Source organism: Mytilus trossulus, chromosome 8, assembly GCF_036588685.1.
Source record: "Mytilus trossulus isolate FHL-02 chromosome 8, PNRI_Mtr1.1.1.hap1, whole genome shotgun sequence".
In the NCBI taxonomy this organism is placed as follows: Eukaryota; Metazoa; Mollusca; class Bivalvia; order Mytilida; family Mytilidae; genus Mytilus; species Mytilus trossulus.
The window spans coordinates 26084603-26225583 of record NC_086380.1 but is presented as its reverse complement, the minus strand read 5'-3'; the positions used below and the strand labels follow the sequence as shown (position 1 = coordinate 26225583).

At 31.7% G+C, this 140981-nt stretch overlaps 3 protein-coding genes across 3 annotated transcripts; 2 read left to right on the top strand and 1 right to left on the bottom strand.

Annotated features, from left to right (window-relative positions):
- The first annotated feature begins 32146 nt into the window (after positions 1-32146).
- Positions 32147-39773, top strand: LOC134681783 (collagenase 3-like). Its single transcript, XM_063541431.1, has 7 exons — positions 32147-32346; positions 34250-34347; positions 34679-34812; positions 35339-35414; positions 35903-36042; positions 36912-37154; positions 39526-39773. Exons 1-7 carry the CDS (start codon positions 32245-32247, stop codon positions 39717-39719), a joined length of 987 nt encoding a protein of 328 aa, XP_063397501.1. The 5' UTR covers positions 32147-32244; the 3' UTR covers positions 39720-39773.
- Positions 39774-42774: 3001 nt separating this feature from the next.
- Positions 42775-66219, bottom strand: LOC134681782 (matrix metalloproteinase-19-like). Its single transcript, XM_063541430.1, has 11 exons — positions 66007-66219; positions 61522-61610; positions 60516-60646; positions 57839-57920; positions 55583-55725; positions 52549-52794; positions 50370-50489; positions 48024-48197; positions 46349-46473; positions 44710-44861; positions 42775-42888 (listed from the first exon to the last, which is right to left on the bottom strand). The coding sequence occupies exons 1-11, from the start codon at positions 66100-66102 to the stop codon at positions 42783-42785; spliced, it is 1464 nt and encodes a 487-aa protein (XP_063397500.1). The 5' UTR covers positions 66103-66219; the 3' UTR covers positions 42775-42782.
- Positions 66220-81975: 15756 nt separating this feature from the next.
- Positions 81976-139573, top strand: LOC134727512 (von Willebrand factor D and EGF domain-containing protein-like). The gene is made up of 21 exons (XM_063591893.1): positions 81976-82045; positions 104517-104682; positions 107347-107568; positions 118022-118164; positions 120779-120988; positions 121575-121736; positions 123533-123598; positions 123790-124064; positions 125893-125979; positions 126655-127038; positions 128194-128343; positions 128665-128883; positions 129555-129766; positions 130451-130847; positions 132808-132960; positions 134359-134545; positions 135330-135514; positions 136166-136414; positions 137299-137341; positions 138126-138234; positions 139059-139573. Exons 1-21 carry the CDS (start codon positions 81985-81987, stop codon positions 139258-139260), a joined length of 3882 nt encoding a protein of 1293 aa, XP_063447963.1. The 5' UTR covers positions 81976-81984; the 3' UTR covers positions 139261-139573.
- Positions 139574-140981: the final 1408 nt, after the last annotated feature.

Below are 140981 nucleotides of genomic sequence, written 5' to 3'. Positions count from 1 at the left end.
ATTTATTTATGATCTAATGGAAAAGATGGAGGAAGACGACATTCCTGGACTTTTACTTTTAGTCGATTTTGAAAAAGCTTTCGACACGGTCGAATGGTCTTTTATACTAGAGGCGTTGCAGTTTTATGGCTTTGACCAAACATTTATAAGTTGGATTAAGGCATGCTACTGTGATGCCTCTAGTGCAGTGTTAAACAACGGATATATTTCAGATTTTTTTTCATTGAAAAGAGGGGTTCGTCAAGGGGATCCTCTGTCTCCTTATCTATTTATTTTAGTTTTGGAACTACTCAGTGCAGCTATTAAAAATGACCCTGATGTTGCTGGAGTAACTATTAATGACTCAGAATTTTTATTGAGTCAATAAGCTGATGATTCTTCCCTTGTCCTGGATGGTGACCAAAAGTCTCTAAATCAATGTCTAAATTTGTTTGATAAATTTTCAGAATGTGCTGGACTCAGGTGTAATGTTGACAAAACTGAGGCCATATGGATTGGGTCAAAAAAGGGTAGTATGGAAAAACTTTTACCAGAAAAAATCTTGTTTGGAACCTTTCTGGGAGGTTCAAACTATTAGGAATATGGTTTGAGCTTGCTAAAAGGGATAAGACTCTATGTAATTTTACAGCCAAGATAAACAGTATCAAGTCACTTCTTAATACTTGGGCTTATAGAGAACTAACATATATTGGGAGGGTGGTGGTGATTAAAACTTTAGCACTTCCCATTCTGGTTCAAGTTCTGACTGTCCTCCCTAACCCCCCAGATGGGGTTTTGAAGGAGATTCAAAATATATTTTTCAATTTTTTATGGAAAGGAAAACCAGATAAAGTGAAAAGAACAGTGGTTATGTCCGAACACTGTGATGGCGGTCTTAAGATGCCTAATATTTACTATTTTTGTTATAGCGTTAAAATGTCTTGGCTGTATAAATTACTAGACCCCCAAAATTACTCTCCTTGGAAAGTGTTGCTGCTTAGTTATATACAAAAATTTGGGGGGGACAAAATTTTACATTTAAGTAAGGAAGGATTGCTTTATTTAGCAAAAAAAGTCAATCCCTTTTGGCATGATATCCTGGTTAATTTTTCAAAATTGAAAAATAAACTGAAAGTTGAAAACAACACCGATATTCTGTCCCAGTCCATATGGCTAAATCCAAACATCAAAATGGATGGCAAGATGATTTTGAAGGGTAAATATATTGAAAATTGCATATTTTTCATCAATGATCTGGTGTCAGATAATAATACATTATTCTCATATGAAGAATTTGCGAAAAAGTATAATTTCAATACTAATTTTGTAGAGTTTTATGGTATTTTAAGTGCTATTCCAAATATATGGAAAAGTAGGATAGTAGGTAGTTCTAAACTTGATAATATTGAAAATAAATTAGTAGATAAAGTTAAAAAAGAACCTAAGTCTTGTAAATTTTTCTATAATTTATTTCTGGAGGATAATAAAGTATTATCTCTTTCTTCCCGTAACAAATGGGAAAAAGACTTAAATTTACAGATTGAAGATTGGAATGCTATTTATTCCATGCCCTTCATTATAACCAAAAATTCGTTTTTACAAAATTTTCAATTTAAGATTGTTCATAGGATTTTACCATGTAATTCCTTTTTATATAAATGTAAATTAAAAGAAACTGAACTATGTACATTTTGTTCAGAAGTTAAAGAAAATATTTTTCACATTTTTTGGGAATGTAATGTAACACAAAACTTCTGGTTATCCATTATAGATTGGATTAGAAATTATGAAATCTTCTTGCCTTTTAGTGCAAAAGAGGTCATTTTAGGTGTGTCTGAGGATTCTGTCAACAGTAAAACAGTTAATAATATCTTGTTGTTATTTAAATACTATATATACAAATGTAGATGTAAGAGTGTATTGCCCACAAAATATGGTGGGATAGAATATTTAAAGTATTGGATTACAATAGAAAAATACTCTGTATGTTTCTTAACCCCTACACAAAAAATTAAAATGGATCAGAAGTGGCAATTGTTAGAAGCAGCATTTAATTAATAAAATCAATTGTAATATTTATATCTTGTTATACCATTATGATTTAATCGATATGATAAGTATTAATTAACTTTTTATACCTTGTGTCTAATACTGTATTATGTAATTTCACATGTTTCATCTTGAAAAATAAAATAATTACAAAAAGTTAAAAAAAAAAAAAAAAAAAAAAAAAAAAAAATAGTCTTAAGGAAATGAATATTCAAACATAAATAGGTACGTCATATCCTAAAAAAATATCTAACGAAACGAACTATATATATTGACAAGCTTTGAATTGATTATAAACAATAAATGGAAATAAGTGCGACCTGGACCTGGGTCTCCATTCCGAAGGTTTTGAAATAGGAAAAATTTGTAGCCCTATGGTCCGCAAATAGTAAAAAAAATAGCGTTAGGACCTAAGAACTACGGTTCAGCAGCTATGTTATGTTATATATTGTATGTTTAATACTATCGATATACATGCTTATTTTTTTTTGAAACAATGAGAATATTCAAACAATATATCGTGTTAAGAAAAAATACATTAATGTGTAATTTATCAAACTAATCATGTGCATCTTTATTCTAACAAGTTCACATACCTTGTAATGTGTAGTTGTTGGTCTTGTAAGTTGTTATTTTACAACTTAGCAAATGAACGATTTGTTGTTGGTTTGTATGTTAGGAGTATTCGATATATTAGGAAATGAAGAGTATTACTATTATAAACAAATCACAAATATTGCATTCAAGTTATTGCAATGGTTTGAAAACTAATAAATATGACAGAGAGTTTAGATAATCTATCATTCAGATATCAATACTTGTACCACATATATTAATGGTCCATATACTTCTATCATCGTATGACCTTGAAAGTTCTGTTATATTGGGAATTTTATACATTTTTCAAAATAATGTTTGTGAAAGCTATACCTTAACATATTCTTTGTATCTCTTTTTATATTATCATTCGCCCAATTTTTATACACGGTTCTTGTCTTGGACTCACTTGGGAGATTCTGGAAGATACCAGGTCCGTTACAGAATCTATCACACCAATAATGTAGTTATTGCAACCGGATTAGCAATACTTACTTGTGATCGCTTGAAATACTGTTTATGATTATTGATCTGAACGAAGGATGATCATATTTTATGTAATTTTTTTATTTTCAAGTTAGAGGTAAAAAAGTAACTGAAAGAAACGTAAACTATTTGCATCTTTAAATGGAACTTTGCTTGTTCTATATTCAAATAAAGTCCGGTAATTCATGATGTAACCGATGTTCTGAACATTTTCGTCACCAAATAAGCTAACCAAATAAAGTAATTTTAAGATATATAACATTAGTAATCTAATTTTATCGTTTTGATTTTTTTCAGCCCGTATCTTGATTAGTAAGTATTAATATATTTTCAGATTTGTATTATTGCATTGATTAAAAGTCTTTGAATTTACTATAGACCACTCTTATCTTAAGCCTTATACACAGTGCATATCTTTAAGAATTTCGATGTTCATGGTACATGTAATTTTATTGAATAATGAGAATATTCAAACTATTGATCACTTTTAAAAACTTTTCCGTATTATGTAATATACCAAACTCATTGATGCATGTTATGTTCATCTTTATTCTAACAAGGCCAACACATTTGTATACCTTATACGTTGTAGTTGTTGATCAAATAAGTTGTTATTTTGCAACTAGCATGACTAAGTAGGTGAAATATTTCGAGTTTGTGCATACAAGTTTAATAAAACATTTTAAGATTGACTAAGTTTAGCAAATCATATTGTGTCACTATTATTGTAGTAATAACGTTCAGGTAATAACACATTTATACATATTGATAATAAAACTCATATTTATGAAATAGATAAAACTGTTATTTATTGATAACGTGTTACATTATGTTAAATTATGTGTGATGATGTCAGGAGTTGGTAGTTGTGTATTTATACGATTTATTTTCTGTCATTGATTATGGATTTGTTTCTCAATTTCAATTACGTTCATATAGATCAATCATGTCCAACACAGTACAAAAGAATTAAATCCTTTAATACGAAAGCAATGTTTTCAAGTGTTATATTACGTTTTTGTTAACCTTAGTTCAAATTGCATTACTGGGATTTATTATCTTCAATATAGGATAATATCATAATTTATTATTTGATATAATATTGTTGTGATGAACAACATAATTCATATATTCCTATATAATAGCTCTTCCTTGTCATATATGTATAACTGATACATTTTAAACAACAGTGCATGACACACCTGTCAATACAGTATCTCTATTCATCATTATATATGAAACTTCGGTAGATTATACATCACTAGAATATCTAGTTGTATATATAACACTTTTGACAAATAAGGAATATTCAAACTCCAAATTAAAGTGTTGAAAAGAATTCGTGAATGTGCTATTGATAAAACTTATTATGTGCATCTTTATTCTTAAAAAATACAACTAGTCACATACCTTATCAAATGTATGTGTGTATCTAGTAAATTGTTGTTTTGCAACTTAGCAATAAAACAATTTTCAGTTGGTATATGTTTGAAAGCGATGAGTAGTCGATATATGAAGAAAGTAAGGAGTATTACCCTCATACCCAGTCAATACATGTATATTTTAATTAGCTGTAATATTGTTAAGATTAAATACATAAGTTATATAGTATAATTCTTGCTTAATTGGTATATATGTTATAGATAATGTATATTTTAAGGTTTTTCTTGTTGTGGAACACACCGATGGGTGTCAGGATTGATCATATGAAAATAAAATAAAAAACAACGTAAACAAACTAACACGTGCTTTCCTATAAGAGTTATCTTTTCTTGTTTTTCGTGACGTCACCACGAGATTCAATATGTCAGAACAAAATAGGCGGAGAATGTATACAAATGGAAATAATTAGATAATAGTGTTAAGGAAATGAATATTGAAACATAAATAGGTACGTCATATCCTAAAAAAATTATCTAACGAAACGAACTATATATATTGACAAGCTTTGCATTAATTATAAACAAATAATTTTGGGTAAATAAGTGAGACCTGGACCTGGGTCGCCATTCTGAAGGTTTTGAAATAGGACAAATGTGTAGCCCTATGGTCCGCAAATAGTAAAAACAAATAGCGTAAGGACCTAAAAACTACGGTTCCGCAGCTATGTAATGTTATACATTGTATATGTTGAATACTATCGATATACATGCTTATTTTATTTTTTTGGAAACATTGAGAATATTTAAACGATATATCAGTTTTGAGAAAAAATACATTAATGTGTAACTTATCAAACTCATTATGTTAATCTTTATTCTAACAAGGTCACATACCTTTTAATGTGTAGTTGTTGGTCTAGTAAGTTGTTATTTTACAGCTGAGCAAATGAACGATTTTTTATTGGTTTGCATGTTAAGAGTATTCGATATATTAGGAAATGAGGAATATTACTATTATCAAACAAATCACAAATATTGCATCTAAGTTATTGCAATGGTTTGAAAAACAATAAATATGACAGAGAGTTTAGATAATCTATCATTCAGATATCAATACCTGTACTACATGTAGTGATGGTCCATATACGTATATCATCGTATGACCTTGAAAGTTCAGTTTTATTGAGAATTTTATACATTTGTCAAAAATAATGTTTGTGAAAGCTATATGTTAAACTGTTCTTTGTATTTCATCATATCATCATTCGCCCAATTTGTATACACAGTTTCTACCATGGACTCATTAGGGAGATTCGGGAGGATACCCGGTCCGTTACAGAATGTATCACATCAATAATGTAGTTATTGCAACTGGATTAGCAATACTTACTTGTGATCGCTTGAAATACTGTTAATGATTATTGATCTGAAAAAAAAGATAACCACATTTTATGTAGTTTATTTTTTTCCTTTCAAGTTAGATGTAAAAAAGTAACTGAAAGAAATGCAAAATTTTTGCATCTTTAAATGGAACTGTGCTTGTTCTATATCCAAATAAAGTCCGGTAATTCATGATGTAACCGATGTTCTGAACATTATCGTCACAAAATTAGCTAACCAAATAAAGTAATTTTAAGGTATATACCATTAGTAATCTAATTTTATTGTTTTGCTTTTTTCAGCCGGTCCCGTAGTCTGTAAGTATTATTTTATTTTCAGATTTATATTATTGCATTGATTAAAAGTCTTTGAATTTACTATAGACAACTCTTATCTTAAGCCTAACAAACTCATTGATGCATGTTATGTGCATCTTCATTTTAACAGGGCAATAGCATTTGCACTTTATACGTTGTAGTTGTTGATTTAATAAGTTGTTATTTTGCAACTAAGTAGGTGAAATATTTCGGGTTTGTGCATACAAGTTTAATAAAACATTTGAGGATTTACTAAGTTTAGCAATTCATAGTGTGTCACTATTATTGTAGTAATTACGTTCAGGAAATAACACATTTATACATATTGATAAGAAAACACATGTTTATTAAATGGATAAAACTGTTATTTAAAAATAACGTGTTACATTATGTTAAATTATGTTTGATGATGTCAGGAGTTAGTAGTTGTGTATTTATACAATTTATTTTCTGTCATTGATTTTGGAATTGTTTCTTAATTTAAATCACGTTAATAAAGATCAATCATGTCCAACACAGTACAAAAGAATATGTAAATCCTTTAATACGAAAGTAATGTTTTCAACTGTTATATAACGTTTTTGTTAACCTAAGTTCAAATTGCATTACTGGGATTTATAGTCTTCAATATAGGATAATATTATAATTTATTATTTGATATAATAGTGTTATGATGAAAAACATAATTCATATAGCATACTTCTCCTTGTAATATATGTATAACTGATACATTACACACAACAGTGCAGGACACACCTGTTAATACAGTATATCTATTCATCATTATATCATACTGAAACTTCGGTAGATTATACATCACTAGCATAACTATTTGTGTATATAACAAGTTTAAAAAAAAAAGGAATATTCAAACTCCAAATAAAAGTGTTGAAAAGTATTCGTTAATGTGCTATTGATCAAACTTATTATGTGCATCTTTATTCTTAAAAAAGGCAACACATTCACATACCTTATCAAATGTATGTGTTTATCTAAGTAAATTGTTGTTTGGCAATTTAGCAATTAAACAATTTTAGGTTGTTACATGTCTGAAAGCAATGAGTAGCCGATATATGAAGAAAGTAAGGATTGTTACCGTCACACCCAGTCAATAGATGTATATTTTTATTAGCTGTAATATTGTTAAGATGAAATACATAATTTATATAGTATAATTCTTCACAGGTATATTAGTATCAATGATACAGTTAAAGCTAAAGTGTGTACAACACACACGTCATGATAACAAACTACAACTTCTCGATTTATCATTCATCAGTGGAAAATTATACATTGTATATGTTTAATACTATCGATATACATGTTTATTTTTATTTATTTTTGGAAACAATGAGAATATTTAAACGATATATCAGTTTTGAGAAAAAATACATTAATGTGTAACTTATCAAACTCATTATGTGCATCTTTATTCTAACAAGATCACATACCTTTTAATTTGTAGTTGTTGGTCTAGTAAGTTGTTATTTTACAGCTGAGCAAATGAACGATTTCTTGTTGGTTTGCATGTTAGGAGTATTCGATATATTAGGAAATGAAGGGTAATACTATTAAAAATAAAATCACAAATATTGCATCTAAGTTATTGCAATGGTTTGCAAATCAATAAATATGACAAAGAGGTTAGAAAATCTATCATTCAGATATCAATACTTGTACTACATGTATTAATGGTCCATATACTTATATCATCGTATGTTCTTGAAAGCTCAGTTGTATTGAGAATTTTATACATTTGTCAAAAATAATGTTTGTAAAAGCTATATTTCTTTGTATCTCATTATATTATCATTCACCCAATTTTTAAACACGGTTTCTGCTATGGACTCATTTGGAAGATTCGGGAGGATACCAGGTCCGTTACAGAATGTATCACATTAATAATGAAGTTATAGCAACCGGGTTAACAATACTTACTTGTGATCGCTTGAAATACTGTTATTAATTATTGATCTGAACAAAGGTGATCACATTTAATGTAGCTTATTTTTTTTAAATCAGATGTAAAAAAGTAACTGAAAGAAATGCAAAATATTTGCATCTTTAAATGGAACTGTGCTTTTTCTATATTCAAGTATAGTTCGGTATTTCATGATGTAACTGATGATCTGAACATCACAAAATGACCAAATAAAGTAATTTCAGATATATAACATTAGTAATCTAATTTTATCGTTTTGATTTTTTCAGCCGGATTCCTGGTCTGTAAGTATTAATATATTTTCAGATTTGCATTATTGCATTGATTAAACGTCTTACCTAAACCCTTACAAAGGCATAATGTGTTTTACATCTAAATGACAAAGAACAGATTATATTCACAAATATTTCGATTGTTCAACTTTTTCTAAATAGCCATATAGGAATTTATTTTCGGTGGAATATTGTGAAATATTATTTGATATGATAATGGACTAATCTATTGAAAACATAATTTATCTCAAATAACATAATTTTCCATCTATTCATGAGTATGTAGATATAGCAACAGTGATACAAATACTTTCGAATAGTTAGTTTTCGCCATTTCAATTTACCATTTGATAAAAAAAATGTCCCACTCAATATATGAAAATGACCATACCTTTTTATTCCTTGATAAACACTGACGATGAACAAAGGACGTTTAATTACTCTTGATGCATGTGATATAAGATTATACACATTAGACGTAAAACTGTAACTAATAAATACCCTTAATATTTGCATCTTTATTCAGAAATAAATTTTTTGTTTCACCCAAAATTTTAAAATGCAATTGCTGCTCTAGTAAATTGTTGTTTCTCATCACAGCAAATGCTTAGTGGTGACAGTTCGTTTATAGGTTAAAATGATACTTTATTTCAATATTTGAGCGAAAAGAATACAAAATGAATAGCAGTAAATATTTAGTATAGTTTTAAATGTTATGCAACTTATTTAATCAAAATATAAATTTTGAAATGTATCGAACACATGTTTATATCGCATATGAGTTACCAAAAGAATCCATCATAATTGCCAATTACATGGTCTGAATCTTTTTTATAAAATCGTGTGTTATCGCTTAATTTCATTTACTTATTGATATTTAAATTGAAATCGATTTTAGTATCAATTTCCTTGGGCAACGTAACAAAAGTTAGCTAGGTGTAGTTCTTCAGTGAATAATGCATTGTAAACAATAATTAAGAAGCTTCTTGGAAATCCTCCAACTTTTTCGTAATATGTAATAGATCAAACTCATTATGCATCTTATGTAACTTTTTATTCTAACAAGGCCAACACATTCGCATACCTTTTACGTTTCAGTTGTTGATCTAGTAAGTTGTTATTCTGCAACTTAGTAGGTGAAGGGTTTCGAGTTTGTGCATACAAGTGTAATAAAACATTCGATAATTGACTAAGTTTAGCAATTCATATTGTGTCACTATCATTGTAGTAATAACGTTCAGGAAATAACACATTTATACATATTGATAAGAAAACACATGTTTTATTAAATAGATAAAACTGTTATTTAAAAATAACGTGTTACATTATGTTAAATTATGTTTGATGATGTCAGGAGTTAGTAGTTGGGTATTTATACTATTTATTTCTGTCATTGATTATGGATTTGTTTTTCAATTTGAATCACGTTAATATAGATGAATCATGTCCAACACAGTACAAAAGAATAAGTAAATCCTTTAATACGAAAGTAATGTTTTCAAGTGTTATATTACGGTTTTGTTAACCTTAGTTCAAATTGCATTACTGGGATTTATCATCTCCAATATAGGATAATTTTATAATTTTATAATTCATTATTTGCAATACTATTGTTATTATAAAATACATAATTCATAAATATTACTATGATAGACAAAACCAACAATGTTGGCTTAGTTGTAATAAATGTAATTTTGAATAAACGTGGATTGTCACACTTTTATAAGAATCCAAAATCTATTAAAAATATTTGTTTGTTAGTATACAGAAGGTGTCTTAAGTGTAAATTTGAAAGAAAAAAAAACAGTGACAGCCACTAACAACTAATAAAAACCTGTTAATACAGTATGTCTATTCATCCTTATAACAAACTAAAACTTCGGTAGATTATACATCACTAGAATATCTAATTGTATATATAACACTTTTGAAAATATAAAATATTCAAACTCCAAATATAAGTGTTGAAAAGTATTCGTGAATGTGCTATTGGTAAAAGTTTTTATGTGCATCTTTATTCTTAAAACAAGTAACACATTCTTATACCTTATCAAATATATGTGTGCATCTAGTTAATTGTTGTTTTGCAACTTACAGTACACACAGAGAGGATGTAATCTCATACTCCCTACACTGTGTAAAAATGTGGTGTCACACCAGGAAACTCCAGCAACTCTCTCCAAATGTTGGGAGGAAATTGGGAGAAACTTGGAGTAATTCCTCCCTAAAACTCCTAAATTGTTTATTACCTTGGTGTGGTCTCTCCCAACGCCATGATTTTTATTGCTATGTTTACATTTTGAAGTGTGCCAGTAGTTGATGATTACAATAAACATTTCTTGTGTTTCCTGTAATTGAATGACAGTCACAAAAATTATGAAAAGTATGAGATTTGTTAAAATTAATCAGAGATATATTTTCAATGATTATAATCTGATTTTATTAAAGAATCCTGCACAACTTTATTTGTTATAAATATATTCAGCATTTGTTTTGACAGATTTGGTTTTTAATACCTAAGAAGAATAATTAAAACAAACAAAACATCACCTGTAAGCATGGTAAATAATAGAAAATAAACACATATATTTTAATTGAATTTATTCAATATTTTCTTTTATATAAACCTAAATAATAAATGAAGATTATATAAATCTAATATGTATGAAATTTATCTACATTTTTTTATTTTATTATTTTTTTTTGTATCATTACTATTATTTTTTTTAAACTTCTAAACCATGCATATACTACTTAATATCTATATGTTTAAACTGACTATAAATACAACTAATTGTACATATCAAGTTGCCTTCTTAATTATGAGATTATATGAATGTAAATAATTTTCCAATCTAAAAATACTTTTTGTATATAATTTATAAAAATCATTTCATTAAACTTTTTTGTATAGCTTTCATGAATAAAACTAAATAGGAAATGAATGAAATATTAAGAAGTGAGACATGTAATTATATGTCGTTGTCCGAACATGCAGTCATGCTTTGTTGATTTTTATTACTTTTACCTGCAATCAACAGGTCATAAAACCCTCCCAGATGGGAGTAATTACTTGGTGTTTTTTGGGAGGGAAAATCTGTGTTTCACAGTGTTACACTGTGTAACACCAGAATCAGTGTTGGGAGTATGAGATTACATCCTCTCTTTGTGTACTGTAGCTAATAAACAATTTGAAGTTGGTATATGTTTGAAAGCAATGAGTAGTCGATATATAAAGAAAGGAAGGATTATTATCCTCACACCCAGTCAATAGATGTATATTTTAATTAGCTGTAATATTGTTAAGATGAAATACATAGTTTATATAGTATAATTCTTGCTTAGTATATAAGTATCACTGATACAGTTAAAGCTAAAGTGTGTACAACACACACGTCATGATAACAAACTACAACTTCTCGATTTATCATTCATCAGTGGAATATTATACATTGTATATGTTTAATACTATCGATATAAATGCTTATTTTTTATGTTTTGGAAACAATGAGAATATTCAAACGATATATCAGTTTTGAGAATTAATACATTAATGTGTAACTTATCAAACTCATTATGTGCATCTTTATTCTAACAAGGTCACATGCCTTTTAATGTGTAGTTGTTGGTCTGGTTAGTTGTTATTTTACAACTTAGCATATGCACGATTTGTTGTTGGTTTGCATGTTAGGAGTATTCGATACTCGAGATTCGATATATTAGGAAATGAAGGGTATTACTATTATAAAACAAATCACAAATATTGCATTTAAGTTATTGCAATGGTTTGAAAACCAATAAATATGACAGAGAGGTTAGAAAATCCATCATCCAGATATCAATACGTGTACTACATGTATTAATGGTCCATATACTAATATCATCGTATGACCTTGAAAGTTCTGTTTTATTGAGAATTTTGTACATTTGTCAAAAATAATGTTTTTGAAAGCTATACATTAACATGTTCTTTGTATCTCATTATATTATCATTCGCCCAATTTTTATACACGGTTTCTGAATTGGACTCCCGCGGGAATTTCGGGAAGATACCAGATCCGTTACAGAATGTATCACATCAATAATGTAGTTATAGCAACCGGATTAACAATACTTACTTGTGATCGCTTGAAGTACTGTAAATGACAATAGATCTGAACAAAGGATGATCACATTTTATGTAGTTTATTTATTTCATATTAGATGTAAAAAAGTAACTGAAAGAAACGCAAAATATTTGTATCTTTAAATGGAACTGTGCTTGTTCTATGTTCAAATATAGTTCGGTAATTCATGATGTAACTAATGATCTGAACATTATCGTCACAAAATTAGCTTACCAAATAAATTAATTTTCAGATATATAACATTAGTAATCTAATTTTATCGTTTTGATTTTTTCAGGTATCCTCACAGGTAAGTGTTAATAAATTTGCAGATTTGTATTATTGCATTGGTTAAAAGTCTTATCTAAATCCTTACAAAGGCATAATGTGTTTTACGTCTAAATGACAAAGAACAGTTTATCTTCACAAATATTTCGTTTGTTCAACTTTTTCTAAATTGCCATATAGAAATTTGTTTTCAGTGGAATATTGTGAAATATTATTGGATATGATAATGGACTTATCTATTGAAAAACATAATTTATCTCAAATAACATAATTTTCCATCTATTCATGATTATGTAGATAGAGCAACAGTGGTACAAATACTTCCGAATAGTTAGTATTCGCCATTTCAATTTACCATTTGATAAAAAAAAATGACCCACTCAATATATGAAAATGACCATACCTTTTTATTCCTTGATAAACACTGTCGATGAACAAAGGAAATTTACTCTTGATGCATGTGATATAAGATTATACACATTAGACGTAAAACTGTGACTAATAAATACACTAAATATTTGCATCTTTATTCAGAAATAAATTTTTCGTTTAACCTAAATTTTAAAATGCAATTGCTGCTCTAGTAATTTGTTGTTTCTCACCACAGTAAATGCTTGACAGTCCGTTTATAGGTTTAAAAGATACTTTATTTCAATATTTGAGGGGAAAGAATGCAAAATGAATAGCTTTAAATATTTAGTATAGTTTAAATTCTAAGCAACTTATTTAATCAAAAAATAAATTTTGCAATGTATCGAACACATGTTTATCTCGCATATGAGTTACCAAAAGAATATACTATAACTGCCAATTAAATGGTCTGAATCTTTTTTATAAAATTGTGTGTTATCGCTTAATTTCATTTACTTATTGATATTTAAATTGAAATCGATTTTAGTATCAATTTCCTTGGGCAACGTAACAAAAGTTAGCTAGGTGTAGTTCTTCAGTGAATAATGCATTGTAAACAATAATTAAGAAGCTTCTTGGAAATCCTCCAACTTTTTCGTAATATGTAATATATCAAACTCATTATGCATCTTATGTAACTTTTTATTCTAACAAGGCCAACACATTCGCATACCTTTTACGTTTCAGTTGTTGATCTAGTAAGTTGTTATTTTGCAACTGAGTAGGTGACATATTTCGAGTTTGTGCATACAAGTGTAATAAAACATTCGATAATTGACTAAGTTTAGCAATTCATATTGTGTCACTATTATTGTAGTAATAACGTTCAGGAAATAACACATTTATACATATTGATAAGAAAACACATGTTTTATTAAATAGATAAAACTGTTATTTAAAAATAAAGTGTTACATTATGTTAAATCATGTTTGATGATGTCAGGAGTTAGTAGTTGGGTATTTATACTATTTATTTCTGTCATTGATTATGGATTTGTTTCTCAATTTGAATCACGTTAATATAGATGAATCATGTCCAACACAGTACAAAAGAATAAGTAAATCCTTTAATACGAAAGTAATGTTTCCAAGTGTTATATTACGGTTTTGTTAACCTTAGTTCAAATTGCATTACTGTGATTTATCATCTCCAATATAGGATAATTTTATAATTTTATAATTCATTATTTGCAATACTATTGTTATAATAAAATACATAATTCATAAATATTATTATGATAGACAAAACCAACAATGTTGGCTTAGTTGTAATAAATGTAATTTTGAATGAACGTGGATTGTCACACTTTTATAAGAATCCAAAATCTATTAAAAATATGTTTTTGTTAGTATACAGAAGGTGTCTTAAGTGTAAATTTGAAAGGAAAAAAAACAGTGACAGCCACTAACAACTAATAAAAACCTGTTAAAATACAGTATGTCTATTCATCTTTATAACAAACTAAAACTTCGGTAGATTATACATCACTAGAATATCTAATTGTATATATAAAACTTTTGAAAATATAAAATATTCAAACTCCAAATATAAGTGTTGAAAAGTATTCGTGAATGTGCTATTGGTAAAAGTTTTTATGTGCATCTTTATTCTTAAAACAAGTAACACATTCTTATACCTTATCAAATGTATGTGTGTATCTAATTAATTGTTGTTTTGCAACTTAGCTAATAAACAATTTGAAGTTGGTATATGTTTAAAAGCAATGAGTAGTCGATATATAAAGAAGGGAAGGATTATTATCCTCACACCCAGTCAATAGATGTATATTTTAATTAGCTGTAATATTGTTAAGATGAAATACATAATTTATATGGTATAATTCTTGCTTGATATATATGTATCTTTGATACAGTTAAAGCTAAAGTGTGTACAACACACACGTCATTATAACAAACTACAACTTCTCGATTTATCATACATCAGTGAATATTATACATTGTATATGTTTAATACTATCGATATACATGCTTATTTTTTTTTGAAACAATGAGAATATTCAAACAATATATCGTGTTAAGAAAAAATACATTAATTTGTAACTTATCAAACTCATTATGTGCATCTTTATTCTAACAAGTTCACCTGCCTTTTAATGTGTAGATGTTGTTCTAGTAAGTTTTTATTTTACAACTTAGCATATGAAAGATTTTTTGTTGGTTCACATGTTAGGAGTATTCGATATATTAGGAAATGAAGAGTATTACTATACTTGTCAACAAAAGAAACGATACAAGACTTTTTTTTCAAATTAAAGATAAAGTTTTTCGTTCATTGGTCCAATATTGAAGGTAGTAATACTTAATCATTATTGATAGATAAATCCGTTGAAAAATTATTTTTTTTGCTTTCGTGACGTTTTTTCGCGAATTTTTTTTTTTTTTACAAAATTTACCAAAAAACGACAATTTTAAAAACAGAAGTTCCAACTAATGATGCCAATCTCTCATTTGAAGGTATAGGCAGTGTTTGCCATCAATTTGTTTTTAAAAATCATACAGTTTCTTCGTTTATTTGTTAAGCAAAGTTCGGCCCTACGAGAAATCGTTAAAATGAATACATTATCCACTGATTTGCCATAAACAATATCATGAATATGTGTAAATCAATTTTCAAAGAGCAGTAACAATCTTAAAACTAACCCGAAAGGTTCCAAATTTACTGTGTGTTGTTTTCATATCCAAACCATTGATTTGAGATGAAAATAATTTTATTTTTTTTGCATTTTTTGAGATTTCAAAAAACACTTTTTTCCAAAAAATTTGAAAAAAAACAATCTTTAAACCCATTAGTTACAACATGAACATAACTTGATTACCATATTGAATATTTTTACACAAATTTGAAATTTTATTCAGTACTTAGAAAATTATGTGTTGATTTTTTATTCAACTTTCCGCAAAACTAATTTGCACCCTATGATCGTTGACACGGAATTTAGATACTTTCCAACAAGTTTTGATTTTCATTATCACATGCATACATTGCAAATGAAAGCTTTTTAAAATCGTGTATCTCATTTTGTTTTATATTTTATACTTTTTGATAAATTTTATTTTAAAGTCGTGTATCGTTTCTTTTGTTGACTAGTATATTATTTCGCGCGTCCGGCGTACTAAATTATAATCCTGGTACCTTTGATAACTATTTACACCACTGGGTCGATGCCACTGCTGGTGGACGTTTCGTCTCCGAGGGTATCACCAGCCCAGTAGTTAGCACTTCGGTGTTGACATGAATACCAATAATGTTGTTATTTTTATAAATTTCCTGTATACATAACTTTGATTTTTTCGAAAAACTAAGGATTTTCTTATTCCAGGCATAGATTACCTTAGCCGTTTTTGGCACAACTCTTTGGAATTTTGGATCCCCAATGCTCTTCCACTTTTTACTTGTTTGGGCTTAATCAATATTTTGATATGAGCGTCACTGATGAGTCTTATGTAGACGAAACGCGCGTCTGGCGAACTAAATTATAATTCTGGTACCTGTGATAACTATAAAACAAATCACAGATATTGCATCTAAGTTATTGCAATGGTTTGAAAACCAATAAATATGACAGAGAGTTTAGAAAATCTATCATTAAGATATCAATACTTGTACTACATGTATTAATGGTCCATATACTTATATCATCGTATGACCTTGAAAGTTCTGTTTAATCGAGAATTTTATACATTTGTCAAAAATAATGTTTGTGAAAGCTATACATTAACATGTTCTTTGTATCTCATTATATTATCATTCGCCCAATTTTTATACACGGTTTCTGCCTTGGACTCACTTGGGAAATTCGGAAAAATACCAGGTCCGTTACAGAATGTATCACAGCAATAATGTAGTTATAGCAACCGGTTTAACAATAATTACTTGTGATCGCTTGAAGTACTGTAAATGATAATGGATCTGAACAAAGGATGATCATATTTATGTAGTTTATTTATTTTCCATATTAGATGTAAAAAAGTAACTAAAAGAAACGTAAAATATGTTTATCTTTAAATGGAACTGTGCTTGTTCTATGTTCAAATATAGTCCGGTAATTCATTATGTAACTGCTGATCAGAACATTATCGTCACAAAATTAGCTAACCAAATAAATTAATTTTCAGATATATAACATTAGTAATCTAGTAATTAGTAATTTATCGTTTTGATTTTTTCAGCTTGTTGCCTCACGTGTAAGTGTTGATAAATTTGCAGATTTGTATTATTGCATTGGTTAAAAGTCTTATCTAAACCCGTACAAAGACATAATGTGTTTTACGTCTAAATGACAAAGAACAGTTTATATTCACAAATTTTTCGTTTATTTAACTTTTTCTAACTGGTCATATAGAAATTTGTTTTCAGTGGAATATTGTGAAATATTATTGGACATGATAATGGACTAATCTATTGAAAAACATAATTTATCTTCAAAAACATAATTTTCCATCTATTCATGATTATGTAGATATAGCAACAGTGATACAAATACTTCCGAATAGTTAGTATTCGCCATTTCAATTTACCATTTGATAAAAAAAAATGACCCACTCAATATATGAAAATGACCATACCTTTTTATTCCTTGATAAACACTGTCGATGAACAAAGGACGTTTACTCTTGATGCATGTGATATAAGATTACACATTAGACGTAAAACTGTAACTAATAAATACACTAAATATTTGCATCTTTATTCAGAAATAAATTTTTCGTTTCACCTAAATTTCAAAATGCAATTGCTGCTCTAGTAAATTGTTGTTTCTCATCACAGCAAATGCTTGACATTTCGTTTATAGGTTAAAATGATACTTTATTTCAATATTTGAGCGAAAAGAATGCAAAATGAATAGCAGTAAATATTTAGTATAGTTTTAAATGTTATGCAACTTATTTAATAAACAAATAAATTTTACAATGTATCGAACACATGTTTATATCGCATATGAGTTACCAAAAGAATCCACCATAATTGCCAATTCAATGGTCTGTATCTTTATTATAAAAAGTAAAAACACAAAAATACTGAACTCCGAATAATTCAAAAGGCAAAATTAAAAACCAAAAGGCAAAATCAAAAGTCCTAACACATCAAACAAATGGATAACAACTGTCATATTCCTGACTTGGTACAGGAATTTTATAATGAAGAAAATGGTGGATTGAACCTTGTTTTATAGCTAGCTTAACCTCTCACTTGTATGACAGTCGCATGAAATTTCATTACATTGTCAACGATGTATGAACAAAACAAACATAAAATTGTGTTTTATCGCTTAATTTCATTTACTTATTGATATTTAAATAGAAATCGATGTTGTATGAATTTCTTCGGGCAACGTAGCAAAAGTGAGCTAGTTGCAGTTCTTCAGTGAATAATGCATTGTTAACGATAATTAAGGAGCTTCTTGAAACTCCTCCAACTTAAAACAATCCTTTTTCAACTGCATCGATTCATGTATGCGCACACATGTAAGCATGTATCCATAAGATCTCATTTTAAGTATCCGATAGGTCACAGAAAGTCAAATTATTATATATGATATAGTTTATGTACAAAATAAATAAATAAGAAACACACAATGAAATAATAAAAAGAAGTTTGTAAAAGAATTAAGGAAATCAAGTGAGCAATTAGGCTTGACTCTTTTTACGCCAGTCATCTAAAAATAACCATAACTTTAACATGTTTAAGTCGAAAAAAACAACATATAAACAAAACTGGTAAGGACGAATGAAATACTTCAGTTTTTTTAACGAACCCCAAACAGTTCTCTGTTCTCTCTCTCAAAAACAAAGTTTTGATTTTTTCGCAACAACATTTCAACATGTCAGAATTGTAAGAAACGATTCCATTTTCTATTATATTTTCAGATCTTTCAAATCGGATAAAGACATCTGATGTAAACAACCTGAGTGTATTGTATACAGGGGAAATGAACAACAACAAATTCCATTAGGAGATATATCTAGTTCCTTTTGAATAGGGATCAACATAATAGCAAGGTTATATATCATGTATACACATTATATTATAAAGACAAATAGTTTTATGTCCAGACTACGATAGTAGAGGTACATTATTGTTTCTGGTATGTGCGTCAATTCGTCCGACCCGCTTCAGGTTTAAGTTTTTGGTCAAGGTAGTTTTTGATGAAGTTGAATTCCAATCAACTCGAAACTTGTTAAAAATATTCACTATGATATGATCTTTCTAATGTTAATGCCAAATTAAAATTTTGTCCAAATTCATTTGTTATGAATTTAAATATAATAATTACTAGGAATACATCTGTTTAAAACCAATATTGAAATAGTGAAGTGAATAATTAAGTAAGCATTTTTGTACAGTAAATGTTAACAAACATATACAGCAACTATAACTTTTGTAACATATATTTGAAAGAAAAAGTGCGTCGTTGTTGCATGATATAGGCATCATATACTGTTTCGTAGTTGGTCTAAGCCTAACAAGTTCAATTATAAGAATTAAATAAATACTGAATATCAATGTCCACAAGATATGCTGGTTAAGTGTCTATTGCCCCAAAGTGATCGATGAGAAAAAAATATAACATTTCAATAACCAAAATAAGATTTTGTTTTTATTAATTAGGTCATTCAACTTTTCTGTTCTTTTCAACTATGTGTTGTCTTCTGATTATTATTTTTTTCTTTTTCCTTCAAATTTTTTCTTACGGTGCTTTGTGGTTTCGCGAGATATCGCTCAGAATTTTTGCATATGATTTTGAACAGATATTGCAATTTTGCATCTTTGTTATACAAGTAACATGTACACGCAGGAAGGTTTATTCTCAAAATAACTACACGATGATTCTCAAATTTCTTCTAATCTGTTTCAACACATTAGTATGTTGTATTAATACATGAGATTGCTTCTCTTGAATAGCTAAGAAGTTAATATCATTTTCAGAAATACCATACAGAAAATGATCACATGGTTGATTTCTTTAAAAACGTGATCCATTGATGTTTAAGGTAACATGTTTTTACAAAAACTTCCGTCCGCTTCTTTGATTATAAATAATGATAAATAGTCTAAGATTTGTGCGAAAACTGCATATTACTATAATTGTGACTTTTCAGTTACTATAACGTCTAATACTTTTTTTGTATATACTCAATATTTGTGGTTTGTTATTTTGAATATTTTCTTGTCTTATAAACATGATTCACTTTTAGAAATAAACCTAACTATTTGTATGCTTTTAAGATTTTAATATTGTTACACTTTAGATTTACTGGCATTCTGCCTCTTGTATATATCATATTTTTAGTCTATCAACATTGTATTGTAGACCAGTGCTAATATCTACTAATAAAACAGTCCCATACATATAAGAGTGAACTTATTTTTAAAATACTGTCAGCTCATGTCTTTGTCTTGTGATATTCATTCTAAGTCGGGTATATCGACCTGTTTAAACAACATTTGTAGATTATTGAAAATATAGAAAACTATCAGGAATAAGTTAGAGGTTGAGTTTGAGATTTGGCTACGAATAATATACGCGGTTGACAAGATTATTTAATGGTGTTTGTGTTGGCGATTGAGTTGGGTTTTTTTCTGTTATAGAATGATATGGTTGAGAGTTGGAGACTTGAATTATTGTTGAGTTGGTTTTTGAATAGATTGTGGAGTGGAATTTTGAATTGATTGTGGAGTGGATTTTTGAATTGATTGTTGAGTATGCGGTTTAGTCAATGAAAAATAGGCAATTCAGTTCAATGTTGTGTTGCAAGCTGAATCGGTTATTGGGTGGTGTGTAGTCTTACATTGTTGTTGGTAGGTGAAATGATCGTTGACCCTCAGTTTGAGTATGGGACTACGGCTTTATATCAATTGGATGTTGAGTTTGTTGATCAGTTGGAGGCCTTGTCGTCTTCTTGAGTTGAAGATTGTTTCCACGGTTGAGCTAGATGTTGTTTTTCAAATGTTCATTTGGAGGCTGTGTTTGCAGTTGAGATGTTTGTTAACTTTGTAGTTGAAATAATTAATGAGATTAATGATGATGTGTAGTTGTTTAGTTGCAGACTGTGCATATTGTATAGTTGTGTAGGCGGTAAAGTTGGTTTTGGAGTTGCAAATGAAGTTGGGGGTTAGTGCTAGGCATATTTTCATAAACTTTGCCTGGTTACAATACATTGTAGTGCACTGTTGAACAACATTGACCTTATAAAAGGTACTTCACCGAAAGCCATCAGTTATTTCAAAAATAAAAATGAAATGTAAATTGCAACCATAAATAGATTTATAAAAAAACAGAGATTGTACATGTATAAACAGATTACACAACTATGTATACACATGACGAAAAGTCTTCATTTTAATTTATGATCACTGAGTATAGCGATAGCTGAAATGAACCTTATATTGTCAACAATGAACCAATTCAATAATAGTGTCACAGTTGCATCGCGAGAACGGCAATGCTGTTGACATTAAGATTTGCCTAGTATAAAAACATGAAAAAGCAATTTATAAAAACGATATTTACTAGGATGACAGTCAGTTTCCGCCGTATGTGTTTCACTAACACTATCCCAATTTATAGTTGTCAAATCATAATATATTTGGAGTATTACAGAGTTCATGGCCTATAAATGTATATGGAACATATTTTGCGGCAATTACGTGTATTCATGCCATCAGGTTCAGAGCAATATGGTGCTGTTTGATATATTTTCAAAGAAGATTGCAAAGGAGTAGGTCCAGTAAGACCCCTTTTTGGTCCCAAAATAAAGCAGTTTTACAAACTTGTTAAAATGTAATCTTTTAATTATTTATCGCACAGTAAAATGCTTCTGCTACATAAATATGGGTACTAGCACCATAAAGTCATTCTAAATTACTGAAAACTTCACAATTCTAGCATTTTAATTAAATTTTAGCCGGTTTTTGTGTAAAACCAAAGTGGCCACATTCGTGTTCGTCCTTAGTATTGAAAAGTTAAGTTGTATTTTACAATAATACATAATATATATAAAGGTTTTAGATGAAAACGGATGCGGCCACTTTCATTTCCGACAAAAACCAGGTTAAAAGCGACATTTTTTGGCATACTTGGTAGATTTTTCATATTTCTGCTTGAATCGGTGCGTTTTTATGACTAAATCAGTTAAAATCATTCACATAAACTAATTGATTCAAATAAAATAGACACTTAAGTGTTTAAAAAGTGTTAAAAATATTTCGTCAGATGAACCTGAAATTTGAGGCCAAATTCGGCCCTTACCGGACCTACTCCTTTTATATTTTACTTTTAAGAATATACAAAGGACATATCTTATCAAAATGAATTATGTGGACATTGAACAATATATCGCATTAATCCCAACATCATAGGGTTCTGTTTGAGATTGTCCGTTTACATATTATTGATAGATACTCGATTTTTTCTTTTGTTCATTTTCAATAAAATGAGAATGGAATAAGACAAAGGGACAATAACCCCACCAGAGAGCGACAAAACCCGAAGGCCACCAGTGAATCTTTAACACAGAGAGAAATTTCCAAGCCTGACGCATGTGATTTTTTTTTAGGGGTTTAATATTTCGCGGTGGTGTCTTGCCATGGCTTTGTTTGGACTTGTTTGTTTGCTTTTTTGCCTTGAATGTTTGTCCCTAATATTTAATTAACTGTGCATTTGCATTCAGGTATCGCAGATAAAATTTATTCGTTTATAATGTATTTATTTACGTTTTTTTATTGAGTTAAGCCTTCCAATTGATATTTTATCGTGTGGTTTTCTTTGTTGTAATGTGATGCTTTTGCTTCAGAAAAAGGGAGAAGGTTTCGAACCATTAAAACGTTTCCTTCCTTCCTTCATTCAACAATTCATTCATTTTTCCTTTCTTCCTTCCTTCCTTCCTTCATTCATTTCTTCCTTTCTTCCTTCCTTCCTTCCTTCCTTCATTCATTCATTCATTCTTTCATTCATTTATTCATTCATTCATCCATTCATTCATTCATTCACCCATTCATTCATTTATTCATTCACTCCTTCCTCATTCGTTCATTCCTTCCTTCCTTCATTCCTTTATTTGTTCATTCATTCCTTTATTCATTCATTCATTCAATCTTTCCTCCTTCCTTCCTGCCTTCCTTCCTTCCTTCCTTTCTTCCTTTCATTCATTCATTCATTCATTCATTCATTCATTCATTCATTCATTCATTCATTCATTCATTCATTCATTCATTCATTCATTCATTCATTCCTTTATTTATTCATTTATTCATTGACTCCTTCCTTCCTTCCTTCCTTCATTCATGCATTCCTCCATTCATTCATCGACGGACAGTTAGAAAAAGACTATTATTTATTCTGTTTTACTCTTCACAAATTTCTTATGCCTGCAATGAGTTTCACACTTAAGCACGCCTGCTACATATCTTTTCTCTTATTTTCAGGTAAGTGCATTTTCTTTAAGGCCTTATCATTCATGTACATCAATTTAATTCAAAGTTCATATTGAAAGGAAACTTCAACTTAACATTTGAAATAAATGTTTATTGTAACTATGTATTTTCAGTGTGAACTATATAGTTTGCAACTTTATATTAGTCACGATATTCAAAGCCAATAGGCCATTTACCCTGTGACATCTCCTTTTTGATTTTTGATTGTATTGATTGCTTGTATTTGACAAAGTGCATCAAAAATTCAAGTAACCAGTATATATATTAGTAACAGTGCACTCAACGGCAACCACGTCTATTTGTTTCAAAGTACAAGCAGTATTTATTGATACATTAAAACCTTCAAGTTGTTGAATTGTGCCAAAATATTCGCTGGTTAGTCTTGTGTGGACAAAACACACGTCAGCGGTGACGGTCAGGCGTGTTAAATTTCAAACCTGGTACCTTTTGTTAGCTATTATTCGTGTATTTCTCTGTCCTTTATGTTCTCCCACTTGTTTGTATTGTTAGCTTGTCATGTAACGTTGTCAATTTAATGTTTTATTTAACATTTCCATAAATGCGGGAGGTTTGGCAATCCACAAAACCAGGTTCAACCCACCATTTTTCTCTTAAAATATCCTGTACCAATTCAGGAAAATTGCCAGTGTTATATTATAGTTCGTTTCCGTGTGTTTTACATTTTAATGTTGTGGTTCTGTTGTGTCGTTATTCTACTCATATATTTGATGCGTTTCCCTCAGTTTTAGGTTGTAACCCGGATTTGTTTTTTTCTCAATCGATTTATGAGTTTCGAACAGCAGTATATTTCTGTTGCCTTTATTTATCTCTTTTGTATGTGCAGTATGTTTTCAATTTCCATCTTTGAATAGCACACAATACCCATGGTGACTACATCATATTTTTAGAGCAGATCAGGTATATGGAGATTGAATGAAATAGTGTTCTACTAGTTCATATCTGTCAAAACTAATTGTTTAAGGAAGATCACTCCTTACTGTTCGAAAACAAGACTTTTTCAACTCTGTATTTTGTTTTGAAATTATAAAATAATCTGAAGACGATGATCTTGTATTGTGTTTTTGGTTTGCAAAAGTTGATGAAATAAGACATGACAAATATTCTGGAGCTATTTGTCAAGTCGTATTGTACAAGCTGAATTATTTAAAATTAATAGTACTTGACACTACTACTATACTTGTATATATATCCGATGGATAAATCTGTTGTAGAGTTGTCACTGGCTCAGACGTCCTTATATAATTATTTTTTGTGACTGTATCTTACATTAATTCGTAGGACCCTTTACTATAGATAATTTACCTGATCTGTAGAATAACATCTGCATGCTGTATATATAATGTACTGTAGTACGACGCTAGAATAAAACAAATCGAACCCATGCCACTCAGATATCGTGACACCAAATCGCCTGCACTGTAGCCGTCCCGCTAGACCACACGCCAACCTGGGCTAAACTCCGTGTTGTCTATCGAGACGGCTGCAGTGCAGGCGATTTGACGTCACGATATCTCAGTGGCATGCGTTTTCGAATCCCGGCGAGGGAAGAACAAAATGTTGTGAAAGCAAATTTACAGACCTAACATTGTTGGGTTGGTGTTTAGACGAGTTGTATGTACATAATGTACACAGCCATGTATCACCATCACTGCTGGTGATCCGATGGATAAATCTGTTGTAGAGTTTTCACTGGCTCAGACGTACAAGTTAATGAATATGACTATTTATGCGACTGTAAATTACTTACATTAATTTGTAGGATCCTTTACTATAGATATTTTAGCTGATATGTAAAAAAAAACAACATCTTCATGCCTTATATATCATGTCTTGTAGTACGAAGGTAGATTAAAACTGGCGTGGAAAGGAAACACTCGGCATCCGAAAGCTTCGAATTCATTTTTATAAAGCCCAGGTGGTCGTGTGGTCTAGCGCGCCGGTTACAGTGTAGGCGATTTCGTGTCACGATATCTCAGTAGCATGGGTTCGAATCCCGGCACAGATCTTACATTGTTGAATTGATGTTTAGACGACTAGTTGTATAAGCCCAGGTGGTCGTGTGGTCCAGCGGAACGGCTACAGTGTAGGCGATTTGGTGTCATGATATCGCAGTAGCATGGGTTCGAATCCCGGCGAGGGAAGAACAAAAAATTTGCGAAAGCAAATTTTATCGCAAATTTACAGGTCTAACATTGTTGGGTTGATGTTTAGACGAGTTATTTTTACTTTCAACGAAAAGCTGGTGGTATTCTTAGCCCCAACACCATGTGTTGTTTTACAATTGATTCTGATTTTATTCACAGTTTTTGTTCAGATGGTGTCACAGTTATGTCTCAGTAAAATAACAAGTTGGTTGAGTACAGGAACCCTTATGAGTTCAAAATGATGAATCCTCTATGCAGAAAGAAATTCCGCACATAGAGGCGGGCCTCTTTTGGTCACTAAACAATAATGTATACTAGTTCATTGAAATGGTTGCTACACTAAACACTAGAATGCACTTTTGAACTGAAATTGACAAAAAAGCACATGAGATTACCAAAGGATAAAGGTTTCTGTTTTGAGACAGGCGATGAATGTATATTCATGACTTTTGATATCTCAACCGGTCACTATTCCTTTAGCCAATGAGGAATAAACAACCACAATGCATAAAAAAGAGAAAACGAGGTTTAAAAGAAGTCAGAGTCAGATGTGGGAATAGGTAACAGAATAAACTACGCAAATGGCAATAATAAACATAAAATATCAAACGGACCAGTAGCAGTAACTCAATGCAAGCTTTAAATACAATTATCGGGAATTTGTGTCATTGGTAGAAAAATAAACAATTCTTGAACAATGAAATCTGGGAATATTTGGTCTGGTTCAATAAAATAATATTCTTACTTAAAATACAAAAACATATTAAACTATTCTCTGTTCTTTGGTTTTTTTTCACAAGTAGATTTTTCTCTGATAAGATATTTCATTCTCCCATAGGATATTTATTTCTCCTATAGGATATTCATTTCTCCTATAGGATATTTCTTTCTCCCATAGGATTTTTTTCTCTCTTATGTGTTGCTTTGATCTCCCACAAGATTTTTAATCTCCCATAGTATTTTTAATCTCCCTTAGGATTTATTTATTTCCCTTAGGATACTTTTTAATCCCACAGGATATTTTTTCTGTAATGAAATCCCTTAGGATATTTATTAATCCTATCGGATATTTTTCCCATGGGATTATTTTATTAGACTAATATCCTGTAGGATAAAAAATATCCTATAGGAAATGCTTTTATTTTTCTTAGGGATTTTTTTAATCCTAAGGGAGAAACTATATCCTATAGGATATGTTTATTCTCCTGTAGGATATAAAAAATATCCTATGGGATTATGACTTTATCCTATAGGATTTCTGAAAAAAAATCCTATGGGAGAAAAATATATTCTACAGGATTTTGTCACTGTTTTCACTCCAGTTGCCGAGCCGGGCGAGCCACACCAAATTTTTTTTTGCATTGTGTTATTTATCCCCAGAGGTACATTATTGCCAAATTTGGTGATTCTACGACAAAAAATAGTGTGGTTCCAATTTGCACTTATGAGAAGTGCAAATTAATCCAAGAACATGTTAGTATATATCCAGTCACCTTATCTTCAAATTGTTAAGCATTACCAAATCAGACAAAAGATACACGATGATTGATACAAAAGAGAAGTGAGTGACAACTTTAAGCAGAGAAAACATAAAAACGTGAAATTAATTCAATCCGCTTTTGCTATTGCTTGTTTTCGGTTCCGTGATTTCGCAATTATATGCGTTTTGACCTTTGAAAATACAAATGCAACAAAACGCGACTTTGCCCACATCCAGCTTCCTTTGTACATAGTAATTGTTTAAACATTATCAAAGTACTGAATTACTAATCATCAGATGACCGCAAATTTTTGCAGAAAAAAAAACCCATCTCTATACCTGAAATTGAGGTTAATGTACAGAGATATTTTATTTTTTAGACAAGTTCGTGTGTGGATGATGAATAAATGGCAGGAAAGTTAGCCTTACCGTAATTACTAATATATTGTAGTGATACAAATCAGTATACACTGGTTTGTTGTTATATATTATTAGTCCATCAGCTGGTAGGGCAAAAATTCAGTTCTCTGTTACACCCCAGGGTACCGCAATTTTTTTTTGTATAAATTTAAAGAGTAATATCTGAAGAATATTTTAAGAGGTGTTAGACTGAAAAAGTGTCCAAAAGGAGTTAAAAGGGGACTTATTTAAGGGTAAATATTATTTTTTTTATTTTGCACATATTTACAGAAAAATGTAAAAATAACCAAGTATTCAGTACTCTAATTTTTATTAAATGGATCACATCATATCTTATTAAAACGCAGGCTAATTTTTTACTTATTTTTAAATCGTAGAGGACTAGGAATAAAAGGGGGAGGGTAATTTCCAAAAGTCATGATTTTGAATGAAAAAAGGCACACGTACTCATTTTCTTGTTAAAATGGTATATTTTTTTCACATTGAAACATGGAGCATAAAGGCTGTTGAAAAAAACTTAAATGTGACAAACAAAAACATAAAATCAACGACAAACACAAACATAAGCAACCAGAAATGCACGATTCTGTCACAAATGTATACATCACATTCATGAAATGACTTACATATTAAAACACACAAAACTGTCAGGGTTTCTAGATTTCTATTTTTTTTTTAAATTAACAACCGAATTATCACATTTTAAGGTCACACAGAAGGTCAATCCATAGAATCATCATCAGTTTGGACACCTGCATCTACCGAATTATCATTATCATCATTTCCATCATCTTCGTCGTCATCGTTAGCAATATCAACGATTTGATAATGCTTATATCTACAAGCTTTCGATCATTTACATACAGCTATCTGTTCAGGATAAACCTTCTTGAACACATGAGCATCTTTTGTTGGCACAACCAGCTTAACATGAACAGCACATCAGAATTATCAAAGCATCTAACGCTGGTAGTTGGTCTAGCAAAGTAATACTGATCAAATCGCTTTAAACAATCCAACCATAGTTGTTTGGCAACAGATCAGTGTTGTGATTAAGAGCAGATTTCCAAATCTTCGTCTGAAAGTTGGCTTGTTTAATGTGCTTTAACATTGCATCTTTTGCATTTCAAAACGTTCTGATCTTTATTTATTTATATTTTCAATTTCGTAGCTATATATAGAAAACGAAAACCTCTCGAGTGTTTTAACAACTCTTTGCCAACCACTTCGAAGGTTTCAACAAGCTGGAAACTCCACATAACGTGTAAAAAAGCCGAATGCTTTGCGTTTTTTCGTTACAAGACAAAACACTTACTGAATCACAACCTGTTTTGGCGTGAAATCCTGGCAGTTTAGTACAAACGTTCTCACCAATTTCGCACACATTGATTGCACATTTGATAATCTGCATTTGGAAGATGTATCTGTCAGACTTACAATGTTAGAATTGGTATGCAACTGTGAAAATAGTAAGCCAATACTTCCACATCAGTGTGAGAAGGTTTTTAATAATGGAGTCGTAACCTCTGCCAGCTGCATGTTTTTGCATTTAGAAACATTTTTGTATCGGCTTCTTCCTGATTGATTATAAGCTAAACCATTCTACGCCATTTCATTTTCAACATATTTTTTGTGGCACATACTTCCATGTGATACAAATAATTCAATAAATTCAAGTGTAAATCTATAGGATTGTTTAATATTCTTTTCAAAACCAAAGAAATCAACAAAAGCAACTTTGTTCCCCCCAACTAACAAACATTTCTTCCATTCACAAGAACACGATTGTGATGGTTTATAACTTATCGTAAAGATGTGCCCTCCCAAGAACCTGCCGTTCTAAATTCTTTATGAATATAGTGGGATACTAATCAGCGACAAAATCAATGCGGGACCACTTTTCGAAACTAAAAGGATGGTTTTTAAAATAATAATTGCCAAATCGAAAACAGTGCTTGATATCCTAGTAATGGTTTGAATAACTGCCATGTTGTCAAATATCCACATGCTTTCTTAGGAATGAGTCTTTTCTAAAAGACCACTCAGGACAGATTTTGATTTTTTATTACATGTGTACCATCAAAGATTGCAAGAAACACTGGAAGAGGACCTAATTTAAACTAGAGAACCTTTCGCATAAACAACTATCTTGCCTGGGCTATGACAAGCAGGCGACATCTTTTTTTATCTGCTCTCAATGTTGTGTTGTTCTTATCAGCCATTAAAATGCTTGCCTTTTATTTCCTCTTTTAAAAATGTAAGCAATGATTTTCTTTTGAGTGTTTCGAAGATATCGGTTGATTGTTGAATAAGCCGTTCCGTAATGAAAATTTCTGAAGCAAATTTTCCCTTTCCATACGTGCGTAGAAGGTCGCACATTAATTCCGAAGAAACAACAGAACCCGAGAACAAGCCATATAAGTGATTAGATGTTGTAATGGAATTGGCCAGCTTTGCAGTGTCTGAAACAATTTCAAAACATCAGTTTCGTCTGGCTTCATTCGAGTTTTTCTGAGTTCTTTTTAGGGGGATGTTTCAGGGTTAACCATTCCTACCAAATCTCGACATGTTAAGGATATTGAAGCTCTTTCATGTGCATTTAGCAACCAACGTTTATCAGAATCTTTATTTAAACTGAAACCAACAAAGCCATATTTTTGTATCTCTATGAAACCTAAGAAAGTAAAAAGTATTGCCAAATCCCACAACTGACTATTTGACGTTCGTTCAAAGCGATGTTTGTCGATTGAATGACTTAACTTAAAAAGTATTGCCAAATCACACAACTGACTATTTGACGTTCGTTCAAAGCGATGTTTGTCGATTGAATGACTTAACACTGTTAACACCTTTATTGAGTTCGATAGAGTGCACCTTTTCTGAAGGCAATAAAAATATCACCTTAATTTGTAAATTTTTCATAAATATTTCGTTACATATTCACTTTATAAAATAATTTGTCTCAAAAAAACATCATAAATCGACAATTAAATGTTTGTTTTCAGTTGCAAATTGATAATGCTTACGTGTGAATACATTGAATATGTTGTATACTGAATCAAAGTCGGTAATTGGATGATTTCCGGTATTTCACGAGTATTTGCACGTACATATATTTTATTAAATAATTCATATTTTAGACGATATATAAATACTGCAAATAGTTTAAACATTGCATAATGATTAGTTCTCAAGTTTAATTAACTAAAACGGGTAACTGTATAACGAATTTCTTTATGAAAGGAGAAAATATGCCTTAATTTGAACCCACAAAATTGGATTTTTGAAAAGTAAAAAAAAAACATTATTTTTAAACAAAAAAATTTCCGAGTTACATTTTTAAAATATGATAGTTTTGTATCTATTTTAGTTGCTTAAATCTATACTTTATTTTTTTTTAATCGCTTTATATTAAAAAAATTAATTAAAAATTACTTAGTCGTGATTGCTAAATGAGGGGACCATTGGAAGGGACGTTTTTTATCCTCTTTTGGACACTTTTTTTTTTAGTCTAACACCTTGTATTTTATCAATAAGATAATGAAATTGAATTCTATCAAAAAAAATCGCGGTACCCTGGGGTGTAACACAAACTCCTTAACTAGCGCGCTTTTGAGAACTAGCTGATGGACTATATATAAATACAACCATATATATATGAATTTTGTCTCTAATATAACAATTACATCACAAAAGAAAAAAAAGCGATAGCGAAACGCGAATTGAGTTTGATTTTGCATTTTCGCGTTTTCTCATTTCCTTTTTCGAGTTTTTATGATACATCAGTATTTTGTGTTGATGCCAGATCTTTTCTGTTAAAAAAAACACATTTTGATAAACACGTGACTATTAGGAGCTTTAAATATTGAAAAAAAAAACAAAAAAACTTGAAGACTGTGACCACATGTTCCCATTTATATAATTAGTTTTCGTCGTTGAGATACTGCATTATTGACGGACTACGACTGGTCCGTATTTCCTTTTATTCAAATGACTTTTGTTATTTGGACACTTTCTATTGCAGAAAAAAACCCCATTAATTTCTAAATGTAATATTATTTGACAGCATTGCATTACTTTGTCATGAAGGAGTCCCCCCTCCCCACCACACACACGACCATGACTCGCATCATTGACTATTATAGATCACAATGTAGACTTCAAAATAAACTATTTCAAGGAATCAAAATAATTCAATTAAACGTTAAGAGGACACAAATATTAGAATATTAATATTAATAATGTAAACTCTTTGCTAGGGCACTGTACAGAGTGTTATTATGATAAGCTAATCCTTCTATTTAAATCACATCGAGCTTTAGTAACGGATTTACATGTACATTTGTACATGTACGTAATTACATGTGATTTATTTTAACATGATCAAATATCTATATTTCCAAACAGGATCTTGAACTAAGAAAATATATTAATATGTATCAAAACAGGACATAATAAAATATTATTTCAAGAAATTAGACAAAATTGTGAAAGACTACAGTAACTTATCAAATATGAGATTTTTCAATTGTTTAATATTTTGTTTTATATATTCTTTATCAAATGGAAACTCGGTTCATAGAGAGACCCGACAAACAGGCGAATTTAATTTAGACGTGAGTATGCACTATTGTTTGAATTTGTTATTATTCAAATTGCTTTGAAAATACAAATGTACGTGATATAGTGTCACAGTCAATACATTTTTCATTATTCAAAATTAAAATAAGGAATAGTGAATAGTAAATATCATTCACTATTCAACGTTAAGTGATGAATAATGAAAAATGAAATAGTTTATAGTTCAGTAATAAAATCGTATTAAGTTGAAAAGTGAATAATGCAATAAAAAAAATCACGATGACACTACATGTATATCCCGTACATTTGTTATTCTGAATTGATATAAGGAACAAATTCAAAACCTTCTGTTTTTTTTTAATCCAATAAGTTTCGTATGATAGACTAGTGTGTTTCCCTAACTATATATTTTTTACAGAAATTCCTTAGCTTAATGTATCGACGACCTGAATACCAAAACACATTTAAAAATTTCAATTAAAATACTATGCATTGTCTTTTTTTTATATTTTTCCTTGACCGTTGTTATTCCTCATCCCCTCATTATAGATTTAACTTGTCAGTTGTCTCGCAATGACCATTGGAGGCGTTATGAGGGACCTTGATTCCAAAATACGCGTGAAAATTGAGAAATAGTCAATTTTGAATAATGGAATGGACTACTGCGACACTCCAGCCCCTAATTACAGATATACCTTAAACCTCATTCATCAACAGAGGAACAAAAGTTATATAGTAAATATATTCCACAAGGAATATTACAGGAGTAACGGTGAACATAAATGTCGAAATACGCTTGAACATTAAGAAATAGCTTATTTTAAATAATGAAACGGATTGCTGTGACTCGCCTGCCCCTTATTACATAAAACTTTTCACACCATTTGAAATCTTTTTTACAGAAGGACAAAATGGTTATCCACAAAATGTGCCGCAATGACCATAAGGGGGGAAATGAGGAGCTTAATGCCAAAACACGCATGAAAATTTGGACATAGCTAATACTGAATTATTAAAAATGTTATTCACTCTTTAAAGTGAATGCTGATTATAAACTATTTCACTATCCATTATTCATCACTTAACGTTGAATAGTATAATGAACTCCTTTTTTTTATTCATTATTGACTTTTGAAAAATGAAAAATGCAATAATGAACGTATTTCAGCCCGTTGTTATCAATCAGGAAATTTCTTTGCATGAAGATTAATATAACATTTCTTAGAGTTTAATATATTATGAATTGCATTTCTGTGTGGGTATATTCTGTGTGTCATGCCATATTTCTGGTTTTTTTAATAGTTCATTTCTTTAACACTCATCTCATGCTCTCACCTCTTTTACACTCATCAAAAGCTCTCACCTCTTTAACACTCATCTCATACTCTCACCTCTTTAACACTCATCACATGCTCTCACCTCTTTTGCACTCATCTCACGATCTCACTTCTTTTATACTCATCGCATGTTCTAACCTCTTTTACACTCATAGCATGCTCTCACCTATTTTACACTCATCTTATGCTCTCACCTATTTTAAACTAATCTCATGCTCTCACGTATTTTACACTCATCTCATGCTCTCACCTCTTTTACACTCATCTCATGATATCACCTCTTTTACACTCATCTCATGCTCTAACTTCTTTTACACTCATATCATGCTCTCACCTATTTTACACTCATCTCATGCTATCACCTATTTTACACTCTTTTCATGCTCTCACCTCTTGTACACTCATCTCATGCTCTCACATATTTTACACTCATCTAGTGCTCCAACCTCTTCTACAATCATCTCGTGCTCTCACCTTTTGTACACTCATTTCATGCTCTCACCTCTTTTACACTCATATCTCATGCTCTCATCTCTTTTACACTCATATCTCATGCTCTTACCCCTTGTACACTCATCTCATGCTCTCACCTCTGTTACAGGAATATCTACAGAAATTTGGATACATGGAAAAACAAAACGTTACGGAACGAACTCAGGGAACATTTGGTTCTGCTCCAAGTAGTGCAGTGGCGCTTAGGTAGATATATTACAACATGAGAAACTGTAAGATACATTAAGTCCATTATGCTATAGCGTTATAATTTTGCATGTACATGATATGCCTGATCTTTGATCAAATTAGTCTTTTTAACATTGCCTCGTTAGATTTGTTTGCTGTATCACTTCTGTATCACCTCATTTTTTTCTTTAAAATCATACGAGGACATACATATGCTAATAGTATTGTGTCGTCATTATAAACTGGCATGCTACACTTTCAAAAAGCTTCCAAACGATTCACTTAGACACACACGAACACGCATTTAAAAAGCATTTGTTCTTTCATTTGTTCTCTTTTTTAATTTTAGGGCATTTCAAGGATGGAATAGCTTACCCATAACCGGTACTCTTGACGATACGACGATGGAGTTGATGAGAAGACCACGTTGTGGCTTCCCAGACCCTAAGATACCTATGGGAGAGGTCAAACCTTTCGTATTAGGTATGGCATCTTATCCATACTCTGCTCATTCAGTTTTCATATTACTACCTATTTCCCGAGGCCTATGGTCGAGGAATGATATTACGCCTGATCTGAAAAATAATATGTTCTCTGTAATACATGCATACAAGAAGATATGCAAATATATACATCTAGGTGACAACACACCCGAAAGGTGGATCATGATTAAGTATGCGCATTGTTTATTTTAATTTACTGATTTAAAGACGTAAAAAATTAATTTTATTTTATACCATTGTTTGTTGTAAATTATCAGCTAGGCATGTCTATCAAAATGTTTATTTTCTTCTAAAGTTATTGTGTACCATATAGAACACTGTCTGTTTATAACATTAAATTTATAACTCGAATTTATCGTTGAAAACAACATAATAATTGAAATTTGAAATCCATCAACAGACTGTACTGTGGAGTAATAGAATATCGTCAATTTCAAAAGTGCTACATGTAGGCACATTTAATTATATTTGATAATTATAATTATTTGTTATAATTTATATTGCAGGTCCAAAATGGAACAAAAAGTCCCTTACATACAGAATTACAAGTACTACAACTGATTTATCTTCAGCTCCAGCCAGGTATGTTTTTATATTTGCATAATATGCATTAAACTCAAACTCAAAGGAAGTAATTTGCAACATGTACATGTAGCTTGCTTTTCACAGAACTATCGAACACCTGAATTATATATTATATAAGCCCTAATAAAAAAAAACATCACAAACACTGTCATACATCATGATGTATTAAGAAGATTGCCACGTTTATGTGAATATGGGGTCCCTGTCTGAACAAATATCATATTTTGAATGTGTATGACACTAAGATTAATAGACCTGGAAAAGGGTAGGTTTTAACGAGTCCTTTAACTGGTACGTAGAAAACAAAATAGGTTGATCCAAAGACGTATTGTAAATCCAGTGCCATAAGTCTGTGATTTTGTTTTCTTTGTCTTCTTTAGATTATACTTTAATAGCATCACTTTAAATATTACTATCACTCCCAAAATATTTTTCACAATGATTACGCTTCTTTTCCAAACTTAAATCGGAATTATTTTTTTTAGGTCTGAGCTTGCTAGAGCATTCAAATTCTGGACAGATGTAGCAGATATTGAGATTACTGAAACTTCAAATTCTAACAGTGACATTGTTATATCGTTTGAAACTGGGGATCATAATGATGGTTCTCCTTTTGATGGAGCAGGTAAGATGTGTATGTACGAGGTTTCAGAAATACTGTAAAATTTTGTGTGAGGTATTAGTTATGCGATTGCACATATGATTTGTGAAAACAATGCTAGCATAAGAGTAAGTGACATGAATACAATTGAGAATGAAAATAGGAAATTTTTCAAAGAGAAAACAATCCAACCACAGAGCAGACAACAACTGAAGGCCAACAATGGGCCGGTCTTCAACGAAGCGAGAAAATCCCACATCCGGAGATGGGCCTCAGCTGGCCCCTAACAGAACATGTAATAGTTCAGTGAAATGGACGTCAAATTAAACTCCAAAACAACGAAATAATTTAATATTGAAAAGAACATACAAGACTTAGAACGGCCAAAAAGGTCCTGACTGGGAACAGGCGCAAACATGAAAAATGCAACAAAACAAATCTCACGAAAATGATACCGAATACATGTACATGTAGAAATTTCAAAATTTTTAATCTGCAAAACTGAACAATCTTACAATTTATGTTCTTGGTTTGTTTATTTTCCCTAAAATAGATTCAAAACAACTTCAATATACAATAGGAAAATGTGGTATTACTGCAAAGGCGAGGACTACCTAATAAGACCCAAAATAGAACAGAGAACGTCGTGCCGATTACAATCATATTTGCACTCATCCTCCAATTATGTTTCGCAAACAGTGCACACAAATGAACCACGTGACAATGTTCAGATCAGAAATACCAACGTTTCTCTTTCCCTGCGTGCGTATATCCTTCAACATTGTTAACAAACATTAGTATGAAGCAAGGGTACACATATAGTGATCATGATCATGTGTATCGTCTGTGGAGATAGAACAGTAATACTAGTAACATGAAGTCTAATATTTCAGGTGGAGTCTTAGCTCACGCGTTTTTCCCGACAGGTGGAGTGTGCCATTTTGATGAAGGTGAAACATGGGTTATAAATGGTACAGGAATAGACCTTTTTACTGTTGGTGCGCATGAAATAGGACATCTTTTGGGACTTGACCATTCTAATGATCGAGCAGCTTTAATGTTTCCATTTTATGGTGGATTTGTGGCAGATTATACCATACCAGCAGACGATAGAGCCGCCATTGTTGCTCACTACGGTATAGTAATAATATAATTCTCTTAGTGCACATGCCACTAGTTTCCGTAAAACTTCTGTTATATATAGTACATAGCAAGATTTTGAGAAGTAGGTAAAATATACTAGTCAACACAAGAAACGATACACGTATTTGAAATAAAATGTATTTACCCTATTTATCTACATGTAAAAAAGAAGATGTGGTATTATTGCCAACGAGACAACTATCAACAAAAGACCAAAATAACACAAACATTAACAACTATCGGTAACCGTACGGCCTTCAACAATGAGTTAAGCCCATACCGCATAGTCAGCTATAAAAGGCCCCCATAAGACAATGTAAAACAATTCAAACCAGAAAACTAACGGCCTTATTTATGTAAAAAAATGAACGAGAAACACATATGTAAAACATAAACAAACGACCCTTTATCGAAAAAATTTGACAAGCGCTAATTTTGATCATTGAACAGCTTAATATTTTCCGGTAAATCGGGTCACGTGGTGAGGAAACCCTGTTTCCGGAAATAGCGTTGATTGGATTTCCCATAGGTAAAAATAACCTAACTTTACTCGCTATTTTCTCCGTTATTAATTGACCAAATTTCATCGGTTTTTTTGCGTTTTTATGCGGTAATTTAGAACTTTATAATGAAAATAACTTGATATATGCGTTTTAGTTACTCTTTAACAATGGAACGTGATTAAAACTGTTAGATGATTTGAAACAGTTAGATGATCTGAAACAGTTATGTCCAAGTACGTTTAGTGTTATGCACTACCTTAATTAAGACTAAAAAATGTATTTCGGGATTTATTTTCCCAAAAAGACTTTGTTTTAATGGAATGAAGAAAAGGCACGCATCACACCCGTTCTGATGTTTTTTTGTACTGTTAATTATACTTTATTTATAATAGGTGAATCAGATGTCCATTGCTAACTGGTTCATTGAACCCATTGTGTCAATGACACAATGTGTCAAATGTGCCAATCATTAACCTAACTATTTTTTGCAGCAGTGAGTAGCTAAATATATTATCTGTGGTCAGCTTGCTTGCTTACTGAACCGTGAAGTCATTAATATGTAAGGTACATGTATACTTCCCTTCTTTCGAATCATCCTAGTGTTGTGTAGGGAATTCTGCGAGGATTTTTATATGTACTTCAACAAGTGATTCGCATGGTGGTCACTTGTAGATGTTGTTGGTATTTGAATTGTATTTGGTGGTTTTTTGTTTTGCCTCCTCTCTTTTGGTCAGTTCTTCTACAGTTCGTGTTGGTAGAAGGATGTCTGGACATCTGGGGACTACATGTCGTTGTTGTGGACTGGCTTGGCCACGAGAGTGGGACTCACCCCTTCTTACCCTTTTTAATGAAATAAATAAGACAACTCAATTTGGTTGGAACAAGGATTGTTATGTAATGTAATGTACGGGCCTTATACTTGCTTTTATAGTCACTACTCATTACCCGACATTCTTGTTCCCCAGACAAGATTGAGCTTCTTTTGCAAACGATAGAATGTGTTGCCAAAATATGTATTGCTTCATAATATGCAAATTGTATTTATTTGATTTTGAAAAGCATTTGGATTTTTATTTCTTATATTAAATAAAATAATATTTTTGGAAGAATTTCAATTTTTGATCTTTATAATAATTGATAATTAAAGATTTGTTAAACTTTAATTAGTATCTTGTGTACGTCAATCTTCGTATGATGAATATCTAAACTTTTTGATTGGTTATTAATAACAATCTTGTGTGCCTTAATGTATTACTGAAAATTCATGATGCTGTAGTATATACACATTCTGTGAATATGGTCATAACTTTGGATGTAATATCAATTCGACATACATCTGTCCGTCGACCTAGCAACCTTCTAAACGCGTGCCAAATAACTAATGAGATTATTGACTTGTACTATTTTTTCTTATCATACATCTAAGATAGTGCTTGTTATTCGCTATCTTCTTTGTGTGTTTTCTTCTTACTTTATTTTCCTATATCAACGAATCATTTGACATTTATATTATCTTTTACTTGGAACTATCTTAATAACCTATAAACCTATATTTTTGTTTAAATAAGATCTATTTTATTTCAATTTCTAATTATTTCTAAAAGTGTCCTAAATCCTTTCATACCATTCCTAGTCCTACAAACAGATATATTGGTTATAAGTCTAGTCTATTCTTAAAGGAGGGTAGTTTATCTAACCTAATAATGACTTCACGGTTCAGCTAGCAAACAAGTTAACCAACGATATTGTCTTTAGCTATACACACTCAACGAAATCGGCTGTAAGTGGGAAGATAAGTTTGAAATCGGCTTCTGCAATTTTACATATATTCCTTATTAAATTTCAAATATATTTTCTACAGGTGCAAGAACTACAAGCGATGGCGTCACCGAAAGCAACGCTGTCACGCAAAGTGCAATGATTACAGAATCAACCAATGATATGGTCACGAATGAGCCAACCAGTTCAGCATCACAAGTAATAAGTGGAAACCATATCACGTCACTCATCATGATAACTATCTTATATCATTTTGACGTCTTCAACATTTCATAGATTGAGTGTATCCATGTTTTTTACAAATCATTACGAATAAAATAGTTTCTCGTACTTCTTAGTAATGGTACATATATGTTTATAGTTACATTAGATGTATGTTTCATTATAATACTTTATTTTGATGGGCTCACTGCACATCACGTGTTCTTCTTACGTAATTGCATTACACAATAATTACATTTGATGTATAATGTTTCATTATAATACTTTATTTTGATTGGCTAACTGCACATCACGTGTTATTCCGTAAGCAATTGTATCAGTCAATAAAACTATTCATTCATGATAACACGTGGTCCCACAATAAAGTGCACTGGTGAATAAAATACAAAAATTATAAAATTCGTATTTTCGTGATCATAGCAAAAAAATGTAATTATAAGTATTGGATGCTTCATTTGTACTTTATAGGGTTGTAAAAGCGTTGACCGTGCGCACATTTTTAGAACGAAGAGCTTCCGCGCTTTATACAAAATGTACTTCGGTCAACGCTTTTACACCCCAATTAGTTTACAAAAAGAAGCATTCAATTCTTAAATAAAACTTATCATTCATGATAACACGTTGGCCCACAATAAAGTGCACAGGTGAATAAAATAAAACAATTATAAAAATTGTGTTTTCATGATCAAAGCTAAAAAATGTAATTATAAGTATTGAATGCTTCTTTTTGTAACTTTATAGGGTTGTAAAAGCGTTGACCGTGCGCACATTTTTAGAACGAAGAGCTTCCGCGCTTAATCCAAATTGTACTTCGGTCAACGCTTGTACACCCAAATGAATGATACAAAAAGAAGCATTCAATTCTTAAATAATATTTTATCAGTACTCGACGTATATTCTGTTTTCTCTGCTTTCGGAGTAGCTGTGTTGACCAAGATTTATCGATGAATCTCGAATCAAAAGTTGTAGGACAATAACAAACACGAAGAGTTACTGTATTGCAAGTTAATAATTTGACAAAGAGGCTCAGGCAAAATGAGGATTAAGCCCATAGAGAGTTGGACGACTTATTTTCGTATCAGCAGGGTAAGTACTCTGCAAATTCTCTAGTAAGGTATACGTTTCGAATGCCTGGACATTTGCGTGAATTTGATGAAATTGAAGGTTTTTACTGGTAACATTAACGGTGGTGCATTTCTAGGATGTAGTATATACACGATGCATCCTACTTCTCTGTATTCCACTTGACGATTTTAGAAACTAAATTGACCAGCCATGCATTATTCCATTGAAATTGTTTTGCGTGTCTTTTCTTTGTTTTCAAATAATTTTGTATCGTTGGGTAGTAGTCTGCTGCTTGGTTGACGTATTAACCACACACCCTTTGCATTGATATCCGCAGTAACGCCTCTGTTGGTATAAAAAAAGGTGTGGTATGATTGGCAATTTGACAACTCTTTCCAAAAGACCAAAAGACACAGAAATTGCCAACAATAGGTCACCGTCCGGCCTTTAAACAAGGCCCATACCACATAGTCCGTAATAAGAGTCTTCGAAATGAAAAATATAAAACAATTCAATTTAAAAAAACATAACGGCCTAAATAATATACAAAAAAAAAAAAAAAAAATGTGTAACAAAGACTGATGAATTTTACGACTTGACTTAGGACATGCACATACATGGATACAGAATGTGTCGAACCTGGCACAGTAATGTAACAGTACAACATAAGAAAGAACTACAAAAATCAATAGAAAAAGGCTTAACTCATCCGATGGTTACAAACATAGATACATCCTCTCAATAAAAGACACTATAAATACAGATCTTAGAGGACTCGCAGATATTAACATCAGTCTTTGATGGGTTTTTTTCCGATCTGGGGTTGATTTCAGATTTTGTTGAAAACTATGAACCATGTTGGAATCTCAGCGGCGTTTTTTTGTTCTAATAGAGTTTTATCTATATGGAATGATATGACATCGTATAGGATTTTCAATGAAAGAACGTTCCATGTGTGCACATGGAAGCCTTATACTTTTTGGAAATGGCCTGGCCCGTGATATTCGAATTGTATCCTGAGCGTTATTAATTCTATTTTAATAGGACAAATACGGTCATTACAAAACTGAAGCGAGGACGGGTATGTCGAGTGCATGTATGGCCGTTCTTTTTTACTCCCTGTTAGGTTCATTCTAACAAATCCCGTAGCTTACATGGATTATTTCGTAACTAATCGCTAGAAAAAATCTGTTTAATTTAAGTCAACCTTTTATAGAACACTAGTTTCCAACCATTTGAATTTAATTATGTGATTATTCTATACAGAAAACAAGAGGCAAATAAAAGTTTCCAACCATTCTTGTTTCCTTATGTGATCATTCCTATGCAGAAAACAAGAGGCAAATAAAATAACACTTTAAAAGCTTGACATTATAAGGTTGCATGTTACTGTATGTCGCTGATTAAAATCTGAACTAAAAGTTGATTTAATTTTTCAATTTTATTAATGTTCTTTTTCTATTACTGTATTGGTGTGTCACTTTGTCTCTTATGGAGTGTTGTGTCATTTGTAATCATACCACATCTTCTTTTTCTTATATCATGAACACTGTTGTTACATCTAGCTCCAAAGACCAACTTTTAGCTTAACACACGTTAAACCTCCTTGACTAATAACGTGTTGTACACGTACACGTACACAAAGTCATCAATTTGAAGGATGAGAGGCTACTTCGAATTTCGAATTTTGATATATAGCAGATGTTCGCCAACAGTATAATTCATAGTAAAGACACTACGCCAGCATCTAGCCCCTCAAATATGACGATTGACTTATAAATAATGTTTCAGCATATAAGCATACCTTCCTATCAAAGTGGTGCTAAGCTTTAACATCAAAATGTTCCGTAATAACACTATATTGTCAATTTGATGTAATATTAGGGAAGAAAGAAAAAAATGTTTACCAAATAATACACAAGGATTAAAGGTGGAACTCTTTAATATGACAGCCGTTATATATAATCTTACACAAACTGACATTTAAAGCATGTTAACAACTACGGGCTCAAGGATTTTTTTATATGTAAGAACATCAACGACATATATTGTCTACTGGTCATCCGATATACATTTGTCTTGGAGAAATGTGGCAGGAGCATCATATTCAGGTCCACCTTCTGTAACGCGGTTGGTCTCCAAGTCATACACATAGTAGCTGAAAACCAACAAAATAAATGATTAGAATAGAACAATATAACGTACGAATACTCACATACAATCATGTAGATGTTTTCTTACAAATTCAATATCATGCAAATGCATGCTTGTTAAATGTACACGTAGGCACGTACCATTCTAATTTTTTATGGGTAATTGTATTTTTAAAAGGTTTTTTTTCCAGGGGTGTAGGCAATTGTCTCAAAATGGATAATGTGTTTGTAAATTCATATATATTTAAAACCTACAAAAAATTTCATAATCCTTTTTATTCGATCATATCAAATATTGAAAGCTAAAGTGTAAGCATGTCCAAGTAAAACGTTTTTTTTTTTATTTGATTCACCATCAATTTGCACCGCAACAAATTAGTACGTATCAAACTTATATCAGAATAGGTTGCACTTTGTAAATACAGCTGTTTCCGAGACACGCCTCCTTTGAGGAGATATATAATATTCATAGATATTTAATTTGTTTAGTTTACATCCTGTTTTCAAGAAATTATCTCTATTTGTATCTCATAGATACAGGTAATGTTACCAGCATAAAACACATGGTAGCGGAGAAAATATAATTTCTGAGGAAGATCCAGAGTGAAGGTTGGGGTGGCTCGGGGGCATTTAAATGTTGAAAATATACCACAGAGCTTGATGTTTTGACATTTGAATACAATAATAGCATTGTACGTTATTTTGTTTTACCAAACTATACAGTAAAAGTGGCCCAGATTTTTTTTCTAATTTAATATCCACACGGATCTGTGTCCACTCTTAGTTGCGAATAGAAAAATCTTAAACATACTATTCTATTTATTGAAGCAAACATGTTTTCGAAAACAAATTGCCCAGGACTCAATATAAACAAATACAAAAGTTGTTCTATAAAATTTGTTTTTGAAAAGAGTTTTAAATCTAATTTCTCTTATAAACTGACAAATGTTTATTACGATCGCCTGCCTTGTTCAACTGTAAGTTGAATTGTCCTGATGCGTATGTGTACCCTGTGGATGATTGGAATATAAAATACTTAATAGGTAAAGAATATCAATATTACAGCCGATTTCCATGCGTGTGTAGGCAATGGTTATATCTTTGGTTAGCTTGCTTGCTACATGTAGATGAACCGTGAAGTAAAAGTAACATATAAGCAATCTACATTTGTATCTGTATGTAGGACAAGGCTCTTTCGAAAGAAGGATAGTATACTTTACCTAGCAATGACTTCACGGTCCAGTTAGCAAGCGTGCTAACCAAAAATATAACCTATTATACCAGCTACAGTCATACTCATTAAAATCGGCTGTAAAACAAAAAAGAACAATAAAAAAATCCCGTGTCCTTCCACTTCAAATCTTGAATCACTGTAAGTAGAATCATTATCTACCGAGAGTTTTTGTTGTGGTCCTTTTATAATGTATTTACATGTATATATATATGATATCTGTTTTCATAAAAAGCTGTTCATGATGTACTGTGTGAATGATGCATTTTCAATTTCTTTTTTTTATGTCAACTTCCTATAGCTATATACCATAATGGATACTTTTATTATATTTACTCAATTAGTGAGCATTTTTTCTGTCAGTGCAACTTTTTTACGTAGAAGTTTTCCATTGCTATCTTTGGTGTATTTTACCTCTTCCATAACAGCCATTCTTAAAAAGGATGTATCAACCCAGTACAAAGGGGAAGGGGTTCCATTTATATGTCCCCATTCAAATGCATTAATCGTCCTAAAAAGGTGGGACCTTCCCCGGAACTCTACCCCTGGATCTGCCACTGTATAAACACTGTCTACAGGAACACGTGTAACTCACCTTAGTTCTTTGAAGAAATATACTGTGTTAGGTTTATCGTAAATTGCTGCGTCAATGTCGTCTGGTACCCCTCTGAACGCGTCCTTGATAAGAGCCTCCGATCCGGGAACAACGCTTTTTTTTTGTAAGTCAAACTTCCATACTTTAGTTGCCTATAATAATCATAACAATACAGAAAAGTAAAAAAAAGTAAAAAAAGTTAAATTTGTATACATGTACCCCTATATATATCACACCACCGTGAGAATGTTCCTAAGCGGGAAACGAAATTCGTGTACCGTACTATATAAGTTGACTTTTAAAAAGATTTTATTTTTAAATTTGGTTAATACACTTAAAGTCCCATAGTGAACTTTCATATCTGTCATAGTCTAAACGTTTAAAAATGTATTTAAAAATTAAAGCAACAACAATATTGCTTCTACTGTTATTTATCAACGTTATATATATGTAAATTTTTTACTAGACATAACTCATTAGAATAGTGAATTCGCTAACTAAAGTTTGTAGAATTTTGACTATGCATTTATTATATAATCAAAATTCTACAGATTCTCATGCTTGTAACGTTTAATGGAATGAATTCATTTATTTTCCATGATTTTTGCATAAAATATGCAAGTCTTGTTTTGAACATGCCCACTGTAACCAAGTTATAAAACGCAAGAAACACGTTTACAGTTGAAGTATCGAAACATAGCAGAATGTTACTTAAATACTTTTTTTTTCAATTTTAACCGAAAATAGACTAGTACCAATAAATCGTGTGGTATTACTATTCTTAATTTAAAAGATCTAAAATCTATTCAGATCCATTCGCTCGTGATCATATTATATAATCAACTTCATTTGTATACGAACGTATTGTTGGTTATTGTTTACTGCCTGTCAGATTTGTTTCCCGTTTGCATAATAATTGTTTTACCATGTAGAAACTTTTAAGCTGACTTTACTGTATTGGTTTTTTTTATCATTGTGAAAGGCTTTACAGTGATTCTGACATACTCTTGCTCCAATCCACGTCATTGTGTTTCTATTAGATAGTTACATGTACATGTAGTTGCCCTCATTGACAACATACTAAATATTCTTATTTGAAACTGTTATCAATAAAAATATTTCAATAATCGTCAGGCTTAGTGCATCGCACACTTCTACCGTTTTTGCCTGAATCTTATGAAATACAGACTGGGATGTTATAGACATAAATATGAATTAAAAGGGTTTGGATGGGGTAAACAGAATTGATGAGCCAAATCCACAGAAAAATGAATGTCAAAAAATATAATAAAGAAAAAAAAGTCAAAAGTCAAATGTATAAGAGGGTGCTCAAAATGAATTATACGAGAAAAAATAGCTAAACTTTGAAATACAGTTATAAAAACTGTTCATCGTCGCAACTAATATGTGCCACTGAACGTTGAACCAACAGCAATCAATTATATATCAATTAACATTCAAGCTCGTCTTGATTTAATCAAAATTGATATCGCAAATATATATCATATATAGAGCCATACCTTTGTATCTTCACTGTTCTAAAAACTTGAATAAGCGGGTATTCTTACGACATATATTTAACAACGTGAACAATATTTCTATGCATCTTAATCTATCCGAATTAAATAAAATTACTTACACCAAAAATATATATTTCATTTTCACTTCTCGCAAACGAAGCATGTGGATCCTCTGGGAAATCGTCTGTTATCATATTTCTCGAAACAGGATCCAGATTATAATCAAATTCATAGACATACTTTCCTGGACAAAAGAAAAACGAACGTCATTCAAACTCAACTTAAGGTGGTACCCAACACTCTCCCTAAAATTAATTTGGCTCGTTTAATTTTCAAAAATTTTTGAAAAAGTATTTACTTTGAACCTTTTACAATTTTTTTTTTAAAATTAAAAAATTTGATCCAAGCGTTTTATCAGAAAAATTACACTGGTTATATAGCAGTTTCACAAACACTAATTTTGATCATTGAGAATCTTTACCTTGCCTTCACAATGCAACGTAATTAAAACGTTTGGCTAATATTACAGAGTTGTCTCCCTGTAGTGTAAGGTACCACCTTAAACCACGGTTATTTTCAAATAATTCTAATTTCTAAAAGTCCAGATAATAAAAAAAAATCCTTAAATTCAACTCGTACATTGTAACAGGGTAATTTTCAATTCGTTCAACTTTCCCAAACGTTCGTAGTGGAATATTTCAATTGTGTATGTGTACTTGAAGAGCAGTGAGACGGAAGTATGAAAGTTAACTTGATTAGCTACCGACCGGAAGTAAAGATAATATATTGACTTACAGATACAAACTGATTTATTTTGGTCGCAGATGTCATTCGATTTATAATCTGATACCAGCCCAAAAACAATTGAAAAACAAACCAAGATAGGAAAAGCTAATACAAAAAGCTAAAACAAAAACAAAACAAAACAAACGAACCAACCAACCAACCAACCAACAATCAAACAAACAAACATGCAACATACAGAATTAAAGTGTTCGTTTCTGTCACAAATGATCAAAATTGTTGACACAATCATTTATAGCTATCTCATCTCGGAAATCACTCAACATCTCCTTATTTTTACATAAACAACATTAACTGATATATATTGTTTTTATTTTAACATTAAGCCATATGACATATTTAACGAATATCATTAAGATTTATAATGTTAACTTGGTTGACTGATTGGCACAAAACCCCTCCCAAACACGTTTTCGTTTGATTATGAGTGATGTTTGAATTAGCAGCCACATTCAGTAGGAATCTGGATGTGTTCAGGATATGACACGTTCTCTGTAGATTTAAAAACGACATTGTGACAACTCGTAGAGATTCCCCGCGGAAACCTATAAAAAACGACATTGTGACAACTCGTAGAGATTCCCCGCGGTAACCTATATAAAAAAAACGACATTGTGACAACTCGTAGAGATTCCCCGCGGTAACCTATAAAAAAACGACATTGTGACAACTCGTAGAGATTCCCCGCGGTAACCTATAATTGCAAGATGTTTGCTCTTCAAACAAAAAAAAAATCATATGAATAACAGTCCTAATTAAAGTCTCAACATTCATCTTCAACAACCAACTTTAAATTAAAGATTATACCTGCACATGATGTATAATTGCTCGATTTGGTTTTTTCCGGATTTTTTTGTTTGCCATTGAAACATAAGTAATTTCGAAACTATACCAGTAAAACATTGAAAACAACACATTTGCTAATTGAAGTTGTATGCGTCCGAAGCAGTAAATAATTGATATATAACGTCATGTGTGTATCAAGTTTACCTTTTATGAAATATGTGTATGAAGTTTTGGGGTTAGTGAAAGCAGCATCAGGATTATAGAAGATCCCGGAAAATATCGATTCTGTTCTTGTAATTCTTCGTAAGCCAACATCGTCATCAATAACCAATACATATACATCCTCTACAAAAGCTATTGTCATATCCATTGCTGGGGCTGTAAGATAAATTATACTAACAATATATTAGACTGTTGTGTGTAAGGGAGCTACCATTTGATTTTTATTGGGGGGGGGGGGGGGGGGGGCTAGGATGAAAAACGTTGTCCTGCATTTTTTTTAATTGTAATCTCTGTCCTGCCTTTTTATTTTTCACTCTATCCCGTCCTGCTTTTCTTTTTTTAGTTTATCCTGACTTTTTTTTACATTAATTGTCATCCTGTTTTTTTTTGCAAGTGTCTTATCCTGCCTTTTTTTTTACTCAAAAGTCGCGTCCTGCCTATTTTTTTTCAAATTTCATCCTAGCCCCCAACCCCATTAAAATCAAATGGTAGCTCCCTAATATATGTTGTATGTGTTTAAATAATATAATTATGCACATTGTCGGAAACATATCAAATGTATTTATATAAGCGTTTAAAACGGCAGCACTCCTTTCGCGCCAATTACTGTTTTTCAGGGGTATCATTTGCGCCAAATTTGTTTTTCCAAATGTATCAATTGCGCCAGTTTTCGGAACTCATTTGCGCCAATTTACCTGATCACATATTGATCGTGTGCATATTAAAGATTAATATATATTTAGTATCATTTTTGTCTGAGTGGAAATCTTGCACATATACATAAGACAGACCCACAAAAGTTAGAGCGTCAAATACCAAGAACAGCATGGAAACGAAAAGCTACAGAAAATATATCCGAAAGACCAGCTTGGATCATGTGTACGGAGCTTAGTTCACCATGAAGAGGAACATCTACAGAAGATAACTGAACCCTGCCAAACCAAAAAGTTCAGTACAATTTCAAGAAATATTAAGTGAGGTAGGAGTGATCACAAATAAAGAAGAAGAGTTTGTTTTTAGTAAATGATATTGAAAGTGGCTTTGTTATTCTCAGTTGCAAAGCTAACTTGAAATTTCTTTGTATGCGGGGCAGAAGATGTTTTTGCTGATGGAACATTTAAGTGTTGTCCGAAGTATTTCTATCAATTGTATACAATACATGGATTCAGGAATGGACATTTAATTTATATTCCACATTTATATTGCACTTTGCCTTCAAAATCAGGAGACTGTAATAGAAAAAAAAAATTCTTTGCTTAAGGAATGTTTTCCTTTAAATTGGCGCAATCGTATATTTTATTTTTGGCGCAAATGATACCATGTAATTTTAAAACAGGTGGCGCAAACGTAGCATTAGAGAATAAAAGTTGTGGTGCAAAAGGACGCATTTTTGGCGCAAACGGATCTCTCCCTTTAAAACAGGATGACAAGCGAGGCTCGCAGAGCTTTTTTATTTTGAGTACAAATAAATTTGATCTATCCGGCAGTGTAAATACAGTTATATTGTTTTTATCTGATAATTTACACCCGACACTTTATACGTTTTTGAGTTTAAAATCAAATACTAGTAGTTGATTCTGTTTTTATCTCTAAAGGAAATTGACATTATACTTTAAACACAGCAGTTAAAGACTAAGAGTACCACAAAATTTATTGTTATCACAAAAAAAAAAAAACAGTTGGCTGATTGGAAGATAAATTGAATTTTTGCTTACTTCAAATTATCATGTTAAAAGAATTTGTTAATACTTCATGAATGCTCAATGTTTTTTCGACTCCTAATCGTATATGAATACGCACTACCTCTTTTATTTCACACATTTTTTTTATATATATTTGGTACAACCTTTGCACTGTGCTATTACCATGATTACTGCTGGTGAGATATAGGTCTTCGAGTCCGAGGTTATGATTCACCCCCTCAAAACAGCGTGCTTACAATGACCATAATGTATTTAATTTTCATTTTATGTAACATTTGCAAAAACTGATTCTAGCACAACTAGAATTTAAAATATGGTCATATGGTCTTGTTATGTCCAATAAAAAAAGTTGATCAAATGTCACATAATTATGACATTCTAAATAATCTTGCTATACGAGAAACGAAACAATTAATTATAATTTTCTTAACTCTTCCTCATTTTTTTAATGCTGTCTTTAACGTTTGTTTGCGGCCTATGGGATATGTATTTTTTTTTAACAATTCACTACAGAGAAATCAAGAAATGACCAACTTTTAATATTTAGCATTCAAGAGCAACACTCTCACCTCTAGATACTAGCAGTACATATTCGTGCAAGTTCTTACATATATAATGTCCTTACATTTAGTTGCAGCTTGGAATGACATATAACAAACAGCTGGCTTTCCAACAAGTCCCGCCGGTCTACTTTGTAGATCATTTGCATCAAGTAAGTTTTGAGTAACTGTGCCGGGAGTTGTTCCTATTTTGTATAAATAAAAAAAATAATTAAAAATAGAAACACACAATTCATTAGAACAAACAAAAAATAAGTGTATTGATTATAATTATGAAAACACAAAAATTATATGTTTCACATCCGAAAAATCATTAAATACCTGTATTCTTTGGATTGTCATATAATCGTTTCAAATACAAAATATAATCATGGTATCTAATTTGGGTTCATCAACACATTAAAGTAAAGACAATTTCCGAAGCAAGGTTGTCGACATTGCCGAGTCTATACACTTCGGTCCTTGCTTGGACGTGTACAATGCAGCATGGTCTTTTGTTATCATACCTGGTACCAGCATATCTCTTGTATGTAGATATATCATCCGCTCATTTTCATATTTTTGTTTAATCTTAAGAAATTGATTGCATTCGTCACAACTCGGCGCGATTCCGAACGGATTCTTCCGAAGATTACCGAATGATATTGATTGGTGTCATATCTGATCATGATTTCTTGGCGGAGATCAATTTCATTTCCATGTATTAATTTTTAGAGTTTGTCTGCCTGTTAATTTGTAAATGTACATGGTTCATTTCTATAATCTGCATTTTCTTAAAACTTAAGTGGTATATTTTTTCATCAAGTAATTTCAGAGTAACTTGGTTGCAGTTTGAAATTCTGTTTGTTTTTGTACAAATAGCAAATTGAGACACACATTCATTGCATAAACAAACAAAACAATATTTGTGTAACAGCCGATTAACTTGAGGGTGAAGATAAAGATAATATAGGGATAGGAAGATGTGGTATGAGTGACAATGAGACAACTCTCCATCTAAATAACAATTTAAAAAATGTAAACCATTATAGGTCAATGTACGGCCTTCAACACGGAGCCTTGGCTCACATCGAACAACAAGCTATAAAGGCCAAATAAACATTACAAGTGTAAAACCATTCAAACGGGAAAACCAACAGTCTAATCTTAATCGGAAAAACGAGAAACACGTATAAATTACATAAACAAACAGCAACTACTGTGCATCAGATTCCCGATTTAGGACGTGTGCAAACATTTACAGCGGTATTAACATCACAACGTCGACAAATATACGATTTGTTTTATGGTGGAGTATACTATTTTTTGTCACGTTTTTAATTATACGTACAGCCGATTGCATTAAGTGTGTGAATAAAGGTTATTTCTTTGCATTGGTTAGCTTGCTTGCTAGATGAATCGTGAAGACAAGTCTCTATTAGTTATAAGGTATTATACTTCCCTCATTCGATGTAGGCTGGTGCTTCGGGCATATATAGATTGGTTATCTATCGGACTAGTCTACTCTAAAGAAGGACATTTCATGATAAATTTACCCAATCTAATAATGACTTCACATTTCATCTAGCATGCAATGTAACCAAATATATAACCTTAACTTACACACTCAATGCAATCGACTGTATTTATAATTATAAGCCTGACAAAAATTAGAACTTTCCACCAAAAAACAGATTGCTTATTTTTTATCCATAACCAGTAATTAAATATGCATTAGTACTACAAAAGAATGCACGATTAACTTCAATCCGGTCACGTGTCCAATGTACATTTTTGTTCGAATAGACTAAGTTTTTAGCTTGGCATCCGGCCCAATCTAGCTGCAGCCAGGATCCCCGACTACTAAGTTTTTAGCTGCAGTACTACACCGGGTTTTCCCTATTCAAAATCGCGGATGAATCCGAATCCCGAAGATCTCTAGCAATGCAAAGTGTGTAACAGGCAGTAAGTAAAATATTGACCCGATTCCCGCATATTCCTTTATTACAAACCATTACAAACTTTTCATTAACTCCTTCTCGGGATTCGGATATCTCTGTACCTTTTGTTTATATGCAAATTGTCAATTTCGAAAGAAAAATATCACAGTACTAAGAAACAGTCGATCGATAAATAAAGATCTATGCATATTCATCGTTATATACATATACATGTATATAATTTATATATAATATATAAATATGGGAAAAGTGGTATTACACGTACATTTGAATATACATATATGAACAGTTAAATGAACAGTACCGAATGAACTTCGTATTCCTGCAAGATCGTCTGGTGAAAGAACGCCAGCTGGATTTCCCGTAGCAGGATCCCATGGATACATCATAGATCCTGGAACATTGGAATGACCCAATCCTAAAATATGCCCTATTGCATGTGCGCAGATTGGGAACAAATCTGCGCCATTTCCACCAACATCCCAAGCCTCAGCGTCGTCAAAATGGAGTCTCCCATCAGGTGGATACCAAGCATGTGTGACAATTCCTCCTGAATAAATGTTAGATATTTACAAATGGTTTCTTGAGTCTTTTCGTATTTGATATCGTATTCACACATGTGATGTGTGACGATAAATGTCGTACAACTTCCTAGGGCTGATAATACATGCGATATAAAAAATACCATGTTACAATAACAGATTATTACATGGCATTTTTCATATCGCATGTATCGCTCGGCTCGAGGGCTGATATTAACCGAGGGATGATAAAACATGCGATGTGAAAAATTACATGTTATGATCTTTTTATCATATGCTTCAACAATGGAGAAAAATAACAGTTTCATATATTGATCCTTTTGCGTGCATGGTTCCCAAATAGAAGTTCAAAGAGTGAAAAGTTGACGCACGTCGGACCCCAAATTTAGTACATTCGATATGAAATCTTTTCTATCATATGCCTCAATAGAAAAGAAAAAAAAATGTTACTTAGGAGGACGGAACGACAAAAAAATATTCATCAATATACATAATTAACACTGTTTGAAAAAGTCAACTTTTTTTTCAAAGTAACTTTCTAAATTATGTTTGAATCTTTTGAAAAAATGCATTAATTTGATAATTTGATTGTTGTTGTTTTTTTATAATTATTTTACTAAATATTCTTTCCAGTATCTAAATAATTGTTTTGTACACTATTTTGTACTGTTTTTTCAGTTAAAACGTAGCATTTAGGTGTATTTTCCGGAATTTGTCGAGTATAACCGGAATGCCATGCGAAAAAGGTTAAGGAAATGCATGTGATAACACTTGAAGCATGTGATATTTTTTTCATATCAGCCCGCTAAGCACTAATTCGAAAAATATGGAATTTACAAAAAAGTTTAATGCTATTATCTTACAGTAAAAATCATATGTTATTTAGTCTAAGTATATGATAATTTGATATTATCACATGCTTCGATTGTTATCACATGTCTTTCCGTAACTTTATTGCACGAACTTCTATTTTGAAACCACTGTAAAGGGATCAATATATGAGTCTGTGATTCTTCTACATTGTTGAAGCAAATGATAAATAGATCATAACATGCGGCACTTGGGCTGATATTGAACCTAGGGCTGATAATACATGCGATATGAAAAATCCCATGTAATAATCTGATATTTAATATATCGCCTTTATCGTTTTTTCGATTTGTTTTTTTAATAACTTGATATGCCCAATTTAAGAAGACCAATGTACATGTATGGAGTACCCTTTTTATACTTTTAACCTATTATATATTTTTCTTTTCTTTGACGCCTTACATCGTCAGGAAGGCGTCAGAGCAAAAAAATAAAATATCCTGCCAAGACGTCTTAACTATTTGGACTATTACTCCAATAACTTTTTGGAAACCCATTTTCAAACAGTTGGTTTCTTGTATAATAAATGCATTTTTCATTCAATATAAAAAAAAAAGAGATTTTAGAATGATTGGCAATAAGACAACTCGCCACAAGAGACCAAATGACACAGAAAATACCAACTATTATAGTTCATCGTACGGCCCTCAACAATGACCAAAGTCTTTTATGTCACGGACGACATTCTAAGTATCATTTACGTAGTCCGAGATAACTCTGACGTCCGACGGCTGTTTTGCCAGACAAGCTAAATCATTTATGTAAGTTTTACCTACATGTACCTGCCAAACCTTTATTTTTCAATATTTTAACAGTTTTCACAGAGACCTATGATTTCTGCATTTTGCCTTTCATTTTCAAAGATTATCAAGTGACCACCAGAAAATGACCATAATGTAACACCTCGTTTATTTACGATGCAAGTTACCTAAATGTCCGAGAGCTTCTGGTTGTTATCGTGGTTGGAACTAAATGCTTGTTACCGTTCTCCTGTAAAGGAGGTGAAAAAACGTGGTTGCTTCTAAATGTAAAACATCGATTTCCTATAAAGGAGGTAACAAAATATAAATATTTGCATATTTGAGTCTCGAGGCCAATAACTCTCTCCTTACTTGACGTCCATTTGAAAGTGACAGTCAAAAATGCAGAAATCATGGGTCTCTGTGAAAAATGTTAAAATATAGAAAAATAAAGGTCTGGCAGGTAGGTGAAACTTACATAAATGAAGAGATAAAAGAAAAATGTAGATATTGAAGCCCGATTTATATAATTCCAAGGCGGCTCCAGAAGCGACGAAGCAGCGCATCTATTTCTGGTGGGCAAACATCCACTTTTTGATATGGGACGAACTCTGACGTCCCATGGCCCAGCTTGTCTGGCAAAACAGCCGTCGGACGTCAGAGTAATTTCGGACTACATTTAACGCTACTTAAAGTTCTTCAAAAATAAAAATTAAAGTCGAGAAAATCTAAATTGGCTTCATTTAGAACCAGGAAATTACATAATCTAAATCAATCGTCAATCCATTTAAAGTCATTATACACCCACAACACCCTAAGTAACATTTTTTTCTCTAACAAATTTCATGTCTATAACTCAACAAAATATCAATTAAAACCGTGAAAATTGTACATGACTTTCATTAAGAGACGGGGAAAAATACAAGTCATGTATCTTATTTGGAAGAAAAAAAAGTCGTCAAAGATATTTCTAGTTTTTATACAAACAATGTTTGGCAGCCGTCGTGCGTCACGTCCAAAATGCATGTTTCGGAAATCCGGTTTAAAAGTGAAATAATATTTCAAAGAGAAAACAAATAACTCGACCACTGAGCAGATAACAGTCAAAGTCAACAGATCATGGGTCTTCGATGCAGCTCTCACTCAGAGATGGACCCTTGCTAGCCCCTAAAAAATAAATACATGCCTGGGCCATCAAATGGAAATCCGTCTCCATGGGCACCAAATTCAAACCGTATATCTATGTCAGCAGAAGCGGCTCCTGTAACCTCAGTTATTGTTATATCTGCTACGCTTGTCCATACTGCTACAGACTTTGCTATATTTTCCCTATAAGAAGAAATAGGACTTGTAAGAAGACCTCGCAAAAAATCCATTACTGGACATCTAACATAGAGGTTCCTAGCCAAGACGAAGCAAAATAACTTAAACTGAAATATCTAAAATAATGATCGAGCCTCCTGTTTTTCTCTTATATTCAAAAACGAAAAATCTATCTTATAGATAATATTTTAATCATATTATAAAAGATTTATCAGCGATGATAGCCGGTGTCCTATAGCCATTCTTCCCCCATGCCAAAATTTCCGGGGGGAAATACTGGATCGATCCAATATTTCCCCCCGTAAAAATTGGCATGATCCAACTTTTCCCCTTCAGCGTTGTAAGGGGAAAACTAGGATCATGCCAATTTTTCCCCCGTGAGTAGCATGATAAGCTAAATTTTCCGCCTTGTAATATAACGTCGGCGACGTCACGATAAGATTTTTTAAATGATAGTAACTTTTTTCTCAGTTTATAGTTACCAAAGCTTCATCGTGTGAATATACATTTGATATGTATTTATATGTGTTTTTCTATGTTGTGATGTATAACATTGTTTCAGAAAAAAGGGAGAAGGTTTGGCACCATTAAAACTTTTAACGGCCCTCTGCAAATGTATGCACCTGTTCTAAGTCACGAATCTTATGAACAGTAGTTGTCGTTTGTTTATGTAATTTTAAAATACGTGTTTCTCGTTTCTCGTTTTTTATATAACTTTAATAGACAGTTGTTTTTCCCGTTTGAATGGTTTTACACTAGTAATTTTGGGGCCCTTTATAGCTTTTTGTTCGGTGTGAGCCAGGGCTCCGTATTGAAGGCCTATTGTGGTTTACTTTTATAAATTGTTATTTGGATGGAGAGTTGTCTCATTGTCACTCATGTCACATTTTCGTATATCTATGTAAATTATATGGCCTTCCAAATACCGTTTCGATCCCTAACATTACTGAAGAGACATATATTGTCGAAATCTAGATCTGGTGTACTAAAGAAATATTGACACCGAATGTTTGTGGCACAACATCGTAGCCACAAGTTAACAATTTTTTTTCTGTGACGTATTAAATTTATATTAGGATCCATTTTATTACATCTTGTGATCAATTTTATTTGGCAATCGTCAATGGCAGTCAGCAGGGTTAAAGAACATCAGTTGTTCGACCTGTTAGTCAAATGCGTTTTGTTTAAATATACTTTTTCACTTTTTTTGGTCTTTTGGAAAATGTTGTTTGTGCTGTTTTTAGACTCTTCTACAACGAAATTTGTTTGACATGCACACGTATAAAAATTGCGGTTTTTATCCAACGCAATCATAGGTTTGAACGTAGTTTTCAATTTAGATTCGCATATATATATATATGTATTCACACGATTCGGAAGCACATTTTGATCACATCCATTCTCTTTAGTGGACCCTTGGTATCATTGACCAAATAAATACAATTACTAGTACTTTAACCACTTCTGACCAGTCAGTAGTTTTTTCCTTGCATGTGGACATATAGACAGTCATTTAAAAATGTAAAAAGACTAGAGGTCACATATAAAGACTACTGAATAGAGAGACAGACTTGTTGACTCATAGACAGGCCGTACTGTGACCTATAGTTGTTAATGTTTGTGTCATTTTTGTCTTTTGTGGATAGTTGATTCATTGGCTGTAGAAAGATTTGTGTAAATGTAAATGAACAACAAATTTGTATATTTATAAATAAATCTAATTCTAACACTGTTCGGTTTAATTTCCAGACTCTATATAAACATAGTGAAATCTATGATGGGGGAAAGATTGGCATGGGGGAAAAGTTACTATATGTATACGTATTGTCAACTTTCCGCAGGGGAAGAATCACAACGATCCAAAATTTCCCCGGGGGAAAGATTGGCTCATGCCAGTTAATTTATAAATTGGGAGTGCGGATTTTTTTTTTTATTATTCAAACCAACAATATAAGTCTTTGGTTTTCTTTGTTGTGTCCTCTGTGCTATTGTTTGTTTGTTTGCTTTTTTTATATTTAGCCATGGCGTTGTCGGTTTGTTTTCTATCTATGAGTTTGACCGTCTCTCTGGTATCTTTCGTCCCTCTTTGACAATATTTTCAATACATTACGTTACTTACCTTATAATTACTGCAGTCACTTTTGTACTGCCTTTTGAAATCTTATACGTCAGGACTTTTTTACCCCAATCACCGTTGCCAGCTGTAAATAATATTTTGATACATATACAAGTGTGGACACATATGAGTGTGGATAGTATGTTTGGATGTTTGACAGTGTCTTATGACAAAAGCAGTTCTATGTTTTTCCTATATAGTGTTATTAACTGTGTTGCACAGTGACAACCGATCTGAGCAATAGGAGTGTTATTTATTTTACATATATAATACCAAACAAAACAATTTTACAATACTTCTATTGATAATGAGTGAGACGGGGGCGGGTTCAAATTTTGACGATTAAGAGAAACTATATATATAATTTTTTGTTTTTACGGTTGAATGTATTATTATTAAACAGAGAGAAATCCTAGAGTTCTTGTTAAAATAGAGAGACCATTTATTAGAATGTTGGACTAGTGAAGTAAAGTGTTAACAGCAAGCAATATATGTTTGAATAAAAAAAAAATATATAAATATATAAAATATTGACTTCTTGCTGTTAATATCAATTCGGCTTTCATATTATAAAGGACTATTGGTAATCTCATTTTTCGTACAGCAAAATGAAAATAAGCGGCATTGGTTAAGTTTCGATTGTTTAGTAAGTTTTTAAACAAATCCAAACGTTTTGGTGCAGTTTTGAAAATATTACCCAGAATGCATTAGATTCTGAAACAGTGAATTATGCAATCAGATTCAAGGTTGTGCAGTTGTAACAAGACCATGTTTAGCCGGGATTCGTTGCTCAAATGAGACTTTCAATGTTGACGCCTTCCTTTAAAGTTTGCGAACAGTGAGGCTATGCGAAAGTGTAACCGTGGCAATATCAATGCAGTACTTTAAATTAAAATAATATTTAAAGGTTAAGTAAACACAAACTTGAAAGATAAACCGACATTTTGTTTTACTTATATTCAGTCAGAAACTGAGTTGCTCAACCTTGAGTAGTAAACATACGACTAAGGATACCAATACAAACGTATTATTATATAAACTGAAAGAAGGCACACAAAATTATCCATTAAAAAATAATATTAAAAATAATATTACACCTTTTAAAAAGAAATTAAAAAACTCATAGTGCAAAAATCATCAAAAATACAACAAGTTAAAAAAAAAAAACAAAAAAAAACCAACATAACTTACATATCGATTAGGCTAGTTACTTACAGTTATCGCGACAATACAGGAAAACACAATTACATGTACGACTCGAAAGTAAGGTATGATTAATCGGAATAAATCTAGAGTGGCTCGAATATTCAGAATGAATTTACGGGTAACCAAACCTTCAACTTTTGTATCATGCAATTGCATTAGTGTATCGTATTCATAAGCATTTTATATAAAAAAGATATGAATGACGTTTTTCTACGTCGAGGCTGAAGAAACATTTTCCTATTCAAAACATTTGTAACACATCGCGCGTTAGTTGTTGTCGTACAAATGTATGTCTGTAGAATTCTGTTCAATGATTTTTGTTATTTGTTGTGTTGATGTTGATTGCATCTCAATATGTTTGTAATTTAAATTGTGAAAAAGAACTTGTATAAGCTCCTGGCGAGATAAAACGCAATATAACCACGTGAGCATGCATCTGCTTAAATCACGTTTTCGTTTGACAAAAAAATCGGTTTATAAAGTAACATTTGAATCGACGAAGAGACCTATAATATTCCTTATTCAACAACACTCATATTAATTCTGTTTTTCCCATTTAATTCCTTTCAATAAAATTGAGAATGTAAATAGGAAATGTGCCAAAGAGCAAACAACCGCCAAAGACCACCCACCAATGGGTCTTCAACGAAGCGATAAAATGCCGCACCCGCGAATTGGGCCTCAAATAGATATAGGAAGATGTGGTGTGAGTGCCAATGAGACAACTCTCCATCCAAGTAAAAATTTAAAAAGTAAAACATTATAGGTTAAAGTACGGACCTCAAATGACCATTTAATAAAAGGTGTACTGCATGTAGTTTAGTGAAAATGGATTTCATACTGAACTCCAAAACATATAACTGAACTTAAATATAAAACAACAACATGCAAAACTAACTAAGGTCAGAGGCTCCTGAATAAGAACAGGTGCAACATTACCATCCTGACGAATCCGACAATAATGGCAGACGATTCGACAGTTGTTGTTAATGATTTAAGTTAGCATTCACAAGAAAAATGATAAAAAACTGAGTTGTACTGTGCGTATTGTTGTGTGTTACTTTTTCTACATCGGGTACAGGTATAGGGGGAGGGTTGAGATATCAATAAACATTTAAAACCCCGCAGCATTTTTACGCCTGTCACAAGACAGGAGCCTCTTGTCTCTGTTATTTTGTATGATTTTTAATTTTAGTTTCTTGTGTATATTTCGTAGTTTAGTATGACGTCCATACTGAACTAGAGTTAGTATATATTTTTGATTTAGGGGCCAGCTGAGGCACGCCCTCGGGCACGGGGGTTTCCCGCTGCATTGAAGACCCATCAGTGGCCTTCAGCTGTTGTCTGCTCTTAGCTGGGGTTGTTGACTCTTTACACATTTCCATTCTCAATCTTATTTTGAAGCAGGAAAATTAATGTTAATCACAGTATTGCTTATATGTATTACTTTGCAATACAGAAAATATTAGCATACCTGAAAAAGCCAGAGGCATTCCGTGTGGTGTAGGTTTGTCTTGCATTCCACATCTTGGAGTATTCATGAGTTTAACCGTTTTGTCGTCCAATTCACCGGTTACTGGCAGGTGATTATATTCTTGAAACGTTCTGTTGATTTGAAAATATATTTAAAAAAATGAAAGATAGTTAAAGGAAGCCACATTCTTTTCATGTACATTTTATTGAAAAGGTCGTAATATCTAAATTCATTTTGTTATACAGTAATCTGCAAATTCTTCCATGATAAGAGATAATTTGTAGGCATAGATTACATTAGCTGTTTTTGGCAAAACTTTTAGGAATTTTGGTCCTCAATGCTCTTCAACTTCATAGTTGTTTTTGCATTTTTAACTCTCGGATTCGAGTGTCACTGATGAGTCTTTTGTAGACGAAACGCGCGTCTGGCGTATATATACAAAATTTAGTCCTGGTATCTATGAATAGTTCATTTTCATGCAAACTATATAATAATTAGTAATATTGCCATAGCAACTACATGTATTTAAAAACTATAACTCATACAAGATTAAATTCGTAAAATATATAGTGATACCTCTAGATGCATAATGAAAAAAGATTGCATACATGTAGTTACGGTCATTCTAAAGCTAAGAGTTGAAATGAATGAGTTCTACGGTTTACGGTTTACATTATGATTAAATTGTTGGCTGTTTGTCCGACTGTCTTGGTGTATGCAAACGCACACTTTTTATTTGTTTGCTTTATATCGAGCAGAAATTTCTTACCCCGTCGTACGCGTGTTCGATATTTGGATTACCCGGTGGTGTGCTATGTATGGCACTGGCTGACATTGTTTGCCAGACCCTGAGTCACATGTAGATTTGTCTTACCCTGCCGTGTGCCAATGGACGCTGTCACATCAGTTTTATAAAGCAAATGAATTGTGAAGTTTCCTATAATAAATTGCCAATGTGTGTGGTTTTTGTTTTCTTTTGATGTTTTTGCTAAGAATGAAATCATACCTTAATGCATAGCTTGTCGATTCGTCGGATGTATTTGAAGTTTTTAAGGATCGCAATCTTGGCATATATCCAAATTTTTGTAAAAAGTCCTGAAATGTAGAAAACACAAAAATAAAAAGAATTATATTCACCACAACCGCCAGATATTTCATCTGTTGTTAAAACCACTTCTGTTGACAATTTACGTTGCTAGAAAATGATATTTAAAAGGGGAAAACAGGACATTGAGAAAGAAGAAATAAAGTAGTCGAAAAAAGAAAAGGCGTTGTTGTCTTTAATTTACTTGCCACTTTGCTTGGGCAGTATAAGGTCAATACAAAGACCTCCGACAAACTTGTGTGTCAACGTTTTATATGACATTAACGGTACCAATTGTGATGCCACTAAACATCAAATAAATAGTGTTAGCAATTATAGGCATAGTTATGACATGGCAAATTTATGAACATTATGCTTTCGGGTCTATGCGTCCGTCCGTTCGTTCGTTCGTCCGACTGTCCCGCTTCAGTTTAAAGTTTTAGATCCTGTAGTTCTTGATGAAGTTGAGGTCCAACCAACTTGAAACTTATCAGATGAACTTTCTAATTTTAATTCCATATAAGAGTTTCAACCCCATTTTCACGGTCCACTGAACATAGAAAATGGTTGTGTAGATGGGGCATCCGTGTACTATGGACACATTCTTATTTATTATAACATTTTTTCTGTGATAACAATGTATAAGTTTGAAAATTATTAACATTAATATTACTATATTGTATTATAAGTATAGGCTATAAACAAGGTCACATAATAAAGAACGCCTGAAAAACACTAGTCCACTATATAAATAACACATAGCTGAGAGGATGGTAGAGCAGATTGGTACCCCGAGAAAACATTGTCAACCGCGGCGAGGCCAAGGTTGAAAATGCTTTTTCAAGGGGTACCAATCTGCTCTATCACCCTCTCAGCTATGTGTTAACTGAACGTCCTACCATTTTTGTCTTTTACAGATTAATTGTATTTCAAAAGGATTTTCTATGACGTCACTTACATAACAACGTTACGAGTATTAGAAAAAAGAAAAAAATTAAGCCAGATGTTTTTGTTTTTCATTTTGGCATTTAAATAATAAAATTTGAGCCAAAACGTAAAACTTAAGCATTGTATTCAACTACTTGATGTAAATTCAATCCATTGGCCTTTAAATTGTCGATTTTTGATTGGTTTAGACGAGAGGGTAACATTCAAAAAAATTGTCACCCTCTCAGCCATGTGATAGTATATAAATAACACATAGCTGAGAGGGTGATAGAGCAGATTGGTACCCCGAGAAAACATTGTCAACCGCGGCGAAGCCAAGGTTGACAATGCCTTTTCGAGGGGTTTCAATCTGCTCTATCACCCTCTCAGCTATGTGTTATTTAATTTATTATACTGAATGTCCTATCATGGCTTTTACAGATTACTTTTATTTTAAAAATATTTTCTATGACGTCACGTTCATAACAACGTTACGGGCATTAGAAAAAAAAACCCAACAAAAGTCAAGCAAGATGTCAAAACGTAGAACTTAAGCATTGTATTTAATTCCTTGATGTAAATTCAATTCATTGTTCTTTGAATTATCGATTTCTGATTGTTCTAGCCGAGAGGGTAACATTCAAAAAAATGGTCACCCGCTCAGCCATGTGATAGAGTAAATTGACACCCTCGTCTTAGCCAATCAAAATATGGCATTTTAACGTGAAGTATAATAAAGTAAATTGATAGCCTCGTATTAGCCAATCAAAATATGGCATTTTAACGTGAAGTATTATAAATAATTATGACGTCTTGAAAGGCTTTTACATTTTTTTCTTTGACGCGTCATAATTATTTGGACTAGAAAAGCACAAGATAATAACATAGGACTAAATGATTGATTGATTTGGGATTACTTTACATCGGATAAGACCAAAAATGAATGCATTTAAAGATGCAGAAGATTATATTTTTAAATAGATCTTTATATATTGACGTAAACATAAGAAGGATGTTTTGTTATGACAAATATTTAATAACCATTTCTTCCGTTTAAGATTAAATTGTTTCATATTGTCACTTATATAGTGTTAATCACTTCCGCCTTTTTGATTTTAATTTCTATTTTGATATTGTAATTACGCCTTCTTATTTTTAACTGATTTTTTTTACACCGAAAATTCAAAAACAAAATAACATGCATTCCTTATTGCGATTGTTCTACAAGCGGACAATCTATCGAAATTAATTATGGCGATTTCGAGAATTGTGCATCAAAAATTGCTGTAGGAATTTACAATGCATTACATTTATTATTACATTATTACATTATTACATTTGGCATTTGTATTACCAAAAAAAAACATTGTAAAATTTGCTAAATTTCTAAATATTTGGTTTCTCTATACTAGAATATATTTCTTCAACAATTCTCAAAATCTTTCTTTACATTAATATTTACGTAGAAACATACAACGTTGATTTTTATATTTCCAAATATAATTCTTTATCTTTTATAGATAATTTTTTTCAAAATTTCTTTTTATTTTTTGGCTATGGTTCTCCGTTCTTTTTTTTAAACATATTTTTTTTATATCCCCCCCCCCCTTTTCACCTATTATTTTCCTCTTTTTCGTCCATTTTTGTAGATTTGACTCAATATCTCTAATGTGTATTTATATGATTAAAACCCCACCAAGACCACGATTCTTGAAATTAAGATCCTATCAGTGTGAGAAACACATAGACAATAACTGTTTAGTGTCTTTAAATATCAGCTGTATTTGTACGAGGCTAGGAAACAAGGTGTATGCGAGCTTTTAGCGAGCTACTACACCTGTTTCGAGCCGAGTACAAATACAGCTGATATTTAAAGACACTAAACAGTTATTGTCTTTATCCTGCAATTAATTCTGTAAATTGTTTGTGTTTTGAAAAACACAAAAACTTACATATTTAGCATTTATTTTCGATTTGTAATCCCTTGAGGCCAGCGTAGTAATATCAAAATCACACATTACGCTGAAGATGGATTCGCAAAAAAAGAATCTCGAATGGTCAATAATAATATATCGCTCAAGGTGAAAAAATATCTATTTTAACATAACAACTAATTTCAACAGTAAAAATTAAAAACAAAACATTGTCCAATTGGAAACAGAAGTGTACGAGTTGTCCTACGCTTCAGACTTGACTTTCACTAAACATGCATTCTGAAATTGACATGGCTGATTTTGTAACACAATCATACACATTCAAGTTTTGAAATCGACAATTGTCATCGTCATTGGAATGCAAGTGGAATACACATTCTGAGGTCACACAGGTTCAAACAATACTCAGTCCGGCAGTGGGCGGAGCTTAGAAGCGATATCTGTATAGTATACAGATACAGCATAGCGATATCTGTAGGGCTGTATCTGTATAGTAGGACACCCAATTGCAGGATAAATAAAAAAAAAGCATATATGAAACGATTTCCAATAAGACAGACCAGAGACCAAAGTTACATGTATGATAAAGGAATAGGTCGTCAAAGGCTCCGTAATGAAAATGTAAAATTATTTACACCAGGAAACCAACGGCATTATTTATTTACAAAACAATGAACAAAAACAAATACAATGTATGTTACACATCAACACACGGCAACCACTGAGTTACAGGCTCCTGACTCGGACAGACACATACAGAATGTGGCGGTGTTTAACTAGTTTGTTGGTGCCTAACCCTTCCCCTATCTTGTGACAGTGGAGAAACAGAGCAACAACAACAAACTATTTAAATTCATGTACATGTATACCGTATTTTAACCCAAGTTTCGCGCAGATATTTGTATGTTGTTAACAGCATACGGCTGTGTGTTGCTTGCCTTGCCGTCACAGTTTCTGAGTCTGGAAATTGTCAGTTTCAAATTTTGAAGCTTATGCTAATGATGTTGAAAATGTGACATGAGTCGACGATGTTTAATAAAATTGAGAAAGGAAATCGGGAATGTGTGAAAGAACCCGACCAAAGATCAGACAACAGCCGAAGTCCCCCAATGGCTCTTCAATGCAGCGAGAAACTCCCACACTTATAGGCGTGCTTCAGCTGGCCTCTAAACAAAAATATATACTAGTTCAGTGTTAATGAATGTCATACTAAACTCCGAAATATACATGTACACATGAAAATAATTTAAGTAGAAAATTAAATTGGCAACATAATGATATGTCTTTTTTCGTGAAATTAAAAATCTTTTGGATTTTAATTAAATACTTTAGCATTATCAATTTTTATATGCTAACTTTGATACACTAATCACTACAGCATACGTATATCAGTAGGGAGTGTTTCGTATCCATTAATCAAAACATCAAATAAAAGACAACAAATTAAACTTGACCCCTCTCCTCTTTTTTGTTCAAGGCAGAACCTCTAAAACCTCTTTTTCTACACCAATTACAGAAGGTCTATTCAAATATAACATATACTTACATTAACATTTGTTTTGTCTGTCGATCTGGTGAATCGTTTAACGTGTTGTCCTTGAATTAGAAGAAAAAATATTTGGAATAAAATTAATAATTTCATCGCGCTGTTTCTAATATCAAGAATTAATTCAAAGTAAATTTTGATTAAACGAATTAACAATTTATATTACGGAAGTTCCTAGTCAACGTCCTACGACTTTAGCTACGTTTGCATTAACTTAATATGTCCTTAAAACACATCCATGCTGCATCCGGGTTTTTAATATAAATGTAGTGCAGTCAAAGGTCAAAAGAGTTTCAATATACATTTTATACAAAAACACATTTTCATAGAAGATCTACTGAAGATTTTTCTTGTTTGAACTGAAAGAATTCATTTGCTTTGAAATACGTACCGAAAGCCCTGAGGTCAATTTATTTTGATTGATTTGCATTGATATTGAAATCTATTTATGATTTGCATTGATATTGAAATCTATTTATGATTTACATTTTATAAGAATCACTCATCACTTAAATTGGTTGACCGTTATGGAATAACCGTTTCACAAATGATATCGGATATGTTCCTTACGTCGTTACTACAATCCCCTTCCCTTTCGTGAATGTGAACCTAGCGAATTAGACTATTTACCGGATGTGTAATCACTTAATCAGCACGACGGGGCACCTGAGATAACCCCTTGCTTTTGGTGGGGTTCGTGTTGTTTATTCTTTAGTTTTTTTATGTTGTGTCATGTGTGCTATTGTTTGTCTGTTTGTCTTTTTCATTTTCAGCCATGGCGTTGTCAGTTTATGTTCGATTTATGAGTTTGACTGTCCCTCTGGTATCTTTCGTCCCTCTTTTATGAGTTTCTGCATGAGATCAAACCATAGTACTAACAGGGATGTATATTCGATTATTAGTTTTACGTCCTTTGAATTGGTGTACAAATACAGGTTTATAGAGCACTTACATTCTAAAATTGGTAGTAAACATGTGTAGGATACGAGACTTAGAAAACAGAATAGTATCTATATATGTATAAAAAAAATTATACACCCCCTGCATTAAGTATTCATATTATATTACAGACTTGTCGTCTCAGAACATAATCAGTTAAGCAGTAAATATTAAAAAAAAGGTCGCGGGTGGGTGTGTCTGGGGGTAGTAAGTGTTAGCAGAAATGATTAACCCTGCCACATTCTGTATGCGACTGATACAAGTCAGGGAGATGTACAGTGTACTTCATTTGTTGTAGTGTGATGCTTATAGTTTTGCACACAGATCAGGACGTTAGTTTTCTGCTTTGAAATGTTTGACATTTTTCGTTTCATTGCCTTTTATAGCTTGATATACGGTATAAGTTTTGTTCATAGTTGAAGACCAATGTTATATTGACCACAAGTTGATATCGTCAATGATATTCTAAGTACTTCCGTGATGTTAACAGTGATGATTCAAACTGATGATAGATGACGATTTCTAACCTCGAATAATCCTTAGATCACACGACTTTCTGGTAGCAGAAAAATAAACGCACCAGACATTACGCACCATATTAATGACGAGAAACCTTTAAGGATTTACATACTAAGTATTATTTTGGTTTGAATGCTATAAATGAGATTACTGTCCGAATAAATATCGTTCAGATGTTATTAGAATAGGACGCATGCTACATCGTCTTACCTAAGATGAAATGTTTTGCACAGTTTTCCTCAATATTGATAATTTCTTTATTTATAGACATTTTTTGCGGAAAGTTGTTGTGACAGTGTAGATTGGGCCAGTTTTTTTTTATTTATATATCATAATGACCACTGTTTTAGTACTCAGAACGGATTCTGTCAATCGAAAAGATAATTTACAGTTGGCCTACTGGTTTGCAAACCAGAAGCAAATTCAGAATCTCGTGAAAAGAGAGAAGTGTAGCTACTCAAGAGAGAAAGTACGATTTGTAAAACATTTAAGAGGAATTAAATTTCTAAGCTCTTTCCAATATTTTGCTTTGAGCTTTTCTTCGGATGGAGAATTCATAGTAGCGTTTCATGACGCAAGAAATTCATGGCGTGTTGTTTTCAGTTTTTTTCAGTACTGGGTCGATGTCGCTGCTCGTTGGCTAATATTCCTCGTGGGTATCATCACCCCGGTAGTAAGTACTTTGGCATTGGCATCATTCATAACGGAGTGCGGGACCCTTCTAAAATTATTCGTTAATAGATTTAGAAATTCTTAAGAAACTCAGCTTTTAACTTTGAAGCTTAAACTTCCTAGGTCCAAAAAAGACCCCCACTACACCTTCTTTTTTAAGACCTGAGCCTTTACAGTGCATACAAATAATATATAAAGCATTACTTACATTAACATTATATTGGTCTGTCGATTTGGTGAATCGTTTAACATATTGTCCTTGAATTGAAAGAACAAGTTTGGAATAGAATAATGAATGTCATCGCGCTGTTTCTAATACAGCGCATTTCTTTCTAACACAAACGATACAAACGGTTCCGCGCGCAAACGTTTCGATCATTTGTTTCTAACATACGTTTGCAAAGTTTGCATACACTTTGACAAAGTATACACTGAAAATGCGTCTACAGTTTGAAGTAGTACACGCGCTGCATTTCAGTCTAACTAAAACATTTAATGAATTATGTAAACATATTTGTCCAACTAATAGTAGGTTTGTTCTTGATCGTTATAACTCAAAACAATGTCTTAAATTACTCAAATTTAGGTACATGCGTATTGCCCTCATTTCCTTCATTGCTGCTATTTCAATAAAAAGGCTTTATCATCACTATCTTCATAAATTCATCTGCAGTGAACTGACAATAAAATTGAATATGCAAAAGGAGCGATGTCCTCTGTGTCTAACATCTTTTACAGAAGCTATTTTCCCGCGTAATAAATATAGATATCAACAACATGTGCATGCATTTTTGACACTTCAAACAGGTTTTGTTAACACTGATGAAACGGCGCAACACATCGTTTTCGAAACTTAAGTTAGAAAGAAATGCACTCATAATGAATTAATTCAAAGCCAATTTAATCAAAGGAATTATAAATACATACGACGGAAACTCCTAGTCAACGTCCTCCGACCTTAGCTGTACATGTACTTGAATTAACTTTATATGTCCTTCAAAGTTGTGTACAGCTTTATCTGGATTTTGAAGGTAAATCCATAAAATGAACTTCTAATGAATTAAACATCATTAAAATTTGTTATTGTATATTTGAGCTGAAAGATTTGATTTTAATTTAACACATTTTGATATTTCCAATCTGGTGACAATTATATGTGTCTGAGTACAAGTGTTACTATATGTTCGTGCATCTATATTTACATCAACAAATTGAAGTTTCCTGAAGTCTCGATTCAAAATATGTATACATTTAGATGTGACACAAATAAAAGCTTCTAAAAACGTTGAAGTTATTGTAATTGCTGCGTTGCAAGTCTTTGTTAGTCTTGTGTATATATATTTTTAATTTTAATTTATTTTCATGTTTCGGAGTTTTTTATGACGTCCATTTCTACTGAACTTTTACAAAACTTTGTTTATTATATAACATGCACATGTATATATACAGGGACTAACAGAAACCCGCCTGCAGTGCGGGATTTTCTCGCTGCGTTGAAGACCCGTTGGTGGCCTTCAGTCTGCTGTTTTCTGATCATTGTTGGGGTGTTGTCACTTTGACATATTCCCATTTTTTTATTTTCAATTTTATGTTTCCTTATTAACTGTGTCTATTTCTTCAACGAACACATTTCTGTTATTAATCAAATCACATAATTTGAGAAATGATCAACACGTAATGGTTGCTAGAGTATCACTTGCTACACATATCAAATATAATAAAAACTAAAAAAAGTTCCTCTTTACATTTTTACTGATAGAAATAAAAGGATTTGACACCATGAACATTATCTTACACCTACAGTGGTGTTACTGCTTGGTTTACAGACAGTGCCCTGCAGTTTACAAAGACCATTACAGATAAGATTACGCAAAGAAAAAACCCAGCACAAAACCAACTTAAAGCGCAATTGAAAACTTTTCAGTCGTTATGCTTCTCCTTGCGGGTGAGGGTTCAAATATAAGTTATTACATTGACACAAGGATAAAAAGTTAAGAATTTTGCAACAATTCACTATAAATAAGGGTGAAACAAAACGAATTTCAATCCGTTTAAAATCAATGACAAAAGTTTGAATTAATCACTTGTAAAATGCATGCACACAGCTAATATACGGAATTGCCTTGATGAAACGGAGCTAAATGCACTGTCCCTGACACGAAGATTAACCGTATTTATATACGTTCTGCGACCGAACAAAACATTGCTCCAGGAAGTAATTAGCTTAATGACTTTATCCTTAAACATACAATTCCGTTTTCTAACTTTTTTTTAAATTAGTTATTAATTTATTTGAACTTTTTAAAATAAGTTATTTATAATTCAAATATTAATTTTATTACTTTTTAACTCATTTGTTTAATTTCCCCTTATGGAGATTACACAACTTGAACAAATATTAATAATCATTTTTTATCAATGCTTCAATTACAGAATATAACAATGTTAAAATTCTGAACAGTTGTAACATAATATGTAAATGTAATAGGGAAATATTGGATATACAACACTTGTTAACTTCTCGGTGTTAAATGTTAGATGGGGATTTTACATGTATACATTGTATATTATATGATTGTGCTAATTTATCTACACCTTTCATTTTCCTAATGGAATCGGCAGTTGTAGCCCTATTGTTTAAATGCGTATAACGGTAAAAAAGTCAAAAAAATCATTTATTTTAAATTTATTCCAAATTAAAATTCATCATCATATTTGCTTATTTTCTGCAAAGAGTTTCGATGGAAAACTTTTTATTACTATTTCATACAGTATTCTTACATTTCCGATGTATATGAACAGCCAACATTTGTATATTTTACAAGTTTGATTTGATCTTTACGAGTTGATGCACTGTAGAAAAGAAAAAAACATGCAAAAAAACAGAGCCGATTTTTGCAGCAGTTTGAAGAACATAATTACACACGAGGTTTAGACACGGATTGACATAGATTTTTGAATCCGTTGAAGTCATTGTCTTTGCGAAACAGCCATTCATCGTCATGTTTTGCCTTTCCTGCATTCATTATATTTTGTTGCAAGTGAAATTTAACTTGGATTTTGACCCTCTATTAAATTCGAATGATAGGATAGGTAGTTGTGTGACGTCCAGCGGCAAATTAAATGCATATTCAAAACTATGAAATCAGGGTTTATGTTAGGATAGGGAAATGCCACCTACGTATACGGACCTTCAAGTGAGTTGTTGCTACATGTAGTTATTTTATGCAGCTTTATCCCCATTTCATTATTATTTTCCAGCGGCTGACAAACAATTCAGCCAATCATGTCGGTGGATTCTCTATTACAAGACCTACTACATGCATGTAATTGTTACCTTTAAAATATTGATTTCATCTACTTAAAATTGAAATGTTGTATGTTTTTGTATTTAAAAATTGAATGCTTCTTTTTGTAACTGCATTAGAGTGTAATAGCGTTAAACGAAGTACATTTTGTATGAAGCGCGGAAGCAGCGCTTCATTCTAAAAATGTGCGAACGTGTGCAGTTAGCCCGACCCAAATATGGCGGAGGGGAATCCCCGTATTTTTTTTGTTTTTACATAAACGTGGCTAACATTACTACATTGTAAGTCACCATCGTCCGCTTGTCGACATTGACATGGGACTCGAACGTCGCTCGCTCTCACATAATTATATGGAATTTACTACTCTACTACAAACTGTATGTTGTAATAGTCACTAGAACACTATGTATATTATAATATCTTAGCTTGCATTGATTGTCCATTATGAATTAGACTTAATTTTTACAGAGTCAGACGTTCTCTTTTATCACTTTGCTGCTTGACTTTGCTTTATAAAATTTGTGTCCTTTTATATTTTGTTTCATGTCCTGTTCACTCGCAACACTAATGGTTTACCCCATATAACTAGTGTTCTATTCATATTTTTTTAATTCCAAAAAATAATACTGCTGTCAAATGTTTTATGGTCAAGTGTACATGGAGACCTATCAAACTGGTTATATGGTATAGTAGATAAGTTTAATCGTTACATATTGCTGTTTTTTTTTAACGGAAATATATTTTTAGCTAGTTGGTTTTTTTATTAATTTTTTATTTGCATTTTTCGTATATTGTCGGCTAGTTTTCAAGGTTCCTTTGTTTCAAACTTCATGTTCATGTCATATTTTTGTGTGATCTAACTTTCTTAGGTACCAAATAATATGTGTTATTAGTTCCTGCAACCAAAATCATAATATTTTAACATACATACAGAGGTGGTGTTTGTATTTATACATGTACAAATACCGTAAAGGTTGACGAAACTTCAACTGACCCGTGGCAAATGACAGGTTGGACCTGTTAACCATACATTCCTTTCTCAATTTTATGTACATACATTTTATAAGGATATGTTTTGGACGCTCTATCTATGATTTTTTTTCGAACGCTTATATTCAAAAAATCATTTTGTTTAAAATAAAAGAAAACAAATCAAAGTACTGAAGTACTGAACATCGGATGATCGCAAGTTCTTTTAGAGGGTCATAGGCGCTTGTCTCGCACCTCTTTATGTAATAGAGTGCCTTGGACCATTACAGTAACATGTATATACAATTTCATCCATGTGTAAGAGTTTGTCATTCAATTCTGCATATTATATTAATAAAAGTGCAGTGCAGGTGCATAGTGAACACTCTTCTGTAATAATTCTATTTTTTAATAGATTGGATTTGAGTAGGAATTCAAATTGCCCGCAAAACTTTCTATGCCCCGTTCAGATTTATCGGTCTTTGAGAGAGACCAAAGACCAATAACTCTGCATGGGAGATTGCAAACGAAGGTATTCTTCCGCATGCGTTAACCGACTCTTTTCCTGTACGTATGCATAGATATTAAAGACTTTTTACTTATATATGTATTTCTAACGACAAAATAGTTTCATCCATTAATTTATGATCTAAAAAATATATATATTTAGGAGTATTCATCGATTATGTTCTATAAACTATATATTTAGGAGTATCCATCGAAAAAATGAATTTATAGCAATCGATATGAATGTTATTTTGCACTCGATAATGTCCGCGTATTTATCATGTTCATAGATCAGTTGCACTCTAATCACGAAAGTTACGTAATGAAAATCTAGGTAACAGCAATACACAAGAATGCCCTCACTGTCTTCCGATGTAAAATACAGACGACGTGCGCTATTAAGAATATATGATTATATGGACACGTTTGATTAAAAAAAAAACACCCCAATTTATCTGACAATTAATCTTTTCTTTGGTTTAAAGAAGTGCATAGATATGTAAAAGTTATCACGTTACCATACAACTGGACCAAACTCTTTTTAACTCGGTTTACGTAAGTGCAGTATAGCTATATTTCATTTGATAGAAAAAAACGATACGACCCTCGAGATGCATATTTCTCTAAAAATGGTTAAATTACGTTTAAGGCGTGCGACAAGGCCCAACGTGGTTATATGTCAATCAATCTAAGAGCCTAATAAGTAATGTTTAAATAGAATGACAAATGTAGAAAGTGTTCTTTTTGGTAACATGTACATGTCGTAGAAATGTCTTGTTTATGTTACAGCTTTAATTTTGTAAATTACATAATAAGGCACCATACATTGATTTACTATACTGATTACAGTTTGTTGATGTAAATTAGGTATGATATGCATAAAAACTGACTCTTGGCCAAGTCGGGTAACACATAATTATAATATATTATTTGATGTTAAGCTTTCGTAAAATTTACACATTATGACAAAATCAATGGGTCCAGTATACTGATTGTAGTTTGTTTATGTATATCAAGGTATGATATTATTTGAAAACTGATTTAATTAACTTAAAGAATGGGGATGTTTTTTGAAGTCTTGGGTAACATATACTTGTACATTATGCAAAGTTTTTTGCCATATTTACACATTATGACAAAATCAATGGGTCCTGATTGTAGTTTGTTTATGTATATCAAGGTATGATATATTTGAAAACTGATTTCCTTAAGATTGATGATGTTTTTTTGGAAAGTCTGTACACAATCGGCACAAGTGAAAGGAAAAAAATCGGCGCAAATTCAAAACACAGACACATGTAACATTTTTGTGAATTATTGCACTGACACTCTAGGGGGGAAATATCCCAGCAGGTGTCAATCAGTGTTGCTTGGAGATTTACCTGTTTACCTTCCGGAGCACCTGAGACCACCTCCAGCGTTTGGCAGGGTTCGTGTTGTTCAGCCTTTAGTAATCTATAAGGTTTCTTTTGTGTACTATTATTTGTAAGTTTGCCTTTTTCATTTTTAGCAATGGTGTTTATTTTCGATTCATGAGTTTGACTGTTCCTCTGGTATTTTTCGCCTCTCTTTAATTTCTATCATAAAATAAGTTTTTATTTTAATTTTGAGTATTGAGTGTATAGCAACATGTCTACCTACTATGTGGTAGTATTTCAAACGCGTGGTGTCGATAAAATGAGCTCGAAAACGTGTTATTAAAAACTAAGATAAATATCAAAAGGATACAAATGAAACCAAAAACATAATTTGAGTGTTGTCCTGAAAATATATTTTTTTCTTTTTGATATTGTAATATGTTTTCTCAATATATAGTGAGCTTGACTTTTTTTTATTGTTAGTGGCACAATTGAATTGTTGCGTTACACTTTAATTATATTTACATACAAATACGCAATACGTACGCGTCCCGGTTTATTTATTCAGAAAATAGCAATGGACAAGTTTTATTTGTTTACTTGCACTGTCACGAAACCTTTTGAAATATTTACTATATTCTTAATTAGCTGCTGAGGTCAGTTATTGTAAACTACCTGTTAAAAATGCATACATACGTATTACTAATTGAACCAAAAAAGACAGAGTAAAAAGTAACAACTGTATTTCTTTGTTAAAAAAGTATTATTTTAAAAAGCCCCCTCATCCCAAAAGAATAATGCAAATACCTGACTTACAAATACTTCAATTATACTCTTAAAATTGAAAAATGAAAAAAAAATCTCCAATGAGATTAATTTTCTTTTATTTAAGAATTGAATGCTTCTTTTTGTAACTTCATAGGGTTGTAAAAGCGTTGACCGTGCGTACATTTTTAGAATGAAGCGCGGAACATTAATACTTATAATTGCCTTTTTTAGCTTTGATCATGAAAACACGAATTTTATATTGTTTTTTTATTTTATTCACCTGTGCACTTTATTGTGGGACCACGTGTTTTCATGGATGAAAAGTTTTATTGAGTGATACAATTGCTGAAGGAATAACACGTGATGTTCAATTAGCCAATTAGAATAAAGTATTATACTGAAACATACATCTAATGGAATTATTTTGAAATATATACATTTAAAATCAAACGATCATCAAACTTGCATGGATCATTGTACATTGACAATTAAAAACAAGCTCAATACAAGATCTAGTTTATACTTCTTATCTACTGTTGATTCCTCATTAATCATGGAATACCATTTTTGTTTTATAGTTTTCGTGGATAACTACGAACCTCGAGTTTAATCTTCAAAGAAATACTCTCTTAAAAGGCTATTATGCAAACTTTGAATAAACCAACGAAACAAAAAAATAACCGAAATTGGTGCTTACGCAGTTTGACGAATCTACAGTACGATTTTGTATCAAACGCTTAGAATGTATGAATATTCTGTCTTTTTCCAAAAAAACCCTGCAATTTCCTCGGCACTAATCATAATAATAAAAAGCCACTTATTCTAATCATTACTTATTTTTGTTGTTTTGTTAAGGTATATAATGGCTACAGTTTGGATTCAACAAGTAACGACCAGCTTCATTATAAATACGTCACTAAATTAAGGGCAGTTAACATTTAAGCAGAAAGAAGGAAGTATCGAGTAACATATATTATTAAAATGCCATAATTAATGTTAAAGTTTTTTGTAAATTTTACATCAGAACACAACAGATTGATATATTGTTATATTACTGACTATAGTTTATTTAAAATATTTATGAAGATCAGTTTATCAACAGATTTTAATCAGATTGTGGACGATTCTTGCAGCACGCGAAGATTGATCTTTAAATTATTTTTTTTGTGTTTTAAATAGGACCGATGTATGGGTTAACATTTGAACATTATACTTTGTATATATCCCTGTTATATTTAAATGACGTATATCTATAAACAATTTGGCACTTCATATAAACATGAACTTCCTGGTCTTCCTGCATTCAGCAAGATCCACTTCAACATGAAATATTTCTTCGTTTTCTTAGCATTTATATTGAATACTAACATAGTTTTAGCCGAAGGTAAGAGTAATTGCAGTTATATGTCAACACGAGTGGTAGTTATTTTCTAATTTTATTCCAGAATCGGTAATTCTTAAGCAATATATTCATAAGGAAACTATTAACAGATTGTTAGAACTAATGAAGACTCACTTTATTCTCATCGGGTTTTGTCTAATGCTTAGGCCGTTTCTGTGTGTGTTACATTTTAATGTTGTGTCGTTGTTCTCATCTTATATTTAATGCGTTTCCCTCAGTTTAGTTTGTTACCCCGATTTTGTTTTTTGTTCATGGATTTACGAGTTTTGAACAGCAGTATACTACTGTTGCCTTTATTTGCTTCGAAAAAAACCCCAATACTATTTAATAAAATTTAACAAGTGTATGGACATTGTTTTTATGTTTATTATCGAACCTTTATGTTTGAGTATATCATAAATGCGTTGGCACATTATGATCAATGTGTACGGCAAGCTGTTTGTAAAAACATCATTATCATAATTATTTTTTCTGGTTTGGAAATATTGATAAGGACCAACAATAATTAATCTTTTAAATCAAACAAATTCACAAAGTTTGCTTGATGTAGTTAATGTTTTAACAAGCCTGTACAAGTACAAACCATTAATGAACAAATTTTGTCATATCATTTAAGGAACTGAGTATAATCTAATATTTGTTTTTCTCCAAATGATGTTCATATATGGCAAGATAATGTTGCTTCTTTGGACATGTTGGATTCTTTAAAATAAACATTTCTATACAACAATATCATGCAAACATTGGTGCATACTAAGATTGTAATATGCTCGAGGAATGTAGTCACATATTTGTTAGTTTATTCAGAATTTGTAAACTGGAGGAGGACATGAAAAGGTGTTTGATCTCTGCATTATAAGATACACATTGCTGTTTTTACAACCAGTTATTTCCATTTTTGGAAAAGACTAGGGCTCTTAATTTCTCAATCCCCTTATCATTCATGTGCCCGTTATTGGAATAATCAAAGTGCTAACGTTCTTTATATTCAAAGCTATTGTCCTGGAGCGTACAACATTTACAACTTAAGTTCACCGTACGGTCTTCAACAATGAGCAAAACCCATACCGCATAGTCCGCTATAATTGGCCCCGAAATGACAATGAAAAACAATCTTACGAGAAAACTAACTATAAACACTGGGTCGATGCCACTGCTAGTGGCGTTTTTATTCCCCAAGGATATTACCTACAAAGTATTCAGCATAAATATGACTTATCATTGCTGTGGTCATCTTTATGAATTAACGGTTAACATCTTTTCTACCTCAAGGATAGACGACCTTAGCTATATTTTGCAAATCTATTATACGTTGTGGTCCTCAATGCTCCTCAACTTCGGCCTTTTTTACTTTTTTGATTCGCTGTAAACACAATAAATGACGGCACTGCACAATATGGGTTTTTCCTTCTTTTTGTTTCATGTTTGTGTACACCACATATGCTTCAATAAATAAATCTTCAAAGACAAACGCGTGTCACATGTAATATTTCAAACAGAAATATTAATTTAAATGAAATTGAATTTAAAATCAAAGTTGGTCTTTTCTTCGACCGATCATACACCTTAAACGAGCTTTGAACTGTTTTGATTCAAATGCCATTATTGAATACAATTGAGAACAAATGTACGTTGCTGTTCAAAGTTTAAAGCCTAGGGCCTGGTTATCGAAAGTATCGTAAAATATGTCATAAGATATATATTAGGACACATCTTGTTACCATCTTATGACTATCAGATGATATGTCATAGACTCAATGTCAATCAAAACTGTCTTATGATAGTCATACCTGTGATGCTCTTATGACTGCCATAATACAATTAACGGTACCAATTTTCTTGCACCAGATGCGCATTTCGACAATACATGTCTCTTCAGTGATGCTCGTGGCCAAAACATTTGAAATCCAAAGCTTATATAAAAGATGAAGAGCTATAATCCAAAAGGTCCAAAATATTTTGCCAAATCCGTAAAAAGGAATCAGAGCTTTGCATGAGGGAGATACATTCCTTAATTTATAATAATTTCTAATATTTTGTAACAGTAAATTTTAATAACACAAAAAATCCGTATTTTCATGCCAATACCGAAGTACTGGCTTGAAGTTTGACGAATCTACAGTACGATTTTGTATCAAACGCTTAGAATGTATGAATATTCTGTCTTTTTCCAAAAAAAACCTGCAATTTCCTCGGCACTAATCATAATAATAAAAAGCCACTTATTCTAATCATTACTTATTTTTGTTGTTTTGTTAAGGTATATAATGGCTACCGTTTGGATTCAACAAGTAACGACCAGCTTCACTATAAATACGTCACTAAATTAAGGGCAGTTAACATTTAAGCAGAAAGAAGGAAGTATCGAGTAACATATATTATTAAAATGCCATAATTAATGTTAAAGTTTTTTGTAAATTTTACATCAGAACACAACAGATTGATATATTGTTATATTACTGACTATAGTTTATTTAAAATATTTATGAAGATCAGTTTATCAACAGATTTTAATCAGATTGTGGACGATTCTTGCAGCACGCGAAGATTGATCTTTAAATTATTTTTTTTGTGTTTTAAATAGGACCGATGTATGGGTTAACATTTGAACATTATACTTTGTATATATCCCTGTTATATTTAAATGACGTATATCTATAAACAATTTGGCACTTCATATAAACATGAACTTCCTGGTCTTCCTGCATTCAGCAAGATCCACTTCAACATGAAATATTACTTCGTTTTCTTAGCATTTATATTGAATACTAACATAGTTTTAGCCGAAGGTAAGAGTAATTGCAGTTATATGTCAACACGAGTGGTAGTTATTTTCTAATTTTATTCCAGAATTGGTAATTCTTAAGCAATATATTCATAAGGAAACTATTAACAGATTGTTAGAACTAATGAAGACTCACTTTATTCTCATCGGGTTTTGTCTAATGCTTAGGCCGTTTCTGTGTGTGTTACATTTTAATGTTGTGTCGTTGTTCTCCTCTTATATTTAATGCGTTTCCCTCAGTTTAGTTTGTTACCCCGATTTTGTTTTTTGTTCATGGATTTACGAGTTTTGAACAGCAGTATACTACTGTTGCCTTTATTTGCTTCGAAAAAACCCCCAATACTATTTAATAAAATTTAACAAGTGTATGGACATTGTTTTTATGTTCATTATCGAACCTTTATGTTTGAGTATATCATAAATGCGTTGGCACATTATGATCAATGTGTACGGCAAGCTGTTTGTAAAAACATCATTATCATAATTATCTTTTCTGGTTTGGAAATATTGATAAGGACCAACAATAATTAATCTTTTAAATCAAACAAATTCACAAAGTTTGCTTGATGTAGTTAATGTTTTAACAAGCCTGTACAAGTACAAACCATTAATGAACAAATTTTGTCATATCATTTAAGGAACTGAGTATAATCTAATATTTGTTTTTCTCCAAATGATGTTCATATATGGCAAGATAATGTTGCTTCTTTGGACATGTTGGATTCTTTAAAATAAACATTTCTATACAACAATATCATGCAAACATTGGTGCATACTAAGATTGTAATAAGCTCGAGGAATGAAGTCACATATTTGTTAGTTTATTCAGAATTTGTAAACTGGAGGAGGACATGAAAAGGTGTTTGATCTCTGCATTATAAGATACACATTGCTGTTTTTACAACCAGTTATTTCCATTTTTGGAAAAGACTAGGGCTCTTAATTTCTCAATCCCCTTATCATTCATGTGCCCGTTATTGGAATAATCAAAGTGCTAACGTTCTTTATATTCAAAGCTATTGTCCTGGAGCGTACAACATTTACAACTTAAGTTCACCGTACGGTCTTCAACAATGAGCAAAACCCATACCGCATAGTCCGCTATAATTGGCCCCGAAATGACAATGAAAAACAATCTTACGAGAAAACTAACTATAAACACTGGGTCGATGCCACTGCTAGTGGCGTTTTTATTCCCCAAGGATATTACCTACAAAGTATTCAGCATAAATATGACTTATCATTGCTGTGGTCATCTTTATGAATTAACTGTTAACATCTTTTCTACCTCAAGGATAGACGACCTTAGCTATATTTTGCAAATCTATTATACGTTGTGGTCCTCAATGCTCCTCACCTTCGGCCTTTTTTACTTTTTTGATTCGCTGTAAACACAAAAAATGACGGCACTGCACAATATGGGTTTTTCCTTCTTTTTGTTTCATGTTTGTGTACACCACATATGCTTCAATAAATAAATCTTCAAAGACAAACGCGTGTCACATGTAATATTTCAAACAGAAATATTAATTTAAATGAAATTGAATTTAAAATCAAAGTTGGTCTTTTCTTCGACCGATCATACACCTTAAACGAGCTTTGAACTGTTTTGATTCAAATGCCATTATTGAATACAATTGAGAACAAATGTACGTTGCTGTTCAAAGTTTAAAGCCTAGGGCCTGGTTATCGAAAGTATCGTAAAATATGTCATAAGATATATATTAGGACACATCTTGTTACCATCTTATGACTATCAGATGATATGTCATAGACTCAATGTCAATCAAAACTGTCTTATGATAGTCATACCTGTGATGCTCTTATGACTGCCATAATACAATTAACGGTACCAATTTTCTTGCACCAGATGCGCATTTCGACAATACATGTCTCTTCAGTGATGCTCGTGGCCAAAACATTTGAAATCCAAAGCTTATATAAAAGATGAAGAGCTATAATCCAAAAGGTCCAAAAAATTTTGCCAAATCCGTAAAAAGGAATCAGAGCTTTGCATGAGGGAGATACATTCCTTAATTTATAATAATTTCTAATATTTTGTAACAGTAAATTTTAATAACACAAAAAAATCCGTATTTTCATGCCAATACCGAAGTACTGGCTTGAAGTTTGACGAATCTACAGTACGATTTTGTATCAAACGCTTAGAATGTATGAATATTCTGTCTTTTTCCAAAAAAAACCTGCAATTTCCTCGGCACTAATCATAATAATAAAAAGCCACTTATTCTAATCATTACTTATTTTTGTTGTTTTGTTAAGGTATATAATGGCTACAGTTTGGATTCAACAAGTAACGACCAGCTTCATTATAAATACGTCACTAAATTAAGGGCAGTTAACATTTAAGCAGAAAGAAGGAAGTATCGAGTAACATATATTATTAAAATGCCATAATTAATGTTAAAGTTTTTTGTAAATTTTACATCAGAACACAACAGATTGATATATTGTTATATTACTGACTATAGTTTATTTAAAATATTTATGAAGATCAGTTTATCAACAGATTTTAATCAGATTGTGGACGATTCTTGCAGCACGCGAAGATTGATCTTTAAATTATTTTTTTTGTGTTTTAAATAGGACCGATGTATGGGTTAACATTTGAACATTATACTTTGTATATATCCCTGTTATATTTAAATGACGTATATCTATAAACAATTTGGCACTTCATATAAACATGAACTTCCTGGTCTTCCTGCATTCAGCAAGATCCACTTCAACATGAAATATTTCTTCGTTTTCTTAGCATTTATATTGAATACTAACATAGTTTTAGCCGAAGGTAAGAGTAATTGCAGTTATATGTCAACACGAGTGGTAGTTATTTTCTAATTTTATTCCAGAATCGGTAATTCTTAAGCAATATATTCATAAGGAAACTATTAACAGATTGTTAGAACTAATGAAGACTCACTTTATTCTCATCGGGTTTTGTCTAATGCTTATGCCGTTTCTGTGTGTGTTACATTTTAATGTTGTGTCGTTGTTCTCCTCTTATATTTAATGCGTTTCCCTCAGTTTAGTTTGTTACCCCGATTTTGTTTTTTGTTCATGGATTTACGAGTTTTGAACAGCAGTATACTACTGTTGCCTTTATTTGCTTCGAAAAAACCCCCAATACTATTTAATAAAATTTAACAAGTGTATGGACATTGTTTTTATGTTCATTATCGAACCTTTATGTTTGAGTATATCATAAATGCGTTGGCACATTATGATCAATGTGTACGGCAAGCTGTTTGTAAAAACATCATTATCATAATTATCTTTTCTGGTTTGGAAATATTGATAAGGACCAACAATAATTAATCTTTTAAATCAAACAAATTCACAAAGTTTGCTTGATGTAGTTAATGTTTTAACAAGCCTGTACAAGTACAAACCATTAATGAACAAATTTTGTCATATCATTTAAGGAACTGAGTATAATCTAATATTTGTTTTTCTCCAAATGATGTTCATATATGGCAAGATAATGTTGCTTCTTTGGACATGTTGGATTCTTTAAAATAAACATTTCTATACAACAATATCATGCAAACATTGGTGCATACTAAGATTGTAATATGCTCGAGGAATGTAGTCACATATTTGTTAGTTTATTCAGAATTTGTAAACTGGAGGAGGACATGAAAAGGTGTTTGATCTCTGCATTATAAGATACACATTGCTGTTTTTACAACCAGTTATTTCCATTTTTTGGAAAAGACTAGGGCTCTTAATTTCTCAATCCCCTTATCATTCATGTGCCCGTTATTGGAATAATCAAAGTGCTAACGTTCTTTATATTCAAAGCTATTGTCCTGGAGCGTACAACATTTACAACTTAAGTTCACCGTACGGTCTTCAACAATGAGCAAAACCCATACCGCATAGTCCGCTATAATTGGCCCCGAAATGACAATGAAAAACAATCTTACGAGAAAACTAACTATAAACACTGGGTCGATGCCACTGCTAGTGGCGTTTTTATTCCCCAAGGATATTACCTACAAAGTATTCAGCATAAATATGACTTATCATTGCTGTGGTCATCTTTATGAATTAACTGTTAACATCTTTTCTACCTCAAGGATAGACGACCTTAGCTATATTTTGCAAATCTATTATACGTTGTGGTCCTCAATGCTCCTCAACTTCGGCCTTTTTTACTTTTTTGATTCGCTGTAAACACAATAAATGACGGCACTGCACAATATGGGTTTTCCCTTCTTTTTGTTTCATGTTTGTGTACACCAGATATGCTTCAATAAATAAATCTTCAAAGACAAACGCGTGTCACATGTAATATTTCAAACAGAAATATTAATTTAAATGAAATTGAATTTAAAATCAAAGTTGGTCTTTTCTTCGACCGATCATACACCTTAAACGAGCTTTGAACTGTTTTGATTCAAATGCCATTATTGAATACAATTGAGAACAAATGTACGTTGCTGTTCAAAGTTTAAAGCCTAGGGCCTGGTTATCGAAAGTATCGTAAAATATGTCATAAGATATATATTAGGACACATCTTGTTACCATCTTATGACTATCAGATGATATGTCATAGACTCAATGTCAATCAAAACTGTCTTATGATAGTCATACCTGTGATGCTCTTATGACTGCCATAATACAATTAACGGTACCAATTTTCTTGCACCAGATGCGCATTTCGACAATACATGTCTCTTCAGTGATGCTCGTGGCCAAAACATTTGAAATCCAAAGCTTATATAAAAGATGAAGAGCTATAATTCAAAAGGTCCAAAAAATTTTGCCAAATCCGTAAAAAGGAATCAGAGCTTTGCATGAGGGAGATACATTCCTTAATTTATAATAATTTCTAATATTTTGTAACAGTAAATTTTAATAACACAAAAAATCCGTATTTTCATGCCAATACCGAAGTACTGGCTACTGGGCTGGTGATACCCTCGGGGACTAATAGTCCACCAGCAGAGGCATCGACCCAGTGGTAGTAATACAATTAACGGTACCAATTTTCTTGCACCAGATGCGCATTTCGACAATACATGTCTCTTCAGTGATGCTCGTGGCCAAAGTGAACCTATTTCCGTTTATTTAAAATAATGATAAAAAAATGTTGAAAATAAAATATGAAATCAATAAGTATGAACATAACAAATGTATATGATATATGTTTGAAGTATATCTCAAGAAACGAAATATTCCGTCACTAGATAATTTCGATGTCGACTCAAAGAAGTAACTCATTTTTATTCTAAATGAATTTGCTAATATCGTTGAGCAATGTACTGTTTTAGGGTATTTGAACATTTTGAATTAAATTAATAAATTTTGTATAAACGCCAGACTTGCGTTTCGTCTACAAAAGACTCATCAGTGACACTCAAAACGTTAAAAAGGTCAAATAAAGTACGAAGTTAGCCAAAATGGCTAAAGGTTTTGCCAAATACATCTAAGGTAATCTATGCCTCAGGTAGAAAAGCCTTAGTATTTAAAAAAAATCATAATTGTGTAAACAGTTAATTTATAAATATAACCATATCAATGAGAATTCATATCAGCACATTCTGTTCTACAAAAGTAAATTATATTATAAATGTTTATATAAATAATCTTACACGGCTTTAACAATCCGAAAAGTGTCTACAGTTGGATCAATAATATATAAAAATGAAATAAAAAACAAACGTATTTCACTAAAAAGAAGGAACACTCTACCATTGTTATAAAGAAAGTGTGTCTAACAGTAACAGGTAGACAGATTATACTGTATCAAATTTTGTACTATCCGTTATTTGACTGTGCAGTGTTGTATTGTATTACTGAGATAAAGTAAATCACATTTTTTTCACAGTGCAACTATTATGATACATCTGTACAGATGCCAGTGTTTGATAAATTTTTAACAAATTGGTACTCAGTGCATATCAATAAAATCGAACAAAAGACATTCTTTCAAAACCGTTTGACTATTTAAAATTGATATCCTGTTTATTGTGGCATGTCGATAACATATATGTTTATCGATTAATATCTTCGTTTAAAATTTGAATATTTTACAATTATTTACGCAATACTAAATTATATAACAATTCGGGATAATGAAAGTTGGTGTTCATTCGTTTGATGTGTTTCAACTTTTGAATTCGCTATTTGATTACGGATTTTCCGTTTTGAATTTTGCCTGTCATGTTCAAAATGCAGATAATTCTATCATCACCAACTCAACAAAATACACAAAGTTAAGAGAAACAAGTGTATTTCGTTGTGTTTGAAACGGACAATGTCTTTCAACTTATTCGACGAAGTATACACTTATAAATGACCACTTTAATAAATACTCAATTTCATTCAGAAAATTGAAATATCAAAAACTGCTTCAATGTGAAGTTTTCTTTGCCATTTGCCATTTACATTAAAATTGAAAAAAAATACTCCAAAATGAAACAATTTCATTACGTAATTTTAAATTGAAAACACACAAAGGAAATTCTTTGAATATTGGCAACGAAATTCAACAAGTACACATTGGGATCTACTAAAACAGGATGCGGTTTGCAACGAAAAACTTTCAAGTAAACCAATAATAGCTTATAAAAAGCATACAAATATAGCAGATATATTGAAATCGACAAAATTCCAATAAGTTGATAGGCAAATCACTGATGGTGGCAGGTCTACAATGCTTAAAACCATTCATAAACGTTCTATATTTATCATTTGCTTATAATACAAAAACCGCCGAAACATTAAATTAGTGACGAATTGATGTATAGCAATTGCAAGTCTTGTTAGACTATCATATGCATCATGTGATCAATATTTTAAAAATTAATTACTATAAAATACTAATAGTACATGAATGTATGCAGAATACTAGTCTTCCGAATATGATTTGTTTTTGCTATAGGATTTCGGATTGATGTTTGAACGCGGAAGTAAGGGGTCAATTTTATACCATCCCCCAAAAAAACAATTAAATGTTTTCTGTACATGAATGAGGCTGTTAGTTTTCTGGTTGAATTGTTTTTCATTGTCATTTGGGGCATTTTATAGCTACTATGGGGTATGGGATTTGCTCATTGTTGAAGACCGAACGGTGATCTATAGTTATATCTTCCTTATTTTATAAGCCATTCCATGGTACCATTCAAACGTTAATTCACGCTATTGATAACCGTTAATAATTGTTTGTACCTGTACTGTCCTAAGTCAGGAACCTGAGGTTCAGTAGTTGTCGTTCATCTATGTGATTTATAAGTGTTTCTCGATTTACCGTTGGTTTTCACGTTTAAATGGTGTTACACTATTTTTGTTAGGGGCCCTTTATAGCTTGCTGTTCGGTGTGAGCATCGTTAAAGACCGTACACTGACATATAATGGTTTAATTCTATGAATTGCGACTTACATAGAGAGTTGGCTGGTCCGGAGGTCCTGGACTAGTAGAATGTGCGTTGGACCAGTATATTTTGTCAGCTGATGGTCCGGCGGACTAGTAGAAATTTGTCGATAAAAATCACTGATTGCACCGCCATCTCAGTTTGTTTACAAAACAATTTACCTGTAAAATCAATTACACAGTACTGGGAAAGGGGGGGGGGGGGGTGTATTACAATTGTTCAAGTTGATTAATATCTCGGGTGAGCGTTCTTCACGACAATATAAAATGTGGAAATTTTTGAAAGGACCTAAACCGCCTGACAAAAAAAAACCCAAATAAGTAAAAATCAAAAGGAAGATCGAAATAAAGTATATGAAATTGACAAAAGGAAACGCAAATACCAAAAAACATGGGAAAAAGATCGGGAATGGTTGAATTATATAGTAGATCGGAAAGAAAAAATATATACATCTGACATTTTTATTAGTGTTTGTCAAATGAATGTCATTTTTGCAGGACCACTAGATTTGGAGCCGGACCAGTAGAGTTTTCAGTCCACCGGTCTGGCTGACCAGTACACAAAAAAGCTTAAATTCGACCCCTGTCAGTATATGATATATTTTGCTTATAATCTTATGTGGATAAATTAGTATTCGTTGATAATTAATATTCCGAGATTTCGCCAAAAAATAACAGCTCGAATTTAAACCTTTTAGGTGTAATATCATAGTACGTCATATCCATTTGCATACGAAAATAAGTCGAAAAAAATATTTCTCTTGAATTTGATATTTGTGGGTAAATAATTCTACATTTCATTGCAGTAAAACATTTATTGCTCATAAACATATATATATATTTATTCAGGTTAATTATAGAATATTTTGGAAACTTGAGGTTACATGGTTACTAAAGCTTCTCCGCATCACCTGATTTCACTTCCGGTTTTTAGTGGAGTTCGTGTTGTTTCTTGATTACTATTTATAACTATTGGTGTAAATGTCCTTTGGTTTTGTGAGTCTTTGTTACTCATTGGTTTTGATTGTTATTGTCTTGTACACAGGGACAGGGAAAATCTTATTGATAACTTCAAGTTTTGTTTATTTCTTATATGCAATGAAATGTTATGTGATATATTTTTATAATACGTGACTGAAAAAAAACAACTTTACTCATTGCAAGTATTTCTTTATTTGAAACAAAGATAAGTTTTACACAAGTTTTTGACAAGTGCAAATTTAACAATGACTAAAAGGGGAAAATGAATGGTTGTATTACACCTACCTTTAGTTAAACCACCAAATCATAGTTTGTCACATCCGGTTGAATACGAAAATAGGTAAATAAAAATCAAATGAATTTGATATTTGTATGTAAATAATCCTACATTTCATTGCAATAAAACATATTTGGATCATAACATACATTGTATATATTGGGTATTTAAAAGCATCATTATTTTTTTATTTAAAGTTTTTATAGAATAATTTGAAAACTGGAGGTAACATGATTACAAAAGCTGGTGCACACGTACATGAAAGGGAGAATTTGATTGGTCAACTTCTAGTTGTAGTTATGTTCTTATATGCAATGACATGTAATGTGAATTTTCTTCTATAATACAAATCAGGATAAAACTTTACTCTTGCCAAGTATTTTTTTATTTGAAACAAAGATAAATTCTGCACATTTTTTTAAAAGTGCAAATTTAATAAAGACTGATTGGACAACGTCAATGGTTGAATTACACCTCAACGAAATAAAACGTTCAATAAACGTGTAGGTTAAACCAACGAAATGTTTTTACTTCTATACATCGAAAAATTACCCACGAAAAGAAATAAATATTTTTCATTTTTTCAAATAGGAAATTCCCTTTTAGAAAATATTTGAATTTACAAATTTGATTTAGAATAGTTGCCATCCTCTTGATAATTATAACCATATGTTAGTTACTGTTTAACGTTTGTGGTGGTCAGCTCCGTACTAAGTCATTAAATAAAGGTACCTTAGTACTTTCAAAAGGGAAAGAAGGAAGTCTTGGGTACACACATTGCATCGGTTAAACATATTATTGAAACGTATTATTTGTTTTTAAATATTTTGTAACATATTCAATTTGTATATTATACTGACTTTATCTTGTTTTGAAATATCCAGGACTTTATATTCTTGTCAAAACATTTTATTCAGATTCGGGATGATTTTAGCAAAATATATATAAAGGTCTGTCAAAAAACATTTGTGTCGGTAAACGGTTGATTTTTTAGATATCTTTTTTTTGTTTAAAATGAGACCAATGCATAGGGTAAACCAAATACTTTAATTTATATATTCCTGTTTTATTCATTTAAATGACTTATAATTGTAACAAGTCTTGTAGTACGGAGTACGACGTACTTCCTGGTATTCTCAACATAAATTGAAACGTATTTGGCAACAAATCACTGACGTTAAGTACAATGTAATTGTGCCGATCGATAAATGATCTTTAAATTTGTTTTTGTATGTTCAAAATTTAATCGATGTAATGGCATTTGAACACTAAACTACTGTTTATATTTTTACTGTTATATATGTGACCCGCCATGACATTTCCAGGCTTATGGAGGTAAACGTCATAATGAGAAAACGTCGATGTAAAGTTACGTAACGTAATCGGAGCACCTGTTATTGAATGTTCAATTTGTTTAACTCATAAAGTTATCTAAAATTGCCTTTTTTTCTCTTAAAGACTTGAATATAATTTCGAATATGTAAACAGAAGATTTTTTACGAACAATATTTAATCATGCGGGATAAAATAGAATTTATAATTCCCGTGTATAGATTTGCGACATGATTAATTTACGCAACTTGTAGCTTTGATGTTTACAACTTTGTTCTTAATCGTTGAAAGGGATTTCAGAGGCGGATTTAGGGGAGGGGAGGCCCGAAGCGTGACTGGAGAGGGCCCCTCTTAGGTCAGTCAGTGCGCCCCCACTTATGAACATTTTTAGATCCGCCACTGGCTTTGGTTGTTATTTATAAATTATAGTAGCATTGCAGATAAATCGTACAAATAAAATAGTAGCGAAGGACTATACAATGCGTAAATTAATTATCTTTCCCGTATTAGTTTTGAGCTCCAGGTTTTCATCAAGGGGGACTACTCACGTTAAACTATTTTTAGACAACAAAGGAAAATTTAAACATAGAAGACAAAATATATTTTGTACACATGTACATACTTTGAAGATGAAAATGAATTTACAAGTGCACTGTGTCTAAACCACACCGGCAAAATTTGTTCGGACTCGATGGTATCTAACATCCGGCACAATGACGGAACATCAATAGACAGAAGAAAGATAGGTTTCTCCTTATTTTCTTATTTTTTTATGATATCAAAAAATATATATACATATACAAATATTTTGTATTGTGATATTCAATATTTACTAAAACCGTTTTATATTATTTAACGGAGAAATAAGTAAACATGCACGTCCAAATGACGAATTGAGTGAACCTTGCCTCGAACGCTAAATTGTTCACATTGTACGGAAAGAAAGGTACAGGAAGATAGATACTGACACGGAGATTACAAAACTTGTCATTTTGAGCATCTCGATACTTTTATTTCTGAGTATGGAACGAAAGAAATAGGTCAGCGAGTTTGATTATGTTTATTATAAACATTCTCATTGATATTTTTAAACAAGCGAAACTAAGTGATTTGAATTCAAAGCAGCATATACAAGTATGGAACACAGATCTAACGATTTTTTTCTATTGACCTCGTTTTATTGAAGAAAAAAAACCGCCAGTGAAGTTTTTTGCTATGTCCAAGTTATCTCGTTCGGGAAAATTTAAAATCTTAAGTTGTGACACATTTTTTTTTATTTCAAGAACGGTGTAATTTTGTTTGGAACTCTTGGTTGTTTTAAGCTCAATTGACCCAACAGGAAAAGGTTTTTTTTTTTATTAATTGGTACCGGCCGACCGTCGTTCATTATCTTTCAATACAATTTTTTACATACATTTTCACATCTAAAATTTCTAGGCTGTATTTAACAAACCTTATTTAAAATCATGTCTTTTTTTAATTATAATTAGGGTATCTAGTTTTAAAAAGATTACTGTGATCCCGTAACTTAAGAACAGCTTATCCAGTTTTCATGAAACTTAACAAAGTTATTGCTTGTTAAGGTCTAAATCTTTTTGAGTTACAGGACTTAGTAAGTAAAACAGGAGTGTGTTTTTTTTTAACATGTCGCGCTATATCTCAAAAACGATTTGTCATTATTGCATCAAACTTTACACACTTCTTAGTAATATAAATCTTAACTTCTGCATACTTTTGGTGATGTTTTAAATTTTGTTTATTAAGCGTTATTTAGCTTTTTTGTAAAAAGGGTGGGGTGACATATTGTGATGTACATTTGTATCTCAAAACCTATATAAAACAAGAATGTGTCCATAGTACACGGATGCCCCACTCGCACTATCAATTTACATGTTCACTGGACCATGAAATTGGGGTGAATACTTTAATTTGGCATTAAAATTAGAAAGATCATCTCAGAGTTAACATGTGTACTAAGTTTCAAGTTGATTGGACTTCAACTTCATCAAAAACTACCTTGACCACAAACTTTAACCTGAGCTTCACACTAACTTTTTCTTTGTTCAGTGGACCATGAAATTGGGGTCAATACTTTAATTTGACATTAAAATTAGAAAGATCATATCATAGGGAACATCTGTACTAAGTTTCAAATTGATTATTAGACTTCAACTTCATCAAAAACTACCTCGACCAAAAACTTTAACCTGAAGCGGGACGAACGAACGGACGAACGGAGGCACAGACCAGAAAACATAATGCCCCTCTACTATCGTAGGTGGGGCATAAAAATATCATAATGTTATAAAATAATTAGATATCAGTGTTTGCTATTGCATATTTATATTCCATTTATAATTAGTTTGAAGATCAGTGAAATACCGGATACGCCTTTCATTAGGAAAATGTGTATTACTATAATTACCTACGTCCTAAAGTGCCCGTTTAAAATAAATAAATTTTAACACACCAAGTTTACTTTACAATAAAAATATATTTTAATTCTTTCGAAAGACAATGTTCACATCCGTGTTAACCTTGCTTTTCATGAATTGTTGGTTTAAAAAAAAATATAAACAAGAATGTGTCCACAGTACAAGGATGCCCCACTCGCACTATCATTTTCTATGTTTAGTGGACCGTGAAATTGGAATAAATTATCTAATTTGGCATTAAAATTAGAACGATCTTATCACAAGGAACATGTATACTAAGTTTCAAGTTGATTGGACTTCAACTTCATCAAAGAATACCTTGACCAAAAACTTTAACCTGAAGCGCGACATACGGACGAACGAACGGATGGACGGACGAACGGACGGACGCACAGAACAGAAAACATAATGCCCATCTACTACCGTAGGTGGGCATAAACAACGGGTGATATATACATTGTATAGACGAAACGGGGTGATTGAGTAGTAAACAACAATGACAAAACCGGTGTATTTTAATTTTTGACATGACCCATTTCTTTCGTTCCATACACAGAAATACAAGTATTGAGATGCTCAACATGACTAGTTTTGCAATCTCTGTGTCAGTATCTATCTTCAGATATTTTGAGTGACATACGAATTTTAATTCTACTATTTTTGAGTGATTTTATTTGAAAAGTAGATCCATGGTTGCTATGGAAACCGAATGTTTGCTTAATTTAACCCAAATTGACTGATACTTATCAATAAATTTAGTTCACTTCAGTTACATTCTGATAATTTTCAAGACTAAAAAAATCCAAACACACTATGATACGTCAACTTGCAAGGAGAACTAAATTAGATAAACCTTAGAAATATTGCAAAGTGGTACTATTTAAAAAAAAAAAAATGACCATAATTCTTTTAATTTTGATAATTCGACCAAAAACTCTTTTCTGGTGTTTTGTATCTATGTGTACTTCATAAAAATGCAAAAAACTCATTTTGGTTCTAATACCTCCATAAGCCTGAAAATCTCATGGCTGGTCACATATATAGTTAATAAATTACGTAAATTCATAACCAGATGTGTGCTATGCATAGAAACAAGCTTCTTGGTCTTCTTGCATATACAATGTAACTAAAATCACTTCAAATTTACATGTTTAGTACTGTTATATGTATCAAATTTCTGTGGAAAGTAAGGTTTGTATAAGTTAGCCGACGTCTAAACATAATATACAACAATATAGTAAAATTTTAATATTTCCACGGATATTAAAGTGGTGAAACTTATAAATTTGATAGACGAAAACGTCTATAAACTATGTTGTATTATCTTGAATACTTGATAACGATTAAATGTGCATGAATAGTATTTTCTGCCAAAAAACTACCTATCCATCCACCAAGGTGTACTAAAATGAAACAGCAAAAAGAAAACAAAAACATCATTTATTATCCACACAGGAATCATATAGATTCTTAGACGACCATAATGACTCAGAAGAACAACCGCTAATCAGCTTTCACTTTTGTTTGTCTTCATCACGTTCATGTCCATGTCGTGTGTTGGAGCCTGTTATTAATCGTTCGCTGTCGAATCGGGTTTGACTATGGTGGTGTCAGTTTTCAACCGTCTATGCTTCCGAAGTCCTTAAATATTAAACTGAAACTGCTATGTTTACTCTGACGGCATTGTCTGTTTGCCAATGGAATGAAATTTGACAACAATAATCTTAAACGCACAGTTTCTTCTCTTTTTTAGGTGTTTTCATGGAAGCAAATTTCAGCGATTTAGACCAAGACCCGTTACAAGTCCTGTTTATTTGACTGCACAATCGTTATTGGCTTTTTCAAGTGAATTCTATTTAAAAGTATTTTCTACGAAATCACACTACTGGACGAAAAAACGTCTGTCCATACCAGTAACAGTCGTTCTAAGACTGATAATGTTTGTTAAGGTTGTAACAGTTGTTAAATTTCACTGCTGCAGTTTTTTTGTAACTGTCCCAACCTTAAAAGTGTTTGTCTACAACATAAATCGACTGTAACAACGCCAGAAATAACTGTCACAATCATTAAAGGACTGATACAACTATTTCAAAGTTGTAACAGTTGATTTACAACTGTCCCAACTCGAAAAACGTTGCAACAGTCATAAATAAACTGATTAAACGCCTAAAGGGTTGTCACAGTCGTAATAAAACTGATGCAACCATTCGAAAGTTGTAACAGTCATTTAATTACCGTCCCAACCCGGAAAACGTTGAAACAGTCATAAATAAACTGTTTAAACGCAGAAAAAGTTGTAACAGTTAAAATATGATAGCTACAACCATTGTATGGGCATAGCTAGGGATATAGGTTCAATTATTTGTAAAACAATTTTAAGGTGTGAAATATAAGGTTGTGACAACGAGAAACAACTTTCACTCCCATTTAAAACACTAATTTGAGATATAGTATTGATTTAAAAAAAAAAGTATTTTGAAATATTTGCCGCTGAAAACATTTTTGTATTCTTCGGTTATTTAGTGAATGTGCTGAATTTGAATATTTTTTTTAACACTTCCTCGCACTTATCTCTTCGAACAAATCAAATCGGAACCAGCACTAAATACCTGCAATTTCACTAGATAAAAGATAACTACTAAATGAAAAATCGAAAAAACGTTACCCAATATATGTGTAACCAAATGTATCTTTATTACTGAATTAAAAATTGACAATTTTTAATATTATCTAAAGAACATTTTAATTATTTTTTATATAGTTAGGTGTGAAATCATTCATGCATACACGGTTGTTTTCAATACCCGTAGTTTTACGAATCACATTACTTCATAATAACGCTCAATATACACGATATACTTTAAACTTAGCGGGGAACTCCTAATACCCACACTTGTCAAACTTATCCCCATATAACATGATATAACATATAAAACTGCTTTATATTTTCTTGCGGGCTTATGCTTATTTCACACACTTATTATAAGCTTTTATTTGGGGCTACATTTTTTTTCTTGTAAAATTATAAATATTGCCGTATTAACCATTTTGATTTCTATCGGTATACAAAAGTCATGTAAAAAAGATCAGACATTTAACACATCTTTAGCAGCTATGGAAAACAAATCTTAAATCTATCTGAATTTTATTTATTTTATTTTACCGTATTTTATTTTTGAATAGATCAATATTAACTCGACTTTGTATTGTATTTTGTACGGAATGGTCTATTTGAAGTTCAAGTGTAATTGATACACATGATACATGTAAAAAGCACGTCATCATTCATGATTGAAGTATAAAAAAAATATTATATCACTCGCGAGAAAAAATCATGTTTTCACCGGATTTTTCGCAAACAATTTACCATACATATGTAAATACTAGTAGATGGACGTACTGTACAAGACCCGAAAAAATAACTAGCACGAGTGAAAGTTAAAATTTTGAAAACAAGAAAACTCGCATTGTTTCAGACAGGGAAATCAAATCGTCTATATTTTTGTTTTCACATCACTGTTAAGAACTTGATGTATTCTTTAGACTACGGTCTTATTAAATTAAATTCTAAAGACTGACATCGGATTCTCTTATGTGCATGGTGTCAGCTGATGAGATGTACTAACGTTTATCCGAAATATTTTCCTATTTCAATTGTTCAAATTCAAAACATTTAATCCTATACATGCTTGTACAATAATGACATATTATTCAATCAGTAAAGAAAAATAACAGTGTTACTAGATGTACAGACAATATTTTGGGTCCCTTTATATTTTTTTGTTCAGTGTGAGGCTCCATGTTGAAGGGCAAGGGGCGGATCCATCCATCTTAAAAAGGGGGTGTTCCTAACCCAGGACAAAGGGGGTTCCAATTATATGTACCCATTCAAATGCCTTGATCGTCCTAAAAAAGGGGGTTCAAACCCCTGGAACACCCCCCTGGATCCACGCCTGAGGCCGTACATTGACCTTTAATGGTTTAGTGCGTTATACATGTATGACTTTGTAATGCTTATTGTGATTATGGAAAACAATGGGAAAAAGTTGCTTAACATCTTGGGATATATATTTAGAAGGCATTTATTAAAAAGCAGACAGAATGGATTTGTAGAAAAAAACATGAATAAGGGCAGATGATCTATTATAGTACAAGTCTTTGGTTAACCACAATATATTTGTCATCACTGACGTATCAATGTTGCTTTTGTATACATGGTATAAAAATCAAACTTGGGTTCATCATCTAAACTTGTTTACATCGTGTTACATCATCCAATATGGCTAGGCCTGTTATAGGTTTTTCATTATCACACTTATGCGGAACTGATTTTGCTCATTGTTGAAGGATGTACAGTTACTAAGAATTACATCACTTGGTTTGTGGTTGATGGTTGTTTTATTGAAATTCATACCACATCTCCTTATTCTGGTTATCATACAGTATACATGATATACCACTGTCCCAGGTCAGAGGGAGGGAGGGTTGGGATCACGCTAACATGTTTACCCCCCCATTATTTATGTATGTGCCTGTCCCAAGTCAGGAGCCTGTAATTCAGTGGTAATTGTTTGTTTATGTGTTACATACATTGACATATCTGTTTCTCGTTCATTTTATTTACATAAATATGGCCATTAGTTTTCTCGTTTGAATTGTTTTACATCGTCTTATCAGGGCCTTTTATAGCTGACTGTGCGCTATGGGCTTTGCTCATTGTTGAATGCTGTATGGTTACCTATAATTGTTAATGTTTGTGTCATTTGGGTCTTTTGTGGACAGTCATGACATGACTGATAGTTGTCTCATTGGCAATCATACCACATCTTCTTTTTTATATGTTATACAAGACTGCAATACCTAGTATTATCAAATGAATTATAACAATTATTAATAGTTGTCAGACTTTTGTTTTTTAAAAAGCAGCTACATGTGTATAATCAATATGGTAGACATTATCACAGGTGTCAGATGTAAACAAGAGTGACTGTAAATGCTGAAATGTCGTGTCTGCTTTGCCTACATGTATGAAGGTTTTACTATATGTACAAGTATCACACAAACTTAATTTTCATTAACCTTTGAAAATTAAGTTGCAGTCGAATTAACCATGCCAGACAGATGATGTACACCCTACAAAATGACATTCCATACCAAAAATTTAGTGATTTATACCATGTACATGTATACTGTCTGTGAAATAGACTTAACATTCTTAACATCCAAACCATGAAAACTAACTATGAATATCCAATGATATGCCAAAAATAGTGATCCTATACATGTCATGCTACACATGTACAATGTAGTTTATACTGTAGCATCTGAGAAACATTTGGAAAAAGATCAAACCACAAAAACTAACCATTGTTCAATGAACCATGACATTTTCATTGAGGTCAAAGTCTGATGTAAGTCTTGCAATTAGAAATATTCACCTTACACTCATTCATTTTTTCATTTCATACACCAAATATGGACCTACTTTTCCTACTGCTGGTAGTTTTTAACATGTGTGAGAAACAAACTTGACAAATTACATGTCACTGAAGTAACCTTAATCACTGATCCATGAAATGAAGTCAGGACCAGGCCAATCCTGCCTGACAGACAATGAGACATGTACACCTTTCAAGATACCATAAAAATTAATATACATATGTTATACATTTGAGACTTAAAGTGTATTTCACTGTGACTGTTCAAACAGTAATATTGTTTTTCAAACAGTTACATGTACATGTAGTGTACTATGAAAATTTGGTAAAGTGCAATGGACAAATCACTAACAGAAACCTCATAAAATACATGACATAAGGAAGTATCCAGGCCTTTCAGCTTCTCAAATGTATCTTGTGAAGCTTAAATACAAAACAGTACGCTGTAGCCACTGCCAGATTGTAATACATATTTCTTGTATGCATGTACTTCAACTTTTGTTGCAGGAGGGATAATAAAATTATACTTTAAAGTACATGCATGGTTTATTTGTTTAAAATACTTGGCCACTAACATCATGAACATGAATAATCATGCTAATTAAGATTTTTATTTAATTCTAATTCAGACTTTAATAATTTAAGTACAGCAAGCAGTCATTTGACACTAAACAATTGACACGGACTGCACGAGACCCTCATAGTTGGTTGAGATCTTTTAACACACCCTGGACATGCTGGCGGTAGTTACCAATTGCAATGCCAACATAAACTTCAGATGTTATATACATGTCATGCATGTACTGTTTTGTAAATTTCACTGTAACTAGAAATTCACGTTATCCATATTGTTATTATATTAAAATGACTGATTATCCACTAATTGAAAGTATTCATGAATTCAGATATGATGCACTATTATAAATAGTATTCACTGAAACTATGCATTTTCATTATTCCAAATTTCTATTTCAAATGAATATTTATCCTGGGTATTCATGGAATTCAGTAACAATGTACATGTATTATTGCACTATTAATATTCAATACAACTACGAAATTTTGTAATTCCAAATTCACAATAAATCATGATAATCCAAGGTAATTAGTCTTCCAGTAATGTACGTGGTCCTCCTTTATTACAATTTGTAAGTTTCCTATTTGTACAAGGCACAATTTTCTTCTTGTCCAATTTAATCAGAACATCACATCATCATCATGGAATAATGCTGCACACCATATTCATAATTTCCAAAAGCAATAGATAACTAGCATTAAATAATGAATTAATCCATTGTTTCACAATTTGCAGCTATAGAGCGACTCAGTGACATCTACATTTCCTATGCATCAAAGTGCACATGTTTCCTATGCATCAAAGTGCACATGTTTCCTATGCATCAAAGTGCATGTGTACTAGCAGGCATCATATTTTAAGTGGGAATCATGGTCAAACCAATACATATTCAGTATGATTCTACAAAATAAAATATACATTTAGACTCAAGTACAGTAAATGTTTAACTAATAATAAATATATAATACTACATGTATATACATTGTGCAATAATAAGAAAGTTAATTACAATAACTGTATTTACCTAGATAAAACTATAGCACTTCTCATTTCATTGACTGAAAAATTCTAGCACTAATACAATTCTGTTTTCAAGTCACTGTTAACAAGAAAAATAAATCTGTTAAAGGGGTCTAAATTCTTTATAGTGTTCTTTTTTTCCTGCATTATGCCATTAATGATTTTTTAAGTGTGATTGTGTACTTTCATTGAAGGGTTACTGTCTTATTGAGACTCAAACCATACTTTAATTCATCAATTCTTTAAAACACAACAGGTTATTTCTTTTGTTCATTTTAATTATGTTTATAATTTAATATGAAATATATTGATACCACAAACATGACAAAGAAAAGTTTAAGGAATGAAAAAAATAAATAAATAAACAAATGCACTGTTACTATACATTGCTATATATATACATGTACTAGATAATATTGACTTTAAATACCTTTGTCCAGTGCATATAATGAAGAAACATTTGTGATGTAAATTTATTGCTCCAAGACTTAACCATCCCAGTTAATGTTTTAAATCCTTGAGTTTAATAATTTTTACATCTTTTGTGTTACCCTGAATACTTTTTACTTATTCATTTCTTATTACAGCTTGCATTAAGTAATGCTTTGCACTCACTGCTCAGACAACACTTTTTGTTTATTTAATTTAACTAGTCATTTACCCAATTTTATTTTAATAAATCAATGTTCTAATTACTTTTAAAATTTGAATTTTTATATCCAAAATAATAGTATATCCTGCTGTTTCATATTTTTCTAAAATTATAATTTGTTTTGAAAAAGTAATCAAAATTTTGAAGAGGACAATTTTAATCATGATTATTTGTGAAGATTATTATAAAATTATATCATTATACCAATTACAGATTAAATATCATCCCCCAGGGCAATAAACTATTGTGTCTTAATTTGTATATTAACTACATTATGTATATAAGAATTTCTTATTAATACCTATCAGATATCCAGTGTTAACATCCTGATTATTACCTATTTTAATGTCACATTTGCATGGTCATATTCAGTAAATACAAATATTTTAATTGTTTACTTTATTCTTTTTTTTTTAAATATTTTGAGCTTCATAAAATACTTTAAAAAAGTTTATACCATGTTAACATAAAAAAAATGCATAGATTTTTTTGTTATGTTTTCCTGACATAATGAATTTTAACATTAAGATAATTATCATGATTATGTAGAAAATGCAAAAAATCAGCAATCATTTGTGAATGCACATGATCAAAGGAGATGTGGGATATATCAATGATGCATCAACCCAACAGTTAGGCAACAATAAAGTAACCAAAACACAATTGAATGCGTGTCAAAAAAATTGACTCATGATTAAAAGGTCCTTAATAATTGCGGGAATAAATAAAAAGACCATTGAGTGTTACTACTTGTAAGTTAGATATCAACATGTATTGCACAAATGAATTTTGGAAAACAATGCTAACAGGGCACAAATTATATAAAAATTTCACCTGAAAATATATAGTTTAGGTTCAAAGTATTAACAAATTATAGTGATTTAATATAAATTCTATGTTAAATCTAAAAATAAAAAAAATATGATGCTAGCTTGGGCGCACTACGTTTGCGCGCATTTGGGGATTAAAATGTTTTACGTTTGCGCACAGCTTTTGATTACATTTGTGCGCATTAATTTTACAGGTAATCTCAGGTAAAAATTATATTAAATTATAAATGACTATATTTTTTTGGATTTTCATAACGGATATGACTATCAATTATTAATTTTGAAAATAGTTTGTTAATTCAAATTATACATTGTGCATATTGAATTCTTAAAACGAAGTGTAAACTCCGTTATAGCTTAAGGTCAAGTAACAATAAATGGGCTATGTCACAGATTGTCTTAAAATTTTGCATACACCTTTATCTTGTTGATTGTATCTAAAAATCAAAGAAAAAATGTGTGGCTTTGTCTCTTTGTTTCCATGTCTTATGAGATTTATACTAACTTAAGGAGTACTAATACTTTTAGATAATTGAACACATTTAATAAATAAATAAGTACTATTTATACCTGTATTTTCCCTTAAAAGATACTGTTTGAATTCTTGCAAAATAGGTGTACCTTACTTTAACTATCGAAAGGGGTACTGATACTTGTAAATAATTAAACAAATTAATAAATAGATAAGTATTATAACCTGTATTTTACCTGTCAAAAAAATGCGCGCAAATGTAAGCAAAAGCTGTGCGCAAACGTAATGATTTTTGCGCGCAAACGTAATGGTAATGCGCACAAACGTAATGCACCGGCTAGCTTTGATCTTTTAATATTTTTTTTTAAACAATGTAGTACATGACAAAACAATTACTAATTGAATTAGAACAATTTGTTTAATCAACTCTGTTTAAATGGCAACTGTTTATGACTCTGTGCCTTGTTTCAGGAACATTAATTTAATAATATTGTTTTATTTTTATGATTAATGCTATTTTAAACCATTTCTAAAATACCTATTCACTTTCAATGCCTGCTATTATCAAAAATAAATATTAATGTTTTGTTGTCCATGATTTGAGAATTATTTAAAATTTAAATGAAAGTAGGCACTTGCTAAATAAGTCACTATTTAATCTTAAAGTCAATAATTTTCATAACATTTTATGATCAAATCATATGTTTTTGTACTATGCATGTTTTTTTAAGGAAATTGTGACATCACAATGCATTCTTAATCGAACAAAAACTATCAGCTGATAAAGCAAAACCAGGGAAATACTAGTAATCCAGCATAAGCATGATAAGAAACACATTAATATGGATACGTACATGTAAAGATCAGTTGGTTGTTGATTATAAAATGTCCAGTGACAAGTATTTCATGCAAATTTAGGACCCGAGTTAGCAATACATGAACATTCAATATATACACTACATGATGTATAGATCCAGAACTTTTCATAAGGGACAGAGTTGCTGACTGACCTTAGGGGCACAGATCCAGTCATGCTTGAGTGATTCCCTATATAATCAACCAAATTTTCCCCACAAAAAAGGGGAAGATATAGAGTAACCTTTTCTGTATTCCACTGAGGCCTCAGGGTGATGTATGCAAAATAATTAAGGAAATAAATGACATACACATGATAATATGGGGAGGGGAACGGTGTCCTTTATGACTTTCAATGCTTTATTATGATGCTCAACTTTAACATTGAAGCTCAAAGACTACAGTTACACGAGTGTGGTAATATAGAACATTGATTCATAGCTATATAGCCTATCGGAGTATCTAAATATAGATTCCGTAGGATCAGTGGCGGATCCAGACATTTAAAAAAAGGGGGGGGGTCCAACCAAGGACAAACAAGTGGTTGTCCAACTATATGTCCCCATTCAAATGCATTGAGCGGCCAAGAAAACAGGAATGGGTTCGAACCCTCCCCCCTTTGGATCCGCCAATGAGAACAAATTGTAAGGTCAGACCGTCTGTAAGACGACAAATGTTCACATTTTCCCTTCAAAATTATGAATCCATGATTAATCGATAGACATGCTATAAACTATTGATAATTTCTACTCACCGATTGTAATTTCCAGCTAACATTATAGAACATGTGGTCTAACATCTGTGTGTAGTTACCTGTGTAAAAATATAGTTTGCCGACCTGAGGTCCAGGTTTTTTTGCCGACAAATAATTAAAGAGGGTAAATCGTTTACGGTGAAGAATTGTTTTCCGTTTTTAATGAAACTTGACAGATTTTGCTAATTATTTTTTTAATCATCGGAAATGTCCTTCTTGGTGTAATTCGAATTAAAACTGGTTTATTATGCTGTACAATATTGGTAACTGAGTCATAATCTTTAAATTTATTTGTACACCCTTGTACATTTTTCTATTGCGCAACTTTGTCAAGTATAAATTTGAATGAATTCATTGTCATCTTCTCATTCTTCTGCAATAATATTAAAACTCTATTTAAACGAAAGCTTCTGGTTTTTAAAACCAATTATGAACGAAAATGTTATAAAACAGATATTATAAAATAAAAAGTAAGGATATCAGAAGGATTATTTAAAGTCAAACGCACATGACTGTCAAAAATTAACGGACAATGCTACGGCAATAAATAGAAAACGACAAAAGACAAACAACGATCGCAAAATAAATGAATACACAGCAAAACAGATTTACAATCGCACAAAGACGATAATAGTATAAGTAATGGACTATTTCACAACAAAATCAAATCTTGAGAGCCGGGTGAGAAGTGATTTTTTTTACACTGATGGCCGACTACCGTTACGCTAAAATATTTGTATTAAAAACATTTACCGACTGTATCAACTTATGAAATGTTTGTTTTAAACATTTAACGACTGTGTCAACCTTTTATAAGTTTTTGTAAACATTTATTGACTGTGTCAACCCTTAGAAAGTTGTAACAAACATTTAACGACTGTCCCAACTCATAAAACGTTGTGACAAACATTTTTTGACTGCATCAACGTCTGAAAAGTTGACACAGACAAATTTTAACTGTCTCAACTATTTTAAGGTTGGGACGGACATTATGCAACTGCCACAACTATTAGAAAGACTTTAATAAATAGATTTTGACTGTGACAACACCGTAAACCACTGCAACAGTTCTGAAATAACTGATGGTAGCATTTTTTGACTTTCACAACCCGTAGAAAAGTTGGGACAGACATAAATAAACTGTTGCAACGAAATATGACAGATTTGACAGTCATTACTGGTCTTTTACAGACTAAGACAGTCGTACAACGACTGTTACTGGTATGGACAGTTGTTTTTTCGTCCAGTAGTGTCACGTCTTTAACAACGTCACGTTTTAACAAAAGTGAAGCACATTGTTTAAACAGTCAAATGCGTATGATAAAATCTGAAATCTGATCCAAAACGTAGAACTAGATATTGTTTTGAACTTCTGGATGTAAATTCAATACTTTGCCATTCAAACTATCGATGTTTGATTGATCTGGACGAGTGGATGAAATTTAAAAAAAATGTCCCCCGCTCAGCCATGGAAAGATTAAATTTTCTACTCGTATAAGCCGGTTGTCTTAAAAAGGCAATGTCAAGCCACTTTTAATTTCCTTGGACTCATTTTGGTTACCGTTAGACAAGTTTAGTAGTTTTAATATATGTTTGAATGTGTTTGCTGTTGTCCTTGCTGTATTTTCATTCAAATACCTCTTTAAGTCAAAATTATCACAAAAAGCTAAGAAACCCAATCGATTATTGATTATATCAAAAACAGCTTCATATAAATATGTTAAAAGTCACATGAACAAAATTTAAACTCCTAATTAATTGTTTGATATACACAAAAACGGAGACCCGAACCCGTTCCCGGTATTCAACAACCACCTATTTGCAAATTTTTCAGGCTTAATTTCTTTCAAATCGGTCTATATTCAAAACAGGTTAAAATAGTTGCTAAGTAGAACTTGTCATATTGTTTGAACACCAGATGATTGCATTTTTTTTACATTACATATATTTCGGTTCGTTTGCGTTCACATAACTAACAAAATTCAGTAACATTGACAATATGTTTTTTAGTACAAATTGGATATTTTATTTAACTTGTGCATTTAACTTATATTTGTTATTGATTTCAGTTTCAGGAATTGCTAAATGGTACGCTCGAGACGTTGGGAACAATATGTGTGAAATGTTTGGAGCTTTAAATACGTGTATATTGCCACTTGTTTGTTAAACCATTTGTTTGTATAATGTTATCATACCATACTTATCAAATAATACTATATTGTACAGACATTAAAACAGCTTTCAATATTTTTGTTAGATATAAGACTTCTAGCAGCATCATCGGACAGAGTAGTGTTGATGGATCAAAATGGAACAAACTTTGAAGTAATTGTGAAAGACTACATGTTAGATATAAAAAATGTTGCCTACCACGAAACCAAGAACTACATATATTGGTCGAGTTGGTCTGGTAACATTGCCAGGTTTGTTAACAAATATTCTTGGAACATGCAGAATGATAAAATTAAAATCATAAAAAATAAAATGAGCTTAGTTTTGTTATATGAACCAATTGATAGCTTTATTACTTTACGAAATATGATAAGAACAGAAAAAGCACAAACAAAAATATCATGTATATTGGGCTTACCTGATGCAAAGGGCCAAGTGAGCTTTGTCTCATCACTTGGCTTCCGTCGTCTGTCGTTTCTCTTCTCCTCTGAAACAAATTGGCCAAATTCAACCAAACTTGGCAACAATTTTCACTATGGTAATGACCCAGCAACCTTTATATAGATCATAGGAGTTAAATTCAGTTGTTGGCTTAAACTCTAAAACAAAGGTGGGGTAAAAATGTACACGAGGTCAAGATCTATCTGCCCTGAAATTTTCAAACGCATTAAACAACTTGTTGTTTGTGTACTATCCCTGAATTGGTAATTTCCAGGAAATTTTGCATTTTTCGGTTTATATCTTGAATATTATCACACATAGAGATAAACTGTAAAAAGCAATAATGTTCACCAATATAAGATCAACAAATAATTCACAATTCCACAATTGTCAATTGACCCCTAATGGAGTTATTATACTTTATAGTACATTTTTAACACTTTTTCGTAAGTTTTTGTTAAAAAAATCTTCTCCTCTGAATCTACCAAATTTGGCCACAATCATCATTAGGTTATCAAGTTAATAACAAAGGGTTCAATAACCCTGACTTCCAACCAAGATGACCGACATGGCTACACACAGTACACGGGGTAAAATACATTCTGCAAAGGGTCATATTTTCCAATCGGCCAAGATCTTTCTTCCCTAAAATTTTCAGACAAATCAGGCAACCTATTGTTAGGTTGCTTCCCTTAAATTGGTATTTTTTTAAGAAAGTTTTGCACTTTTGGGATATAATTTAAATATAATTATAGATTGAGATAAACTGTAAACAGCAATTATGTACAACAAATATGTCAGCATGACAAAAAAAAAGGGAGTTCGCTTCTCAGTTTCATTTTCAGTTTCAAAGTAATTAAGTTTTAAAAACACTTGTTCTATTGATAGTGTATTAATAAAGGAACTAAAAGAGCTAAACAATATATAAGTCACCATGCTTGTTTTCGAGATATTAGCCATTGAAATTTTGGAGGGAAAATATTCTCTCTTGACTTTTCAAGTTGAAGTTCTGAAAAACTTTTCAAAAGTAATTAAAAGTTTACAAGACTTTTACAGATAGGTTCACATTATAAATGTAAAAGATTTACAAAAAGAAAAATGGGGGTCACCAGGCAATTTTGTTTTAATGCACTCAAATGGATAAAATCAAAGATTCCGAAAATCTGACAAAAAATCCAAAGCATGACAAGCCAGCTCCCTTAAGGAGTGAGTGCCCTATATAGTTAATGTTTTACCATTTAGGACAATTTTATAAAGTTTTGTAAACTTTTACAAAATATTCTCCTCTGAAACGACTAGTCAAGTTCATTATAGAGAGAGCTAATTGTAAACAGCAAGAATGTTCAGTAAAGTAAAGTCTACAAACACATCATCATCACCATCACCAATACACAATTATATTTTTGTCTATAATGTGTATCCTTTGTGTAATACAACCAATTTTTTTTCTTCGTGTTTTCTTCCTATAACGTATTGCTACTTCGCCTAATGCCCAACCATATAAGTTAGCAAGACTTGAATCCGTATGTTTGTGCTTAAATGACAAAATACCCTGAATAAATATTCTACATGAGTTAGATCAGCAAAGCTTAATTTAGCTTAATTTAGCTTTCAGTAATAGACTTATATTATATGTCATCTGCTTTAATTAGATCCGACAGGCAAGTATATAATGCTGCGGATTCATTATAAACCGTTGAATACCAATTTTCGTTGTCTTTTGAACGTAGAGGTGACCAAATTCAATGTTAAAAAAAGAACGAATTGTCTATAAACTTTGAATGCAGAGATTGGCAAAACCACGAAGTCAAATATCCACAAAAAGTTTTCCTCAATTCACGAAAATTGATACACATGAAAAGAAATTAATCCACAGTACTTTGAATATCCGCTCATTTAGTTTGTTGTGAACCATTATAATATGAATATCGTTTGAAAACGGTATATAATATTCTATCGAATGACATATGGCTCTACAAGGGTTACTCTTAAAGTATATAAGCAAAACTTCCTTTTTCTTTTAAAAGAAATTGAGCACATGCGTCTGTATCGACCATTGCCTGCATATGTGGAGCGTTTGTTACACACACAGTTGACGGATAATTGAAATGAACGAAAACTAAAAACACAAACTACAGAAATAAGACCGACATAAAACAACTGTTACATCAATTGTTCTGAATTACTTAAAAAGTCTACGAAATTAAAATGTAAAATGTTCCATATTTTGAGTGTGAAGAAAAAGCTGTATTTCTCATAGGTTTCATTTACTATTTTATAGAACTTATAATGATTAGAAATTCCAACCTTTATTGCCTTTTTCAAAGACTTTAGACAGGTCAGCTACTTCAGTAATGTTAAAACCATGCAGTTTTATATTTTCAAAGAAGTGTGTAATGAGATCAACATAACTTTTTTGACAAGACTGCGCAATTATAGTATAATGTATAGGTTTTCTTTTATATTACATTCAGGGTCAAATATCCATCCGTTGATAATGACACAGAGGTTATTTTTCATCAAGAAGCGGGAAATTGTGTATCTGGCATTGCAGTTGATTCTATCAACGATTATTTATACTGGTCGAACTGTAGTGATTTAGTGAGATCGAACCTTGACGGATCAGACATAACACCCATTCTTAATTTCAGTTCGAATGGTTCTATTGGAACCTTAGAAGTAGATTCGAAAAAGGGGTAAATATCAAGTAAAAAGAAAGACATGATAATAAATTTGAGAATGGAAATGGGGAATGTGTCAAAAAGACAACAACCAGACCATAGTAAAACAACAGCAGAAGGATACCAACAGGTCTTCATTGCAGCGAGAAACTCCCGCACCTGGAGGCGTCCTTCAGCTGACCCCTAAACAAATATATACTAGTTCAGTGATAATGTAAACCATACTAATGATAAGTTTATGTATGGCAATTTTTTTTGAATTTTTCGAACATTGAACTTACCGAACGTTTTTCTACACCATGTTTTCAATGCAAGTTTGAATGTTTTCTTTCTTTTTTATTGACTTGTATATTTAAACCTATAATAATAGCTGGTAATGTTAATTAGGTGCTGTCGTTTTATTCTTTCGTATGTTATATCAACACATTACACAATATTAAAATGTCTTTAATTTGTGAACACTGTTAAATAAAATTCATAACATCTTAAGAAACTCATTGTATATACCAGGATTTGAATATTGTATGACATTTTTAAATGAACATAAACTATGTCAGATATTTTACAGTGTTCAAGTGAACTTTTCAATATTATGCAATCGATGTTGATCGTATTGTAACCATAGATTATTCCATGTGATGTGTCCGCCTTGAAAGCTCTCTTTGTGCAAATATCATATTTCCGAAATATTTGATAACATGATAATTGTTTAAGTGTTAAGGACAGATACAAGCTAGAAACCTGAAACTGAATTCATGGTGTTGTCAGTTTACTTTCGATCTATGGGATTGATTGTATACCCTCTGATATTGTTTGCCCCTCTTTTGTAGGTTATTCTTGAAATTAGTTAACCGTTCAATCCATATCTACTGACTCTAAAACAAACTCGATTAGTCTGGTGTTTTTTGTCGGATAGACAAAACAAAAAAGAATTACAAATCCAATATTCAATCGGATTAAGGGTCAATTAGATTTTTGTCGACTTTTTAAACACTTAAGATGCAGATCATATTTTAAGTATCTGTCCAACAAACACATAGATATAGGAAGATGTGGTGTGAGTGCCAATGAGACAACTCTCCATCCAAATAACAATTTAAAAACATGCATATATATATATACTTCTACAACGAAATTTTGTTTTACATGCACACGTATAAAAATTGTGGTTTTATCCAACGCAATCATAGGTTTGAACGTAGTTTTCAATTTAGAAGTACTAAAATAAAGTTGACACCGTATGTTTGAGGCATAACATCGCGGCCGCAAGTTAATTTTAGCTGTATAGTATTAAATTTATATTGAGATCCATTTTGTTACATCTTGTGATTAATTTTTTTTGGCAATTTGTAATCCGTAATATATATATATATTGCCATATAAAATTGATCACAAGATGTAAAAAAAATAATCTTAATACAATTTAGTACTAAACAGAAAACCATTAACTAGTGGCCAAGATGTTATGCCACAAACATAAGGTGATAGTATTTTTTGTACACCAGATCCGGATTTCGACAATAAACATGATAAATTTCTCTTCAGTGATGTAAGGAATCAAACGGTATTTGGAAGGCCATATATAATTAACCCTCATTTTTAGGCAGACTCTTGAATTTTAAGAGTCAATAGGATGAACGGATCATATAAACCGGAGGAAATATATGATACAAACCCAAACGAAAAAATATAAACAAGTCTAAATTGAAAACTACGTTCAAACCTATGATTGCGTTGGATAAAAAATATGTATGCTTATATTTTTTAGCAAGACAAAATGTTTGATGTATATCTACTGGCTTTGTTAATTTGTTCATGTATAGATACACATCCACGTTAAATATTTTCTACAAAGAAATATATACAATAATTTAATCATTTAAGTCTCCCATGCTAAAGCAAATAAGGGTTAAAGCGTTATTAATATAAAGAATGTGTGCAGGCAAATTAAGAGAGTGTCAATACATATTCAGCCAATGTCATTAGTTATGATACAGCGTATGAGTGTTAAGTATATATGGAACAAATGCAGTCAATGAAATGAATTCTCAGCATTTGCTGATCTGTTGCTCAGAGAATATTTGTTTAACTGTCAAATCTTGTCTTTTGAAAGATTTGGATAAAATATATTTGATCAGTGGTCTCAATCAGTTGTGGATTTTAAAATTTTTTTAAAGAATAATTGTGGATTCATCAATTTTAAGAGTACCAATTTTCGTACATTAAGAACACTGGATTTTTTGTGGACATTTGATTTCCTTGTTTTCCGAAGTCTGCCTTTATTCCTTTTAAAAATTGTCATTTGTCGGGGAAAGAGTTCATGGTACCCGGATATTTACTACAAATTCATATCCAACGAATAAAAACTGGATTGGCAATATTCAAAAGTCTCATATCAAGAGTCTTGAAAATCTGCAATTATTTTAAACTTATTTTTTTTAGTAAAATGCAGCTTTTGGGTTATATCTTAAAACCAAAGCATTTAGAGGAAATCTGACCAGAGTAGAATTGTTTATCAGTTCAAGATCGATCTTCCCTGAAATTTGAGATGAATCGGGCAACCCATTGTTAGGTTGCTGCCCCTGAATCGGTAATTTTAAGGAAATTTTGTTGTTTTTGGTTATTGTCTTGGATATTATTATAGATAGAGATAAACGGTAAACAGCAATACTGTACAGCAAAGTACGACCTAAACATAAGTCAACATGACCAAAATGGTCAACTGACTCCTAAGGAGTTATTGCCCTTTATAGTCAATTTTTTAACAATTTTCATAAAATTTGTAAATTTTTACTTTTTCCACTGACACTGTAACTACTGGGGCAAGTTTATTATAGATAGAGATAATTGTAAGCAGCATGAGTGTTCAGTAAAGTGAGCTCTACAAACACATCACCATCACCAAAATACATTTTCGTCATGAATCCATCTGTGTCCTTTGTTTTATATTCACATAGACCAAGGTGAGCGACACAGGCTCTTTAGAGCCTCTAGTTTTATGATCTAACCTCTATTCTCCGACGTAAAGTGAAACGATCGACATCTTCGTCTCAATTGTTATAAAATTTTCTACCAGACAGGTAAACAAAGATATGTATGTGTTTTCTCATTGTTGAAGGCCAAACGGTTGCTTATAACTTGGTGGAGAGTTGTCTCAATAGCAATTATACGGCATCTTGATATTGACAAAAGTGGACGACTTCACACTGAAATATATGACATCGGGATGATCCGATCGCGAACTACCAACCCCTTAAAATTTCGCAACATTAACTTACATTTTGTCCTGAATTAGGTTTATCTATATTATAAGTTCCTCTTATGAATTGTCTTGAAGACAAAACGACTAAGATAACATAGTTATAAATATTTAAACAGATTTGTAATTGTGCGTTTTTACTTTTAGGTTTATCTTCTTCATAAATAACGAAGACGGGTCAATAGTTCGATGCACGGTAGATGGCTCAGACGTACGGTCGATTTTTTCGAGTGGATCGATACAAGATTTTGCTCTAGGTAAGTCAACTTTTTGATTTGTTTATTGAGCAATAAATCAATGTTTGACGAATTACTTATCATGAATTTTTTGTCTTGTAATTTTGGTTATATGAATGCATTTGTTTGTGTAAAATATAAAATAAACAGAATTTCTGGCATCAATAAGTTTGGGGAGAAAGACATTACGTGGTAACATAGTTATGTTTCTTCGTAACAGTTATAAAACTATTCAATTTGCCTATTGTTTTAACATGCTTCAAAAGTGAAATAACCAAAACACCGAACTCTAAGGAAATCAAATGGCAATATAAAAAGCTCAAAAACATCAAACGAATGAAAATAACTGTCTTATTCCTGAGCTGAAACAGTAACTGTAAGTCAGGAATCAGAAATTGTTACTCATTCGTTTGATGTGTTGGAGCTTTTGATTTTACCACAATGTACCATTTGACTAGTGACTTCCCGTTTAGCATTTTCCTAGGAGTTTTCTGGATTTTCTGGTGTGGTTAGTATTATTATTGTAAGAATCTTCCAATCAAAACAAAACCAATATAGAAAGGCTTTGTGTGTCTGCTTCTTACTACCATGTGACTTTATCTTTATTTAAGGAATGACTGTAATATTTTTTCTGTGTATGAAGAAATAATATAGAAATTTGTGGTGCACACTGAATAACCCGCGTAGCGTGTTATTTAAAGTGTGCACCATATTTTTTTTTATTATACTTCATGTCAAAATGCCAGATTTTGATTGGCTAATACAAGGGTGTCAATTTACTCTATTACCCTTCATGGAGACGCTTGATTAAGTGTGCACTTTATTCAATACGACACTATCTTATGGCAAATACTCTATTACCCTTCACAGAGACGTTTGATCAAGTGTGCGCTTTATTAAAAACGGATGGTTATATACAAGATGTCACAGTTTATTACTTTGAATTTTAAAAAATCGACAGTAATAACACAACATTCAGTATAATAAATTAAATACCACATAGCTGAGAGGGTGATAGAGCAGATTTGAACCCCTCGAAAAGGCATTGTCAACCGCGGCGAACAATGTTTTTTCGGGGTACCAATCTGCTCTATCACCCTCTCAACTATATGTTATTTGTATAATGTTTATTTCAAAAATATATTACAGTCATTTCTTTTAATTCAATGTTTTAATCCATTTCAAACCGGAGTAAATCACAAAAAAACGTCAAATTATGTCTATGGGCTGATAAAAACGACGACCTCAGCCAATTTTCATATGAATCGGAGTTCCTTCAGACACTTGTTAAAAACAAGAAGATCAAAGAAGCCAGGTTATTTAATTTCACTTTCAGATATATTGATGATGTTCTTTCCATTAACAATCCGAACTTTTCTGATTGGGTTCCATTAATATACCCACCAGAACTAGAAATTAAAGAGACCACAGACACGGTCCTCCTTCCTCCGCATCATTTTAGACTTATACCTCGAATTTGACATACACAGTCATCTCAGTACTAGAATCTATGAAAAACGAGACGATTTCAATTTTGAAATTATCAATTTCCCCCACCTTAGTAGTAATATACCAACTTCACCTGCATATGGAATATACATTTCCCAACTTATTAGGTATTCAAGAGCTTGCAGCTCCTATTCAGACTTTGTACAACGTCACCAGTGTCTGAGCAGAAAGTTGATGAACCAGGGGTATGTCAAAGAACGTCTCGTCCTTTTTCTAAAAAAGTTCATCGGAAGATACCCAGAACTTGTTGATAAATATTCCGTATCAACATCACAAATAATACAAGATGGTCTTGAAGTATAGATTGTCCGTAATGACGTTGGTTATCAACTTAATAACGCGTTATAGTATTATTTTATTAGTCTTTATTAATATTGCTTGTTAAATTTTTGAGATATTCTTTTGAATTGACTCTGTGGTTATATAAAACCTCATGCTTTGAACGACAAAATTATTTCATTTACTTAAATTACTCTTACTTATGGATTTTGACATACTAGGAATGATAAAATTATTTCATTCAATAAAATACTTTAAATTTCTGTTGAGTCTGTTTTTTTATTTCATACATTTGACGTGATACTGTACGTATGTATCCCATCATACTTTGAACCACACCTTATTTATTTAATATTATTACATTTACTGTTGAGTCTGTTGTTTGTTATATCAACTTTACGTGACTATGCATGTATGTAAACCTTCATACTTTGAACGACAAAATTATTTTTATGTCTACCTGTGCGAATTTCAAACGCGCATTTTTACACCAGCAATGAAAACCTTCTATTCTTTCCGGGTAGACTTTATATAGATAAATTAAGTGGTACAAGAAAAGCACAATGAGTATAATATTAAATTTGATGTATGCCTTTTTGTGCTTCTTCGTTTACATTTGTTGTTTTTATAGTGATGCAAGTATGTTTGTTTTGTTCATACTTTTAACGACAAAATTATTTTTATGTCTACCTGTACGAATTTCAAACGCGCATTTTTACATAAGCAATGCTAACCTTCTTTCCTTTACGGGTAGACTTTATATACATAAATTAAGTGGTACAAGAAAAGCAAAATGAGTATGTTAAATTTGTAATTAGCTGTCACATTCATATTCACAAATTTGACTCAAATGGTAATTAAACGTATATCCATATAACAGAAAGATCAAAGATAAACAATAAAAAAATGCATGGACACAATACAATATCTCAGCATTTCGTGTGTATTTTAAAAGTCTATACTTCACAATCGAGATTACCTCCAAAGAATGCTAACGGTCATATAACATGATATAAAATTCTCATCTAAATAGTTATCAAAAGTACCAGGATTATAATTTTATACGCCAGACGCGCGTTTCGTCTACATAAGACTCATCAGTGACGCTCAGATCAAAATAGTTAAAAAGCCAAATCAATACAAAGTTGAAGAGCATTGAGGATCCAAAATTCCACAAAAAGTTGAGCCAAATACGGCTAAGGTAATCTACTCCTGGGGTAAGAAAATCCTTAGCTTTTCGAAAAATTCAAAGTTTTGTAAACAGAAAATTTATAAAAATGACCATATAATTGATATTCATGTCAACACCGAAGTGCTGACTACTGGGCTGGTGATACCCTCGGGGACGAAACGTCCACCAGCAGTGGCATCGACCCAGTGGTGTAAATAGTTATCAAAAGTACCAGGATTATAATTTTATACGCCAGACGCGCGTTTCGTCTACATAAGACTCATCAGTGACGCTCAGATCAAAATAGTTAAAAAGCCAAATCAATACAAAGTTGAAGAACATTGAGGATCCAAAATTCCACAAAAAAATGTGCCAAATACGGCTAAGGTAATCTACTCCTGGGGTAAGAAAATCCTTAGTTTTTCGAAAAATTCAAAGTTTTGTAAACAGAAAATTTATAAAAATGACCATATATATCGCAGATCAAATTTATTCGTTCTTTGTGTAATCATACGTTTTTTGATTGAGTTAAGTCTGCTAATTGATATTTTATCGTATGTTTTTATATGTTGTGATGTTATGCTATTGTTTCAGAAAAAGGGAGAAGGTTTGGGCCCATTAAAACGTTTAATCCCGCTGCAAATGTTTGCACCTGTCCTAAGTCAGGAATCTGATGTACAGTAGTTGTCGTTTGTTTATGTAATATATACGTGTTTCTCGTTTCTCGTTTTGTTTATATAGATTAGACCGTTGGTTTTCCCGTTTGAATGGTTTTACACTAGTAATATTTTGGGGCCCTTTATAGCTTGTTGTTCGGTGTGAGCCAAGGCTCCGTGTTGAAGGCCGTACTTTAACCTATAATGGTTTAATTTTTAAATTGTTATTTGGATGGAGAGTTGTCTCATTGGCACTCACACCACATCTTCCTATATCTATATAATTGATATTCATGTCAACACCGAAGTGCTGACTACTGGGCTGGTGATACCCTCGGGGACGAAACGTCCACCAGCAGTGGCATCGACCCAGTGGTGTAAATTGGCAATAATACTAAATTCTGATTATTATATAAAAGTATGAATAGATAGAGACCATGTGCAATTGGATTTTTCTGGGTATCTATGATTTCATGTTTAAGTTTATAACATATGTAAAGCATCGTTTTATGTGCATAAAAACGATTCATGTGTTGATCGAATAATTATATAAAAAAGAAGATGTGGTATGATTGCCAATAAAACAACTATCCACAAAAGAGCAAAATGACACAAACATTAATAACTATAGGTCAACGTACGGCCTTCAATAATGAGCAAAGCCCATACCGTATAGTCAGCTATAAAAGACCCCGATTAGACAATGTAAAACAATTCAAACGACTAAAACTAACGGCCTCATTTATGTGAAAAATGAACGAAAAACAAATATGTAACACATACACAAACGACAACCACTGAATTACAGGCTCCTGACCTGGGACAGGCACATACATAAATAATGTGGCGGGGTTAAACATGTTAGCGGGATCCCAAGCCTCTCCCTAACCTGGGACAGTGGTATAACAGTACACGATAAGAACGAACAATAAAAATCAGTTGAAAAGTCTTAACTCATCAGATAGACAAAAATACAAGTGGACGTGGCCGGGTACTTATACATCCCGACACAAAAAGACACAATGAACAGATCTGATAGTACTCGCAGTTATCTGACAGCTAGTTCAAAGCCACTAACAACTAATAAAAATATCATGCCTCTAAGACTAAACACTCAATCCGTACACATCCAACATATAATGGATTTAGTGTAAAGACGTCATAAACTGTCAGAGAAAAACATGACCTTTTATAACAATGCCAAGTTACAGGTATCGACAGATTGTAGATCCATGAAAATGTGTATGTATATAACATGCTAGTAATATTTATTTACTTTTAATCTACTAACAAAATCAATATTTATACCAATAAAAATAATATTCAATGATCTTATGACAGTGTTGAATAGGTAACCTTTTAGGTTCAGTTTATTTAAAGGAGCAACAAGTTTACATGGATCATTTCTAAATTTCCGGGCACGGTTAATTAACATTTCCGTAAAAATGAGGATGTGCTATCCCGTTTGGGTTAATTTTTTTACAGGTACAACCAAACTTCAAAACCAAATCTTTATTTCTATGGAAAAAAATAATAAAGGTTTCAAGTAATTTATGGAACGATATCCCTGGTTTAATAATTTACCAGTAATACATAGTTCGTTAAAATTAAAAACGTCACAACAGACACGGGCATAGCGAACAAGTTGTGAAATATAAACACCGTAAGATGGTGCCAAAGGAATATCCCCATCTAAAAATGGAAAATTAAAAATAGGGAACATAAAATCGTCTCTTTTATCGTAAATTTTAGTGTGTAGTTTAGTCATAAACTGTGATTCGTAACAGTACAAAAACAAGTCTGCTATTGAAGGGCCACAATTAGTGCCCATGGGGATACCTACAATCTGTCGATAAACTTTGTTGCCAAAACGTAAGTAAATATTATCATGGAGAAAATTAACAGTTTCAATCATCTCATCACACCTCCAGTAAGTATATCTAGCATATTTACCTTTCTCATTAGAGAAGAAGTCTTTAAATGAGTTGAAGCAAATATATCTACATTCAGCTTTACCAAACGACCATTTAATGAAATAGGAAAACTTTTGTTTAATTAGATAGTGTGGAAGTGTAGTGTAAAGAGTAGAAAAATCAAAACTATTGACAGAATCAAAAGGACCATCAAAAGCCCGTAATTTATCTAAAACTTCCAAAGATTTGTTTACACTCCAAAAATGGTTTTTACCACTATCATGACTATGTTCATATATTTTATCACAAAAATTTATGATAAGCTTTTTAATAGTAGTTAATGAACTAGTTATGAGCACTGACAGATAAGTTGCCGAACACTCACTAAAGGCCGAGATGAAACGATATTTAAATGGTTTTTTGTGTAGTTTAGGTAGCCGATACATAGTAGGGACCTTCAAATGTTCAGAAGAAACCTTAAGCTTTGACGTGGTTGTGATATGCTTGTTTACTATATGACTCTCTGTGAAGTGGATGGACTTGAATGTAGATTAATTCAAAATGTCATGCTTAAAAACGTCCGTGTAGTATTTCTGTCATACCACAACCACATTGTTGGCTGCTTGTCGGCAGGTACAAACACATACCGCTTTGAAAGTATTTGAAGTTTATTTCTTATTCTGGGAATAGGCGTATTATGTACTCTACTATACATAATACTTCAAAATGTGTCATCCTTGTTTGAACTTTTAATATTGGCATTATTTTTCTCTTAATAGGTACAAACGCTTAGTTTGCATAGGCGCACGCCATTCTCAGCTAAAGATTGAATTGAGGTCTGCACAAATACGGATTCACATGTGGTCAACAGATTTACTTGAAAATCAATAATATACTAAAGCTGTTTTGCGTTCATTTTTACATATTTGTGCAAAAATTGCTGCTTACAACAAAAAATTATTTCAAAATTGCGCTTTCATTAAAACTTGAAACATACATCGTATTTTACGTGTTTATCAATAATTATCAAAGGTACTAGACTGATAATTTAATACACCAGACGCTCGTTTCGTCTACGTAAGACTCATCAGTGACGCTCAGATAAAAATAGTTCTAAAGCCAAACAAGTACTAACGTTGAAGAGCATTGAGGACCAAAAATTCCAAAAATATCAAAATTGTAACTTCTGCCCCTTTTAAAAATATGTTTAAAATATGTTTTTCGTACATGTATTTATAATATAACTATGACTGCCGTGTTTCCATAGAGATGACTGCTAAACAAAAAACATTTTTTTATGTTAACAAATGTTATTTATTTTCAGATAAAAAAGACGAAAAAATATATTTCTCTTATTATTATCGTGTACTTGGATCTACAACTTATGATGGCAATGATTTAAAGATGAATAGGATGTATTTCCTAATGTGGATTTCCGAATTCAGAATAGATGTTTCCGACGACTATATTTTCTTATCGGATTTTTTGGACATGTTCCAAGTAACTAAACACAGCGACTATTCTGAACCACTTACGTTCTCATCGCCTGATTACTATTTGCAGGATATAAAAGTTTATGAACCTTTTGGTAAGTTTCCTATCTGATTATTGAATATTTTTGTTTAATTATTCCTCACTATCAACTCATGGACTGTTACATAGTGCTTGGTGTGGACTGGTCATTCTTATTGAATCGTAGGCAATTTCATTTGTTTAAGTTGTTATTAGTTTACCTTCAAACTTGTTTATGCTTTTCATACATGACTATTGATTAATAAGAACGTGCAAGAATGTGTACGGTAACTAAAATGTACTTCAAACTGGACACTGGACGAGTCAATATTATGTTTTATCAATGAAAGTTAAGGTATGAGAGGTAAGAATTGCCTCTTCTTCTATTTTCACAAAATTTTCTGAATACACAGTTGGTAGATATTTTTTAAAAGCCTATTGTGGAGATAAAAGAGAACGTTTACAAAAAAGACTTGTTGATCCATTAAACAAGTCATTTTATTGAGAAAAATGCCGGAATATATATCTTACGCACGGCTACGGCAGGTAGAATTATTATTTATCATAACCAAAGCATTTTTCAGTTCCATTCAAATATGTTAATTACAATTAATCCCAAACTTAAGTAGTAAGTTAATAAAGTCAACATATGTCCAATCTGCATTTTTTTGGACATCAAAAGTCAATACGATCGTTTAAAAGTCAATTTCGTCTACCTCACAAAATCTTGTTAGGCACTATAGTCCAGTCAGTTATCACGACAATGAACGTATTTGATATTTAAATGATTATTTGGACTACAAACGATAACACGTAATAAAATGTTATCCAACCGAAACTACATCAGAAACACACGCAATAAATACATGAGTGGTGGATGTTTAAGATACCGAGACCCGTCTCATTTGTATTATCGTTAATGTAGGAGCCCTATAGGTATTTAGCTTTGTACTATCTTTCAACTGTCCATCTATTCGTAGTTGCATTTTGTGTATGACATCATAAACACACGCAATAAATACATGAGTGGTGGATGTTTAAGATACCGAGACCCATCTCATTTGTATTATCGTTAATGTAGGAGCCCTATAGTTATTTAGCTTTGTACTTTCTTTCAACTGTCCATCTATTCGTAGTTGCATTTTGTGTATGTAACTCTTAAAAAATAGTCAGGTCGCCAATGCAGCTGTGAGTACTTAATGTCAAAAATTGTGAAACGCGCGTAATATATTTTTTGTACTCAGATTTCTCTTATTTATAAATTTTTAAAAAATTAGAAAAAATGGTAGGCACTTCTTTACCTACATTATTTGTAACGAATTAGATCGAGGATATGGAAAGCTGTTCTCAATTGAATCTGTGTGTAAAAAAAGCTATAACGGGTTTTAATGTGTTGGTACATCTTGTTTCCATAAATTGTGTCACATGCACTGACAATATACTGATTTACATACTGGTGTCAAAATTTTTGACCATGGCGTTGTTAGTTTGTTTTGGATTTACGAGTTTGACTGTCGTTCCTTTGGTATCTTTCGTCCCTCTTTTAAGTAATATGAAAATTGATTTATCGTTAACATGGTTAACATGTTTTGCATTTTGTCATCAGTATTAAGCTTTTTATACGGAAATAAAGACATACATGTACATATAAAAAAGTAAGCAAAACAATTTTTATCTGCCACAAGTGTAAAATCACAAAGATGTATTTTCATTTCATTTTTGTCACAAAATACATTATAGAAAGCATTCAAAAGCAGAGTCAATTCCCAAAGGGTAAACGTTTTTCCTCCATCGGTTGTTTGATAATAAAGGGTATAAATTAAAAACTGAAAGCTAGCTTATATCTGAACTGAAGATAAACTCTTTAATCAAATCAGTTCCTCGAATTCTTCAACATGTTGCAACAAGTGTTAGTTTGACTATGCAGAAAGGTTATTTCCGCGAAATACATTGTAGTCATATCTAGGAGACATATTAGGTCCGAGACCACAATTGTCGTTCCTTGATTTTCGTTGAAATATAGTCCCTAGTGTTGACAGTGGGTTACGTGCCAATATTTTCATATATTCCTTACAAATTTATTTCTCCATGTTTTATGCCCTAAATGGCAAGTAGGGGGTTACATTACACTCTAAAAAAGTTGGGTCCAGAATTTAAAAGGGAAGTAGTGATTTGGTCGAGTTGAAAAAGGTTTAAACTAGCTCTTCGGAAGCGTTCAAAAGATATCAAGACGCCCTAAACATCAAAATTGTGCATATTTTGAGTGAGGGCCAATGAAGTTTTCTATAATTCTGATATAATTGTCCCAAATGTAGTACAGCACACTGTAAAAATTTCATTGAGAAAGCGCAAGTGGATTTTTTTAATTTTTTTTATTGATGTTCTAAAGACACTCACTACGAAATAATTGTGGTCTCGGACCATACCTAGCAATTACAAAAAATTGTAATGATAGTGACTCATCAATATACATGGTACACACGCAACATGGATTAATTATGTTACAAAAAACTTATTACAGGAAAAATCAGTTCTTTTGAGAGAAATATCTACCTGAAAAAACCTTTTAAATGTTCGGTAATTCATGGATGGTATTGTTAAAAAGACTTTCGTATAACGTTACAACGGAACTTTTAGGAAAATACTAGTTTATCAGAAAATGACAATATTATATTAATTTCTATTTAAAGGTAGTAGAGACTGCAAAACATATTCAGAAATATATGCCGCAGACAAAAGATCAAAGGACTACCTCACTAACCTGGCAAGTGATGAAGTCATCAGTGATGAATATCTACACGTTGGTTGGTACCGACCTTTTAGTGCAAATGGCGATGAAATGCCAACTTCTCCTCCTGGCAAAATGCATTGTGGAACGATAAATCCCATTTGGCTGAATGGTATTTATCATATTAAATTTAGATTTACCATTATAATTCGTGATTAATTACACTGATAATATATTAGTAGTTTGCAACATTACATAAAATTGAGAATGGAAATGGGGAATGTGTCAAAGAGACAACAACCCGACCAAATAAAAAAAAAACGACAACAGAAGGTCACCAACAGGTCTTCAATGTAGCGAGAAATTCCTGCACCCGGAGGCGTCCTTCAGCCGACCCCTAAACAAATACATACTAGTTCAGTGATAATGAACGCCATACCAATTTCCGAATTGTACACAAGAAACTGAAATTAAAATAATACAAGACTAACAAAGGCCAGATGTTCATGACTTGGGACAGGCGCAAAAATGCGGCGGGGTTGAACATGTGTGTAAGATCTCAACCCTCCCCCTATACCTCTTACCAATGTATCGTTTATTGCAACGGCAAGCATAATGTTAAAATTATTCTCATTTCAAATTAAGTGGTATACAGATTTAAACATAGTAACAATTACATAAACAATATATATTTTTTGAAACATAAACATGTTTTATGATGTCACCGACCAACAGATAATGTTTTTTTTTATATTCAGGAACTCTTTCTACATATGATGATGGTAACGTGAGCAGAGCGGCATGCGTTCAGACAGACAATGACATTTGTCAACAGTCCATTGACATAGAAATAAGGAACTGTGGAGGATACTTTATTTATTTTCTTCAGGAAACACCACCGAATTCATCTTTTTGCTTTGGTATGTAATAGTTTATCTTCAGCAACATTTTCCCAAAATGTATATCTTTATTTTATCATGGTGTGAAGATGTATAGTGATGGACAACAGTGAAAGAGATAAGAAGTCTCATTTTGAAAGTTGTGCACGATAAATGAAATATGCATATAAACTTTTCGTATCACGTTTGTTCATACATTGTTGTCAATATAATGAAATTTTATGCGATTGACATACAAGTTAAAGATTTACGCCATTTTTCGAATAAGAACATTTACATTTACGTCCCTAGTCAGGAATATGACAATTGGTATCTATTTGTTTGAGATTTTTAAGCTTTTATTTTGCTACTTAAATAGGGATTTTCCGTTTTGAAATTCACTCCGAGTTCATAATTTTTGTTATTTTATGCATATATACTAGCACGGTTCGCTCCTGTATGTAACAACGTATTATATTTTAGCGAGAGAAATGTGTGCATTACTGAAAAATTAATACACCAGTGTTTTCGATATCACAACCTAGCCAAACTTTGTCTAAATTTTATCATCGGTTAATAATTCGTAAATATAACTCAACATGCAGACATCTTATACGTTCAGGTATTTCACATCCAATCTTTTATGGTAATATTCTTTACAAAGCACAAAAAAGTCAGTATTCACCACAAACATGTCTAAAGCTTACAAAAACTTAAACATACTTATTAAGAAGGGATATAGTTCCGATACTGTAAGATTGCATATTTTGGCTTTACTATTGCTTTTGCTTCACTTATAGGGTCTATGCATTGGAACACATTTATTTAAAACAAAAACAGTTGTTGGCATGACATGTGTTATGTTCTTCTCATATATTTTATGATAGTATGATACTAAACCTCTAAAGGGAGGGATAGTGCCTGATATTCATTTGCCGAAGACATAATCTTTCAATCAGTTTAATTGAGATCTGGAGTGAACTGCTAGTAATCTGTTGTTATTTATGTAATATTGAAATTTATTTCTTTACTTTTGTTACATCTTCTTACATTAGACTCGGACTTCTCTTGAACGAATTTTAATGTGCGTATTGTTATGCGTTAACTTTTCTATATAGGCTAGAGGTATAGGGGGAGGGATGAGATCTCATAAACAAGTATAACCTCGCCGCAATTTTGCGACTGTCCAAAGTTAGGAGCCTTAGGCTAGCTGAAGGACGCCTACGAGTGCGGGAGTTTCGTACTATATTGAAGACACAGTGGTGGCCTTCGGCTGTTGTCTACTCTATGGTCGGGTTGTTATTGCTTTTACACATTCCCCATTTCCTTTCTCAATTTTAAAATCTTGTTTGGACTTCAAACAGATCAACAAAACATCATCCAAAAAACTATTCAGCTCAACACATTCAAAATATTCTTCGATTTTGTTCTATGTTCATGTTTCCAAACCAATAATATCAACAAATATGTTTTGATTTAAGTTTGAATAATTTGTACTGTATCCAATTAAAAACTATAAAAAAACGAATTATATTCTCTAGAGGAATTCTGTTATTTGTAGTTTTATCCGATGAGTACCATGAGACACTATTTAAAAAAAAAAAAAAAATACATGACATATAATTGCCGCGTATAACATCTATAAAGGTATTACATAACCTCTGTTTGGATTGCGAGAGTCGTGTTTAGGACTACATTAAAGTGAATTGAATGTTATATTAAATTGTGACTATGTTAAATAAATTTTGATAAGTTATGCTTTTGTATACATATATAATATTAAAAGTGTTTACAATACATATATATATATATATATAACATGTACTATTTACTTATAGGAAGTGGTCCAGTTCTTTGTCCCGGTGGTACATCGTCAGAAACAGGTTTTTACCCTGGGTGTAGCTGTAAGTAAAATTGTCTGCATTGCATACTGAAACAAGTAAGTGCATCGAACTAAATAGCATCACTCTATATTCTAACTAACATGCACGTTAAGCTAACATCTAAAAGTTTAAAAAATGCATTAGAGGGCAAATGGAAAATTAATTTCATGAATTAATGGCTATTGTCCTGAATTTACTTTTCCTTATTGTAGCATCCTATCCAACAATATATATATCTGTTGCTGTACAGGCAGAACTTTTAGAAGGCTCAAGTTTCCCAATCCCAGGATACGATCCAACACCAAGTTTATTACCAGTATTCAGATGTAATTTTGATGAAGAGTCAAATGGAACTTATATATACGACATCTACTGGTATATCAACGGATTTAAAATTACGTCGTATACTAACATTCCAATGAAAGATATAAACATCACTTTACTAAAACATACAGACTGGATAGATAGCTATACAATGAATATGGAGGTATGGAAAATGTTTTTTTTAATTGTCATATTTGAAAATATATGATACAGAACAATGCCAAATGTAAAAATGAAAACACATTGTTAAAAATCAAAGACGTCCGCAGCGTTTTGTCTTGATCGCTTTCGTCAGCAACACTAAAAACCAAATATTTGAATGTCAATAATGTATGCGTATAAGACCATAAATAGTTAAAGAGTTTCTTCATAATTTGAAAATATTTAACTTCACAGTTTTAGATATTTTTATTTAACTATGGTATTACAAAAGTAATATGTATTGGGCTTATAATACGCTTGGATTCACATTATACAAGCAGAGGTATTGACCCAACTTTGTACAAAATAAACACAATACGTTTTATAAACATGTGTCCGAGGCACTTCTTTATATCCACTATTATCCTGGCTTCTCGCTGCCAGGTAATTAAAAGCTAAGCTGTTTGTAAAACTCAAACAGTTGAGGAGCTTTAATTTATTACCACAAACATGACCCAGGACCTAAAAAATATCCAATTCAACTTTGTTTCAGGGAGTTGAATCCTTAGTTTCATTAACATTTTAATATTTCTAAAAGGACAATTCTGGAAAAGTTTGTTATAAAGCATGTCATTCATTACTGAAGTATTGACTACTCAGCTTATTATACCATCCGGGACTGATATTCAACAAGCAGAGGTATCGACCTAGTGCTATACAATTTTGAGAATCTGTTAAAATCCACATATGTGTATGCTGTTAGAACAAGTACGTCAATTTTGTTTTGACATAGATACAGTTTTTCATAAAAATATATCCTTTGATATAATCAAATAATCTTTATAACGTTAAAATAAAGAAAGATCTACATAAAGATTTTCTAAACATTATTGAATCATCAACAATCTATCACGAAAAAGTTTATTTTTTATATCAACGTTGAAGAATAACGTTAGACACCAATAACTATTTTTTTTTATCATTTTCCCATAACCATACTAATGTGGATTCATTTAATTTCGTGGGTACCAATTTTCGTGCTTCAAGGAAAACTTTCATGTTGAACTTCGTGGAAAATAAATTTCGTGGTATAACCGAAATATCCGTACAAACCTAGAGAAAATTTGTTATTCGTTTAACATTTAATTTCGGAGTTCATTTGTACCCACGAAATCCACGCATACTAAAAATCAACGAATTAGAATGAATCCAAAGTATACTAAAAGAAGTTCAAAAAAGGTTTTTCAGAAAAATCAGTTTTTTTTCGAACTGAAGAAAACGGCCATTTTAGAAAATGGCCGTGGCCATCTTGAATATTATTTTTTTTAATGGCCAGCAGTTATTTCTTTGAGTATATAATAATGATGCTTTGTGGTAATTTTCATGCTTGTATCATCATTTGCACAATTCCCTCGATTTTGCTTGCTAATATCTTCCACTATTTGTTTGATGTGTGTGAGCTTTGGGTTTACCAATTGATAAACGACTTTTCCTAAAGTGTTTTTCTCGGAGTTTTTTGTGATTTAATTTTTTACCTAGACACTAAGATTACTGATATATTACAAATGTATAATAAATCAATTGTAACATTTGTTTTTACTTAACGTTCGTTGTTATACATGTAACAACTAATCAAAAATGACATGATGTTTGATTTAGTACGCCAAACAAGCTTTTTGTAAAAAAAATAATCCAAATAGTGTGTAACTCAAATTATTTAGAAAATTAGAATACGTTAAACAAAACAAAGTATATGTCTTATACGGCATAGGAAATTCATACCTGATTACAAATATCAGCAGACATCCTCATTTACGTATGTATCAATTGGTATAATATTTAAATTGTAGGTTCAATGTGCTATTAGAATGAGATATTTAGCTAATTCAGTTCCTGGGCCATTACAGTACAGTGCAAATTTCAAGGCAGGAATATTTGTAAGTTAATCAATCTCATACAAATAACAAAGGATCAAGCAATTACAAAACACCCATCTTAAACAATGTAAATGATATGATCTTTTTGTATTCAGTCCAAAGTACGAAAAGAGTTGGCATATTACTGTATTGCTGCTATCAACGAATCAATACGAAATACAGTTGATTTCCAATACTATCTGCTTAACCAAAACACTAAAGACAGATGGTGTGTGCCCTATATCATGTATCTTTTTTATGATAACATGTTTAATATGACCTTCAAATGGAACCATCAAACCATTTATTATTGTAAACACTTAGTGTCTGCTTTATTAAACATGCATTTTTTCTGCAGATTAATATTCAATACTTGGGTTGTCAGAATATGAAAAGAAATCATTGTTGCGAATATGTATGGAAGTGTTTATGAAGGTTAACATATCAAATTGTACGATACCCCCTGCTTGGTCTTTGTTTATTGTATTGGACATTTCAAATGTTAGTACTTTCAAAGCTGGTGATTTTAAATTCTAAAGCGATGTCAGAATAACAAAAGACAAAAGACAATAAACTTGCATTGGATGAGAATAAATAATGGTAAAAAAAGTATATTACAGCTGATTGATATAATATTCAATTTAGAAATTCATTAATAAAATGTTCATTATAAACCCTCTGTTATTTTCGTTTCAGCCGGAGAAATATGACTACACAGTCATCGAAGGCGAACCCATTACAATAACATTCAAGTCGACAGTTCCAGTTGGTTGCATTGCCTCGCATAAAAACCTCATGGCTCACTGTGATCAGAGTTTTTATGTGTTTCAACCAAAAAGGAGCACAAACGTCGGTTCGTGTTCTAATAACATAGCCATAAAAGATATCATATTCAAAGCACAATTTTGTGGAATCAAATTTGGATCCACTGACTGGCAAGAAGAGAAAAATCTAGAAGTGTATGGTTTTAGTGATGGTCTGTATAATAGTGGAGATAGATCTACATACATAAGGCTTTCCACTTCTTCTGAGTCAGCATTTAATGAAATATGGCAAAACATACACATTCCGGACATTAAGGTTTGTTTATAGAAAATATAGAATAAGCAAAAAGATTGTTCATACAACATGTACAAGGTTTATCATTTCTCAATTCGTGAATTATAAAACAATATTGAGTCACTGCAATACATGTTACAATATGAAAGTGAAGATAACCGTAAATTGACACACAGCCAAGGCACCTGTTTTATTATTATATTAAGGGCATACGATACAGTTACAGGGGAGATAACGACGTTGCTAACGTACATTGTTATTGTCGCGACGTCAAACTATGACTTATCGGGGAAAATATTTAGTTTTCGACTAATTTTTATCATTCAAACATATTTAACGTAAAACGAGCTCATGGACCCTTCTTTTTTAAAATGCCATTTAGTTTGATTACGCGAGAAGAGTATGTTTGCCAATATCATGAGAACGTATATAATGCATTTTTTTATATTCAATAAATATACAGCAAAACATTATGTTTTTATCTACATTCAAGAACATTTGATAAATATGAGTTATTTTTTAATAAAAAATTGATACATTTTTTGAATACTTATAAAATACAGAAAGTAGAAATTATTTAACAAAACAATATTTTTGTTTATTTTTTAAAACAAAAAAGTTATGTCCTACTTTTCAAAGGGAAAAAACAACCATAAATCCGAATTGTGAGCAAATATACAAAATTTCGACCTCATTTTCCTCAAAAAGTAGCACATCAAGGTATATATTTTTTTTACATATTTGATTGAATCAGGTAATAAACTAGTCAATTTGGATTTTTTTTTATCAAAATGTAAATCCGGGATCAAAACTATATCGTATGCCTTTAACTTAGTTTTGATATATCATCCATTTGTACGCTAGCTTACAAGATGAGATCCATTAGTAGTTATGCGATGTTTAATTTGGTAACCATATGTTGATTGAATCAACACGAAGCACAAACCATCAACCTCTATGAGAAAGATCAGCCGATGCGAGGACTGAGTAAGATTCTAACTTTGCAGTAATTGGTGGTTGTATGATATCAGAATAGATGTTTACACGGAAGACAGTCAAATCGTATAACTGTAAAGGTAACAAAAATAGCTGACAGCGCCATGGAAAAAAAAACTATTAAAATTTCAACAATCAGGTCACCGAGATGAACATAAAAAAATCATGTTTCTAATTTAGGTTAAAGTTTTAGATAAAGATGCGTCAATGACAAACAGGATTTGTCAATCAGTGAATGATCCTCATATAACGACGTTTGATGGAAAGTATTATCACTTTATGGACATTGGTGAATTTGTTATATACAGAAATGACAGAGGACCTTATTGGGTGAGAATAACAAGTTATTAGATTATAACATCAACTTTATGATGATTCAGTAATGTTAAATACCAAGAGAGGCATATGCATACCTGTGATTTGCATGCATCATTTGAATCAGTTTTGTATTGGGGTGCGTCATTAATTGTACGTCTTTTTAGGTTAATATTGGTCATTTATTGAAAGTGTCAATTTCAAATGAAGATTACGGAAACAAAATTGTTTCAACATTGATACTATAGATAAATATTCATTAAATTGGTTTGTCCCGATGTCCACAAATTGCAATAAAATTAAGGTGCATAAACAAATCATCCTTTTTTTTTATAGCTCCATGCGTTGTTGACCAATTGTGGTTTTGGTTGGCAAGGTTCTGCTTGTCACTGTGCTATAGCAATACGAAGTCGCAGTTCTTTATTTGTTATAAGGACTTGTAAATCTATTTCGAGGACGAAAAAAGAACTATTAACAACACCAGTTACCAAATTGATAAGTTGCGATGACAAGGACCTACTTATTGACTTCAATCAAAGACGAAACGAATACAAGGTATATAAGCAGCAGTTTTGTATAAACATAAGTTGTACGTGTAATATGATAAAAACATGAGATATCAAAAAGGACAACGATAATCAAATGATTACATTGCATGTATGTTTCATTATATAACGTAAGTTTTATTGGCTAGCAGAAATATCGCATCCCCTTTTGATTGACATTCATTGCACAATGAAATTGATCAGTATGATTACACGAGGTTCAATGAGGCGATTCAAACAAAATGCACTACAGTTATTTTACAACGATTTTAAACCCCTATGTTTTTACATAAAGATGCCTTAATTTCTTAATTAACAGCACAGTGGCCTGCAAGCTATACTATGAAATGACGAAAACAAAATTTCGCACAGAAAACGACCAATTGAGCATGGTAATTCCTCACAAACACCAAAAGAATATATCTAGTTTGGATATATACGCAGAAATGGTCACATTTGAAACAGTTGTCGTGATATTCTGATTTCAAACGGGAATATTTATCTTCACAAAATATACAGTTCTGAATTAAAAACTGCAATGTATGAAAAGAAAACAAATCAGCAATTAGCACTCCAATATGTCATATGGTAACTACTGAGAGTTATAAGATATTTACTGCTCTTCTTTTAATATACTTTGTTTCTGTTGAAAGCTATATATGATAATTTTGTTTTGATTAGGTAATTTTACCAATCGGAACAGAAATCAAGATCTTAATATCGAGGTGGTCGGGGTTTATAGGGACTGTCACTGTAAAACCTTCCATTTATGACATAAAAGAAGCAAAAGGACTGTGCGGTGTTCCGAGTGTCACTAAAGATCCTTCAGATGATTATACTCATCGTTATAATGGACCAGTTAGCAGTGATCAGGAATTTGCTAAATCGTGGAGGTAACATATTACAAAAATGAAAAGAATCCTAAAAAAAAACCATGACGAATCAATCTTTAAAGTCAAATATTAAATAACTTTTTTTGTAAAGCTCTTTAAAAGGAACACATTCAATGCGTAAGCAAATGGCATGAAGGGTATTAAAGGGAAATTATAATTTAACATAAATCAATTGTTTCAAAAACCATCGGAAACGGTCTTTCCCCTCCAAAACATGATTAATTGATTTTTTTGATTTTTTTATTGATTGGTTTGGTTGGTTGGTTCTTTAGTTGGTTGGCTGATATAATAAATAAATACATGGAATAAGGTCTCTTGGAACAAGTAGAAAAGAATCAAATGCAACATTGGACCCCGTATTTAACCGATTAATTATATGATTGGTTGGTTGGTGGTTTGGTTGTTTGAATGTTTGATTGATTAATTGATTATTTTGTCGATTGATAGATTGATTGAATGTGTACATGGCACTCTTTTTATGAAGACATCAGACGTAATGTCCATTTATTGACCGGGCTGCGTGCTTGTACATCACTAATTCCCAAACGGACAGCCTCAAAATTTTCAAATAAAAAAATAATCCTAAATCTTCCTTTTTAAAAAAAATCTTAATTTCATTTGAGTTTATCTGCTTCTATAGAAATGTACAAACACTTCATAAGTATTTATATTTATTACTTATAGAATAACATCAGCAATGACGAATGAACAATTGTTTGTTGATGAACCTGAATTTATCAACGATAACTTGATTCTTAATCTTCCGAACAATCCAGCAAGTATGAATAATTCAACAACATTTTGTACATGTGAGAATCAGGCTGGTAGTACGGATTCACTTGATGATTTCAACACCCTCCAATGTAACTTGACGGAAAGCACTGAATTTTGCTCCAGTTCTCAACAGTCTGGAAATCAGATCAACTCTTATTCTACTTCCTGTACCATATCTAAACGTAAAAGGCGTTCTTTAGATCACTCCAGTGTTGTTCGACGAAGCACTACCGATGCGGATGACAGTGATGATATAACTGAGTCGCAACCTCTTGTTTTTGATGAGGACATCAACAGTACAGATGTGGTAAAGAGTTATAAATCTACTTGTTGTTGAATGTTCAGTTGTAATATCCAAAATGAAATTGTCCATTAACAAATATAGCTGGTTAACCCCACGTTTTATTCAGTTCATGATGCTGTTTTTTATGTTTTTATTTGTTTATTCTTTTGGGTGTCTATCGTTTTCTTTTCTTTTTTACTATAACGTTGATACGTGTAGTACCTTGTCAACTAGCTAGTTTCTTTTATGTCCCTGGTATCTATCGTTTGAATTTGTTTGCACTGAAAAATGTACAATAGACAATGGTGTATGATGTTATATATGATATTTTGTAGGTTTACACCTTCTTTTTAATTCAGATTTTATGCTTCAGTTTTCTATTCTCTTACATCTTCTCTATAAATAAATACCAGTTTCTATTTTTATATTATATTTGTTGTATAATGTAATTAGGTACGGTGCTGTTTGAAGTCGTATACACGGAATATTGTTGGTGAGGACGTTATACTGGAGCAACAGCAGCTGTAAATTACCTTGATATTTTTTTAAATAAATTCTCTAAAAAACCTTGAAGATATCATAATGATAAAATTTTTAAATTTTTAAACTCAATTTTTATTTTTTTTTATTTTATTTTTTCTGAACATTTATATTAAAGATAAAACCTCAGACAAAGATATATCTGCACTGGTTTAAAACAGGGGCGTAATATACCAGAGGAACAGTCAAACTCATAATTCGAAAATAATCTTACAACGCCATGGCTAAAATTAAAAAGACAAAAAGACAAATAATAGTACAAAAGAAATGACATGAAAAATTAAGAACTAATTAACACGAACCCCACCAAAAACTTTTTGGGTTGAATATATGTATCAAGTTCAAGAGATAACCCTAAATAAGCAATCATTTGTTTTCAGCTTGTAAATCCTAATCAGACATGAATAATACAAAGAATCATACAAAGCATTTCAATTTAAATCAATTTTTAATTTAAAAGAACCAAAAGCTAAAAATTTTAGCATTCGAAATGTTATATTTTAATCATTATCGACAAAAACAAATTTCAAAGACAGAGACAACTTTAGCAAACAATTACAGGTATCATTACATAGATGATGAAATTACAGCTGTTAACTAAATATTGTTTGATTGCTGGTTGCTAAATGTCCTGAGACAAATAGTAAATGTATTTGCAGAAAAAAAACATATTAACGACATGGGTAGGTCTGTAATGTGACTCGAGAGGGTCCAAATGTAAATTTCACTTGCTGATTAATTGAATAAGCCATAGTGTCAGAAAGTAATCAAATATAAAAAAAAAAAAAAGATGTGGTATGATTGCCAATGAGACAACAATCCACAAAAGACCAAAATGACACAAACATTAACAATAATAGGTCACCGTATGGCCTTCAACAATGAGCAAAGATTATACCGCATAGTCAGCTATAAAAGGCCCCCATAAGACAGTGTAAAACAATTCAAAGGAGAAAACTTACGGCCTTATTTATTTAAAAAAAAAGAACGAACAACAAATGTGTAACATATAAACAAAAGACAACCACTTGGGACAGGCACATACATAATTAATGTGGCGGAGTTAAATACCCATCTATAGACGTCCCATAGATGTGTCGGTTCTTTAAGAACATACTGCATTGCACCCATTCTACATGAGACTATGGTTAAATTTGTTACACCCCACCTGCGATAGAACAGTGGCATAATGTTTTCTGGTCTGTGCGTCCGTTCGTTCGTCCTTCCGTCCGTCCGTTCGTTTGTTCGTTCGTTCGTCTGGCCAGCTTCAGGTTAAAGTTGTTGGTAAAGGTAGTTTTTGATGAAGCCCTATGTTCCCTATGGTATGATCTTTCTAATTTTAATACCAAATTTAAGTTTTGACCCAATCTTCAAGGTCCACTGAACAAAAAAATGCTAATGCGAGTGGGGCATCCGTGTACTATGAACACATTCTTGTTTTTAGATTTCTCAAGGCTTTCGAAACGGATGGACTGCAGAAATAGCTTACCAAACATGTCAAGAAGCTTTGACAACAGCAATTCCGTCTGATGTTTACAGCGATGTGGTTGAGGTGGATGTTGAAAATTTCATACAGTCATGTGTAGGAGATATTGAGGTAGATCTTAAGCTTGTCAAAATATAACTATGAATCAACGTACTACTAATTTTTGAATATACCATAGCCCACGTAAACTATAAAGCTGCAAGCGGAAACCAGTATATCCGGTTTTTAATCTAACATAAATTTATGTTTTTTTTCGGCAATAAAACAATGTAAAACTAAGCAAGAAGAACAATTTTCAAAAATACACATACACTTGTCGAAGATATTGTGAAACTGAAATTGACAGAAATTAACTTAATCTTTATATACCAATTTTGTTGTCTACTGTTTTGATGGATAATTTTGAAAAATAACATGAATATAAGTTTTATAGTCTGATTAACGGCACCATATGCGTGTGTTTTTTGTTTATAGAAAGTGTCCGTAAACAACTATTTCTGAGGCATGCTTTTGAAAGATTTAAGGACGTCATGAATAGTTCTTTTACCAGTTTATCATGAATGTTTCAATTCTTGCCCCAACGATCAGTCGCTTTTGATAGATTTTAACATAACCGAATGAGACTTACATCCAGTTTATACTGGTCATGATTGACACGACGGGTGCAACATGTTGAATATGAACTTCTTACAATTTCGGATGTAGTATTTCTAATGTTTGCTATTAATAACAGTTGCGAGTTTACAGTCTGATATATGTTGCATTCTGCAATTGTAAAGGGTAATTATGAGTATAGTTTGATAATTGCTCTGAGTCTCTTTTTTTTCTGGACAAGGATGGTAGGTGACGGTGTCTGCATTGAGAAAAATAGCATTTTAAAACATAGGTTATTACAGAGAATTATTACTTTTGTTTCGAGCCGAGTATAGCTGATATTTAAAAATACTCAACAGTTGTTGTCTGTTGATTCAAGAGATATTTAACATGACACCACCATGTTACAATAAATCAGATTATACTATTTTTTTAACTAGATATAAGAAGATGTGGTGTGAGTGCCAATGAGACAACTCTCCATCCAAGTAACAATTTAAAAAGTAAACCATTATAGGTTAAAGTACGGCCTTCAACACGGAGCCTTGGCTCACACCGAACAACAAGCTATAAAGGGCCCCAAAATTACTAGTGTAAAACCATTCAACCGGGAAAACCAACGGTCTAATCTATATAAACAAAACGAGAAACGAGAAACACGTATATATTACATAAACAAACGACAACTACTGTACATCAGATTACTACCCATTCTAAAAGTAATATTATTCAATAAGAAGTATTGGTATTAATATTTGATTTTTTCATTGAGTAATTGTATAATCTTTTACTGTGACGGGAGAACGCTTTGCAAATAGATTTTAATCTGAAATCGTAACAAAACCAGGATATTTTTTTTAATTGTTTATCTAGTCTATGATTTATGATATGTCGAGTTGTATCAATATATTTTAGGTAACTGGGGATACGTCATTTTTAACGGATACTATCAATGCCATGGCAACGAATATTATAACGGAAATCTCCAGAAATGAATCACTTTTCATTGTGAACACAACTGATGGTTCACAGACAATTCTTGAGCAAATTACAGGCAAATTGTGTATGAACAATTGTAGTAATAACGGCATCTGTGTTTCAGGTATGCATATGTTTAAAATAACATTATACTATGTGTTGTGTAAAATCGTCCATGAATATGAAAACGTTAAGTAATCATTCGGTGTTCTGCTTTAATATTTTTATGAGAGACAAAGGAAGACGATCCCATACATTTTCTATCTAAAAAAATGTCTATAAGTTGAGAGAAAGAAAATACCATTATCAAAAGGTTAAATGACAAAACAACATACTACAGACTACAAAGAAGACAAAATTCTGTTCAATAAGGACACTACCTTTTGATTATAGTGTAGTGCAAAGACATCTTCAGAAATGAATATATATAAAAAAATTACATTATTGGGAACATTGATTTCTGATAACAATACGGAATTACAGTAGCCTCCTTGCGATGATACAGGGAAACATCTCTGTATTCAGTTGTTCCGTATATCCAACTGCAGTTATGATAATAACATGTTGTTCAAGTAGTGAATTTAAAACAGCTCTGTCAGTTCTTGTCATTTATTCTAAACACAACCTATATACGATAAATGCACCAAATTTCAAATACGTTATGGGAAAAATTAAGACAGAATATCAAAATTATTAGCATCCTAAATATGTTTAAAGTCATTAAGTCATTTCGTAGCCAAGGAGTCCAACCAATAATAGCCATATTTCCTTTTTGCATATTTTTTTGATTAATTAGATATATGAAGATGTGATATGAGTACTGATAGAACAACTCTCACTCAGCAAGCTATATAAGGCCCCAAAATTAAAAGTATTAAACGTCTATATAAAGTTTATACTATTTTTAGGTCAATGTGAGTGTTCGAATGGATATATTGGTGATGACTGTTCAAGAGTCACTTCAACGCCCCCTGTGAACATAAGTCTGCCAGCTGAAGGTTTATGTACTACAACTACACGTTCATGCAAAAAGACTAATATCTATGGCGATTTTTTGTCAATGGAAGTTTGGTATAAGATCCGATATTTTAAGGTACTTCGTCGAATTATATCTATATATAATTCTTTCTATAATTCTTAACTATATATATCTGTATATATTATTTGAGACCATTTATATTTTAAATATTCAAAACATTTCTACCTCTCAGTTCTTCATGTTCTTCATATTAAGTACAAAATCGATTTATATGTTATGATATGATAACGTCGTATAATTTTGATGCATTAATTTTTTGCTGAGCAATATTTAAGATGAATTTCTTAATTGACAGAATATTCAATTAAATGTGCCTGTCCCAAGTCATGAACCTGTCAATATATATATATATATATATATTAGAAATGATCAATTTTGCTCAGAATTGAAATATCTATATCATTCCAGTAATAACTGAGTTGAAGAAAACAACAAAAGCATTAAACCCTTTTATACTTTTGCGATTAACCAGTATCCAACACGCTCACGTAACGTTGTTTGCAATTTCTTCCAATTTATTTGCTCTTTTAAGTATACTGTTTTACCCTTTTTCATCTTTAGATTTCCAGTTGCTATGATTTATATGTTTTTATTGACTCAAATGAAGGCGAATTGCGCATCTCACTTCAAACTATACACTTTGTATGTTGATATAGTTTATATAATCAGTTGGTTATCATAAAAGTTATTTATTATTAATTGTAGGTATTGGATAATATTAAATTGTACGAATCAAATTGGGAAATTTACAAGGCTCAGTATAGAAATATGTTTATGGTAACCGTCGACCTTGATGTATCAAGAAAAACTCGTTCAGCCTCGGGACCTAAAATGGCAGAAGGATATGAAATTACACTGTCGAACGATGGATCCAATTTTGGGGATGAAGTTACTATCCTTATTTATGATGATGGATGTTTTTCATGCAATAGATCTATGACATGTGTTTCATTGGTAACTATTAAATTCTTATTTAACATGAATGTAATAGCGAATTAAATGACGCATATTACATGTATTAGTTGGACAAAATATAAATATATTACTTTAAATCAATACCAAACCAATATTTAGAACATTATACTAAAATTTTCAACTAAATAATTTTCAATGATTACAATAAAGTATTTAATCAATGTATTTCATGCTGTTCCAAAAACTGTAATACAGTTGTGATACTCGTAAGTAATGTGTTTACTAATATTTTTCAAAGGTACCAGGATTATAATTTATTACGCCAGACGCGCGTTTCGTCTACATAAGACTCATCGGTGACGCTCAAAAAAATTTATTGATAAAACCAAACAAGTACAAAGTTGAAGAGCATTTAGGATCCAAAATTCCAAAAAGTTGTGCCAAATAACACATCATGTTTTTAACTATTTTGATGTATACATCAGCTGTTTATATATATCATGATATTATCATTGATTATAATACCAAACCCCTAACGGAAGGGATAGATTTTGGTTTTCAAATGATGGAGTTATAAACGTATTGGTGTGTGTTTTATTATTATACATTATATAGACATATGTTGAGCGATGAGATTGCATGACCCCCCTCTTTTTTTTAACACCACCACATTTATGGCGCCTGTCAAAAGTCAGGATTTGTTTATTAGAAAAACATTTATATTCAGACCAATTGTTTTCACTCGGCTTTTTTTCTTTCCTATTATCCAATTGTTGTCTCTTTGACAATATCTTCATTTCCATTTTCAATTTTGTATTAAACTAATTTTAATTAATTTAAGATCCGCTTGCATATGACTTAGTTAGATACGTTATAAGCAAATGTTTACGAATAACGCATTTTAAATGAAAAATTTATTGCAGGAAATATGTCAATCATCAATAGAGAAAGATGAAGATAAAAAAGGTAACTAACACATTAAAATAGTTAAGTAAATACATTGTAGCCATGTTAAAGTATGTGTGGGTAATATGTCAACTACAGAACAACCAAATGATTGATATCCGGGACATGACATCTAGCACTCGACATTTAGGATTCTGTTATATATCTAGATTTATATGTTACATTTTGTATATGGCAAATCAGTTTCATAAATAATGTATTCAAATAATTAGCGTTTGGGAAAAACTGCCTTAAACAATGAAAGGGATAATCAATTGGTGTTATATACATAAACTATATATTCAACATGTTCAAAACGTATAGTCCCTAATCAAAGGGTAAAATCAAAGCTCAAACACATCAAACGAATGAACAAACTTCAACTTTTTTGACTCAGTACCGGCATTATCCTATGTAGAAAATGGTGTATTAAACCGGGTTTTATAGCTAGCTAAACCTCTTTCTTATAAGACAGTCGTATACAATTCATCATATTGACAAAGATATGTGACGACTTCAAACAACCATAAAGGTCAAAGTGTAAAATTCATAATCACTATAAAAACAAACAAATTCAAATGGTAGTAAACAAACATTTACCATAACACAAACACGCATTGTCGGCATGCAGAAGTACAGAGCCACGTCATATGTAAAAAAGGAACACAAAGCATTAAAAGGAATATAGAGAAAACACATCAGCAAAATTAAAAGACAATAATGCTAATCAAATTTCATAAAACAATAATGCAATGACGGGATGTATAAGTACATATGTTTTTTCTTTCATACTTTGTCCTTTAAGATAGTAACAAGACCACTATAGCACTTGCCTCATCTTTTGGTGTGATTGGAGTGGTTGTTTGCTTGTTAGCTGTACTATTCTACTTGAAGCACAAAAACAGTGATGAAAAGTAAGTGTGTTTTTATATATTTGTTACTTACAATTTGACTTTTTACACTCGTACTTAAATTTCGTACGTTTTTTGTAGTTTTTTATTAGGGTTAATTCAATTAAATAGTTAGGAGATGTGGCATGCTTGCTGATGGAACCGAACAGAGGAGACATAGGCAATATTATATCATCCAATCTCTTTGAAACATGCGGAAAAGCGAAAAGCCTATTTAAAGGTACAGTTTGCTCTAACTGTAACTTCTCACCTCTCTTTATCAAACCTAACTGTGATACAATAAAAACAAAATTAGCATTATGTTTGTCAAGCATTAACCGATGAACGATAAACAGATGTATCAGACGCCAAATGAAGACAAAAACTGCATAACAAGCTATAGAAATGGTTCATGCCATCTAAGAACGAGGCAAGATTTAACATGTTTGTAAGGTTTTACATTAGTACAACAACAAACATATAGTGTGAAAACCAGATAAAAATGAACTGCATATTCAGAACGGCAAGAACAAAAAACAAAGTGATAAGAAGACAAAATATACAAAGCACAGATAAAGGGGTGTATTTCAAGCGTTTTTGTTCCACGTCTAATTTTTCTTTGTTGATGCTAAAAACTGTCGAGCATGCCTTCCACTCTTCAACTGAAACAAATAAAGTGGGTTGATAGAATTAATTGGTATCAGGTATAAATAACGAGAAACGTGTTTATAGCATTGGGCAGGAAATATTGGTTTCGTCTTGATAATTGTTATTGGTTTTTTATGTGTAAATAGCCAATACTGTATATTTACAAAACTGACAGTTTGTATTTTTATATTTTTGTACAGGACGAAAGTTGGTGTTTACACTGACAGCAACAACGAAAGTGATAAAAAGTTTGGCAAAGATATGTTGTCAAATGGGATCAAGACATTTAAAGAAAATTCTATCAGCGATCTCGATCTTTACTTTGAAGACGGCAGTGAAGCATCAATTTACAATTATGAGAAACAGCTGCCACCACAAAACCATTTCATTAACAATATATAAATTTTAAGAAAATAAGATCAGTTTTGTAAATCATTATGGACCTTTTTATGACTTTTGTCTCAAAATTAAGATATGTTGTATTGATACTTCCAGAGTCAAATGAAAATTTGTAAGACAGTTTTGTAACATCTTGGTTAAGCAAGAGTTACGATCCACTCCCCTGCTCTCGACCTTTGTGAGAATAAGCCAATATTTTGGATAACAATGTGGCGGCATCTATTGGTAGATTACAGTCACGTCTATTCTGGATACACTATTCTTGACCAATGGTAGCATTCAAACTCTTCAATTTGAAGGTAAACACACTAGCAGGAAACGAAAATATACGTTTACATTCATGCATTTGTGCAAGAAACATACCCAAGAACTTTTTAAAATATTCAACTAAAGTCGTATGTTTAGGAATGTAAAGACACACTTGTTGCCAATACGCACGTGGTAATTGTTTACATACACTTTCTACATTTAAACGTGATCATGTTTTAGGTGATTTTTGATTAGATGCAGCGAGTTTTGACTGCTACTGAGGAAATCATTACATTGTGTCTCCGAAATACTATCTAACTCCACTAACGGACGAGAGGAGGGGAGTGGATCTTAATTCTTGGCCAGCGAAGATGGTTCTATACATGTATAAAACGTTTAAACTCTATGACATCTTATTTGAATTCATTTTCAAACGTACTTGATTTTACTGCTCTCCAAATAACGTAACGTAAGTCTGACGTTTGAAATGTTTAAAAAAAACAAAAACTATTTAAATCGAATTAAAGAAAGTAATTGCACTTGACTCAGGCCATACTTTTAAGTTATGGAGTATATCGTTTTGAAAATGGTTTTGAGACGAAATTTGAAATATCACTAAAACAATGTAATATTTGTCTGAAGGAAAATACTGAACAGTTGTTCCTGTTGGAAATTATCTCTTCTTAGAAAAGAAATAAAGATACATTTTGCGGGGATTCAGTGAAGTTACCGACTCTATCATGATGACAAAATCGTATCTTGGGGTAAAACTAAGTTTGATAGCATTGTATTAGAGACTTCAATGTTCGTATGCTCTGTGTACAAGATCAGACATCTTTCATTCATTTGAGTTTACATCATAATTTTATACATTGACTAATGGGATTCGTGTAAGAAGAGTGAAACGTTAAACTATATTTTCAAAGGTCATTTCAAAACGGCGGATATAAAAGTAATAATGCACGGTTATTTTGAGAATTTAAAAAAAACCGATATTTTCTAATTTTGATATCTAGGAATATCCAACATGATTAAATGACCTAAAACCTGATCCCAGTATGATTTGAAAAAAATGAAATATCAATAGTAGCTTTCGCCCCAGGTAGATGATAAATCAACCCAAATAATGATATCGACCTTGGACTTCGTCCTCAGTCCATGCGCTTCTTTTGTGTCAATATATCTTTTTATTAAATAATATGAGCAAATAAACCCTAATACGGATAAATCAGCATGTGCAGTGCTGAAAACGTTCCACTGTCGATATTAATCAAAATTTAATATTGCTCTTCCAACAGGACCAATAGGGAAAAAACCGGGCCAATACAGAAAAACGCGTGGTAAAGCTGATTAGCCCTAGGGCTAGACCAGGACGTTCACTTCGGGTTATCAATTTTCTTTCGCCATTACTTAACTTTTGGAGTATCGTTATGTATAAAAATATTTATATAATATTTTTAAAATTAAAATCATAA

Coding starts and splice junctions, on each gene's coding strand:
- LOC134681783 (XM_063541431.1), top strand. CDS start 32,245: ATGAGATTTTTCAATTGTTTAATATTTTGTTTTATATATTCTTTATCA. Junction 34,813..35,338: donor GGTCAAACCTTTCGTATTAG/GTATGGCATCTT, acceptor TTTATATTGCAG/GTCCAAAATGGAACAAAAAG. Junction 36,043..36,911: donor TTCTCCTTTTGATGGAGCAG/GTAAGATGTGTA, acceptor CTAATATTTCAG/GTGGAGTCTTAGCTCACGCG.
- LOC134681782 (XM_063541430.1), bottom strand. CDS start 66,102: ATGAAATTATTAATTTTATTCCAAATATTTTTTCTTCTAATTCAAGGA. Junction 57,921..60,515: donor AATGCCTCTGGCTTTTTCAG/GTATGCTAATAT, acceptor TATTATTTACAG/CTGGCAACGGTGATTGGGGT. Junction 50,490..52,548: donor AGGAATACGAAGTTCATTCG/GTACTGTTCATT, acceptor TATACAAAATAG/GAACAACTCCCGGCACAGTT.
- LOC134727512 (XM_063591893.1), top strand. CDS start 81,985: ATGAAATATTTCTTCGTTTTCTTAGCATTTATATTGAATACTAACATA. Junction 128,884..129,554: donor AAAGACGAAACGAATACAAG/GTATATAAGCAG, acceptor TGTTTTGATTAG/GTAATTTTACCAATCGGAAC. Junction 129,767..130,450: donor GAATTTGCTAAATCGTGGAG/GTAACATATTAC, acceptor TATTACTTATAG/AATAACATCAGCAATGACGA.